The 144,179-nt window shown below is 40.0% G+C and overlaps 3 protein-coding genes, 1 long non-coding RNA gene and 4 pseudogenes across 4 annotated transcripts; 4 read left to right on the forward strand and 4 right to left on the reverse strand.

Annotated features, from left to right (window-relative positions):
- The first annotated feature begins 21,430 nt into the window (after positions 1-21,430).
- LOC150039544 (uncharacterized) lies at positions 21,431-99,797 on the forward strand. The gene is made up of 13 exons (XM_090327760.1): positions 21,431-21,509; positions 24,115-24,250; positions 27,274-27,468; positions 29,390-29,522; positions 31,866-32,003; positions 34,896-34,969; positions 35,326-35,501; positions 40,564-40,792; positions 95,919-96,044; positions 96,242-96,299; positions 96,589-97,580; positions 98,942-99,171; positions 99,693-99,797. The coding sequence occupies exons 9-13, from the start codon at positions 95,966-95,968 to the stop codon at positions 99,795-99,797; spliced, it is 1,464 nt and encodes a 487-aa protein (XP_090183886.1). The 5' UTR covers positions 21,431-21,509; positions 24,115-24,250; positions 27,274-27,468; positions 29,390-29,522; positions 31,866-32,003; positions 34,896-34,969; positions 35,326-35,501; positions 40,564-40,792; positions 95,919-95,965.
- LOC150039545 (mitochondrial carrier homolog 2 pseudogene) lies at positions 39,369-40,371 on the forward strand (annotated as a pseudogene).
- On the reverse strand, positions 60,153-69,694 carry LOC150039546 (zinc finger protein 564-like). Its single transcript, XM_090327759.1, has 7 exons — positions 69,683-69,694; positions 68,912-69,013; positions 64,103-64,229; positions 63,848-63,908; positions 63,507-63,561; positions 62,987-63,161; positions 60,153-60,330 (listed from the first exon to the last, which is right to left on the reverse strand). Coding segments are annotated over exons 1-7 (534 nt in total). The 3' UTR covers positions 60,153-60,328.
- Positions 62,042-62,978, reverse strand: LOC150039547 (uncharacterized; the record flags this gene model as incomplete). The annotated part of the gene is made up of 1 exon (XM_090327762.1): positions 62,042-62,978. A coding segment is annotated over one exon (666 nt), but the record flags the coding sequence as incomplete, so codon positions are not given.
- Positions 99,798-102,128: 2,331 nt separating the features above from the next.
- Positions 102,129-108,054, reverse strand: LOC150039548 (uncharacterized). The gene is made up of 3 exons (XR_016534329.1): positions 107,819-108,054; positions 105,001-105,060; positions 102,129-102,173 (listed from the first exon to the last, which is right to left on the reverse strand). It is a non-coding gene; the product is annotated as an uncharacterized LOC150039548 (long non-coding RNA).
- A 1,574-nt stretch (positions 108,055-109,628) lies between these two features.
- On the reverse strand, positions 109,629-112,546 carry LOC150039549 (stromal interaction molecule 2 pseudogene; annotated as a pseudogene).
- A 937-nt stretch (positions 112,547-113,483) lies between these two features.
- Positions 113,484-114,901, forward strand: LOC150039550 (pre-mRNA-splicing factor ATP-dependent RNA helicase DHX16 pseudogene; annotated as a pseudogene).
- Positions 114,902-116,414: 1,513 nt separating this feature from the next.
- LOC150039551 (SOSS complex subunit B2 pseudogene) lies at positions 116,415-119,763 on the forward strand (annotated as a pseudogene).
- Positions 119,764-144,179: the final 24,416 nt, after the last annotated feature.

Consider the following 144,179-nt stretch of genomic DNA (forward strand, 5'->3'; position numbering starts at 1 on the left):
CAGTGCATTATATTGCTGTGAACATATACAACTCCTAGCGTGTTGTATATCACAGATTAACAATAAAATAGAACAATCAGAAGATGAGGATGAGACTGACTTTCAAAACATGATTTACTAATGCAATTTTGAATGATCCCAACTGTATTTTGTTCCATTTATGAAAGAGATCTTGCCTTTCCTAATAAAGATCATTCAGATATAAGATAACCAAAAAGCATATTTTTCTAAGTTCGGCTTATTTATGTTCTAGTAAAAGTAAAGGAAATTAGTAAGGATTAGGATTTCCAGTAAGGATTTGCTAGTTTTCTTTCTTGTTAGTTTCTAAAGCCTTCCCAAATGAGTATGAGATAAAAATTGAAAGCTTTATAGATGAGTTTGGGTAACCTCCCAATAGAATGCTTCAGTTGATGCGCAAGAAAATTCATCTATTTTCAAATAGGAAAGACCTTCAAGGATGTGCCTTGAAAGTAGTCCTCAGTTTGTTCCTGGGTTCTTATTAAGGCTGATTATAACTATAACAGGCTGGTGATATGCTATGAAGACCAGTGTCGTAAAGAGAACCAATGAACTGACTGATGCAATCCTGATCATGAAAAAAGAGAGAAAAGAAGTATCACACATTTTCACAATGCCATCTTGGAATAACACTGCTTTGTTCCTTTATATTGCTCCCTACATAGAAGGTTGGGGGTGGCTTATATTTAGACCTTATTATTTATACTTTCTTTTTGCCAGTCCCGGGACTCGAACTCAGGGCCTGAGTGCTGTCCTTGGGCTCTCTCAAGACTAATGCTCTACCACTTTCTGGCTTTTTCTGTGTATGTGGTACTGAGGAATTAAACCGAGGTTTTGGTGCAGGCCAGGCAATCATTCTAGCACTAGGCCAAAACTCCCAGCCCTTTTTAGACCTTACTAAAGAACTAAAATGAAGACTTCAACAATCTTTCATTTTCTTCAAACCTAATATTTTTTTTAAAAAAAGCTCCTGTGTATTTGGATGGCTAACAAAATATTTTATGGGATAACAGGTCACTGTGAACCTGTCATGGTGGGTGAGCCTATAAATCTGATTTTGAGAAAAAGCATTTCCATTTACATGGCATGAGAGTATTGAAACTAGTTCTGTGCTCCTGAGCCCCTCTTCCTCAAATCCAACATTTCACTCCTTTCTTTATTTACTCTTGAGTTGAAAATCTTTACACCTAAAGATTACTGAGGGTGTGAATTAAGCAAGACCGGGCTTCCCTTTCATCTTTGTATTTATAAATCTCTCTATATATATCTACCTACAAAGATAGCACCGCTATTAGAGATTCCTTTCCTGCCTCCATCTGAAATGTAGTTATTGACTTTTGAAGTATTAAAAGAAAATGCCTTTAGAAAAGTGTCTTCGCAGAACCGTGAAGTTATTGAGATGGTATTGTAAATTTTCCAACCCAGCTTAATCCATCCCATAATCTGTTGTGTCCAATAAGAGAACAGATATTTCAGATGGGTCTTTGGAATCACCATAGGTAAGTGGTCTGTGTGATCAGAGGGCAAAGAATGGAGAACAAGGTGGTTAATATTCATGTTCATACATGAAATAACCAGTGAAAATATTAACATTTTAAGTTTGATCTGTAACGTTCTTTTTCTTTAGTAATTAGAATTAAAGTTAGGATCTCCTCCTGCATTCCAGGCAAATGTTGTGGAATTCATATTCACAACTATTTTTGTACTTGCTTTTTGAGACAAAGTCCAATTAAGTTGCTTAGCTTAGCCTCAAATTTGTAATCCTTGTGACCCAGCCTCCCTATTAGCCAAGATTACAGAATCAAGCAACCATACCAGTACTGTCCATTTAAATAACAAATTATGATTTTCTTTTCCGAATCTTATTTTTATTATGTTTAAGTGGCTTTGCAAAGAAGTTGTCATTCTACGAAGCAGTTTATGGATACAATGGATTTGAACCAAATCCACCCCTTTTATCATTCTTCCTATCTCTCCCAAGGCTACCCTATCCCTCAATTTCATTACCTTGTAGGATATGTACTGAATTTTAAGACTTCATACTCCCGTCTGAAATACAGTTTTCAAATGCGTATTCAGATCTAGTTTGTGCTATAAGATGATACTAGAGCTATGAGTGCTTCAGTGTATGTACATGCCTTATTTATACATAAATACATTTTTTAAAATGCCAGTTCTGTGTGAATGTGCACATGCTGGTATGGAAGTCTGAATTCAAAGCCCTGCACTCTCACTTGGCTTTTTCCCTCGAGGCTGGCAACCTTCTGCTATACTTTGGCTTCTGGTTTTTTGCTCATTAATTGGTGATAGGAATCTCTTGGCTTTCTCTGCCCTGGCTGGCTTCAAATAATGATCCTTAAAATCAGCCTCCATAGTAGCTAGGATTACAGGAATGAGCCATGAGTATTTGGTATCAGTGGTAGTTATTTGATATACATTGTAGTCCCATCCCAGCCTACTCAGTATGACACTATGAAGATAATTGCTCATGATATTTCGGGATATTTCTAAGCAAAGAAAGAAGTCCAGAGATGTAAAAAATATTTTCCTTTTCCTAACTTACATCATCTTTGGTCCAAGGCTTTGGTGGCCTGATAATAAAATACATTGGGAAATCAATCTGTTGTGTTATCCCTGGGTATTTTTTTAAGCTCAATACATAACAAGTACCAACTGACATATATTTTGGGGCTATATCACTCATACCATAGACACTTCTATGAATACTTTTATATTTTGGAATGTTCCATTTTATAATGCTCATGCTTTACATTATGCTTTGCATTTCAGGCTAGGTACAGATACTTGCTAATTGTGCAAGAAAGCTAATTGTGCAAGTTAGAAACTTAGATATGACCTAAATCTTGATGTAAAAGCGACATGTTCACCTCACAGCATTCTGTTTGCAGTTTGTTCTTTGGAATATGAGTTGATAAAAGGGTTTAGATTTTTTAATTGCTATCCTTTTATTCCCTTCTTTCAAAATAATTGTTTTATAGATAAAAGTCTTGCATATAACTCATTTTTCTACTTTAGACTCTCCTCTAGGCACTTTTCAAGACCATAGAAATGTAAAGTGTTTCCTTCTTTCCTACCTAGGATCTTCAAAATGAAAGTAACCATATAGTAGTAAAAATCAACACAGTAAAAACAAAAACCCACAAAAATAAACAAAAATTAAAAAAAATTCTAAAAGGGTAAGCCAAATAATTCTGGCTCTTCAGCTCAAGGCCACCACCCAACCCTTGAGCCAAGCCCCACTCACCCCCATTTTCTAGAGGTTAATTGGAGATAAGAGTCTCAGGTTCTTTTGTGCCCAGGCTGGCTTTGAACTTTGATCCTCTGATCTCAGCCACCTGAATAGCTACGATTACAGGCGTGAGCTACCTCAAACCTGGTTTTCCTTATCTTTTTAAAACTGAGACTTCTGTAGAGAAATATTTTAATACTAAATACTGATATGTTTGACCCATTCAAATAGCCATTTCCACTGTCTTAATTCCAGAGTTGGTTGGTTTATTTATTTATTTATTTATTTTTCTACAAAAATAGGTTCTACTTATCCCAAATAACTTTCAAAATTAAAAAAAAACACTCCACATATAAGTCAGGTGTTTAAATTATCAACTCCCACTCTGAACCTTACTGATTCCATTAGCATGGCATTCTAATTGACTTGGTTATCTAGTTTCCCAGACCACAACAGATTAGAAACAGTAAAGAAGTAAAGTGTAGAGACACAGTGACAGCAGAAATGACAGCTGACATTGCAAAACAAGAGAAAAATAATGGGGGCATAGAACTATATAGCCACATTGTGCAGTAATGGATGCTCACAAAGATGAGCCCTAAATCATTAATTAAGGGGATTCAACAGATAATATTATGTTTAGAGAGCTTTCTAAGTGAAAGAAGGAAGTAATTACATGTCATAGAGATTCTTATCTAATGTTTCTTCTTGAAACTGATATAAGCTGAAAAAATACAATTCTCTAGACTAGTCCGGCAAAATGAAGTGTTAGTAATCCCATCACTAAATTATTCTACTGAGTTTCTAACAACTTGGTCCTAGTTTCCATTTTTACTGGATTTTAGTAGCTGCCTTGTTAGAAGAAAAAAGAAACCAAAAGCAATTCTGAAGAAAGTTATTTTCTCATCCTACACAATGCTAACAACATAATGATTCTGAATAGAAGGAATGTAGAAGGCACATACCAATGACGTAATTATGGAGTTGTGGAAAGTCTTGCATTCTCATTTTAACCCGGACTAAAAAAAGGACCAGTAGAAAGGTTGAATACAGAGTTTCAATTTTACCAAACTCAACAAAATCTGCAAATATTAATTCTCATTTAGATGCATAGTACTGAAGAGGCCATGACCTAATCAACCCATCATTCCAATACATCTCGAGAGAGAGAGTCTTTGTTTCACCAACTTAGTGCCAGCCCCTACCAGTGACTAATAAGTCTATTATCTTCCCCCTGGGGAGGGAAGAGGGATATGGATGGTGTAGTAAGTGCTTTCTAAGAAATTGCATTTGAGAGTATGGACTTGTTGGATGTTGACTTTTATGTGTCCTTTTAATGTGTTTTTATGTAACATTTTACAGATTACTTTTTTAAAATATTGTTTCCATTTATTAAAGAAGATAACAGCCGTATTTTGCAGAAGGACAGAGGACTGGGAACAAGTGAGATAGGTTTAATTTTCTTTTTTTTCTGAGTTATGTGATAATATGTTGCAGAGACATGATTCTTTTTCCAAATATATATTGTAATATTAATTTCTACCAAAGAAACTCCTGCTAGAATGGCTTAAGAAATGTGAGGAAGATGTGCTATAATTTCTGCTTACAGATTTTAAGTACTTGCATGCTGTAATGCTGTAATTTAGAACAGTGGAACTTGACCAACAAAGCATTACATCTTCAGGGAACCTATGTGAACATGAATGTATTACTGGAATTTACATGAGCATCCTGAAATGTTCTAACTCCACTTGGTGTAAAAAGGACCTTATCTTTAATGTTGCCTGTTTGCTTTTGATTTGTCTTGGCTATCACCTGCCAAGAGGCTGTATAGCTTTAAAAGAATAATTTGTTAATAGGATTTTATTTAATCTAAGCATTTTTATTTCAGGTATGGCTCTTGTAATAGAAATAAATGGACTGAGACATCCCAGAATGTTAAAGTGGGTCAGGGTCAACCTGTGTTTTTCTCAGAGCTGTCTGTTTGAAATGCTTGCTCTTCTCCACCTTTATATCTACCTGTTTCATAAATTACTATAATATAGTTTGATTCTGTTGAACCAACCCCTAAAGAAACCAGTTAAATATTATTTTAGAAAAAGACATAAATGGTTAGTAATATAAAGAAAGGTTCTGTGAATCAAAGACCCTACAGATAATGTAGATGAGGTAAGGAGATTTGATGTATAATGTTAAGTGTGGTAAAGTTTGTAAATCAGAGAATGTCAACTCCCTTGAATTCACCATGGGAAACCAGTGCAGTTCAAGAATGCAGACTCAACATGCCTACATGCTTTATTTTTATTTTATAAATGCTTTTCACTTTCTTCATTCTCCCCCATTTTCCCCTTTGGCTATACTGAGATTTGAACTCAGGGCTTTGTATTTTAGTTAGATTATTACTCAGCTAACATTTATCGGGACACAGTTGCAATTTCCATGCTGATTTCCAGCTGTAATGTAACAGTGACCACATCTAGTAATTCAAATTCCTATAAAAGTCATTGACTTCACATTAAGTCACTTGCTGTTATTAGTGATAGAAGTGTCATGGCTGCCAAATGCACTTATTACTATTAAGTAGTTTATCAAAACAAACTTCCCTTTTTCTCTTGTACTTCAAGATTTGGAGACTTAAACTTTAAGGTAGGAAACTACTAACCACAGTAAAATTTATCCAACATCCAACAGACTGGAAGTGATTAATATGAGAATATTGCTTTTAGACTGGAATTTATACATTTGGGCTCAATACATTATTGTCTTACTAATATTTACTAAAATGCATTTAGTACATAGAATGATGTTCTATGCCTGACCAAAGAATAGATACTTATTCATAAGCCTGTCTTTCATGGCTTGATTCTGTAGAGTGATCTTTAATTGTACACTGGCATAACTATATCTCAGTTCACTTTTGCTTGACCTCCAAGTAGAACACATTGTTTAGCTCAATGTTTAGACTGACTGGCAAAACAAGATAATGAGAATAGACAAGTTCTTGTGTTTAGTATCAATTTTTTTAAAGTGATCATCATTCTATTTGTACTTAATCTTGTCTCTAAAGCAAGTAATCTGTACTTCATAGACATGAGACATTTTGATAAAAAAGTAGAGAATCAAATAGATTTTTGTATTATTCTTACTATTAGTTTCATAAATTTCAAATAAAGGCAAATCATGTACAAACTTATTTCCTTGAGAGACCAGCTTCTCTGGTTTTAATGTCTTAGATGTAAGCTCATGAATAACTTCTTTGGGGTTACAATACACAGTCATAGAGAAATAAGGGTATTCTTGGGCTCACTTCATGTAAAGACAGAGTGGATGTTTGTAGGTACTTATTTGAAAATAAAGTATTCTCAAGTGAAGTAACCTCCTTCATCCTCAGGCAGGTCTCAGTGAGCTACTAGGCCACAGCTGATAATCATTTGGCTATAATTGCTGCTGGGTCATTGTAGAATTGAATAGCATAAATTGAATCTTAACAGAGTATACTTTTTCTTCCCATTGCTTGCTTCATCTACTCTTTTAAAGTAGCTTTAACTAAATTCATCCCCCAAAAGGCAAATTCCATACTCTATCACAAACTATTTTGATAAAGCTGTGCTAATTTCTTCTCTATAAGATGTCTGTCTCTTTGAGGGTGAATATTACCTTGAGTGCTATTCTATATACGCTATTATTTTTCTTTTATTGTCAGTCCTGGGGCTTGAACTCAGGCCTGAGTACTCTCCTTGGCCTTTCTCAAGGCTAGAACTCTACCACTTGAGCCACTTCACTATGCTGGCTTTTTCTATGTATGTGGTACTGAGGAATCGAAGCCCGGTCTTCATGCATGCTAGGCCAGCACTCCAGTACTAGACCAAACTCCCGGCCCAGTCTACATTATTTTTGACTCCAAAATATCTTACCTTGTTGTTGTTTAGTTCTTTTTATTTTTTTCATATATTTATTATTGTAATTAATAGAAGGGTTACATTATATTTGCCAGATAGATGGTGCATTAATTCCCATACATTGATAACCTTTCATATGTCTTGGTTCCCATTTCGTTCTTTTTAAAATATTCAATACAAATGCAACTTTCCTACCCCCTTAAAATGCTTGAGTGTGTGGTGTGGCTAATGAATTTGAGAAAAAAAATCATGTAATTTAAAAATGTTTAAGTATGGGCCAGGAGTTTGGCCTAGTAGGAGAGTGCTTGCCTAGCAGGCACAAAGACCTGGGTTCGATTCCTTGGTACCACATACATAGAATAAATAGTCAGAAGATAGAGCTCTAGCCTTGAGAAAGTCCAAGGGCAGTGGTCAGGCCCTGAGCTCGAGCCCAAGACTGGCCTAAATAAATAAATAAATAAAATGTTTAAGTATGTATGTAATTCAGAACTGTATGTAGTCATTAGAGGCACTATAATTAGGTGCTTAATGTCCTGTTTCAAACAGATAATGCTATGTTAAATTTTCTTAAACTTAAGTTTAAAAAGAAAGTCATTGTGATCCTAAGGTGACCTGTAGAAATAATATAACCTAAAGAGTAGAATTCTATCATTTTCTTTTTTTTTTTTTTTGGCCAGTCCTGGGCTTGAGCTCAGGGCCTGAGCACTGTCCTTGGACTTTCTCAAGGCTAGAGCTCTACCACTTGAGCCTCAGCACCATTTCTAGCTTTTTTTTTCTATGTATGTGGTATTGAAGAATCGAACCCTGGTGTTCATGCATGCTAGGCAAGCACTCTACCAGTAAGCCAAACTCCCAGCCCCAAATTCTATCATTTTCAACCTTGAAATGCAGGGAAATTACTTCAACTTTATGAGATTCATTTCTTCATATATATTTCCTTAAACAGTAAAATGAAGATAATTTCCTTTACCTTTTAGAATTTTATGAAGACTGTGAAAGTACAGAGGAGAAAACTCCATGGCTTACTGCCATTAGTTTTAATCATCAATAATAAGTATTCTAACTGATTGCAGTATGTAGACTTTGTATGAAGGAAGTTTGTAATCACTCATGACATAAAACCACACTAAAACCTTAATTTGGGGAGAGGCAAAACACTTTATATTTTGTTTGTTTATCATTTATTATTTTATTCATATTGATTATATCATTTTTATTTATTATTTATTTTGATTTTCTTAAATATAGAATTTAGCTTTCTTCCTTCCTTATTCTATATTCTCAACAAAAAATACTTCTTTTTAATTTTTAATTCTATGTAGCCTGGTTATCTCCTGGCTTAATCCTGACCATCCAAGTGAGAAACAATCTAAGCTTCTCTCTGGAAGTCTTCCTAGGGAGAGGTCTACCAAAGCTCAAGACCAGTTATCATCTGCAGCTATACTGATTATCTAGCACATCGTTTCTTTATAACTTTGTGACTTCTAATTTTCATTCATCTTGCTTTACACTTGCACATTTACTCTTCCCTTGGCTTTCCTCTCTCCCAATGGCCCTATTCATCTGATGATTCATATTGGTGCTAAATTGGAAAACGGAAGAGTATTGCCTATTTAGTATCACTTAAAAATGTCTCCACGTTGTTATATGATCCTATGTGATATAAAAGATATGTGGGAAGGCTGATGTGGCTCGTAGTGGTAGGGTACTAGCCTTTAGCAAAAACTGTTCAAGGACTGTGCCCAGCCCTGAGTTCAATATCATGATGGACTTCTGTGACTAGAGCTGTATAATTACTGTCATGAAGATCCAAATTTAAAAGATGCTAAGAAATTGAAAACAAATTGATTTTTTAAAGCCAGATTCAGAGAGACTCACATGTTTTCTCTCTTGACTTACCTGGTAGTGAGAGCTAGAATTTAAAAAACGCACTTTGATGTTTATGCATGTAGATATAAGCAAACTGGCTGAAGGATGGTATAGTTAGGAGAGAAATCCAAAGGTATGACTCCTATGAAGAAACTGCTGCACAAAATGAATACCAGGAAGCAGAAACTTTTTTGTGGGGGAAGTTCAATAATGGGGAGCCACATAATAGAGAGAAAGCAGGTGAAAAAAGGTTTTAATTATATCCAATACATATTCTGTGGAATTGAGTTATGTAGCCTGAGAATAAGGGTAGATCTGAGAAAATGGAAGAGAATGAAGGAAGGAGTGCCACTGAGCCAGATATATATTATTCATAATCTGACATGGAATTACAATCTCATTGTACAACTCCTTAATAATAAAAGCTAAAAAAATACATTTGCCAACTTTGGTCATTGGTGTGGATGGCTAAAAAAATTGTAAGAGTTGCGTCTAGTTGAAATATGGAAAATGAACATGTCCTAGCCCCTCAAAGCATCACCTTATGACTTTTGCCATTGGTATTAGAGCTGTGTGTGCCTCATTATTACAAGGTTGTCATTTAGACTAATAAAATCCTTTGTAAAGATCATCATTGTCAACCATGAAACTCATCTATATTCTGCAAGGAAGAAGACTTTTCAAGTGAAATAGAATGAAAATTGTGATGCAGGTGTACGCATTTGTGCTGTATTAATCTAAACAATACTTGATCAGAATGTGTTGGTGAACATGCTCAACAAATGTATTCCACCAAACAAAACACCAGATGCAGAGCTGAGAATGGTTAAATTAGACTCATTGGGTAGAAAAGAAAGTGGAATGCTCTAAATAAATGCCATCAGCATTTCAGGGAATGGAAGCAAATTATCCTGATAATATCTCTGACCTTTTCTCAATTGACATCTTTAAAAATTGTATTTTGGGTGCTAGATAAGGTGGGAGAATAAAAAGTACAAATAAAATTTTACCATGATCATTTTTAAAATATTTCCTCTTCCTATCAGCTGTTTCCAATGTATTTTTCACATGTTATAGGCTATTTGTTCAATGTAAAAGTTCGCTAATAATATTTCTTTCATGATATACTTCAACTGAAAGAAAGAGTGGACATACACATGGGAATAGAAAGAGTAGAGAAGGAAACTTTTCCCAAATATTTCCCTGTGAAAAGGAATACCCATTTTTGTCTTATGTTTGGACTGATTTCCATGAAAATATACATGACCTGAGATGATTATAAGATGTAAGGGGAACAGTAGTCTCTTTTTTTACGGGCTGGAAAACTACATTCAAGTACTCTGGTGTTAGCAAGGTGAGGTTTAAAAAAATCAATTAATTCAGTGAAAGTTCTCCAAACGAATTCAATTAAGTAAATCAATTGTCTGTGTGACTGAATTAGGCCAGTAAATTTCATCAAAATGGTAGACTTTTAAACAGAAAACTCTCTAATTGATAAAAGAGTTACAATGTTAGGGAACAGGAAAGCCAGAATCAGACATTAGTGTATTCAACTTAAAATATTGCATCTGACTTGCTTCACGGTCTTCCAAACATGCCCTAGTTAAATTCTAGACGAAATATCAATTACTCATGAATGATCACACATTCATTCATGTCTCAAGGTTTTCTAAAATGAAGCGTTATTTACTGAATCAAGCCTATGTAATATGTCATGACCGTTAGTACCTGATCTCAAGCAATGATTCAATGTTTTCACATGTAGTATTAAAATATATTAGTGAATAATTAATGAACCAGGGACTTGTAAATAGCTTCTGTTTTCTTTTCACCTCACAAAGCTTATGTGGTTTTCCAAGATTCAACACAGAACCCATCAGATTCAGGCACAATTTTCTGTGTTTTTTGAGAGCTTTTTGCATATCATCATCATTTTTCTCTTTAATTAGTACAATAATAATTATGCTAGAGAAAATATTTAATGGTTACTATGCATAAGGCACATAGTAACACATTATCACAGTCCATATCTTTTTGTCTGTAATTTTCATAGCAACTTGGGAAGTAGACAGAACATCACATTGTATAGATGAGAAAAATAGGGGCTCACCAGGTATAATTACATTATTAAAGTTACACAAGAGTGAAACTGAGAGTCAATCCCAATAGTCTACATTAAGGCCTATACTTATACTATTTTCTTCTTAGGGACCATTCTCTCATTACTTTGCTTTAGTGCATATTTTGTCTTCTTGATTATATCTTAAGTTTGAGTAACTCAGTCTGAGCAGAATCTTCATAGAGCTAGCCACAGTACAGATTAACATTTACATATCTTCTTAGCTAACATTCCTCCATTTGATTTTTGTTGTTAATAGTTACTAAAGTTCAGGTTTATTAAAGAGTAATGTGCTTATCTAACAATGATGATAAAGTAATTCATGGTTCAATTATCCTTTCTGCATTTCCTGTGGATTGACCTCAAGTTCTCCTGGATGCTCATAGATATAAACTCTACTGTTGATGGAATTTTGAGATGATGGAAAATATCACCTTATTTACACTGCATAGTAATAGCTTAAGTTAACATAGTTTCATCTTGTTTTAAAGGAATCTTCTAGTTATCATTTCACTGGCCAAGTGCAAATGCTGAAATCTTTTTTTCCAAATTATGCTGCTTATTTATGCAGACAAACCACCTCTAGTTGCTTTCTAGAAAAAGCACAAATTTATGCTGTTTTCCAAACATTAGTAGTCTAGCACAACAAATGACATCACACACTTCAAATCTGTCAGTGTTTCTGTAATTGACTGGTAGCCCAAAATACTTGAACATCTTTTAAAATTGAAGAGCAATGCCAATCAGTTTGAAAATTTGTTGAATTCCTCGTATTTGTGGTTTATGTGATTGATGATTTATTGCAATTCTTTTGTCTATGAGTGTGTTTTATTCTCTTACTGTTAAGAATATCTGCCGCTGAAGCTATTATCTTCCCTTCAAATATACCCGTCTTTGTTTTCATTGAGAAGGCTCCAGAGCCACCCAACCTAAGATCACTTTATTCCCTTTGAAATGGCTATGAGTTCACAATGTGTTCCTATTTCTGCTCCCAAGCCCTCTCAAATGTCCGTCCTCATCTCCATTCCATTATTGCTGTAACAGACCTAGCATTCCTCTTTACCTTAATCTCCAAGCTTGCCTCCCTGACTTCTATTAACTTCCTTTACATTTTCTACTTATTAAAACTTCATCGGAGCTATGGAACGCTATTTAATTCATGTGTTCCTGTATAAGAGTTCCTGATACTCGTTGGTTTGCCGTCTACCTATCCTCTACAGTACTTCCCCTTACCATCCTCCATATCTAATCCTTGCTCCAGGCATGCAAATTGTACTTAGCAGTTCTTCATTGTTGCCATGTTAGTGAAGCCTCATTTTGTTGTTAATTAGGCCGCAATTGTCTAAAAAGAAGAAATCACCCTTACTTTATTCTTTCTCTTTCCTGACACCATCACCAAAGATCACCAAAGGTGCCTTATTCTTGTCTGAATGATTGTATCCCTCATTTCTGTCACCTATCAGGCTTCTATTCCATTCCACACTGTGCTGTCTTTTTTTCTAGTAGAACATTTCTTGAAATGGGAGGAAACGGAACCTATGTCTCATTTGCAATTTTATTCAATTATCCAAGTTAGATCCAGCTACGTGTAAAGTGTTTAATCAGTGGGTAGATGGGCTGATAGGTTCCTATCTGAAATAGGTGCACCCATTTTTTCTATAAAATACTTTTTCTGTATCTGAATATTCTACAAAATAAATATCCTTAAATCAGTTTAAGCATTTCACATATGCAATAGCAATTCTCATTCTACTTAATGTTAAATATCTTTTAGGACACTTCTGAAGATGATCTTTTCTTTGTATTCTGCATAAAGAGCTCATAGTATTTTGTATTCATTTCCACATGGACGGATAATTTAAGCATGTTATCATTGTCTAATTGGCTTTATATGAAAGTGTAAATTCAGTATCACTGGCTTTATATTATTTTCAATTAATTATAATTCAAAATGTGTTTGGTACAAGGTATAGAGGTGCATGCTTATATTCCCAGCACTTGGGAGGCTAAAGGAGGAAGATCCTGAGTTCAAGACCTTCCTGGGCTACATTAGGAGTCTGTTTTGAAATATCAAAACAAAGAAAATTGGTAATAGGAAATAACACAGATAAATTTAACCTTCTCAGCCACATTTCCTCATTTATATTCTTCAAACGAAAGAAATCTGTTCTTCAAATTTCTTTCTTTATCTCTAACTATCACGCATTCATTCTTAAAACTTGAATTCTTTTAGTTTATCAAAATCCTGGAAAATATTTATGGATAGTAGATACTTCTATAAGTAAGACATTATGATTCATGACATTGTATACACACTGCTAAAATAGCAAGGTTCTATTCCAACAATTAGTTCTTTATTTTTGTGCTTAAAATGTACCATGGCAGTGCAATACTAAAGCCTTTCCTCAGAGCAGCAAGCTTTCCTATACAACAAATCTCACTCAGTTCTTACTGTTGATAGCACATATTTAGTTACAAGATGTGCATGTAATAATAAAATATTGATTTGTGACTTGAGGCTTAGTAAATATTTAATAATTTGGTATAGCAAATATTTATCATCAGGAGAAAGAAATGATTAGAAAATAATAAACTTGAAAATATAAAATTAATCATGAGTAATATAAGGTAGCAATATTTGGCTTCACTTTAGGTATCAACCAGGGGAAATGATTTATGATTTTTCCATATAGAAAGCCAAATAGATTAAAAAGTAAAAGAATCTATTAAGTTCCTCCTACATTGTGCAGAATTTAAAGTGTTATTAATCTTCCATATTACTGTGGTTTCTATAGCAACCTGAAAAATCTTGTTAAAATAAATTCCCCAACAGTTGTTTGTATTGTCCCAGAAAAAAATAGATGAAAGAAAGTGCAGTATATCTGAAGATTGTGGAAATCAGGTTTTTAAAGACATGTTTCATGGGCACATTTTGGTTTGCAGAAAAGTATGTTCAAAACAACCAAGATCTACAGATGAATGCTAAAAGTTGTAGGCAAAAGTTTTAGGAGGAAAAGTATATCTGCATTATCTTAACCCCCGCATCTGGGATTTTAGCAACCACAGAGTGAAAACAGTTATTTTTACAGTAGAGAAATATAAGTTACCAAGGCAAAGAACAACACTAAAAAGACATACAAACATCAATGTCTCCAGAGGCATATTGCTCTGGGTAGGGAGGGCCACTTCTGGAATGTTTTTGCAAGCATGTAATCTCAATCTCATCATGAGAAAACCTCATGTGAGAAACCCACATTGAAAGATAGCCTACATGGTTCCTCAAAAGACTAAACATAGAGCTCCCCTATGACCCAGCAATTCCACTACTTAGCATTTACCCAATCGTCCAAATACAAGGACATACTAAACTCACCAGCACAATGTTCATTGCAGCACTATTTCCCATAGCAAAGATATGGAACCAACCCAGATGCCCCTCAGTAGATGAGTGAATCAAGAAGATGTGCTATTTATACACAATGGAACGCTATGCTACTGTCAGAAAGAATGACATTGCCCCATTTGTAAGGAAATGGAAAGACTTGGAAAAAATCATATTAAGTGAAGTAAGCCAGACCCAAAGGAATATAGGCTCAATGGTTTTCCTTATTTGTAATAATTAGTACATAACTTGGACTCTCCTAGCAGAGGATTATAATAGCTCAAAACCTAGATACATAAAACTATATAGGATGAGGCTAAATGAAAGGACCTCCAGGATATGGAAACAAGAGCTATATAATGAGTGAATGTTTTTCTTAATGTACATTATTTCTCATCTCTTTTGTTATCCCTTGGTTATTCTCATATTGTAAAAATATCTTATCTTGTTATCTGGTATATTGTACATATGTTCATTTATTTGGAAGAATACGAAAGGGATAGGGAAAAACAAGATGAGGGGAGGGAGTGGAGGGAGGAAAATGGGGACAAAAACATGAGAAGGGGTATCAATGTGTGTGAAGTAATGTGCCTTCTATCTGACAAATATAACTGTAACCCTCTATCAGTTACAATAATAAAAAAGAAAGCCTACAGAATAACTGATGAATATGGGTCCAAACTGTGTCTAGTACCCAAGTACTAAGAAAGACATCAGAAATAAATGTAATGTGGTATCCTAAAATGATTTAATTTCAGAATAATAGTATTAATGGAAAACTCTGGAGCCTACATCAAGTGTGTAGTTTGGCTCATAGTTTTAAACCATTGTTTCTTTGATAGTGAAAATGGAAGATTTTAACAGGAGAAGTAGAAGCGGAAGACACACCATAGCACACCCCACTATCTCCGTAAATTTTCTGTGAATCTAAAGTTGTTGAAGAAAACTTCTATTTGCACCATGTTTGGATTATATCATAAAGTCCATAACCAAGTATTGCTATAATTAATGAACATATCCATAGCATTAATGGTATGTCCTTTTTAATAATTAAGAAAACAATGATCAGTTTGTCAATATTCAAAGAGCAGGGTTTTTTTTTGTCTGAACCTACAGGAAGCTTTGGGACATACTGCCATATTTCTAGGAGTTAGCACAGGGTGGAATGGTAGAGACAACTCTTAGAAAATTGGTATGGTGAGCAAACACTTGTGTTTATTCTTCAGCTGACAGCACTCATTGGGAGATTACTGTTCTAACTTGAGTTCAGGTTGATTCTGTTGTTTTGTTTAGTTTTGGATTTTTTTGAGTAACTCTATACAGCCAATGTATTTTTGTCCAGAACTGTTATTTGTATCTCAGCCTTTCCACCTATAGACTACTTTTGCTGTAATAATTTAGACTGACTGTACTTTAACACATGTTAACTGGTTTAGCAGTAGATGGGTATGAAAATAAACTAATAAAAATTATTGGAAAAATGCGCTCGATTATGTTTTAATCAAGCAGCAGGTAAACAGCACTTAAACTATATCTAATTAAATTTTCTAATGTGGCATTGCTCAGCTTTATAGGCAGTTAACATTTACATGATGTATGTGGTAGTTAGGGAAAGTTGGATTGGGTGTCTGTGTGTGATGAAGGTACCAGTATCAGGGCCTGAACTGGTTAAGGGTAATATTTGTATCTGTATACCAGTATTTCTCTCAAGGATAGCCTGCAGTAGTGACTTAATTTGTAAAATATAAATATTCAAACAAAAATTGTATAAATACTCTGTATTCACCTCTGTGAGCCATTCTCTCAAACAGAATATTCTCAAGCACGGAGTACTTGAGTTAATAATTCTATTTGTATATTTAATTGTCCCAAGTATAAACAGTGATACTCTATGACACAGAAATAGGATGAGATTTGACAGATCACACTGTACTATTATCTGGATAACTGTACAGGAAGCCTTTTGTAGCAAGGAAAAGAGAAGGTCAGAAGGATGAGACCTGAGGATCAGAGTTCAAAGCCAGCCAAGGCAGGAAATTCTGAGCAGACTCTTATCTCCAGTTAACCAGTAAAAGCAAGAAGTGGAGGCATGGTTGAAAAGGTAGAACACTACTCTTGAGTGAAAAAGATAAGTGAGACCTTGCCCTGAATTCAAGCCGTAGAAAAAAAAAACCCACACAAATATATTTAGGTCTTAATCTAGTCAATCAGTTCCGTGGACATCCCTTATTAGTCTAGTTAAGAAAGAAGCCTAGTAAAACATCTTGAAAAGCATTCTTAAGATTTGCTGTCTAGGAATATACATCTGTCTGTTAAGAGATACAATTTCAATGAAATTATGCCTTTATAAGTTAAATATTTGCTGTCTTGGAATGCAAACTTGGGTGGCAAGACTACATTAAGAAAAAAAAGTCTGCAGGAAACTTATTTCATTAAAAGATAGGTTAGGAAGGAGAAGGCTGTGATTGCTATTTTGTTTCTGAAGTGGCAGGGTGTTTTTGTTTTTCCACCGTTTGTTTTTTAACCTAGTTGTGGTGCAGTGGAGTTGGCCTTTGTGTAATGCATTAAGCCGAATACCTCTTATGTGTGCTTTTCTATATCTGGGCTTTATTTTAGGTGGAAGTTTTCTTTAAAGAATGTGTGTAATGTATATAAGATACTTGGATTAAGAACTAAGTGTTTGGTGATTGGATTTAGAACTTTAGTGGGGCTTTACTTTGCCTTAGGGGTAGACTTAAAAAAAAATGGTTGGGGTGGGGTAATGTATTGAGGGGTTACAGTTACGCCCGGCAGGTAGTGGGTATATTACTTTTTGAATTTTGATACCTCTTCTCATGCTTTTCTCCCTCTTTTGCTCCCCAACCCCCCCCAAGTCATCTTGTTTTTCCCCCTTTCTTCCCTATTTCAAATAAACGCATACAATAACAACAGGTAGGGTTAGGTTTATTTAATCTTAATTTTTATATACTATTTAGTGTGTATAATTGCCTTGAAAATGCTATGTACTCACTTCCAAATGTATAATAATTAGAGAATTTCAGAAAAGATATTTGCAATAAAGTTCTGGGTTCTTTTAGGATGATAATTCTTTGACTATTTTGAGAGTAGACACTAGGTTTACTTACTTTAAATGTAAGTGAAAAATAAAATAAATACTGTTGTGTTGTCAAATACCCTGTTTTTCAGGAAACTGGTCAATATATCAACACGGCATTTTGGCATCACGGGAGTAATTTTTTTTTTACTTTTGTCCATTTTTAGTTTTCTAGAGCAGAATGCTTTTAGACCAATAAATCCAGCCTTACATTTGACATTTGACATTGATTGTTAGGAAATTCTGTGAAAAATAAGTTGTCATTACTTAAATTTTATGAAAGTGTATATCAGCGCAAGGAAGATATACATCTTCCTTCAAGGGATATGTTTCAGAAGGAAGCAAATGACTGTATGGTGTTAGAGTTTCAGAAATGCAGATGGAAAGACTTAGAAAAAAATCTTATTAAGTGAAGTAAGCTCGACTCAAAGGAACTTAGGCTCAATGGTTTACCTTATTCGTCATAATCAGTAGAAACCTTGGGCTCTACTAGCAATAGAGCAAAATCTTGATACATAAGGCCATATAATGTGAAGCTAATTGAAAGGACCTCCAGGATATTGAAACAAAAGCCATATAATGAATGATTGTTGTCTGTTTCTTTCTTTTTTCATATTTTTATTACAATTAATAGAAGGGTTACGTCCTAATTAGCTAGGATTATAGGTGTGAGCCTCTGTGCCCAGCAAGTCCAGTTTTATTTTTTTTAATATTGATCTTTTACTCAGTGGCAAGGCATATGCATATGCATATATTCCTTTTTTGTGGGTCATGGGTTCCTCAGCTTTTCAGCTCTGTCACTTTGAGCCACAGAACCACTCCTAGTTTTCTGGTAGTTAATTGGAGATAAGAATCTCATGGACTTTTTTGCTGGGCTGGCTTTGAACCACAATCCTAGCTCTCAGCCAGTACCCAGCAACATAAAGATTTTGAGCCAGGCACCAGAAACTCATGCCTGTGATCCTAGCTACTCCAGAGGCTGAGATCTGAGGATCACAGTTTGAAGCCAGTAGTGGCAGCAAAGGGTCAGAAGTGGAGCTAATAGTCAAGTAGTAGGATGTTAGCCTAGACTGGAAAAAGGGAATGCATAACATTTAGACTCTACATTCAAGCCCCAGTACTGTGAAAAAAAAGACAATCTTGTATTTCAAGTTATCTGCTTTTTGGACTTTAGTTAACTAAGCTGATTTAAACATCTAGAAAAGTTCTATTAGTGAAGAAACTAATTCTCGGCAATAATACTAATTGCATCCAAAGGAAAAATCATGAGAAAATATATGTTTATTTATTATGAATTAGATACTTTCATTCTTTACCTATAGTCATTGGAATGTCTTAAGTTAAAAGACTGAGATTAGCCAAAGACACCTAAGGCTAGTGTTGTAGACTCTGGGTTAGAAATGCCAAGTACTTATTTTTCCTTTTAATTATTACACAAGCATTTTATTAAAATCTTAGAAGAGATTAATAGAAATGAATATAAAGGAAAAAAATCTAAAGTCATACAAATTGTCACCATCCAAACAATTAGGCACTAACTCATATCCTTCTTTAACCATATGGTTTCCTGATGCCTTTGAATTTTAATATGTTCAGCTGATTCCTTCCTATATACAAATACATATGATTTATACTCATTATCTATCTATCTATCTATCTATCATCTATCTATTATCTGGACTCTTTCTTTCTTTGCTTTTTTTCTCAATGACTCACTTTTTTATCAATGAAATAAGCATCCTAAGTATGATTCTGTACACAGGAAAATATGTCTGGACATGTTTGGATTACTGGTCAGTGCCCTCCACATCCTAAAAAGATATACTGGATATAGAGGGCATATATGAGCCCCTGTATTCATGTGCTTTTGTTTCACATATATACTTCTCACATTTTCCTGTTCCACTCCTTCTAAAAGAGGAAGTTCAAGCATCTCGTCAGAATGTGATTCCCACATCTTCCCACAGCTTATTGTTCATCCCATTATTCTGCAGACTCCTTGCTTTCTTCTTTTAAAGAAGGGTGCTGCTCAATCCTCTGAGGCTGCAGATCTAACAACACGAAGTCCAGTAAAGGCACAAGTTCTAGTAAGAAGTCCAATTTAATTCTAAAAATTTATTTGACAAATTTTCTTTGTAACATATTGGCTGCCATGTTTCATAATCAATAAAAATGATAGCTAACAAAGGTAAATTTAAAAGGTGGATCCAAGGAACAATTACAATGGCATACTTCATTTTTTTTTTTTTTTGCCCGTACTGGGACTTGAGCTCAGGGCCTGAGCGCTGTCATTGGGCTTTGTCAAGGCTAGAGCTCTACTATTTGAGCCACAGCACCACTTCTGGATTTTCCTATGTATGTGGCAACAAGGAATCAAACCTGGGTCTTTGTGCATGCTAGGCAAGCACTCTACCACTAGGTCAAACTCCTGGTCCCCCTTTTTCCTTATAGGCCAAAAGTCACTTTGTAAATTGACCAATTTTTTATCATTAAGTTCTTTGAATAGGTTCATTAGAGTATGCCACAGAATTGGATTCCATAATGAGGTTCAATTTAATGTGTTCTGATACAATAGGAATGTCATGGGATCACTTACAGGGGAGAAGAAGTGATAAGCTCTCTTAGACAAGAGACTAGATTTAGGAAAATAAGGTATGGATATAGAAATGGCAATGAGCAGATGAAGAACTTTGTTGGAAAAGGAAGGTCACAGTGGACAATTATGAAAAAATATCAATTCACTTTCTAGAACAGCATCTTTTTTAAGAAATATAATAAATCACTCTCTCAGAAATGATGCTTAAAGTTGCGAGAGCTATTATTAATGGAGAGTCTGATCTGAAACACAATCCTAAAGGTTCATGGTCACAAGGCCGTTCCTCCCTGGTCTTGTCAGAGAAAGTGACACAGTAGGAACCACCTTGCCACTAGGGAAGTGAAAACCATCTAAGGAAATACTGTTCATTCTGAAAGTTTTAGATGCAGTGCAAATTTGATAAAGAAGTAAACTTCACTTCAAAGAATGCCCGATCTGGGCAAGTAGGGAAAAAAGGCATCTTTAATGAATGTTACAAATAGTAGATTAAGTCACAAAAGAGGAAAACTGATTGCCAAATAAGAGAAGAAATAGTTCTTGAAAACACTTGCTGTTGAGGTGAAAACAATTGGAATGAGCTGCTGATAGGTTACTTAAATGAGGCAGATAAGAATAGGGTGATTGTGGTTCTTAATGTACAGTTATTTCTTTTTTCTTTTTTCCCCTTCTGGTTAATCTCATGTAGTTACTGTATCTGGCTTTGTTACCTGGTATTTTATATATACATTTATTTGTATATTTGGGAGGGGTGCGTGGTGAGAAACGGGACAAACATGAGAAGGGTTATCAATGTGCAAGAAGTAATGTACCCATTACCTGACAAGTGTAACTATAATCCCCTATACATTACCCTGACAATAAAATAAAAATAAAAATAAAAGAATATGCACTTTGAATTTGCTCTTTTTTATTATTTTTTTTACATTTTATTTTTAGCCTTTATGTGTTGGTTCACTTGTATCAAATAAATTAATCACAGAAATGTTTCCATGTCTTCCTCTCAGATGATATTCAGTATATATTCAATTGATGAAAATCTGGGTCATTAAAGTAATTCCTGAAGGGAGAAATAAAAGTATTTTGCTCAGGGTTACTTTGAACACTTGAGGATAAACTTTCGTTATGACTAATTTAAGAATAGACTTCTTCCTTTTACTATCATTTATCTGACTTCAGTAGATGACTGGTGAAAAATATGGTTTTCTCAGCAGGCCATGACTCTCAGTCTATTGCAGCAGAAGAGCAAGAGAGTTGTGAGGGCAGGGAACATAAACAGCCTTTGGTATGTTCATCATTTACATTCTATCTTTTCCTACAAGTGTATTTTATTTATTCAATAATATAACCAAAGGAATTTATTTACCTCACAGACTACTTTAAACAATCAATAGTTCAAAATAACAAGTGCTCTATAATTATTTTACTAAGTATGAATATTGAGACATTATTGCATCTGAAGGAGATGACTAACAAGGAAGGGTTTATAATATTACAACACAAACAAATTTTTTTTGCCAGTCCTGGGCTTGAGCTCAGGGCCTGAGCACTGTCCTTGGACTTTCTCAAGGCTAGAGCTCTACCACTTTAGCCTCAGCACCACTTCTGGCCTTTTCTCTATGTATGTGGTACCGAGGAATCGAACCCCGGTCTTTGTGCATCCTAGGCAAGCACTCTACCACTAGGACAAACTCCCGGCCTAGAATTTTTTACTTTAATGAATGGAATCAGAAAATATAACTAAAAATTTATAGATGGATTTAATGATAACTTAGCATATGTTGATATTGGGTAATCTGCCGTGATTATACACATATGAATGACGTAGAGATTACCAAGTTGAAGAAAACCATTAGCCAATGCGTCCTACAGGAACTTAGGGCTTGGTTTTTTTATAGCACATTAAAAATTGTTATGTGTTAGACACTGAATCCATTTCCTTTTCTGAATAATTACCTTTGGAGAGATAGACAGGAAACAAACAGGATGAATATTTACATGAGAGAGAAGGAATCTGTCAGCAAAGAATTTTCATCTCTAGAATCCCTTCCAATGAAGATGTTAAAAAGGATTTCATTTTCTTGCTTGCGGAAATGGAAGCCATTAGGAAGAAAATTCTATATTCAGACAATGGGTTCCCTAATATGACATTGTATCAGACAAATGAATATCTAGGATACATTATCCAGGGAGACAGAGCAGAGAATGCCTAGGTTCATCATTTTATACTTACAGTCATATATTGAGCAGTTGATAGTGAGATACTCATTATCCTGGCATCTACATTGTTACAATGAATAAGAAAGGAATGATGGCAGAAAGACAAGACGCATTTTTCACATTTTAGAATTAGCTTCTTACCAGATACAGAGGCTGGGAATTGGAAGGTCCAGGTTCAAAGCCAACCCCCACAACAGTCTGGGAGACTCCTGGTCAACAATAAGTAGCCAAAAAGGAGGCAGGCAGTGTACCTCATGGGGTAGAGTCCCCGAGTGGTCTAGAAAGCTGAACAAGAGTAAGAGGGGCCCTCAGTGTAAAGGTTGGAACCAGCTGAATCTGAAAACCAAAGAAACAAAAACTGTCCTATTGCTTTCATTCTTAAAACTTATTATAACTTTTCCTCCTAGGAAAGAGTTGTATATTGTGATTAAACTTATTTAAATGTAATGTAAAGAGGGGCCTGGAGTTTGGCCTAGTGGTTGAAGTGCTTGCCTACCATGCACGAAGACCCAGGTTCGATTCCACGGTACCACATACATAGAAAAAAGCCGGAAGTGATGCTGAGGCTCAAGTGGTAGAGCTCCAGCCTTGAGAGAGTCCAAGGACAGTGCTCAGGCCCTGAGCTCAAGCCCAGGACTGGCAAAAAAAAATGTAATGTAAAGAACAAAATTTCCATTGAGCTCTCTGTGATTTACTGCTTTCTTCTCACTGAAAGCTTTTCCTTAATATATAGGTTCTGTACTTCTGTCTTTGTGTATCTAGGACAATACTCTTCTTTTTTCTTTTGATGTTAATTCTGAGTTGTGATCTCAGGGCCCCTGCCCTGAGGGTATTTTTTTTGCTCCAGACTAGCAGTCTCCCACTTGAGCCAGGCTCTATTTCTGGATTTTTAGTGGTTCATTGGAGAAAGAGTCTCACAGACTTTGCTGCCTAAGCTATTTCAAACTGCGATTCTTTGACCTCAGCCTCCTGAGTAGTTAGGATTACAGTTGTAAGCCATTAGAGCGCAGCCGACATTACCTTTTCTTTTGCTTAATTCAGTATTAGGATCTCTCTTTATTATACAAATATCATCTTTTGAGATGTAAGCTATTCTTCTCCTGGAAAGTGTTTTTATATTTAATTCTATCCCAGTGAAAATAGTAGTACTTTTAAAATTATGTATTTGATACCCTATCCTCCAAAGCTCATGGGATATGCACGATTGCTGTCTATGTTCTTGAGTTAGTTGCTTGCTGAAATACTCCCACCAGCCATAGTTCTGTGCATCTGCTGGGTTTTTCTATAGTCACACGCTTGAATGACATGATCAATGACCTGATGACAACCACAGCAGCAACAACAGTTGTTTCAGATGCAAATCAGAAAGAAATAGCCACTGCAAATAACAGGGTCCTTTTTAATGAACGGTAGCACTTACCCTTAATATTGAAAAAGTAATTAAATCATAGTTAGTATTCATACTTAAAATAGTATCTTTTTATCTTTATCTTATATATTTGATTCTTGATTTTTCCTCTAACCTTACATGAAATGAGTTCATTTCAGAAGGATCTTTAGTGCAAATATAAAAAGATGAATAATTACCATATTTGTATATTCGATATATGGCATTAGAAGTATTTTCAGAAACACATACACATTTTGAAATACTGTTACTTACTTTATAGACCACAGACCAAATCAATGGAACAGGTGGCACTAATGTCTTCTCTAAGTCGTCTGAATCAGTCCCAGAAGAGTCTGCATTCCCTCATTATGAGCATTTCTCCATGCAAAGTAAACAACACAGAATGGAAGGTGAAGGTAGGGCCACAGAATACCTGTAAGATCCTTTTTTAACCAGTCCTGGGACTTGAACCCCAGCTTGAGTACTGTTTCTGAGCTTCTTTTGCTCAAGGCTAGGACTCTACTACTTGAGCCCCAGCCCCATTACTCTTTTTCTGAGATGAGTCCATTATGGAACTTCCTGCATTGACTGGCCTTTAACCCAAATCCTCAGAACTCAGATAGCTTAGAATACAGTTGTTGTGAGTCACCGGCACCTGGCTTCTAAGGTCTTTTAGATTACTTACACTAGCACTGCTTATCACTGTTATACAATACCAATGTGTTATTATTGCATTAGTGTCACAAATATGCCTCAGGTTAAAGTAGAATGAGGGCTACACACTTTGCCATAGAGAGATGATTCCCACTGCATCGCTCTCAGTGGAAAATCCCTCCTGTGTCTTTTTACTGTGCTTCTCCTCTATGCTCTCCCATTCTCACGGAGGGTCACACCTACAATATTACAGGAACTTTAGGTACCTTTCACTTTCACCCCAACTTAGGAGACCCTAGTCAGCTCTGTAAATGCTAATCCCATATTTAGTGCCTACCAGATCTTTTCAAGCCTTGGTTCAAAAGCCAGCTACTGTTTCTCATTGCTACAGATTTCTCTAGATTTCTCATGTACCTTCCCATATCCATACAGGAGTATTCTTGCAGTAGAGCATTTAGTTTTCTGTTACTGATGCCTGATGAACTACACATGATATGAAATTTACAGTTTATTTTTTCACTATTGTATTCCATATATGTTTATTCATGGCCACTAAAGGAGCGAATAAACATCCTCACAAAATCTCTTCATGTTCCTTTATGTGACTTTATTGGGAGCTTTCCAAAAGCCAGGCAGGGTGACATGTATTTGTTTTGTTTTGTTTTTTGGCCAGTCCTGGGCTTGAGCTCAGGGCCTGAGCACTGTCCTTGGACTTTCTCAAGGCTAGAGCTCTACCACTTGAGCCTCAGCACCACTTCCAGCTTTTTTCTATGTATGTGGTACCGAGGAATTGAACCTGGGTCTTCATGCATGCAAGGCAAACACTCTACCACTAGGCCAAACTCCTGGCCCCGGCAACATGTATTTGTAATCCCAGTGCATCTCTGGCTAAGACTGGATTTAAAGTTTCAGACCAGCTGGAACTACATAGTGAGGCCCTGTGTCAAAACAAATGGGGAGGAGGTGAGTGGCAGAAAGGAAAGATAAAAGTAAGAAAATTTCCAAAAGTTATGTAAATTCTCATTGCCATTAGCTATTAACATCAACATTACTGGTTTCCTTTTCTCTGTTTTTACAAGTACACTGTAATGTGACATTAGTTGTGAGTTATAGCATTTTAGCTGGTCCCTGCCCTGCTGCATATCCAAGTCCTTTCATTGCATCACAGACGCATGCTGATGGTTGCTATCCTGCCAGGGCCAATTCTATTTGTGTATCATCTCTGGTGAATTGTCTTTCCACAGCTCATCCTGAAGAGTTCAGATCACCGTTACTCTAACAGCTTTCATTTTCGAGAGGATACATTTTTGGCTTTATTTTTTAAGCTCTTAATATGATCACTGTGTGTGTGTGTGTGTGTGTGTGTGTGTGTGTGTGTGTGTGTACACGTGTGTACGCACAAGGGCAGAAAGTCTGGAAGTCTGAGGCTCAAATGCTTGGCATTTTGCTTTTGGTTGGTTCTGTACCACTTGAGTCTAGGCTCAACCCTCTGGGGGTTTGCTAACTAACTGAAGATAAGGGCCTCCTGTATTTATTTACTTGCCCACCCTGATCCTGTGAGCCTCCTGAGTATCTAGGATTATAGGGTTGAGCTACAGCATCCAGATCTATCAGCATATGATTTCTTTCTTTTATTAAGTTCTCCCAAGTGCAGAATAAAATGTATCAGTTGGGACTACTGAGAAAACTACAGAGTAATCATGGTGGTTAATACATGATTAGTTATGCTCATCAACCTTCTGTATGATTTCTGTAATGTACAACTTGATTTCTTGAGCCCTATTTTTGGAAGCAAGTCACTTTCAGATAAAGTTGGTTCTTTCTGTCTTGGTTTCATAAATTGTTAAGATATTTCAGGACAAGATTTATTGAGGGTTAATTCTGCCCTGTTGAAGCAAGGCCTTTCTGATGTCCTCTGTTCTATAAAGACATCAGTTCCTGGCAGTGTGTGAACAATAGGTAATTTTCTGTCATCTCTTTATGTATTTTATTCCTCAATGCCAGGCCCCTTTCTGAACACACGTGATCCACTGCTCTGCTACATATGCAAGGGGGTCCTGTGTAGCTCTCCTGAATTCCCCTTGTTCCTCTCTGAACTCTCCAGTGCGCTGTCACATGACACTCATCCTCCTCACTTCCATCAGCCTGTTTTCCTCACCACTGCATCTTGGGAACCTGGAGTATGCACCACCTAGTTCTCTTCTTTCTGTGCCTTGGTCTGTACCCCTCTCACAGAAGGGCCTGGGCACTGGGAATATTTTCTTCACTGTCTCTCAAGACACTCCTCTGCAATAGTTTAGCAGTGCATTCACTGACTCCATTCTCTCAAATATGTTGTCTTCAAAGTGCTTTAGTGGTTTGCTTGAATATTTTTGGATTGGCTTCAGGCAGAAGCATAGCTCAACACAGTTTACTCCATCTTAGGTAGAAACAGACTGCCATGAAGCATCAATAACTATTGTAGATTGGATAAATATCAGCTCATAGTCTCTCTTCCTGTCTCCTTTTTAGTGTTTAATTATCAGGGTAGCTATTTTCTTCTGGAAAGTACTCCTGTGCCTAATAAATTCCTAGAACAAGGAGAAAATGCATCTAGTTAATCGACAGTGGTCATTTTTCTGCCTTTCCACTGCCCTAGGCTCTAAGCTAACCCAGAACAGGGATGTAACCTGCAGAGCTTTGTACAGTGGTTTCATATGGGGTAGAGTGTCCAGAGTGAGAATGAGAGATTATGGGTACATCTGGTCCTTTATGTGCCCAAAGAATTTTTTCTGTTTTCTTTCAGGTCAGCTATTTCAGACCCAGGATGCAATTCACTCATATAAAATATCTTCACAACTTAAAAAAGACAGTGTAAAATACATATAAGAATATGTTTGGAAAATGTATTGAAATGCCAGGAAAAGGAGCGAGCAGAAAGCAAAGTATTATCACAGTTACAGTGTGAAGAAGAACAGGAAAGAGAATTTTGTCATTGGAGGTATGTATCTAGTTGTGTGGAAACATTTGAGCTCCATTTAAATACATACAGAAAAGAACTTTTGCTGTGACTGACTTCCCTCTCACTTTCTTCAGGGTTTTGTTTTGTGGTGCTTGATATTTTTTGATGAGTTATTTACCATTGATACATGAAGTAATTAAAGGAATATTTTTATTGCCAGTCCTGGGGCTTGAATTCAGAGCCTGGACACTGTCCTTGGGCTTTTTCCTCAAGGCTACCCTCTACCTCTCAAGCGACAGTACCACTTCTGGCTTTTCTATGTATATGGCACTGAGGAATCAAACCCAGGTGTTCATGCATGCTAGGCAAGCACTCTACCACTAGGCCAAACTCCCTGCTCCAGGAATATTTCCTGAACCTCAATTTTAATGATGTAAACAAAGTAGAACAGACATCTCAGTATATTGCAAAAACTTTTTTTTCCAGTCCTGTAGCTTGAATTCGGCCTGGACATTGTCACTGAACTTTCTCAAGGCTAGCACTCAGCACCACTTCCAACATTTTTTCTGTGCATTTGGAACTGTGAAATCAAACCCAAGATTTCTTCCATGCTAGGCCACTTCCATACTCTACCTCTAGGCCACACTCCCAGGCTGCAAACTCTTTTTGAACCTTAATTTTTTTAATTAAAACTGATGCTGATGAAGAATATTCTTCATATAAGTAATTTTATATATTTCTAATTATTTACTTTCAATAAATGTTATGTGTAGCAAATATGTCTACCTGTGTAAAATATGAGTAGATAAAGACTTTGATCAATATTTCAAAAATACTCATAGAATGTTTCTATTCTTTCACAATTCCTTACAATATACAATTGTCATTTCTACTCAGTAAAATGTTTTTAAAAATTATATATTTATTTTTCTACAGCTTGTTCTGGGGATTAAATCCAGTGCTTCAACTGTGTTAGATTCTTCTGTTTCTCTGAGGCTGACAGGAGCAGTCACTTATTCTCACTCAACAACAATGAAAGAAAAAGTTGATTAGAAAGTAGTTCTTTGGGGTGGGCCGGAGTGTGACTTAGTGGTAGAGTGCTTGTCTAGCATACAGGAAGCCCTAGGTTTGATTCCTCGGTGCCATATATATAGAAAAACCAGAAGTGGTGCTGTCGCTTGAGAGGTAGAGGGCTAGCCTTGAGGAAAAAGCCCAAGGACAGTGCCCAGGCCCTGAGTTCAAGCCCCAGGACTGGCAAAAAAAAGAATTCTTTAATTATTTTATCTACTATCTCTATTATATATGCATATCTAAAAATTAATCTATGCTAGAAAAGTTACTGTTTTATTTTAGTAACTATTGTATTATTTAAGTTTATCATTTAAGTTCTTCCTAGTATTCATACTGATATTAATCAGTGACACTGTTACATAAAGGAAACATGGAAGTGTGGTTGCAGATATTAGAAAACTTAGCTTGGCTTGGGGTTCTGGTATTGGGTAGATACATGTTGTGTGAAAATATCTTAAGGGGCTACCTTACACTGCAAGTCATTCTTTGAATCATTGGAAAGATTGTATAAAGATAAAACTTTTTTGTAGAAAATGTATGCACATTTGTGCACATTAACCTTCAAACTTATTAGCTACATTGTGTTACCTAGTTTAGTTGAGAGAACAGTAGGATTATATAAAAATGACTTTCATCTCTTATGAAAAATATTAGAGTTTCATTTTCATATTTTATGCTAGTAAAAGTAGCTTCCTAAGTAACAGAATTATCTTTAATTGTTCCTTTTCTACTGTGGTAGCTTTTGGAAGAGATTTAAGTGACATACTACATAAGGCTAGAAAGGAAGGGATCATAAAAGTTTTATTATGGTAACATGTGAAGAGATATCGGCCAATGAGCTTTACATTTTCTAACAAAAGAAATTTTACAACTGTATTCATGTCTTAAGACTAGATGACAAGAAGACAAATGCACATTGCTCATCTGAACAAAACAAGGAAAGACAAGATAATAAAGAAGGCAATCAGCAACCTTGTGCATGTGATATGGAATTAGAGACTTTACGAAATGCCTTGATTCAGGTAAATAAATCTGCTACAGACATCCAATTGCTATGTTTATTTCATTTATTTCATTGCCAATATTATTTTTTGTATCCCTTTGATTTAGTATATTCAGCAGGCACCTGCACAAGGAACTGCATAATTAGGCAATTTCATCACTGCAGAACCATCAGAAGGATGCACTTCCACACACTTAACACACCTGCTTCATCAGTAGACTTGCTATCCTGTGGGTCCACCTTTGTATGCCTGGCCTGTGTTTGACCAAAGCTCTGTATGTGATTTGTTACTGTTTCACTTAGGCAGGACACAGTGTGTCTCCTTCTAGAAATAATGATATTTAAAACAAATAATTGGGACTAATTCTTAACATCTAACATATGTTTAGTATATATTATCCCTTCCTTCTTTCCTTCCTTCTTTCCTTCTTTCTTTTTTCTTTCTTTCCTTTTTCATCCTCTGCTCCCCTCTCCTTACTTTCCCTCCTTTCTTTTTTCTTCTTCCCTTCCTTTTCCCTCTTTTTTTTTTGCACTACTTCTGGCTTTCTTCTATGTATGTGGTACCGAGGAATCGAACCTAGGTCTTTGTGGATGCTAGGCAACCACTCTACCACTAGGCCAAACTCCTGGCCCCTCCCCTCTTTTTTTCAGCAACTGAAATTGAATTTAGAGTTCGAATTTGTTGGAGAAGTACTCCACTGCTTCAGTCACATTACCAATCCTTTCTTTTCTTTTTTGCATGATTGTCCTGAGGCTTGAACTCAAAGCCTATTCACTGTCCCTGATCTTTTTGCTCAAATCTAGCACTTTATCACTGAGCTACAGCTCCATCTCTGGGGAGGGGTGTGTGTGTGTGTGTGTGTGTGTGTGTGTGTGTGTGTGTGTGTGTGTAATTGGAGAGAAATATCTCACAGACTTCTATGCTATGGCTGGCTTTGAACTATAATCTTCAGGTTTCATCTACATGAATTGCTAAGATTGCAGGACGATCCACACTGCCTAGCTGCCAGTCCTTTATGTGATTTAGTTGCTTTTCTCTTGGTATCCATTTTGCACAGAGATGGCCACAGACTATGGTCCTTCTTATCCTTGCCTATCATGTACTGGGATCTCGAGTACATTCCTACATGCCTGGCTTGCTGGGTGATAAGGGAGACTCATCACATTCCCTCCTACACCTCCTTCCAAAGTCTACCTCTTACCTACCTAGTGTGAACTCCTGTGGCAGACCCTCGTGTTCTATGTTCTTTCTTTCTTTTTCATTTTATTATCAGGGTGATGTATAGAGAGGTTGTGGTTAGATTTGTAAGGTAGTGAGTACATTACATTGAACATTTTCCCTCTTCCCATGTTTTTCTCCCATTTCCCATACCTCCACCACATCCCAAGTTGTAAAGTTCATTTGCAACGTATTTTCTTGTGAATATTCCTTTTACACTGCTTCATCCTTTGGCCTTTGTCTCAGCATCTTGCTTTTCCCCTTTCCTTCCCTGATTCAAATAAATAAATAAATATATGTATAATACATCAGGTACCAAAGTCAGATACAGCAACAACAGGTGATAAACAATAAGGGAAAAAAGAAAAAAATAGAACAATAAAAATAAAAAAGCAGAGTAAAGAAACAGCTTCACATAATACATTAAAGGCATCAACCACAAGGACATATCTCTTTTTTCCATATCCTGGAGTTCATTTCACTTAGACTTATGTTTCCCTCCTTCAGTGTATATGTTCTAAAGGAAGGAGTAGAAGGCATATTGATTTTAATCACTGGAATAAATATGAATATAGGTATTTTAATGTTAAAGCTTTGAAAGTATAATTACACTAGTCAAATATTTTGTGAGGTGATTATGTTTCACTGTAGAATCTCATCTCTGACCGTATTAAAGAATTATTTTTGATTGTTGTGAACATTTTGTCATAGGAGAAATTAAAGTCTATGTAAAGTATATTGGATAAAGGACCTTAAATTGTCAGATGCGCAGGTTAATACTTGTAATTTCTGTTAGTCAGAAAGCAGAGATGAATAAATCACAGCCTGGTAAAAATCAGGAAGCCCCAATCCCAGGAAATAACTGGGGCCTGGTGAAGCTTTCCTTTAATGTAAGCAACACAGGAAATATCAGTAGGAATATCATGGCCCGAGCCGTGCCCCCCCCCAAAAAAAAACAAAATAGCTTAAAAGTAGAGATGTGGCTCAAATGGTTGAGCAATTACCTAGCAATTAAGAGGCTTTGAATTTGAGCCACATTACAAGCAACAAAATGGTGAATTAAAATAAGCACTGTTTCAAATTTAAGATCTGCTCTTCCCAGTTATAGTATGACACCAAAAAATTAAGAAAATGTATTTCTAGCTTTCAGAGGAACAAAAAGAAATCAAGAGGGAACTTTCCAAACTAGCAAAAGACAGAAGACTAGAAACTGAAATCTCATCAAATTGTCTTTGCCTGCCCAAGGAGATACAAATGGAGCAACAAAAACTGAATTCTGAGGTATTCCCTTTAGTCATTTCCAAATATTGTATGATTGTGCAGATGGACACATTTTAAGAACCAGCTCTGTGTGTTATGGAATTGCATGTGTGTATGCAATTGTTGGTCTCATCACATGAGGTATAGTGCAACAATGACAGGATGACATTCCCAGTGGCCTCAGCCAAACAAGAGGTTTTGGGGGGGGAAGGGGGAGGGGGAGAGCCATCCAGGGTTCCCTTGCCCAGCAAGTCACAGGCTATGTTCAAAATACTGCTATTGCCAAAATCCAAAGACAGCCAGGCACAAGTGGCTCATGGCTGAAATCTTAGCTACTCAGAAGACTGAGATTTGAGGATCGTTGAGGATCGTAGTTTAACGTCAGCCTGACAGAAAAGTCCCCGTTAGACTCATCTCTAATTAATGACTCAAAACTAGAAATGGAGTTGTGGCTCAAAGTGTAGAGAGCAAAAGAGCTCAGAGACAGTGCTCAGGCCCCAAGTTCAAAGCTCAAAAAAAAATCCAAAGAGAAAAGAGAAATTTGTAAATATTTTCCAAGAAGAAAATGGGTATTTTATCTTTTGTATCAAAACTCTTGAAATCAACCACTTGTATTCTAAGTTTTGATGTGTGGATGTGGACGTTAATTTCTTCCTTCACTTGTAGATAAGAGAACAGGGAGCTGGGATGAAACCCTACTGTAAAAGTCATTTCCTTCCTTTGAGAAGAGCCAGCCTCTACCTCACATAACCTCCTATTTCAGTCAGAGAGCTTTTGGGAAGTGATGTGTCACAACAAACCCTCAAGCTGAGTCCCTTCCACAAAACCTCATTCTCATCCCCGACTCCATATTCATTTGGTTCAGTATTTCAAGATAACTTGTAAAGAAATGATTTCTGAATTTCCCCGGAATTGCAAATATATCACATTAATTTTTCTCTCATTTTACACCTAGAATAAAAGGCCTGAAATGTTAAGCATACGTAAAATCTATAAGTAGTTGATAAAATATCTACATTATGCTATTGGATTTCTTTTTAAAAGAATATTTATGTTAGCTGGGCTCAGTGGCTCACACCTGTAATCCTACTCAGGAGGCTGAGATCTGAGGATCGCAGTTTAAACTCAGCCTGGGAACTAAAGACCATGAGACTATTATCTCCAATTAACCACCAGAAAACCGGATATAGCACTGTGGTTCAAGGGGTAGGGCAGTAGTCTTGAGCTGAAGAGCTCAGGGACAGAGCCCAGGTCCAGAGGTAGAAGAGTAGCCTTAAGCCAAAGAGCTCAGGGACAACACCCAGGCCTAGAGTTCAAGTCCCACAACTGACAAAAAAACATACTTTTACTGAACAGTTGTCATTATTAAGGAATTGTTACTAATGGAATTATTTATTCTCAAAAAAATGACATACCAAGGTTTTTAAGCAATAACTCTTAAGCAATTATATATCAAAACCACATAAGGTAGTATAGGGTACCTATACTGTAACTGTACTAAGGTAGCTTTTTAAATAAATGCGCATGGTTTTCTCACAGTGGTAAATAGAGAGCTTGTTTCCTTTACTAGATATTACCATATCATCTCACCTACAGAAAGAACTGCCAAAAAAAAAGGACTGCCTCTCCATTTTCTGCTAGGTCCCATTTTACTTTGCACCTTTGCATCTCAGTGCTTGCTAAAGTTGCCCGTCATTAGCCCTGTCTTAGAATGAATTGCTTTGAGGGGAATCTTGACTTTAGAGTAGAGTTCAGCATTTCAGGTGCATGGCTTTCCCCTGCCTCTGATTGTCAGCTCCATTACTTGCCGTCCAATGGAGAAGTGCCATTGTGCTTTCTGCTGCATGATCATGACCCCCTGAATAGCACTGAGAACAAGACATCTATCTCTTGCTTCCTGTGCCTAAAACCACTGCTGCCTATGGCACCTGTAGATACTTGCTTTAGCCATGGGGATTGATTCTGAAACCTTGTGCTCTCCACTTTCTGTCACTGTTACTGCTGTGAAGAAGGATTGGTCTCCTGAAGACTTCTCCCACCCACATGCCACTTCCTAAAGGATGGCATGTTATCAGAATATAAAATGTGATCATATGCAAATGCAGACAGTTCTCTGTGCTACTGGCCCTTTCTGGATGTTTCCTAGCTTAACATTTCCAAAGCCAGTGAATTCTATACTGTTCTGATTTTCATGGCACCAATGGAGAATTGAAGACACAGGCATTACCTTGCATGATAACACATACTAATTAGCTGAGGAGGGTGGTTCAGAGGCAGGCACTGTGCAAACTATGAACATGCTACCACTCACACTCTGAGATGCAGAGCCCATTTATTACAGAATAACATGCTATTCCATCCCAAGCGTAGCCTAGTTCTGCATATTTGTATATGTGAAAGTTTCATATTCTATACAATGTGTTAGTGCTTTAAATTCCAAATATAAATGTTTTCCACAAACACTTCCCCATTTTGCCAATTAGAATGTCTGATAAAAAAACAAACCTTAAAAATAATGTTTGAGCAAGAAGTAAAAGGAGAATCTCTTAAAGGAGGAGGACTGGGATCATGTAGAGAGTAATAGGAGAAGCTAATAGAAGATATGATTAACATAAAAGATGTGCAAAGAAACCCATTGTTCTAATACGCACTCAAAACATTTTTAAACTACAAAAGTTCTAGAACAGGGTCATAATTATGTCTGTACAAGGCTAGCCAGTATAATTGTAGGCTCTGTGGACCATGTGAATTCCTTGAAACTGCCTTAGCGAAGTACGCAGTATGAGCCCTAAAGTGGACCAGAACAGCATGGGGATGAAGGGGTCTCACAATGCTTGAAACATGCCAGCACGAAAACAGTTGGTGTACAAAAGTGTACCAGAATGTTGCTAAAATGTTTCTCATCTCTTTTAGTTGCAAGAAGGAAAGGAGGAAGGATGCACAGAAGCTGTACCAAAGGCAAAGGAAATGGAAGATGAAATGCAAAAGTATAAATTGAAGCAGCATAAATTACATACATCTGTGTGAAGCTAAGGAACCTGCATTCTGAGTTCCTAAAATGCATATCCAGGGGTTTGGGAAGTAGTTCAGTGGTTGGGAAGATGGTTGGCTGAATGGGGGCTTTTATAGGATCCACAACAGAACAAGAAGAGAAACATGATATGTGTATAACATCTCAAGTTAATCCTAATTTTGCACATTTTATATGAAACAAAAGTATGATTACTAAAATCTTTTGAGGCATTTCAGAATTTCTATAATCATTTATTTAGAACCTTGTTTAAAATTATATGAAACATTTAAAACTGGATATGTGGAAATAATTTTAAAACCTGCCTTGTAGGCTTGTACTTCAAAATTTCCTATTGAAAGCTACCATAGAAAAGAAAACAAAGAAAATTTGAAAGACTTCAACAAAAGCTGAAAAGACAAAGGGCAAAACTGGCAAGCTCTCCTTTGGTGAGTCTCTTCCCAAAGTCTACCACACTAAAGAGGAAGACTTCTTTTTCCATTGTCAGAGTAAGGAATGTTTAAGTCAATTTGACAAAGGTTATTGATGGCCGTATTTCTTTTCTCATTGGTTGTGGGGCTTGAACTCTGGGCCTGGCCACCGTCCATATCCAGCTCAAAGCTACAGCTCTACCCTTTGAGCCATAGTGCCAATTCCATTTTTTTACTGGTTAATTGAAGATAAGAGTCTCACAGGACTTTTTGCCAGGGCTGGCTCTGAACCTTGTTCCTAAGATCTCAGCCTCCTGAGAAGCTAGGATTAGAGGCATGAGCCACTGGTGCAGTATTTCTTGTATTCACATTGGTGCTTCATCCTCTTTACAGCTGTTGTGTTGACTTGATGGCACTTGAATTCAAAAAAGTTGATGAAGTTTGTAATAAGATGCCAAGGAAACTAGATCATTCTAAATGAAACTTTTATGCTCACTTAATGTTATCAATGGTTAAATTTTGCCATCTAGAACTTGGTGTAATATCAGTATCAGAGAGTATTTTTAAATTAAAAAATAAATTTATTGTAAAGATGATGTACAGATGAGTTACAGTTACATAAATCAGGTGATGAATACATTTGTTTTTGAACAGTGTTACTCTCTCCTTCATTTTCTCACAAGTTGTTCCCTCCAGATCTCCTGACCCTCCCCGTAGTTTAGTACATTTACAACGTACAGTTTTTGATATTACAAGAAATTTAAGTAAAAAACAAACTTGTACTAGAGTCCTGAGTTTGTCTTTATAATGTAATATTTCAGTGATGTTTTGCAGAGGAATCATTTGTAATCTGAATTCCTCATGAAGGAATGTCCCTAGGGAACACTTTTCCCTCTAGAATGTTTTTCTCTCTGGCATCTGAAAAGAAAACCTAGCTGAGCATGCTGCTGCATACCTACATGAACTCAGCCCATGGGAGCCAAAGTGAGGACAGCTTCTGTAGGTGGCTGTGGGTGCATAGGGAATTAACATTTCCCTATCTCAAAACAAACTGGGCATGCTCATAATCATGTTCATAATCTCATGTCTAAAATCTCAGCTACTTAGCATTGTTTAAGCATTGTTGCTTAAAAAGTATTCCCAGGTTTTATTCTTTGTTGTTGTTTTTGTTTCCTTTTTTTGTCTGTTGATTTATCTGTCTTTGTGGGGGTAAAGGAGAACATAAAGATGGGGAACAAAGAGTGAACAAATGTAGCAGTGGTACTCAGTAGATTGTATGTTGAAAATGAGTTGTACAACTTGTGGGTGGGAACGGGAAGGAGTGACATTGTCCAAGAAGAAATGTACTCATTACCTTACTTATGTAATGCCAAGCATTCTGTACTTCCCCTTTCTAATATCAATTAAAACTGAATATTAAAAACTAAAACATGAAGAAACTATTTCACTTGGTTCATCAGACTTTCCAGGTCTTTCTTAAATAGCTCATCTCAGTAGAAATTTTTGAATCATTCAACATGCCGATGTATGGAGAGAACTCTAAGCTACATAAGAATTTAGCAGGAGAAAGTGTCTCCCGTCACCCATGCTTGCTCCTGTAATGATCAAGAACACAAGATGGCATGGGGAGGACTCGATGCGAGTAGTGATGTAGTTGTCTCCAGGAACTGATTCTGGATATAGTAGCTGTTTGCATGCAGTTCCATTATACACATAGACATTTGTGATGACTGATCTCTCTGAAGGCTGAAGAAACACTAAAACATATGAATTAGTACCATTTAAGTGGCATACTTTGATACACAGGACAGGAAAATACACTGATAAAAGGTTCTCCAAATCAGGCACTCCTGTAATCCTAGCTACTCGATCAAGGTTCAAAGCCAGCCCTGGCACAAAAGTCTGTGAGAGTCTTATCTCCAACTAACCACTAGAAAGCTGGAAGTTTGCCATAGCCTTGAGCTGAGGAGCTCAGGGACACCGCCCAAGCCCAGAGTTCACGTCCCGTGACCAACAAAAAAAAGAAAGAAGAAAGGAAAAAAGAATAAAAAAGTGTCCTCCATGAAAGAGACTGCCAGGTTACATCAGATACATCAGGTTCTTAGAGAAGTGTATTAAGGAATTGAAAGTTATAAAACGTGTAGTTCTACTAGTCATGTTCAAAAATAAAAAGGGATTTGTTTTTGGTAATTCCCAAAGATGTGAAGTAGACATGTGGCCTAGGTTTATTAGCCACTTTGATCTCTTCTAAGATTCAAAAGTTCAATCTGAGATCTATCCAGCTGTATCCCTAACTCCTCCAGAGGTGCTCATGTCAGAGCCCATTAGCCAGGGATTCTGGGTGAATTTTTTTACAGGCACTGGGTTAACATGGAAAAACCAATCAAGAATAGGCTCTAGATATCCAACCCTGCAAATAATGCGGTTGAATATATGTCTGAAAGAAGCTTTAGAACAAGACCATGGCAAAAATAGGTCTCTAGAAAACTGCTCACCAAACAGAATAGGGGCAAGTCCTATAAAAAAAGTCAGGGATTGTGGGTGAAAGCCAGACAAAGAATGATATTCAGCATCTTCAGGAAGTTTGTCCTTCTACACAGGAGACCAGAAAATCACTGCTCACAGCAACATGAGTTAGAATGAACAAGCAACATGTGACACCATCTACAGAAGGGACCTCGGCATGTAAAGGTTTTTGTAGGTCTGTCTACAAGTACAATGGCAGGAACAAATACCATAGAAGTATAAATGATCTCCTTAAATAGGTAAGGGCTGGAAATGTACATGAGGAAAATGAGTTTAGCCTTGAAAGGCTATGGAAACCGGAAGGGGTGGGACCAAATGTCAGAGATTGCTGCAAGTTCAATAGGAGTGGCCAGACGCACAAGGGAAAGGTGTGGCCACTGTTTGTAAGTGGAAGTGATGAGCAAAGCCAGACGATTCCTCTGCTTGGGATGGCTTTCCACGCATGCTCCTCAGAACTCAGCCTCCTGATTGTCTGGGCTTACAGAAGTGAGCCATTGAAATCATTGTTACAGTAGCTGTTTTCATGAAGTTCTGGGCTTTGCATGGCCAATGCTGTAATGCTTAAATATGTATTTTAATTTGATTTAGAGCCAAGGGCATGTTCAAAAGGGTTCAGAAAATTTAATAGAAAATCAGATTGAATGCAGGCTTAAAATGTTGGAATCTCAAGTTTCTCCACTAAAACAAGGACAAGAGATGCACAAAATAGAGATTCAACATTCCAAGGAGTTCTGTGTAGAGAGAATAACCCATAGAGAGACTCAACATTATGAACTCAGCAAGTAAGTAATAAACTGAGAATGACAGAACATAATCCAAGGTCAGTGACTGTGTCTCTAGAGAAATGGTTGATGACATTAGTAGGCTATGAGACATAAGTACTATGACTTTGGAATATAATTGTTAGTAAATTAACTTGTAAAATGTTACTCAGACATGGGTACTATTATTTTCTTTATATGGATTTTCCCACTTAACTCTCTTATATGATGAATTTATTCTCTTAAATTATCTGCTACATATTCAATGCTAGTAATTAAGAAAGATACGTTGTTGTAAAATTCCTTTGCAGATTTGATATAAATAGAAATGCTGAATACAACTGGGTTTTTTTTTTTGCAAGATTCTACCCTAATTATTTCTCATGGGGATGTAGCAGAAAAATACTATTAACTCCAAGGTGTCAGACACTAGGGTTAGTCTTCTAAACTAAGACTGGAATTGGTCAATTCCGCGGCTGCATTTTTGTGTGTGGCCACTTGAGGGAGGCTGGAGATAAAATGCCTTTAGTGTCGCTCATCTGGGTGGGATATGTGCCTCTTCTTCCAACAATAGGACAAAATATTTTTGGGCAGCAAGTACGTCAGCTTCCTGGTCTCTTTTGTTATGCTCAGCACATTGGAAGCATCGACAGGAAGCATGGCTTGTTCACAGGCTTAACTCCAAGACTGTGTTCAGGAGCCCTTGGAACTGTGGTCCGTAGACACAGGAACTGGAAGTTTCCATAGAGAAGCCTCATGTTCCTTTGACCAAGTTATCAAAGAGACAACTCGAGAGATGATGGCTCATTGTGCTGCTACCCTCATTACACATCCCCTCCACGTGATCACTCTGAGATGTATGATACAATCCATTGGCAGAGAATCCAAATACTGTGGACTTTGTGACTCCATAATAACTATCTTTCGGAAAGAGGGCTTGCTGGGATTCTTTTCGGGTCTCATTCCTCACTGCCTAGGTGACATCATTTCTCTGTGGTTCTGTAACTCCCTGGCCTACCTCGTGAACACCTATACACTGGACAGTGGGGTTTCTACCATGAATGAAATGAAAAGTGATTCCCAAGCTGTCACAGCATTCTTTGCCGTATGTTGACTTATCCCTTTATGCTTGTATCTAATCTTATGGCTGTCAACAACTGCAGGCTTGCTGGTGGATCCCCTCCTTACTCCCCACTGTATACTTCCTGGATACATTGCTGGTACATGCTGCAAAAACAGGGAAATATGAGCCAAGGAAATAGCTTGTTTTTCTGGAAGGTCTCCTGTGGGAACTCTTATTATTATGACCTGAGAATGTTAATTTGAAGATGTGAGGCAGGGACAGTGACATTTCTATAGTCCCAGATGCACAGAATTATGGGAGAGAATGTTGATTTCTATACAGTGTGGCATGCTTTTTAAATAATCATTTAATCTTGGGAAAATGGAAAAAATGCCTTTGGTGTTTCTCTACTGCACTGAAAGGAGAAATGAAGAAGGGGTTAAAATATTTCCTTGTTCAGTGTGATGGCAAGTGGAAGACAGAAGGGGCAAGTCCTGTCAGGCCTCATTGAAGATAGATAAAAGGAAGAAACTGCTCAAGAGCTTTTAAAATGATTTCTGATCCTGCATTCAGCTCTTATTCGTCCCAGAGGTTGTGACTGAATTATAATTCAGTGAGAAATGCTTGTTTCCGCTCATAGTATATAGATAGATGATGAGACTGAATGTTTTCTAGTTCTTGGGAATATTATCTAGACACTTTTCAGTTGATTTGCTAAAAGGAAATTGTTCCTTAGGCGTTCTTTATTGGCTAACGAAATGCTGGTATTTGTCCTTGGCAAACCTCACAGGACTGTGGACAGCATGAAGGAGGCCATTGAAGGAATTTCCTTGGTGATTGCCCACACTCAGTCTCTTGCCCATACTCCTGTCACAAGGCCTAGCAGCGAGGGCTCTTTTATGGAAAACTTTCCACATGATGCAGAATTGAAGGGAAGTTTCCCTCCTCGAGAAAACCATGTGACTTCTTCCTCAAACGCATACACTTCAGTTGAGAGCCTGGACCAGTACCTGAGCAGGGTCAGTTGCATTTCAATATGTTCCACTGGCTTGCAGTATTTGAAGGATTGTTCTTCAGTTTTTGAAATCCTGACTTGTTTGACTGCTTTGTGTTCAGTTAATATTGCTAGCATTCAGTGTTCATAATAGAATTGGAGATCTGGGCATTTTTTAAAACTTCAAGCTCTCATGCTGAATCTCTACAGTTATTTTGTTGTTGTTGTTGTTGGTATGTCTTTGTTGTTTACAGTGGTGCTTCCAATATCCTCCATACCTGTGCTCTCCACTCTCAGAATAATTTCAACAGTTGTTCTGGTTTCATTCATACTATTATCAAATAGTATACTTAAGAGCATTTCATACATGTCCCATACCTTCTTCTGTCATGTCCTCACTCCCCACTGCTGTCCCTTCCCCCAAAAGTTCCTCTTGTACATTCCTATTATTCATCTTTAAAGTCTAGATTTACAAGATAGAGAGAACCAGTGACATTTGATTGTCTCAGTCTGGTATATTTGGCTTAACATGATAAGCTCTACTTCTATTTTCCTGCAAATGATATTATTTCATTCTTTATAGCTGAATGATTTTCTGTTTTGGCCACATATTGTATTTATGCATGTGCTCCTTGATGAACAGGTACCTGTTTTGATTCTATGTTTTAACTCTTTTGAAGAGTACTAATATAAGCACAAAGGTACAGTGAGAAAAGATATGTTTTGTGTAACTTGCCTCCATAAGGATATGGAAATTGGCATTTTAACTTTCTGTGGAAGCTGCATCTGAATTGGTTTGGAAATGAACACTGCTGTCTAGACACATCACTGACCATGCTTACTACCTGCGTGACTTCACCTCACAGAACCTGATTGTCCTGCACCATCTCAAGCTTACCATCCACTCTTGAATTCATATGCTTACAATGTCAGCAGAGAATTTTATAGACCTGTAAACTTAAAAACTGAACTTTTTTTCATGGATAAAATTGTGTCATTTGTTGACCTACATTTTTTGTTGTTGTCAGTTGTGGGACTTGATATCTAGGCCTGGGCGTAGTCCCTGAGCTCTTTAGCTCAAGGCTACTGCCATATCCCCGAGTCACAGTGCTACTTCCAGTTTTCTGGTGGTTAATTGGAAATGAACAACTCACAAACTTTAGTGCCCAGGTGGCTTTGAACTGCAATCCTCAGATCTCAGCCTCCTGAGTAAGTAGGATTGCAGGAGTGAGCTATGGCACCCAGCTACAAAATTTCATAATTACAATGCTCTTGACAAGAACAAGTTTTCCTAAATAACATTTATTATTCTCATTCTTTTGGAAGTGATGTTATATTTCCATTGAATTTTAAGGAAATAAGTGAATTTTACTATACTCTATTTCCAACTTCCTGTGCCACACTTGTGAGCTCTATTCTTTGTCTTTAAATTCTCAGTCATACCATCACTAGAATGCCTGATGGATAAGTGAGTAGTAATAAATAACTTCTATGTTAGGGATGGCGAGCTTAAATTATCAATTTGTTTCTCCTATTCAGATTCTGCGCTTACTGTCCTCCTCTCATCTATTGGTGTCATGTAACCATTTCATCCCACCTTGTGATACAGACCCGGTAAGTCCCCGTGTGTGCACCCCTGGAAATGTGCAAACTGTGACACATGCCAGTCACTGCTGAGTGTGTGAGAGTACATTGATGACAGTTTTGCTATTTATCCACTGTTTGAATATTTCTAGACCAAGATTAAAAATTACAGAAGCAAAATATTTATTGGAACACATAGACAAATATGTCATGTGACCCAGCTGTTTAGCCATTTACATCAGTGAGCCTTGGCTCAGAGCTCTGATGGGATACTCTAGATGTTTGAACACACAGAGAAGTCACACAGGTCTGGGTAAAAAATGTTCAGCTCCTGCCCAAATGGGCTTATAGAAGGAAAAAAATGAAAGATGCCCAAACATGTTTTAATATATAATTCATGATATCCTAGCTGGATAGTGTTTGTTTTGTTTTGTTTCAGAGTTTTTCATCTAAAAAAAAAACGAGGCTCCAGGTATTCATGCTACACAGTCATTTACTGGACTCATCTGGCACAAATGAGGAGCACACAAAAGCTTTCTACTTCCCCATTGTTAGGCTTAACACAAATGTGGAATATTCTCCTTAGCACTTAGCAGAAAGATTAGAGAATTATTTTTCAAGAAAATGATGATTGAGTATGAAAAATGAATACATTGACCCAAGCAAGATTTAGGGGAAAATAATTTACATAGTTGGAGGCAAGTAGGTTTTTTCTGATTTTTAATGGTATACAAATCATAGAATGTTTACATAGAATCTAATGGATATCATGTATGCATGATTATGCTGTGTGGAATTTGACTTTTGACTTTGAGACTTTGATATTCTTTTATTGTTGGGATAATGTATAGAAGGGTTACAGTTACATTCATCAGTTAGTAGGTGCATTACTTCTCACACATTGATACCCCTTCTTGTGTTTTTGTTTCCATTTCCCTCTCCCCACCCCCTCCCAATCATCTTGTTTTCCCTCTTCCCTTTCCTATTTCAAATAAACAAATAAACATATATATAATATACCAGGCAGCGAAGTCAGATACAGTAACAATATGAGATTAATCAAAAGGCAAAAAAGAAAAGAGAAATAGTACATTAAGAACAACAGTCACACGAGATAAAGCTCTTGTTTCCATATCCTAGAGATCCTTTCATTTAGTCTCATCCTATATGACTTTAGGTACCTAGGTTTTACACTATTGTAATCATCTGCTAGGAGAGTCCTAGATGTGTACTAATTATTACAAATGAGGGAAACCATTGAGCCTATAGATTCCTTTGGGTCTGGATTACTTCACTTAATGTGATTGAGTCTTTGATTTTCTTATTCTTTGAAATATCAGATTTCACGAGTCCTGATCTAGGAAGAGTTCAATACTCTTTTAGAATCTCTCTCTCTCTCTCTCTCTCTCTCTCTCTCTCTCTCTCTCTCTCTCTCTCTCTATCTCACAGATTCATACACACACAGATACACACACACACACACACACACACACACAAATGGGTTTAAAGTTCAGAGTTAATTCATCTGTTTTAAATATTTTAAACTACAGTCCTCCTTTGTTCCTGGAAACAAGAAGAATGCCCAAGAGAAGTAAAAGATTGCTGTGATGCCAGAAATCTTTAAGAAAAAAGAAAGGAATATCACAGAGCCTCATGTAAAATGTGACAAAAAGAAGCTGTTTGCCCAAAGGATGCTGTGAAAGGCAAAGAGGAAGGTGTTCATGAGTACACAGGAATGTCCCAAACTGAGATCTGAATGCCTGGTACAGTACAAGAACCTGGCCAACTTCTAGATACCTGGGCAAAACCAAATTGGCCTTTCACATCAGAATCAGAAATTTCAATGTAGTGAGCCTAGAGTTCCTAAAGGTTTTACAATATGTCTGTTTTGATAGATTCCAATAACACTTTTGTTACGCTCAATAAAGATTCCATTATCATGCTTGTTACACAACAAAAGACTTTTAATTTCTACTTCTTGTTATTACTGCTCTTACTCCTCAGTAGAAAGATGGTCAGAGGTGGTAGATGAGTTTGGGAATAGGTGGAGAAAAGTGATATAAGATAATGTTGGATTATTAATAGAAGAGAGGAACATTGTTTTCATTGGTGGTGGTGGTTGGTGGGGCTTGAACTCTGGGCCTGGCCATGGTTCCTGAGCTCTTTTCTCTCAAGGATAGTTCTCTACTTTGAGTCATAGCACCACTTCCAGTTTTCCCAAGCCCTAAGTTTAAGCACTGGGACTGGCAAAAAAAAAAGTTGGGACTGGCACTATCATTTTTTCCTCTGGAAGCACAGATGATAGTTTAAGTCTATAGTTTTCAAGAATACAATTCTAATTAATCCCAAATAACTACAAAACCAAACAACAACTAAAACTTCAAGCCTATCAAGTTCAGTTAAGTTTTGGGGGGCTTTGGGGGGCTTATTTATTTTTTGGTTGGTCATCGGGCTTGAACTCTGGGCTTGGACCTGGTTTTGTCCCTGAGCTCTTCAGCTCAAGGCTAACTCTCTACCACAATGCCACTTCCAGTTTTCTGATGGGTTTAATAGGAAATAAGAATCTCATGGACTTTCCTGCCTGGGCTAGCTTTGAACCTTGATCCTTAGATCTCAGCCTCCTGAGTAGCTATAATTACAGGTGTGAACCGCCAGCATCTAACAAGTTCAGTTTAATTTATCTTGACTTTTCAGATTTATCTCCTACTCTTTTGAGGAAAGAGTGTGGTGAGCAGTTATGATGGGACAGTTGGGTAGATGGACTCAACAGTTCTTGTTCTCTAGTGTGTGGGGGAACTCTGGTTACCAATAATTATACATATCAATACAGATAATAGAAAAAATTGGGGGTTTGTACTGATGGATATGCTATTTACACAGTAGGCCAAACTATTTACAACTATGTACCAAATAAAACACTTAACATTGTTGTAAATTGGTGAGTCTATTGGATAAATCCCAGAGTTTGATGATCGTAGCCCAGTGACCACTGATTTCTCAACTGCAGTTGAGGTTGGAGGTGGTGGGAGTCTGGGTTTGTTTCATTTCTGCTTTTAGGAAGCAGCCCTTTGCTGTTTTGAACTGTGATCTTCAGATCACATCCTTCTGAGAAGCCAGAATTACAGGCTTGATCCACCAGTCCTCAGAATACTGTTTTTGATGCAAACCCCAGAGCCTACAGTTAAACAGATCTAGCTGTGATCATTGCTCAAATCTCCCTGGAAGGCCCAACCTTCTATCTCCCTGATGCTTTCTCTCTGGTGATCTCAGCCAGACACTGTGTAGAGTGCATCCCTGTTTCTATCCTGTGAAGAACAAGACAACAACTTCAGCCTCTGGGAACACACAGGCTGCTTTCTTGTGGCTTCTTCAGTTCCTCTTGTATCCCCATGAGTCAAAACAGAGGAGTGCCATGTACAGAGAAACTTGAAAGTCTTTTATTGAAGACAGTGGGCCTAGAGCTGGCTATTTCCAAAAAGATTCCCTCAACCAGGAAGGGAAATTGAGCTGGGTTTTGAAAGTCAGCAAAGCTTAATTGGCAGCAAGGCTAGCTTCTGACCAATTAAGCAGACAACTGGGGCAATGAGGAACCAGCAAGAGGTGTGCTTTAACTCCAGGTGGCCAGAGGCCAGGACTGGGTTAGATAGTTCATCCCCCCCTTAGTGGTAACTAATGGAAGCATTGGTTTAGTTTGAAGTCATTCTCAGTTGTTAGGTAAGGTGGTATAATGGCTGAGGAGGTACCCTGGGGTAAAATTTGTCCTGGGTAGTTACAGCTGCTCTTGCCACAGTTTCCATTCTGTACCACACAGCTCCCGTCCTTGTAGAGGCTGACATCCACACATGGCCATGTGGTTCTTGCAGGCCAGGGTGAGTCGGCTGGCTAAGGTCTAGCAGGGCTGGACTGTCATGAATGGGAGCCTCTGGGTTGTCATCAGGAAGAAGTGGGACTGGGTTTAGACATCACCTGGGTGCAAACTGGAGCTGAGGCTGGTACTACATGTATAATCATGAATCACCTAAGTCTCTATGGTATGAGGGGTGATCGGTGTCAGCTTCTTTTTTTTTTTGGCTGATTCTAGGGCTTAACCTTTGGGCCTGGGTGCTGTCCCTTAACTTCTTTTGCTCAAGGTGAGCACTCTACCACTTGAGCCATAGTACCGCTTCTGGATTTTTGCGTAGTTTACTGGAGTGAGAGTTTCATGGAGTTTCTTTCCCAGGTTGGCTTTGAACTGCAATCATCAGATCTCAGCCTCCTGAGAAGCTAGGATGAGAGGTGTGAGCTACCAGTGCCAAGCTAAGACACATTTCAGGTATAATCACTGCATATTTCTAATACAGATTGGTTTACCCAAGAAAGTAAAGAATAAACTACAGCGCAGCTCCATTAACCTAAGAGTTAAATTTTAATATCAAAGATGTAGCCAGCAATGAGCATGCAGGTAACCATCAAAGACATTGTAAAGATAAGTCCCAAACTGCTCCTCTCAGTGAAGTCCTTTGTTGAGTCATAGCATAAAAGACTACTGCGACCTAACCTAAGAGTGTGCTCTCTAATTTAGGATGGAAATCCCTTCTGTAGTGGTCATGAGACCTGTAGTCTTCTCATCTAGTTGGTTTTCCATTTCATTGACTGCATCTCCATCATAATTCCTCCAGACAACTGTTCACAATGCTTGTATCTGGAACCCAAGAGGCACTGCAGCTTTCCACCTTAAATACACCAGCTTGTGGCTGTAAAGAAATTTAGCTGTGGAAGGCCAAATAATGGTTAAAAGAACATCAAATCCAGAACCTCATTGGAAACAGAATCCACTGAAAATACACTAGCTATAGTTTCATTATATTATTTTCCACATTTTCAACAATTTTCTGTTACCAATCATCTTATGCCTGCATCGTTTTTTTTGTCAGTTGTGGGCTTGAACTCAGGGCCGAGGTGCTGTGCCTCTTTGTGTTTGAGGATAGTACTCTGCCACTTGAGCTACAGTGCCACTTCCCCTTTTTGAGTGATTAATTGGAGATCAGTATTTCATGGGTATTTTTTCTGTCCAAACTGGCTTTGAACCATGATCCTCAGATCTCAACTTCTTGAGTAGCGAGGATTACAGGTGTGAGCCACTTGCATGGCAGATATGAGGGCAATGATAGAAAATAAAATTTTGCCATTCTCCCCCAAACTACTCCAAAATAGGAAAATTATTTTTATTCATGATTGATAGTACTGCATGTGAAGTTCACTGGGTGAACATAGTGGGAAGGAAATGCCAAAAGTAACCACAGATTGTTTCCATTTATGTGATTCCAGACATGTCAGAATAGAAAATACTTCATCCAAAAGCAAAGGAGCAGAGCAACATAGGATAAGAGGAGAGGAAATAGAGATGATGGGAGCCAAGAGAACATTCTAGTAATTAATGCTGCATTTCAGAGACATTTTTACATGAAATGAATATCTAAAAGCACTACCATCAATAAGCACATTTCAGTTTTCTTTATCCTGTTTCATATGAATATTGTACTTTTTATACAAAAAAAGAAACTAAAGTCATATCATAGTAATGAATTGGGTATATGGTAGTTTAGGATAATATTTTACAGTTTACTGATCATAAGCTGAATCTATATAATAGTGATATTTCTGATTCCTGACTCCATTTTGAAACCCACTAAAGTGCAAGAGTATCACTCTTTTTATTTGCCTCAAATTTTCTTCCTTTTTTTTGCCAGTCTTGGGCTTGAGTTGAGGGCCTGGGCACTATCCTTGAACTTTCTCAAGGCTAGAACTCTACCACTTGAGCCTCAGCACCACTTCCGGCTTTTTTCTATGTATGTGGTACCGAGGAATATGAACCCAGGTTTTTGTGCATGCTAGGCAAGCACTCAACCACTAGGCCAAACTCCCGGCCCAAATTTTCTTCCTTTTAAGTAGAAAAGAATCAAGTCTCAAAAACTCTGAAATTCAATTGTGTTACAGTACTTGCTCCAACAGATGTGTGAGGATATTTGTGAAAGGCAGTTGAACCTCAAATTATAACACATTCAGAAGCTTGTTTCCAAAATGAAGGGTTGCTGCAGCGGTAACAAGTAATATTAGTAATCTCAAGTCATTTTGTCTGAAGCCAAATCTAAGGAAGACAGAATTGTAAGGAATAACAGTACATGGGACTCTTTTCTTCAATACGTTCTTGTCTTTCTATACATATAATATGTCAAATTCACCATCATCAACTTTCTGAAATTGACCCATGTTTTAAAAAAATGGTTTAAAAATCACACCTTTCATCCTTTTTCTTTAAAGTTTTGAACTGAAATGTTATGTGTGACAAGTAGCTGGCCCAACTGATATAAACAACTAAATCATATTAAACTTCTTTGTCAATATAAAGAGCTATATCATTCTATCATACTTGCCTTGAATTTAGGCATGAGAAAAACTTATCATAGCAATTCAAAAGGAGTGGATCAAAGAAAAGGAAAACTGTAGAAGAAGCAAAGACTTGATGAAAGCAATATTTGTAAAACACTCAGATCTGATAGTCAAGTATTAAAAATGCTCTAAAGGAGATAATGAACAAGGTCTATTATAACAGTCAGAAAATAAGACAATCTCACAAATAAGAAATGGCATTGATAGGCTCTCTGCTGTTAAATGTAAAGACTAATGATTCAGTCCACAATTCCTTTTGGATTCTCAAAGGGGTTCATTTGAACATTATAAATCTCTTACGCTATTTTTCTCTTGGTTCTTTTCAGGGAATACTTAGTTAGAGGTAGCGGAGAGGGAGAGACAGAGAGAGAGAAAGAGAGAGGAAGAGAGGGAGAGAGAGAGGGAGAAAGAGAAGGAGACAGAGAGGGAGACAGAGAAGTTTCCAGTATCCTTCAAGAGCATAAAGTAACTCATCTTGCAGAGAAACACAATGGTTATAACCAATGTGAGAAAGCCTACCCTTCCTCTACTTACCTTAAAAGCCCAGGAAAGAATTCACACTGGAGAGAAATCCTAGGAATGTACACATTATGAAAAAACATTCCCCTTTTCCAGGGTCCTTTAATGAACTTACACTGGAGAGAAGCTCTATGGATGTAAGCAATGTGGGAAAACCTTCATTCTTCCCCATTTCCTTAAAAGACAGGAAAGAATGTACACCGGAGAGAAACTCTGTAGATATATGCAATGTGGAAAAACATTCTCTTTGTCTTGTTAACTTGAGGCACAATAAAGTAGTAACACTAGAGAGAAACCCTTCAATGTGAGTGATGTGGGAAAACATTATTTCTGGTTATCTTTGAAGACATGAAAAATCTCACACTGGAGAGAAATCCTAAGGATGTAAGCAGTGTGGAATAATATTTATTCATCCCTGCTACCTTCAAAAACATGAGAGAACTCAGACAAAAAACCCTATATGTGTAAGCAGAGTGGGATTTTCTTCACACAACTCTCTCACCATTAGAAACATGAAAGAATTCACACTAAAGAGAAAAACCTATTTGCATAAACATTGTGTGAATAGTGTCTCTGGTCTAAGTGCCTTGCGAATCAAACTATACATGATGGTGAGAAACCATGTGGACATAAACAATATGGGGAAGAATTCACTCCTTGTCATTCCCTGTAAATCCTCCTCTTTTTTTTGTCTGTTTGTTTATTTGGGTTTTTTGTCATGAGGCAGAGCAGGAACCAGAGCACTGAACAGTGACCCTGCAGGTCAACCAGCTGCCCTTTGTCTCCTGTCAGGCCCTCTTCTGTGATGATGTATTAGGCAGTAATCCTTTCAGGGAGGAAATTTCATTTGTTTGGTTATTTTTAAGTTTTATTTGTTATTGTTATTATAAAGGTGATATACACAAGGTTACAGCTACAAAAGTCAGATAATGAATGCATTTATTTTTCTTTTCAAACTTTTACTAGTCAGGGGGCTTGGGCACTGCCTTTGTGCTCTTTTACTCAAACATTTTACCACTTTGAGCCACAGCACCATTTCTGGTTTTCCGGTCATTCGTTGGAGATGAGTCTCATGGACTTTACTAATTGGGCTGGCTTTGAACTGTGATCCTCAATTTCCGCCTCCCGAGTACAAGGATGACAGGCATTCGCCACTAGTGCCCCGCTGTCATAGGTTCACTTCTTTTTAGACAGTGTCAGTCTGCCCTTTCTCTCTCCATTTATTGTTTGTGCTCATATTTGTATTTGAAATCAGCCTTTGGCATTGTCCCTTAGTTTTTGTTATCAAGGATAGTGCTTTACTCCTTGTGTCACAGCTCCACTTCTGGGTTTTGGATATTTTGGTCTTATGGTCTTTTCTTTCTGGCTGTCCTCAGATATCAGCATTCTAAGTAGCTAAGATTACTGACACTTGGCACTGTAGAGCACAAATCTTATCTCAGAAGCATGGATGGGCATGGAGGAATCTTTCTCCTCTGGGTCTTGGTGTACCAACACAGGAGGGTTGGCTCATAGGTGGTGATCACCTGATGCCAGGGCACCAGAATGTGATTACCTGTAATGCAGAAGGGCCTGCGGGGCCATATCTGGGAACACTTTGGCTGCCACACCTAAGGTAGGTGCTTCTTACATGAAGATGGAGGCCCCGGATGGTGTTCAGCACACAACAGTGCCCATGACAACCACACAGAGAACGATCGCATCCAGTGTCCACAGTGTTTCCTATAAAGGGGGTGCAGGAACAGAAGCCTGTAGACCAATCAGGAGCTGGGTCAAACCTTTCAGAAAGCCACAGAGATCAGGAAGCTTAATAGGAAGCAACGCTGTTAATCCCTGCCACCTGAATTGTTACTTGTTTTCTCTGTGCCTCAGTTTCCAAATGTTTTTTTTCTGCCACTCCTGGGCTTGAGCTCAGGACCTGAGCACTGTCCTTGGACTTTCTCAAGGCTAGAGCTCTACCACTTGAGCCTCAGCACCACTTCTAGCTTTTTTTCTATATGTGGTACCGAGGAATCGAACCCGGGTTTTCATGCATGCTAGGCAAGCACTTTCACCACTAGGCCAAACTCCCAGCCCCTCCAAATGTGCAATATGGATATCCCAGTTCCCGGTTTGAAGTCTTTAGAAGGAAGACTAGGTGAAGTAGTCTGTTAAAAATTCAAACATCCAGTTCCCAGTGCCTGAATCTGAGCTAGTCTGGGACTTGAGATTTGAGGATTGTGTTTTAAAGCCAGCCTTGACAAAAAAAAAAAAAGGAAGCTCAGGGACAGAGTTCAACCCTTAGGACACACACGCACACACACATACGAAAACAGAGTTTGAGAGAGGAGTGCTGCAGCTCTGGATAATTTACAGGAAGCGACTCAACTTGGCTCCTCTCTTCCAGATGACATCCAGTGGTTGGCAGGATCTAGTTCTCCCATCCTATGCTGAGCCCTCAGTGAAGAAGCCCCTAGACCTTAGCTGACTGGCCAGAGGCCCTGGCATTGGGGCTGTGCTGTCCCCCCCCCTTCCTCTGGTCTCCACCCCCACACTCTCGGGCACGCCCACTCTGCATAGGGGACAGTGGGTGACAAGGCCTTGGGTTCCTTGACTGGAAAACTCCTTGCTCTGCTCTCTGGATAGTAGATGCACTTGGGAGCTTCAGGAGGATGCAGCACCTTTCTGCCATGCTGCTCACTTCAGCGCCCGGTAGGATCAGGCCAAGTCTAGTTCCTCAGGACCCCTCAAGGCCCACAGCCTTCCATGTCCCACAGGAGGCTCAGAACCGGCATGGGCCCCCTGGGCTTCTCGCAGAGCCCACATGACAGACGTGAGCCACAGCATCCAGCTTTTTATTGAGCTGAAACTTGTGATATTTTGTTGTGATGTCCTTGGACTACCATACTCACTTCTCAGCTTCCTGGGTAGCTGGGATTATAGATGTAAGTCACTGCACCTGTGTTAACCATTCTTCTCTAAGTCTTTCTGCACATATATTTTTTCATTTTTTTCAAATTAACATTTTGTATGGACATTTTATGTTTTTGTGTTCTTCTTTGGATTTATACTCAAAATGTGATTATGATTTGTGCTTCTGATATGCCTCACATGATAAAGTTTAAATCCAAATCAGACTTACAGAGCAGTAGGAATTAAGAATCCTATTTTGTTTTTAACCCTTAGCTTCTTACCAAACGAAAATAATTCTAAAGGCTCCAACTTCATAATTTCATATTAATATCATTAATACCCAAGATAAGGATGAAAATATACCATGTAGTGTCCAAGTGTTACCTTCAGTATATAGACTGAGGGAGATAAGAGACTGACATAACCTAACTTCTTGTGTCTGAAGGAGATAATTGAAAGGGTGTTTAATATTGCAAAACAAACAGAATCTTTCATTTTAATGAGTGGAATCAAAAAAATACAATCAAGTGTTTATAGACTGATGTAAATACAGCTTAGCATAGATTTACATTGGACATTCTGCTGTGAGTATACACAGATAAAAGACCCTGTAGAGACTATAACCAAGTTGAAGGAAACCATTTATCCACATATCCTGTAGGAACATAGGAATTGGTAATTTATGCCATGTTAAAATTCTGTTATTTATAAAATTATGTATAAAATTGTGTTACATTGTATATTTGCTATGTATAGACACTGAATCAATTTCTCCTTCTGAAAATTTACCGCTGGAGAAACAGTTAATCAGTGAACAAACAGGATGCATATTTACATTGTAGTGTTGTATCAGCAAAGAATTGTCTCCAGAATCCCTTCAATGTAGGAATTGAGAAGGATTTTTCTTGGTGGCTGAAAGGAATACCAGTAGGAGGAAACATTCATATTGAGATATGGCTCCTCCAGAGAAAGAATACTGACAGACATGCCTCCAGGGACACAGAGCAGAGAGTGCCTAGGTTCATCATTTTATCCTTACAGTCAGGGAATGAGCAGGAGGCAGCTAGAAAGATACCCATTTCCTTGGCATCTGTGTTGTCATAATGAATAGGAAAGGAATGATGGCAGAAGGAAATATTTCTCACATTTAAGAAATATTTTCTGAGCAACACACCTACTATCTGGTGAATATAACTGTAATCCTTCTATACATTACAATAATAATAATAATAATAATAATAATAATAATAATAAAGAAATATCTTCTGGAAGTCGTGCTGTGGTTCAAGTGGTAGAGCACTAGCCTCGAGTTAAAGAGCTCAGGGACAGCATTCAGGTCCAGAATTCAAGCCCTACCACAGGAATAAAGAAATATCTTCCTACCAAACACAATTTATACATTTGTTAATCAAGAGGCTGGGAACTGGAAGGTCCAATTTCAATGCCAATTCATCACAACAGTCTGGAAGACTCCCTGTCCATAATAAGTAGCAAAAAAGGATGTAGGCATTGTGCCTCAAGTGGTAGAGCCCTGGAGTGGTCTAGAAAGCTGAGCAAGAGTAAGGGGCCCTCATTTTAATGATTGGAACCGGCTGAATCTGAAAACCAAAGAAACAAAGAATTGCCCTTTTGCTTTATGTCTTAAAGCTTATTATAATTTTTTCTCATAGGGGAAAGTTGTACATTGTGGTAAAACTTGCTCTATTAAATCTAATGTGCAGAACAAAGTTTCCATTGAACTCTCTGATATGATTTACTACGCTCTTCTCACTGGAAGCTTTTCCTTAATGCATAGGTTAATATGCTTTTCGGTCCTTGTGTATCTAGGACAGAGCTCTCGTTTTTCCTTTTGGGGTTGCTCCTGAGTCTTGAATTAGGGCCCAGGCACTGATTATTTTGTTCCAGGTTAGCAGTCTCCCACTTGAGCCACAGCTCCATTTCTGGATTTTTAAGTGGTTCATTGCAGAAAGGAGTCTCACAGACTTTGCTGCCTAAGCTGGTTTCAAACTTTGATTCTTTGATCTCAGCCTCCTAAGTAGTTAGGAGTACAGGTGTGAATCACCAGAGCCCAGCTGGCATAACCTTTTCTTTTGTTTAAATCACTATTAGGAATTCTCTTATCATGGGAATATCATCTTTTTATATATAAGCAATTCCTCTCTTGAAAATGTTTTATATTTAATTCTATCCCAGTGAAATAGTAGTACTTTTAAAATTATGTATTTGATACCCTATCTTCCAAAGCTCATGGGATGTTCTTGAGTTCATTGCTTGCTGAAATATTCCCATCAGCCATAGTTCTGTGTATCTGCAAGGTTTTCCCATACTCACATGCTTGAAGAACATGACCAATGAACTGACAACTATAGCAGCAACAACACTTGTTTTCAATGCTTATCAAGAAGAAATTGCCTAAATGATAAAGCCAGTTCAAACAAGGTCCTTTTTACTGAACAGTATTAATTAATATTGAAAAAATAATTTAGAAATAGTAGCCATTGTCATCAGAAAGAAGGATATCACCCCATTTGTAAGGAAATGTAAAGACTTGGAAAAAATCATATTAAGTGAAGTAATCCAGACCCAAAGGAACATAGGCTCAATGGTTTCCCTCATTTGTCATAATTAGTACAAACCTTGGACTCTCCTAGCAGAGGATTACAATTAGCTCAAAACCAAGTTACAAAAGGCTACATAGGATGAGGCTAAATGAAAGGACCTCCAGGATATGGAAACAAGAGAAATATAATATGTGATTGCTGTTCTAAATGTACTATGTTATTTCCCATCTCTTTTGTTGTCCCTTGCCATATTGTTACAGTATCTTACCTTGTTATTTGGTATATGGTATATACATTTATTTGTTTATTTGAAATAGGAAAGGGAAGGGGGAAACAAAATGAGGGGAGTGGGTGGGAGGAGGGAAATGGGGACAAAAACATGAGAAGGGCTATCAATGTATGTGAAGTAATGCACCTTTTATCTGGGGAATATAAGTGTAACCCTTCTATTAATTACAATAAAAAAAGTAGAACGTATAAAAGAAATAGTAGCCATTATATATAGCTAAAGTAATATCGTCATGTCTTTATCTTATATATTTGCTTCTTAATTTTTCCTCTAACCTTTAATGAAATGTGTTCATTTCAGAAGTATCTTCAGTGCTAATATAAAAAGATAAATAATTACCGTATTTATATATTTGATATATGGCATTGAAAGTACTTACAGAAATACATACACATTTTGAACTACTTTTACTTTATAGACCACACACCAAATAAATGGAACAGATGATTGTTTTTGTTATTTTTTATTATAATGTTTTGAGGGGTTACAGTTACATTCGACAGATGGTAGGTGAATTACTCGAACAGATGATTCTAATGTCTCCTCTAAGTTGTCTGAATCAGTCTCGGAAGAGTCTGAATTGCCATATTATGAGTATTTCTCCATACAAAATATACATCAAATGGAGGGTGAAGGTAGGGCCACCACATTGAAAGGAGGATGAAGTTTGGACAACTAAATATGTCAGGGGTCTTTTATCCTTTTTTTTTTTTTTGACCTGGGACTTGAAGTCAGGCTTGAGCTCTGTCCCTGAGCTTCTTTTTGCTTAACACTAGGGTTCTACCACTTAAGCCATAACCCCATTACTGTCTTTTTCTGAGAATCTTATAAGATGTGAGGGACTTATGGACTTTTTTTTGCCTTGGCTGTCTGTCTTTGAACCACAATCCTCACATCTCAGCCTTCTTAGTAACCAGGATTAGGCTGTGAGTAACCAGCACCTGAATTCTGAGGTCTTTTTGATGACGTACACCACCACTGCTTACCATTGTTGCACAATACTAATGTGTTATTGTTGCATTAGGGTCACGAATATGCCTTAGGTTACAGTAGAATGAGGGCTACACAGTCTGCCATACAGAGATGCTCCCCACTGCATCGCTCTCAGTGGGAAATCACTCCTGTGTATGTTTCATTGAGTGCTTCTCCTCTGTGCTTTCCCATTCTCACAGAGGGTCACACCACATACAAATACAGTACTGCAGGAACCTTAGACGCCTCTTACATTTACCATAGCTCTGGAGACCATGGTCAGTTCTGCAAATGCTAATCCCATAATTAGTGCCCACCAGATCTTGAAAGTTTTACTTCCTCTTTCCCTATTTGGCTCCCCTTTATGCTTGCTTCTTGCCTTATTGCACTGGCTAGGAATTCTAATACTATGTTAAAGAGGAGTGGCGAGAGTGGGCATCCTTGTCTCATTCCTAATTTTAGAGGGAATGGCTTTAGCTTTTCGCCGTTAAGTATAATACTAGCTGTGGGTTTGTCATACACAGCCTTTATTATATTGAGGAATGTTCCATGGATTCCTAGTTTCTCCAGAGCTTATAACGTAAAGGGGTGTTGGATCTTGTCAAATGCCTTTTCTGCATCTCTTTAGACAATCATGTGATTTTTGTCCCTGCTCCTGTTGATGTGTTGAATTATATTAATCGATTTGCGTATGTTGAACCAGTTTTGCCTCCCTGTGATGAAACCTGTTTGATCATAGTGTATAATTTTTTTGATGAGTTGTTGTAGACAGTTGGCCAGTATTTTGTTGAGAAGTTTTGCATCGATGTTCATCAAAGAAACAGGTCTGTGGTTCTCCTTCTTTGATGAATCTCTGTCTGGTTTGGGGATGAGGGTTATACTGGTAAGCTCTTAATATGGTGTGTGTGTGTGTGTGTGTGTGTGTGTGTGTGTGTGTGTGTGCTAAGACTTGAAATCTGAGGCTCAAACATGGCTTTTTGATTATGGTTAGTCTTGTTCCACTTGAGTCAAGCCTCCATTCTCTTGCCTTTTCTGGTTAACTGAAGATAGTGCTCTCTTGTTGTTACCTGCCCCAGGTGGCTACAAACCCTGATCCCCTGAGCCTTTTACTATCTAGGACTATTGGGATGAGCCACTGGCATGTCATTTCTTTATTAAGATATATTGGCATGCTGTTTTTTTCTTTATTAAGTTCTTCCAAATGTCACAGGAAGCATATCACTTACAGTTGGGACTACTCAGATAAGACACGGGTGGTAAACACATGGGTAACTTTAGTTATCGTCATCAACATTCTGCCTGATTTCTATCATAAATTGGTACTGCATAATTTGAATTTTTGAGCCATAATTTTGGAAACAACTGAGTTACTTACAAACAAGTGGATTCTCTGTCTTAGTTTTATAAATTGTTAGCTATTTCCAGGGTTGATTGTTAATTCTGCACTAATGAAGCATGTTAATTCTGCACTGTTGAAGGAAGACCTTTCTCATGTCCTCTGTTTTGTTAGGTCATCATTTGCCTGCAGTGTGTGTGAATAACAGGTAGTTTCCTGTCCCATCTTCCTGTATTTCTATCTCAATGCCAAGCCCTTTTCTGAACACATGTGAATCCACATCTGCTAGCCATAAATTAATAAACTACCCTAGGCAGCTGGTCCTTTAAAGAATGAGCAAATGTCAGTGCTACAGATGAAGAACCTTAAGAATGACTTCCTCCTAAAAGGGCTCCTTCCCTTCCTCACTGCCTCTCCATCCACTACCCACGAGGGATATGCATCTGTCCTCATTGGATATACAGCCTTGGGCTGGGACCCCACAGCCTTCAGAACCATAAACTTCTCAGAGTCAGGTCTTTTATTATAGCAACAAAAACTAAGACATCTACCATTTCCTCACACTCCCACTATTTTCTAGGTCAGGAAATGCAACTGATTGGAACAACTAGAGACAATTTTGAAAAATACATACAAGTATAATATTTGATTTTTAACAGACTGTATGAGTTTGTAATATAGCAATCTGATATCCTCAAATATACTTGAATGTTAACTGCTGAAATTAGTATGTAATTTGCCTTTGGTTTTGAGTTCAGTTTTTGGTGGTGCTGAGGTAGTCTTTACCACACAGCTGTGTCCTCAGTCCACAGCACAGCTTCTTCTTATTAAATGCCATTGCACAATATCTCATGGCAATTGAACAATTTGGGAATTCTTCCGTTATGAGTTGGGGTGCTGACCAACAGAACTTACTCTTCATTGGGAAAGGCCTGTCTGTTCATTACAAACCACATGTTGGGCCTTACTGATTCTACTTTTGAGTGGAAAAGCAATATTCACTTCTGTGGTCCTAAAACCATTTTGAATCCCTGGCTGAAGTGAAATAAGAAAAAGATGACATAACAGATGAGGGATGTGTCTCAATTACATGGCATCACAGGCTGTAATTTGCCATCTTGTACCCATAAACTTGGTTTCACCCAAGTGTTAAAATTGTCACATAGAAGCCAGGAGAGTGGTGTTGGGGTAAAATGCTTGCCTAGCATGCACAAAGCCCGAGAACTGGTTCTTCAGTACCAAATACACAGAAAAGGCCAGATGTGGTGCTGTGGCTCAAGTTGTAGAGTGCTAAAATTGAAAAAGCCTAAGGAAATTGTCCAAGCCCTGAGTTGAAGCCCCAAGACTGGGAAAAAAATATGAAAAATTGTCACACTGGAATGAGTTATAAATATGGATGATCTGCTTATTCTATTTTTAGTGTTTTATCTGTAAATTTTTCCACAATAATTCAGACTACTATGTATATTGTATGATGAAACTGTATGGTAAGAAAAGTTTTCGTGACTATACCCATGGTGACAATGAGATTCTACCATGTCAGCCAGTCTATTTTTTTTAAAGATAAAAATGAGTTCAATATAGCCCGAAGTCATTAAATATAGACAGTTTTACTGGTAAACTGTTTATATTTTCATTGTTTCACTGAAATATAAAAGCTCCAACATTCACTTTGGTAAAGATGGCATGCTATAAATTTGATTGTGCACGGATGGAAAAAATGAGGTCTGAACATTCAGTAGAATATTTTTCATTTTCTCCATCTCTCCTGTCTCTATTTTAACTGCTGCACTTTTATGATCCACAGTGCCACCCCTGGAATTTTGCTTATTTAGAGGTAAGAGTATCTCAGAATTTTCTGCCTGGAATGGCTTCAAACCTGGTACAAGTGTGAATTACTGGCACCCACTAATTCTCACTAAAGGGAAATATGTTCACAGCCAAGAAATGTATGTAGACACATTGATGGATGGATAGGAAAACAGAAAGACAGATTTTTCCAACAATTCTTTATTGAAAAAGACACTCAGCCAAGTTCTCTTTTGGGGCAAAATGAACAATGGAGGCCTCAGGTTTGCTTTTACCAGTTCTCCTGGTCATACAGAAAACCCTAGTTCTGCATCGTTATTTTGAGATTATTTTTGAGGTTATTTTTGATGTTTGCCTCTAGTGTGGCTAGACAGTGATCCTACATTCTGCTTCCTCCCATAGCTGAGATGATAGGAAGGTGCCGCCATGCCCAGGTTTTCTGCTAACATGAAGTTTAACATGAACTTTTTTGCCTGTGATGATCCAGAACTACAATCCTCCCAACCTAGCTTTCTACACAGAAGCTACAAGTGTGAGGAAATAAATGCCTGTGTTTAGGATCTCTGTGGTAGTGTTTAATGGCAAAGTTGGATAACCAATATAACAGGGATGCGGAAACATAGCATGGAGAAAGGCTGAGCCAGGGTAAGAGGACTACGAACCAGGTGAGGGACAAAGTGAGAAGACAGTGTGCAGGGAAGGTCAAGGAGCAGGCAACAAGGAACTGTCATGCCCCTTTGTCAACTGAGAGGCCAAGCATCTGATTACCTTTCCACCTCAGGAGAATGAGAGGAGCCGATGTGATTATTATTTTTTCTGTGATTATTTCTAATTAGTTGTACAAAGAGGTTTTAACTCAGCCAATGAGTTAATGAGTACACTGCACCTTGATAATTGTCTCCTTCTTCCCCATCTCCCTCAACCCTATGTATCTCCCCTCATTTTACTAGGTTCCAGTTTCATGGAAGTGCATTGAAGGGTATTATGCTATCAATCAAATCCTTACGAATTTTATTTACTTATTTAATACCTGAGTTGAATTCACTCACAAAATATGACCCCTTTCTAGATGCTTTGGATACAATGCTTCTGTCGCTGTCCCTGAGGCACTCACTGGAGGAGAAACCAGGCACGTGGGCATTAAATGTTACAGCAGAGGTGTTCACAGGGTCCTGTGGGAACGCAGTGCAAAAGAGGGCCTAAGTCACCCCCACCCACATAACGATCATCAGTGATGAAGAACTTTCAGGATCACACACACACACACACACCAGACCTTGAAAACGTGCACTCACTGGCCCCTCATGTCTTGCAATCATAGTTACTCAAGAGGCTGAGATCTGAGGGCTATGGTTCAGACAGCCAGGAGAGGCCATGAGACTCTTATTTTCAGAAAATGCTGATAGTAGTACATAGCTCAAGTGATAGGTGTAGCTTTGGGCCAAACAAGCTCAAGGATGGAGCTCTAACCCTGAGATCAAGCCCAAACACACACACACATGTGATCTAGAGGACTAGTGCTGCCCCTGTGGGTAATTTACAGGAAGCAGCTCATCATGTCTCCTCTCTCACGGATGACATCCAGTGGTTGGCAGGATCTAGCTAAACCATCAATGCTCAGTCCTCAGTGAGGATGCCCCTAGACCCTAGCAGACTGGCTGAAGGCACTGGCATTGGGGTTGTGCTGTCCCACCCTCTTCCTCTGGCCTCCGCCCCCATTCTCGGGCACACCCACTCTGCACAGCGGAAGGTGGGAGAGGAGGCCTTGGGTTCCTTGGCTGGAAATTGCCTTGATCTGCTCTCTGGTTAGTGGATGTGCTTGGGAGCTTTAGGAAGATGCAGTATTTTCTGTCATGCTGCTCCCTTCAGCGCAAGGTAGGAACAGCCAGGTTCAGTGACTGGGTGGGGGGGGAGGGGGGAGGGAATCCCATGGCCTTCCATATCACACCCAAGGTGCACAAGCCTGCATGGGTCCCAGGGGGCCATGGTAGCCAGGGTACTGCTCTACTATCTGAGCACACACTTGCTTGCTTTCATTCTTTCCTCCTTGATTTTCTTTCCAATTGTTCTCTTTTTTCTTCCTCTTCTTTCTTCTGGTTAATTAGAGATAAGAGTGTCAGTCAATGGATATTCCTGCCAGGGCTGGGTTTGAACCTCCATCCTCAGATCTTAGCCTCCTGCATAGCTAGGATTACAGATATGAGCCACCAGCTCCCAGCCTGTTCATGATTTGAAACAGTCAATGCTTTTCCTTCTAATGGTTTTAGGTACAGCATATTCAAACATAAAACAAAAGCGATGGTTTGAGGCTCACACATGTAATTCCAGATAGTCAGGATCTGAAGATTGAGGTTCAAAGCCAGCTGGGGGAGAAAAGTCTGAGTTTCAACACAACTTAACCAGCAAAATATGCCAGAATTGAAGATGTGGCTCAAGAGGTAGAATTACAGCCCTGAGTTCAAAAGCTAAGGAGCAGTGCCCAATTCCTAAGTTCAAGCCTCAACACATACTTGTGTGTGTGCACGTAACACTCGCACACAAATGCACACTTACACACACACGGAGAGAAAAGTTACATGTTCAGTAGTACAAAATTAATGCTTTCTTTTGCTGTTTCATATCACCCTGGGTTAGTGAGACCCATTGTGAATAAAAGACTGAGGTACATTCCTACCAGAACCTCCTCATCCACCCCTCATTCAGCTGCCAGACTGGTATCTTCCAGGCAGGCTGCTGGTATTTGTGGTATTTGTCCACTTTCTTCTGGAAATCCCAGGAATCCCATCCCTAGCTGGAGACTTGGCAGATGCCTATACTTCAACAGCCAGCCAGCTACTCTCCCAAATCCCAGGATACAGAGGTTCACTGGGCACTACTCCTGGGTTGGTTTATCATTGTCAAAAAAGAGCAATCTATGCCTAGAGCTCTCCGCATCTCAGGATCTGAAATAGCAATAGCAACTGTAAGGATATACAGGAAACAGCTTCTCCTCTTAAAGAAAAATCACTAGCTCTAAGCTACCCAGGACTACACTAACAGTGAGAGGCTGTCTCAAAAGAGCAAAACAAGCCAGAAACCAGAGGTTCATGCCTAGACCTCTGGAACTTTTCATACTCAGATAATAAGAACAAATGTTTTTCCACACTGCTTACATTCATACAGTTTCTCTGGAGTGTATACTTTCGTGTCTTTGAAGATGATAGGGAAGAGCAAATGCTTTCTCACACTGTTTACATTCATAGGGTTTCTTTCCAGTATGAATTTGCTCGTGTTTTCGAAGGAGAAAGGAGAAAGCAAAAGTTTTCCCACACTGCACACATGTGCAGCATTTCTCTGCAGTGTGAATTCTTTCATGTTCTTTAAGGGATCTAGAGGAAGAGCATGTTTTCCCACATTGCTTACATCCATGGGGTTTGGGTTTCCCTCTAGCATGAGACTTTTCATGTTTTCGAAGGTCACTAGAAAAAACAAATGTTTTTCCACACTGCTTGCAACCATGGGGTTTCTCTCCAGTGTGAATTCTTTCATGTCTTTCAAGGTAGCGAGGAAGAATGAATGTTTTCCCGCACTGCAGACATCTATAGGGCTTATCTTCAGTGTGAAGTCTTTCATGTCTTCGAAGGGAACAGGAAAATGCAAATGTTTTTCCACATTGCTTACACTCATAGGGTTTCTCTCCAGTGTGAATTCTTTCATGTGCTTTAAGGTAATGAGAGGAAGGGAAGGTTTTCCCACATTGTTTGCATCCGTAGGGTTTCTTTCCAGTATGACCTCTTTCATGTCTTCCGAGGGTGCTGCTAGAAACAAATGCTTTCCCACATTGCCTACATTTATAGGGTTTCTCTCCAGTGTGAGTTCTTTCATGTGCTTTAAGATAACTAGAAAAAGGAAAGGTTTTCCCACATTGCTCACATTTATAGGGTTTCTCCATGGGAAGAGTTCTTCTGTGCTCCTGAAGGGTAGTGGAGTTAGGGAAGGGTCTTCTACAATGCACACATTCACATCAGGGTTCAACTTCAGTGTCGATTTCTTCATGTCTGTGAAAAACACAAGAATGGCTACAGGAGTTTTCACATTGCATAGCAGCAAATGGATTTTCCTCATGGTGCATTCTATGGCCAGTTTGATCCTGATGGGATTTCCTGCAGGCTCTCCCACATTCTTTATGAGTGGTGGGGATTTTCTCCCATTCCTGATTCACAAAGGCTGTCTGTCCTGTGTGAGCTCTGAAAGGCATACCCATGGGGGAAGGAGTAAGGATGGTTTCTCCAAACACATGGGTATTAAAGGGTGCTACTCCAGGTAGAGTCTTCTTATTCAAAATGCTTTCCGCATCCTGTTAGAAGGCTTCTTCACACTGACTGCCCTGTTCATGTTCAGACACTCTCTCTACAAATTGAGTTCTGTGAAAAACAAACACACACACACACAGAAACTGAGAACTGCTTGCAAACTAGGAAACCATTAGAAAGTGTCTCCTGAGCTTTCATGATGTCCTCCAAATGCTCCCAATATTGGCATATTTTTTAGATTCCTGAATTTTCTAGTTTTGAAGCTCCATTTGTATACAGATTAAAAGGAAAATTTTCTAAGATAAAATCAATTTCTATCTGTGTGCATTTGTATAGCAGCTTGGTTTAAAAATTTCCTGCCACTCTGCATAGTATTATCTCTGGTTAGGGCAATTACCTTACTTCCTCCCTAGGATTTTTGCATTTAACTTCAGTCTTTTCTTTTTCTTTCTTCTTTTCTAAAATGCAAACATAGAAATCAATGATTTTTCAACAATATAAAAAATATTAAGAATGCAATTATCATCACGAATAATGTGATCACAGTATATTTATAATCATATATTCACCCACATGTTCAGTTTTTCATTCCAAATCATGCAGCATCACTCAGGGCAGGAACAGCTCACAGGTTAAGTAAGGCAATATTTACCTATAGAGGCCAGATTTCTAATGATTTCCCCCATCACATCTCGGTAGAGCTTCCTTTGAGAAAGACTCAGTAAAGCCCATTCTTCCAGGGTAAAATTGATGGCCACATCCTCAACGTACACAGTCTCCTAAAATATTCCACAAAGAATTCCAAAGCAAGAGTTAAAGTCACAGAAATGAGTCTCATCTTACTTTTTTTTCAAAAAGATACCTTATGTTGTCTATATAGTCAATTATTAAATACTCACCAGACATCTTTTCTACATGGTACTTCTCACATAGTACTTTGTTACTTTTTCCTCCCCACAAACCCACAATTCTAGCACTCCTTAAACCTGAGAAAGGAAGAAAGAGCTAAACGGGAAAAATATGATGTAACAGAGGAAGAACAAAAGAACTTTGAATTTGTCTAGATGATATTCTACAAAGTGACAGGCAAAATAGATCAAAGGAGGGGACATGAATCCTTACTAGGATAAAACATAAATTCATTCAGGACACAGTAGATAGCACACAGTAAGAGCAAGTCTACAATCAGACATTTTTGGCAATCTGGTATCTATCGGGAAACATGTACTGCATTTCTTTGTATCAGAGACAATAATTAAATTGTCTTGAAACAGGAAAGCTAAAAGTAGAACACTTTCCCCTACATAATGGCAAAGGCCTAAAATTTAAAGCATGGAGAGGATGATGTAGCACAATCTGAAGTTCAAGGTGAGCAAGGGCTGAATAATTTGTTTCAGACTCATGTATTTTTGTCAGGACTTCAACTCACAGCCTGCACACTGTCATGTAGCTTTTTTCCTCAAGGTGAGTGCTCTACCTCATGAACTACAGCACAGCCTCTAGTCATGTTTTGGTTAAGTGGTGAAAGGAGACCCATAAACTTTCCTACTTAGGCTAGCTTTGAACTCTAGTCCTTAGATTTCCGTCTTTTGAATAGATAGGGTTGCAGGAATGAGCTAATGGACATCTGGCCCAGCTCCAGACTTATGTCCTAACACTTTTGTCGCAAAGTATTGTAGCCAATAAAACCTTGTCTGTAATAATATTACCCAACACATGGAGTAGTTTAATATGTGTAAACTAAGGGAGACAAAAGAAAATTAGGTGCAATACAAGTCAAAACAAAAGATTAATATGTTCAGCACACTAATGAATGAAACTATATAAAAATACACAAGGAGGGGGGCAGGAGTTTGGCCTAGTGGTAGAGTGCTGGCCTAGCATGCACGAAGACCCGGGTTCAATTCCTCACTACCACGTACATACAAAAAAGCCAGAAATGGTGGTGAGGCTCAAGTGGTAGAAGAGCTATAGCCAAGGACAGTGCTCAGGCCCTGAGCTCAAGCCGAGGATTGGCAAAATAAATAAATAAAAGAAAAAAAAAACAAATACACAGGAATGACTAGCTAGTCAGTTTTGTACATATAAACAAATTTCCCTGGGACTGACTCACAATCACAAAGTGAAACGTTATGCATGAATAAAATTGAAAATGATGCACACTTTACTAAATTGATTGGCTAAAATTAAAGATCTGAGCCATTGGCATCGGGACATATGCCACGTTTTTTTAATTTGGCCAGTCCTGGGGTTTGAACTCAGTGCCTGAGCACTGTCCTTGGACTTTTTCAAGGCTACAGCTGTACCACTTCAGCCACAACACCACTTCAAGTTTTTTTCTATTTAGTGATACGAAGGAATTGAACCCCAGACTTTGTGCATGCTAGACAAGCATTCTACCACTAAGCTAAAGTCCAGGCTCTATATGCCATCTTTTCAAAATGTTATTATTGTAAAGGTGATGTACAGGAGACCATGGTTATATCAGTCAAGGACTAAATACATTTCTTTTTGGACAATGTTATCCCTTGCCTTTTCATCCCAATCCACAAGTTCTTAGTTCATTTTCATTATAGTTAAACATGCCACAGTACCACTTCTGACTTTTTCTATGTATGTTGCACTGAGAAATTGAACCCAGGGCTTCATGCATGCTGGGCAAGCACTCTATCACTAGAGTGCTGGCTAGACAAGATGTGTTTACAACGTATAAAGAATGTCTACGTAATTCATCTTTTGGCCAATGTGGATAGAGAGAAAGATTACATTAGTTAGAGAGACCAGAGTGAGCATGGTCTTACATTCACCGACAGTGATACTGCACATGTTAATAATCTCATGCACATTCAGCTTGAAGTAATCGATTATGAGAAATCTGTTTCTTTATTCTATGCTCTCAAGTCCTGAATAAGAAAATCTCTATCTTCCACTCACTTCCTAACAGAAACTTCTGAAATGCATATGCAAAACAGTATTTCTTACGTGTGAGATTTCTGTCTTATTTTGCTGACTAGAACAATAGATTGTGTTCACTCTGTCCTTTGGGGCTTTTTAAATAGTTGACTCTCAGATCTGAGTGTTTCAAAATTATTTGTTACATTTATCATCCATTTCTTTTCTCTATGGTTTTCCTTTTCCTTTTCAATTTCTTCAGTAAGTTTTTCTCATGCCTATGTTTAAGGCAACTATAAAAGAATTGTTGTAACTGTCTATGTTGGCAAAGAAACTTAATGTGATTTAGTCTTTTTTTTTTGCCAGTTCTGAGCTTGAGCTCAGTGACTGAGCACTGTCCTTGGACTTTCTCAAGGCTAGGGTTCTGTCACTTGAGCTTCATCACCACCTCCAGCTTTTTTCTGTGAATGTAGTACTGCGGAATCCAGCCTGGGTCTTCCTGCATGCTAGGCAAACACTCTACCACTAGGCCAAACTCCCTGCCACTGGTATAGCCTTTTATAGAAGTTAGGAACAGCTATTGTTACATCTAATGTTTCAGTTAAGAATTTAAAATGGGCTGGGAGTTTGGCCTAGTGGTAGAGTGCTTGCCTAGCATGCACGAAGACCCGGGTTCAATTCCTTGGTACCACATACTCAGAAAAAGCCAGAAGTGGTGCTGAGGCTCATGTGGTAGAGCTCTAGCCTTGAGAAAAATCCAAGGACAGTGCTCAGGCCTGAGCTTAAGGCCAGGACTGGCAAAAAAAAATTGAAATGAAGAAAGTGGAAGAAAAGTATGTGATCTTTACCTTCTTTTTTCTAAAAAGGTAAACAAAACAAAACAAAAATGTGAGTCCATTTTAGAAATTTCATGGTAGTTGAGTTTGACATGTTATGTATATAGAAACAGGACTAATAATCTATATAAGTAAATCATTGAGAAAAAGAATCTGTTTATCCTTACAATTTTGTCTTTCTTTCTCCCATTTCTCCTTCAAAGTTGGCATCAAGAGACAAAGTGGTTCAGTGTTCTAACTTGGGCTTTCTGATTATTGGTTCCTGCTTGCTAACCCCCTTTTTCTTCTTAACCCTTCATTCTGGAAACATGTTTCTGTATATGTTACAATTCTAGGTTCATTCAACACTCACAAACATCCTCACACACCTGGTGGAAATTAAGGTTTGACTGTTTTCTATCTAAAAGGAAAGATATTTGAGGTGAATAAAAACAGTCAGTCCACTGAAGTTTGGTGGGTTCCAAAAGAGTCATGGATGAGAACTATAAGTATGACATAGATGTAGCTTATGACCAGTAAGCTGTAAAACTTTGTCCAAAGTTAGCACCTTAGAATTGTGGTGAAGGATAGGAAATTCCTGAAAACTCTTAAGAGGTGAGGCCCCACCCACCCTCAGGTAGAGGTCTGAATGAATTGCTAGAGGCAGGGCTAGAGGCTTGGACCTGGCAGACCTGCACCAGGAACTCATCTCTTTTGCCATCCCTTGGTTATCTCATATTATTACAATATTTCACCTTGTTATCTGATATATTTTATATGTGCTTAATTGGTTATTTGAAATTGGATAGGGAAGAGGGGAAATCAAGATGGGGGGGGGGTTGGAAGGGAAATGGGGACCATGTCATGAGAAAGAATATCAATGTTTGTGAAGTTATGCACCTTTTATCTGGTGAATATAATGTAACCCTTATTAATCACAATAAAAAACCCCCTGATAATCAAAAGTCAACATCTAGCTTGTTGCCAGGGACACAGGCAGCCTGCAATGCTAGCTACCCCGGAGGATGACATGTGTAGTTTCTGGTTCAAAGCTAGATTAGGCAGGAACATCAGTGAGACTCTTATCTCCAATTATCCACCAGAAAGCAGGAAGGGCAGCTGTGGCACAAGTGGTAGAGCACCAGCCTGAGTGAAAAAGCTCAGGGGCAGTAGTCAGGCCCCGAATTTAGCGCCCACACCTGCGCGTGTGAGCGCACACACACACACACACATACACACACACACACACACACACACACACACACACACACACACACAACCAATATCATAAAACAAGTCTGAAATCCGTACAGGTCAGAGAGGACAACAGATCTCCCCAACATCCACCGCCACCACGTGGGTGCGTATGGATCCCCTTTCCAAGGAGGGTGGCAATGTGGGAGACAGGTGGAAATTCAGATGTCACAAATGAATCATCAATTCTCTCCACCATTACACCAGGAGTCTTTTCCAGGATGGAAAAGCCCCAGCCTGTGGTGACTTCCCCTCCTCTGGCGCAGACAGGATGGCCAGGACCTGGTGGCAGGACTCCTAGGACTCAGGTGCCAGCTGCCAGCCCCGCCCCGCCCCAGCCCTTCTCCAGGCCTTGAAGGGCTGAGGAGCCCTTCACTACCTGGAGGAGCTCTTCACTACCCGGCCCCCTAGGGCCTACCAGACCCAGCGGAGGCCCTGCCTTCCGGATCCGCCCCCCACCCTGCCCAGGATCCTGACAATGGACCTGTGTCCGCACTCACCACTTCTCGCTCCCCGCACACCCGTCTATCCTTGCGGAGATCCACAGGCACTGCACCCCACACACCCGCGGGCGGCTCTGAAACCAGCCTGGGACGTGATGTCTGTGGGAGTCTAACCCGGAGAAACGTCAGCAGCGGGGCAAGGCCCGGGTGGAGGGCGCTGGTGTCCAGGGAAGAGCCAGAGAGGCCTTGCTCAGGATTGCAGCTCAGTTCCAGACAGGGTACTGTTCCTGAGCACTTCAGCTCAAGGCTAGTGTTCTACCACTTGACCACAACACCACTTCTGGTTTTGTGGTGGTTAATTTTGGAGATAAGCGTCTCATGGACTTTATTGCCCAGGATGGCAATAAAGAAACTGCGATCCTCATATTAAAATATCCTGAGTTGCTAGGATTACAGGCTTGAGCCACTGTGCCCAGCTTAAAAGGCTTTATATCTTTAAATTTGGCGGAGATACAGTCTGTCATCCTAGCTACACACACACACACACACACACACACACACACACACACACACACACACAGAATTCAACATGCTATTTTATTACTTTCATTGCATCCTTCCTTTTTCACTGAATCTTACATTGCAGCATGCTTGCTAGCTTGCTTCTTTCTTTCCTTCCTTCCTTCCTTCCTTCCTTCCTTCCTTCCTTCCTTCCTTCCTTCCTTCTTTCTTTCCTTTCTTTTGTGGGGTGGCTCCAGGAGCTTGAACTCAGGCCTAAGCTCTGATTCTGACTTTTTAATTTTTTCCACTATAAGTTTGACACTGTACCGCTTCAGCCATTGTTCTATTTTCTACTTCAGGTGTTTAATTCGAGATAAGAATCTCTTGTACTTTTCTTCAAAAACTGGCTTGGAACTCTGATCCTCAGTTTTCAGCCTTCTAAGTGCAAAAGATTAACAGATGTGAGTAAGGAGTGCCTGGCTATCACTGAACATTTTAATTCTTTGTGCAGTATTTACTCTTCCAATCCATCTCTTTTATGCTAAAATGTATTAAATTTAAAAGAGTTTTCCTGTAGACAACAGTTTGGTATTGGTTTTTAGTACACTGTGCTTCTTCACATATTTACACAAAGTCGAAGTGATACTCGATTTTTAGTCGTATTGGTAAACTTTTCAACTCATCAGAGTTTTCACTTGCATAATGTTTCCCATTTCTGCCTTTCCCTTTATTTTTGCACTCTCTATATTCATCTTATTTGTTTGGATATCAAATACATTTGTCTCCTAATTTTACTCTCCTAGATTTTACAAGGATTTATTTACATTGAATGTAAAGTTATCATTTGGGGAAGTATTCACTGGAGGTTGAAGCCAAGGGTTTGTGCTTATTAGACATGCCTTCTAGTTCTGAGCTATATCCTCTAGCTATTCTGCTTTATTTATTTATTCATTCGTGCATTTATTTTTATTGCTGGTCTTGAGGCTTGAACTCAGAGTCTGAGTGCTGTCCTTGAGCTCTTTTTGCTCAAGACTATTGCTTTGCCACTTGAACCATATCTCCAGTTCCATTTTTTTAATTGGCTTATTGGAGCAAGTATCATGGAATTTCTAGGTTGGCCTCAAACCATGATTTTTGGATATGAACATCTTGAGATCTAGGATTACGTATATGACCCACCTATGCCTAGCTTTTGGTTTTCCTTGCTTTATTTGGACACAGGATGTTGCCAAGTGGCCCAGTGTAGCCTCTAATTCATTCCTAATACACCTTCCTATTATGTAGAATTTTAGACACCTGAGTTCTAAGTCCACTTTCATATAACATCGTCCTATTTCAGAGTTAATGCAGGTGTCTTAGAATACTCTGGATTCCTCCCATCCTATATGCAGCTGATATCCTTAAGGATTTTCTCTTCAGAGATTGTAATTACTCCTGCATTGCTGAGAATATTGATGTGTGAGAAGAGAGGAGCATTACTAATCTCCTTCCTGTTTTCTTTACAATGACTTTTGAACACCTTGGTTGGTGAAGGAGAAAGATGGGAAGAAGAATGTTGGTCACAAGGATACCCACCACATGACCTTTCTCTTTTCCTAGGTGGGTAGCAGTCTCCAGGACCTGCAAGGAGAATTGGGGAAAGTGCCCTGAACCGATTTTCAAGGAAAGGAGGCAGCCCTTTCTTACATTCTATTAGATTACATTTTTTTTCTTTTCCTGCAACATGAAGGTACAAAGAGCTGAAAGACTGAATGATTGGTGATGGAGGAATATCAATACCAAATTTCAGACTCCATTACAGAGCTATAGTAATCAAAACAACAGGGTACTGGTACCAGAACTGGCCAGAGGACCAATGGAATAGAACTGAAGACCCAGAAATTAATGCCACCTAATCTGTGATAAGGGAGCAAAAATATGAATGGAAGAAAGATATCCTGGTCAACAAATGGTACTGGCAGAATTGATTAAGCACCTGTACAAAGCCAAAATTGGACCCTTATATATCACCCTGCACCAGAATTAATTCCCAATGGCTCAAAGACCTTGAGGTAAAGGGTGTCTACCCTGGAAACTTTACAGGAATAAATAAGAGACACACTAGGGCTCCTTAGCCCAGAAACACAACATAATAAAGAATGTTTGAACAAATAGGACTGCAGTAACTGGTTTGGTTCTGTGTGCAAAACATATAGCTAGCAAGTCAAATAGAAATCTCAGAGAGTGGGAGGACTTCACTAGACATACAATAGACAAGGACCTCATAAGAAAAATATACTAATGGCTCAAAGTATTGACTGTCTTAAAAACAAATCCTCAAAAAAAAAACCCCAAGGATCCCATTTAAAGGTGGGTTAAAGACTTAAAGAGAAACTTCTCAGAAGGGGAAATAAGAATGGCCAATAGACACATGAAGAAATCCTCAACTTCTCTTGCCATAAAAGAAATGTAGGGCCCAGGAAATTGGCCTAGTGGTAGAGTGCTTGCCTAGCATGCACAAGGACCTTGGTTTGATTCCTCCGTACTACATACATAGAAAGTGGTGCTGAGGCTCAAGTAGTAAGAGTGCTAGACTTGAGAGAGTCCAAAGGATAGTTCTATGCCCTGAGCTCAAGCCAGTAGTAGCAAAAAAGAAAAAAAAGGAAAGCTAAATCCAAACAACTTTGAGATTCCACCTCACATCAGATAGAATGGCCGCTATCAAGAAATCGAATAGTAACAGTTGCCGGTAGAGATGTGTTCAGAAGTGATGTCTACTGCATTGTGAGTGGGTCTGTAAACTTGTTTAACCACTCTGGAAAACAGTGTGGCAATTCCTCAAAAGGCTTAATGTACAGCTCCCCTATCAACCAGCAATTCCACCCCTGGGCATTTTCCCAAATGTCCATAAAAAGTACATGTTAAAGGTAGTAGCACCACCATGTTCATTGCAGCATTACTTACCATACCTAAGATATGGCACCAATCCAGATGTGCCTCAGTTGAAGATTGGATCAAGACATTGTGGTATGTATACACAATGGAATTCAATGCTGCCATCAGGAAGAATGACATCACCCCATTTTTTAAGGAAGTTGAAAGACTTGGAAAAAATCATATTAAGTGAAGTAAGCCAACTCAAAGAAACCTAGGCTGCATGGTTTCCCTCATTGAGGAATCAAGCACGTGTGGAATAATGACTCTATCTTGAGGGCTTTGTCCATTACAGGGCTCTGAATTGCCATCTCAGTACCCAAGTGCTGTGGAGGAGGAGCTACAGATGGATCTCAAGTGGCAGTGCCCATACCAAACACGCTCAAGTCCAAGGGTACACTACTGTGGAAAATCCACTATGGAAAGATGTACGATTTCTTTCATAATTACTTCTAGATTCTTTTTGCATGTATGTGTTGAATTTGTTAATGGTGAAAACAGCTTGTTAACAACCATTGCCACTTCCTCAACTGGACATGACATTGTTGAGTTGACTTGTCATTTGTGTTAAATCATTTTGGAATATGATAAGAATATACAGGATATATAACATCCCATAACCACCCGCATGCAAATAGTTTCAAATGTGAAAATTAAATAAGGAGACTGTGTCTACACACCATCATCTTGTTCTCACAGCCGTCCTGACACCTAACTGGATGATAAGAGCTTTTCACCCAGTTACAAAACCTTCAAAGTGAAACAAGCCAATTTAAGGAGAGCCTGTCTTCAGAGAATATGGAGATGTCATGCTGTTTGGCTTTAGGGAAGATTGGCTCCAGTGAATGATTGCTCCATACAGAAGTCATGTGGTTTTTGTCTTTAAAAGCTTTGTGTAAGCTCTGTGCTGGGCTGCACAGAAGTCTCCCTACAGTCACTGGCTCTCCAATAAAGACTCCCAAATCTGCCTCTCAAGATCTGCAATAGAGCAAAATCTCGATACATAAGGCCACATAATGTGAAGCTAATTGAAAGGACCTCCAGGATATTGAAACAAAAACCATATAATGAATGATTGTTGTCCTTAATGTACTTTGTTGTCTCTCATCTCCTTTGCTATCCCTTGGTTATCTCATATTGGTATAGTATCTCACTTTGTTACCTGATATATTGAATTTATTTGTATTTGGTTATTTGAAATTTGATAGGGAAGGGGGGAAAACCAAGACGGGAGGGGGGTGTGGGGGGGGAGGGAAATGGGTACCAAGACATGTGAAAGGGTATCAATGTATGTGAATTAATACACCTTCTATCTGGCAAATATCATGTAACCCTTTTACTAATTACAATAAAAAACAAAAAAGAAAAAAAATCTGGCTTCTCTGTTTTCACTGACTGAGTTCCCATACAATAAAAACAAATGGAAAACAACTGAAGAGGACAAAGGATAAGTGCTTATGGTCTGTTGTGAAATCAACTACTAGCAAACACAATGCTTAGTAAGAATGCCACAATGGATATATGGATGTCACAAGCCAATGAAGTGAGAAGGCCCTAAGAAAGAAAGGAGCAAACAAACCCAGGATCAACACTTAGTACCAAAGAATTCTCCTACTCTGACTGCCCCATTCAATGAGAGTTCTGTTTCTAACCTGCAGTTCCTTTTCTCTATCAGATAGGCAGGTCAGACAGGAATCATTAGCACAGCAAGGAGTGAGAAGAGGGAACATGCAAGCAGAATTTTAGAGGTAGAGCAAGAGCATAAGTTCCTACGAAGTATATTAGCTTTAAAATGATTTAAACAAGAGAACATGAAACAATGGTTTGGTTAACCAGGATAGAAATATTCATCACTGCAGCATAAAACTTTGCTTTTGTAGAGTCTCATGTCTATGAAAAAACCAGGAAATATCCTTTTCCATACACACTATATAAAATGGTGCTTAGATAAACTGAAGTAAATGGGAGTGCAAAATCAATTCAAATGAATTTACATGGTACTTGACTATGTATAATTTCATTCTTTCATATGAATAGTGAGGACAATTATGTGAACAAGAGCTATGTCAAGAAAAATCATTGATTATACTTTTGTGACTGGGTATTCTAGTGAAATCCCATTCTCAAAGAAATTATAGTGGGTGTGTGTTGTGCGTGTGTGTGTGTGTGTGTGTGTGTGTGTGTGTGTGTGCATGCATGCACATTGCTTTTATGGCATTTTGCTCCAGGAGTCTCTATTTCTTGCTGATGTTTGAAGTCTTGAACTATTCATTTCCCATCCAGCATTATGTTGGTGAATTGGAAATGGCCTTTCAAAGACATTCTTATGCCTTCCAATTTGCACCATCTGGCCCCACCCCTCCCAGTAAATATTATCATCAAGTTGAGCCATTCCCTCATCAATCCATTCCTCGCCATGCTGAGGGCACAGTGGTTCACGCCAAAAGTTCAACTCACTCCTATGCAGCTTCATCTAATACAAGCTTCTGAAGTCAAACCTCGATACTGCAGAGAGGCGTGGCAGGGATAGAAGAGGTGGAGATGTAGCTCAAATAGAAGATTGTGGACTAACATAGAGAGGCCAGGGTTTCAAAACCCAGCACTGTATATAGAAAATAGGATTTTTTTCCTGAACGCAGAGGACTAATGACCTGTGTTAGACTTATATGCCTTCACAGTGAAGGTATTGATGACCAAAAGGGTAAGCTGGCCATTCATGGCCAGCTATCAATGCCAAGTGAGTGCATGTAGTTTCACCTGAGCGTTAAACAATTTCTGGAGTATTGTAACCATAGACAGTACACATGACAGGCTATCAGTAACAGTACATCCTAATATTGAGTTCTGAAAATAAGCAAAAGTAGACTATGTGGAAAGACAATTGCTCCTGTTCTCTTTGAAGGCAAGTAGGAGGAGCTACAAGGTCAAATGCAGATGGCCAGAGTGCATGTATGCAGCTCACACTTACTGGTGGGAATGGAAGCGGACTTCACATACAGAGTAGCTAATGGAGCATGAATCAGTTTTCTGTACCCCACACCTCTGTTATACTGAAAGGCCCACCACCAGATTGGATGGGAATCCTGGAGATCCTTTATCAATCAGATAGGCTGGACAGATAGCCAACAGTGGTGCCAACAGGAGGAACAGAAGCACCATGGAAGCAGAGATGTAGATAATAAATGAGCTTTGTATCCCACATAGCAAGTGAACTGGAAAATAAGCCACAAAACCACAGGAAAGATTGGTGTAGGTTCATAAGGCATGAACTTTTGGTCTTCCTTCCATCAAAGCTTTGTTTAGCAGAGGTGAATATTTAAATGGAACAAGAAACCTCATTTCTCGAAAAGGCAGGAAATACAGGCTTGTAGACTTAGTTTTTGGTGAATTATAGGTATCTGGGGAGGACAAGTATGTGTAGAAATTCACATAGTATTTGACTGTGTAGAATCTAACAATTCAGTGCTGATAATAAGGAGCAGAGTACACATACATCCAGAGGGATCAGCCAAAAAAGTTCAGACACCTGAATATAGATAGAAGGTGTATAAAGATGTACAGAGAACAAGCACCAAGTTTGTGAGGAACTAGTTTGAAGGTCACAGCAGTGCAGCCTTTGTGTGTGCCATTCTGCCCTTTGACAAGTTGGGGGAATGACTGAGACACCATTGAGGAGATGGATTCTTCTACTGAGCAGAGAACTAGAACTCTTTAAAAAATCCTCATCAAACCACCTGTGTATGAAACCCAATTCAAAGGGGTTGTACGCATTTTCTAAACTACAAGAACAAATAATCACCATGTAAGAGCCTCGGCACTAACAATTTACATGACAGCACTGGGAGATACAGGTCTCAAAGGAGTAATGTCCTCAGTGCCTGTCTGGACCTCAGCACCTGCTGAGTCCATGTCCTCGTCATCTGAATGCTTTAGAATATTGAGACAATACCAGTATACAAAACAGAGTATTGGTATCACTATGTCCTCGTGTTTGGTTTTGAAACTAAATTGGAAAGTTCAAGGCTCTGAGTTCATATCTTACCACCGGAGAGAAGTGGCAGGGGGAAAACCTAAGCTGGAGATGTCGCTCAACTGGCAAACCACATGCCTAGCATTCACAAGGCCATGCTTTCAATACTTATCACTGTAGATAAAAAGTATGATTTCTCTGATATTGTCCAAATTAACATTTTGTGTACTTGCAATGTTGAAAATGATGACAATATACTAACAAATATTATCATACTTGAACTTCCTAGCCAAATACCTGGCATATCCATGTACTTGTCCTCTGACTGTTAAGCCATTCTGGAATATAACAATACATAGTATACTCGAAAGCCTGTCCATATCTTGCTCAGGGATGCAATTATGTTCAATTGTGAAATGAAACAGAAACAGTAGACAAAGTCAAAGACATTTTCCGTTGTGAGGTCAAGTACTTGCAACCACAATGCTTAGTCAGTTGATCACAGTCTGTGTATGCTACTCACAATAAGTCCCAGGGTATGACAGAGATTTTAGATAAGGAAGAGTTATTTGACCTTGCGTCAGTCCCTCATACCCCAAGACTCTGCAGTTTGAAATGCTAAGCATCACTTTGGATAGAGTCCTGCATTCCTCCTGCAGATGCTTTTATCCATTAGAGCAGCAGGACAGAGGGCCAACACTAGAGCAAACAAGAAATAGAGAAGACATAGAAGCAGAAATTTAGATGTTATATCATATTGAACTCCTATTAGCACATGAAATGCAAAATACATAAAGCAACAAAAGCACAATGAACACTGAATTAGGTTAGCTAGGAAAGTAATATGTCTCAATCATGCATAAAAGCTTTGTTTGTAGAGTTTACATTTTAACTTTTGCCAGAAGAAGCTTCATTTCTACACAAAAGCAGGAAATAGCCTTTGCATTTACAGTATGTAAAGTTGGTATTAGGTGAACTATTGCTAACATCAATAAAAAACCAAGTCTATGAATTCACATGGTCCTTGACTGTGTATAGTTTAATCATTTAGCACAGACGAAAATGAACAGCCGGGCACTGATGGCTCATGACTGCACTCCTACCTACTCAGGAGCCTAAGCTCTGAGGATCACAGTTCAAAGCAGCCCAGGCAAGAAATCTGAGAGACTCTTTTCTCCAGTAAACCATCAGAAAACTTAAACTGATGCTGAGGTTCAAAGCAATAGAGTACTATCCTTGAGCTGATGAACTGAGACAATACTCAGGCCATGAGTTCAAGGCCCATGACTAAAACAAAATTAAAAAAGTCTTCCATCAAAGCCTAGATATCTGCATGTAAATACACATGTGTATAAAGATATGTAGAGACCAAGGAACTATTTTCAAAGTCATAGCAGTGCAGCTGTTGTCTGTACCATCCCTTTCTTTTCCAAGTTAGGTGAATGAATGAGAAACAATGAGCAGACACTTCTCAGCGGAAGAGGTAAGAATGACAAAGAAACAGAGGATGTGCAATCCACCATCCCTAGCCATAAGAAAATGCAAATCAAAATGGCTCTGAGATTCCATCTTATTCCAGTTACATTGCCCAACATTAGGAATTAGAACAACAAATGCTGTGGGGATTTGAGGTAAAAGGAATCCTATTTCACTGTAAACTAATACAACCACTTTGGACAGCAGTCTAGAGGTTCCTCAAAAAATCCCTTAACTGTGAACTAGCCATAACATTCCAGGACATCTATACAGACAAACACAAGCCAGAACACTGTAAATACAGTTGTGCCTCTATGTTCATTTCTGTAATATTCAAAATAGCCCAGTCTTGGGAACAGTCCAGGTGTCCTACAATGGTGAGTGGATCCAAATAATGTACCATACTGATACACAATGTAGTTTTACACTGCCATTAAAAATTATGTAATTTGGGGTCAGGGGTTTGGCCTAGTGGTAGAATGCTTGCCCAGGATGCACAAAGACCTGGGTTCAATTTCTTGTTCCTACATACATAGAAAAGCGGGAAGTGGTGCTGTGGCTCAAGTGGTAGAGCACTATCTTTGAGGAAAAAACCAAAGGACAATGCTCAGGCCCTGAGTTCAAACCCAGGACTGACCAAAAAATAAAATAAAATAATGTAATTTAGGAGCCTGGAGTGTGGCCTAGTGGTAGAGTGTTCACCTACCATGTAAGAAGCCCTGAGTTCAATTCCTTAGTACCTTATATAGACAAAAGCTGGAAGTGGTACTGTGGCTCTAGTGGTAGAGTTCTAGCCTCAGAAATCACTGCCCAGGCTCTGAACTAAAGCTCCAGGAATGGCAAAAAAAAATCTGTCTTTTGGGGGTTAATGGATGGGCCCAGAACAAATCATATTAAGTGAAGGTAAGTCAAGTTCAGAAAGACAAATGACACATAGGCAGAGAGTAAATCAAAAATACATGGTGACATGAAAAGTCATAGAGGACTGTGGTCATTCATATATAGTGAGACCAAAGCAGGTACTCTTAGAGGAGGAATTAAGAGGTATAATGCCTCTCTGCTTCTGTCTATGGGGAGGATGAGGGAGGTACACAAAAGTGGAAGGACAGAGAGTGAACAAATGAAATAATGATACTCAGTAGAAATCATGTTGAAAATGAACTATGTAGCTTGTAGAAGGAACAGAGGTGAAAAATGGAAGAGTATAAAGGAGGGGATGTCATTATCTAAAGACAAATATATTCATTACCTGACTTGTGATATGGTAACCCCTCTGTATATCACCTATGTAATAACAAGAAAAGTACAAAAGAAGCAAGAAAGCACAACACAAAAAGCTGCCACTCTAAACACTTAAACAGAAAGGTTCCATTCTTGAACTGATGTTGCAAAACTAAATGGGTCTATCACAAATCTGTCAAACTCAAAGACATAGAAAAATGATGAAAAAATTATAAGCAACTACTTTATGTGAGAACAAATCGCACTAATCATTTAGCTGTAGAGAAATATTAACCAGAATGTATGATCTAAGAAGCCATATAATGTCAGAGTCGTATGTACTTTTTAATTACATAACAATATTGCATTCATATTTTTATGGCTCACATTTTGATTACCTGGGATAGACTGGAAACTAATATTCACAAAAAATATGTGGGAAATAATGATGGTCAAATAGAAATCCATACTACCTGTGAAGTGTCTTTTGTGTATATATGCATGTGTACATGCACATGTATATATGTATACATATGTATATATTTGTATATATGTAGGCAAGTATGTCCGCGGCCAACTGAGTACACACAAAGAAAGCCTGAAGTTGGCATGTAGGAAGATCATAATGAGGACTAATCTTACACAGATTGTCACTGTCTATATTTCTGCATAGTCATATTGTAGTACATGCTTGCACTGTTGTATCTTTTGGATTTCTCTGAAAAAGGTATAAAAGGTTATTATTCAAACCTTTCCTTTCCCAGTATAATGAAACGTGGGAGATAAATGAGCACGTAATATGCATAGATACAAGGTGATAAATAGTAATTTATTCTAATCACATATATATGAAATATGTGTGGACATAGGTATCTTTGTGTTTTGGGGTATTTATGTACATATTCATACATGAGAGTCTAAGTATATATTGTACATATTATACCCACAACGCAGATAACAGTATTATATAAGCTATGCTATATGTAATACCTAATATAAACCAGATTTACTATATATACGGTACATATAAGCATATATAACATATATTCATACACAAAATACTCAGAATGCGGAATTTGCATTGGGGAAGTTCATATATAAAAACTGCACTACAGATATCACTGTCAGCATTTTTGCATGTTCATTGTAGCAGGAGAGGTACCTTTTTGATTTATTTGGATAAATGTATATCATGTTAAAAGAGAATATTGTCTTTCTTGTAGTTTTTTAGCTATATTATGCTTTTTGACCATTGCAAATTAAGTGTAGTGATCTGATTGTATCCATGGCATTTCTATGTGAGCTTAGTCACATGTCACTGATTGCTATTAAAAAAACATTCAGAATTATACCTACTTTCTGTTTCAAAATTATCTGATTAGTTCAAATAAGTTGCCTTACTTCTACTTCATTATTTTGTGGAAGCTGCTTTAAAGCATTAAGGGCTATTGCATCTGATGCAGCTACCACAGAAAGTTAAAATATTTCAATTTCTAATATACTTATGGGGTCAAGGCACACAAAAATGTATCTTTTCTCATTGTACCTTTGTGCTTATATTAGCACTATTCAAAAGAGCTGAAGCTGGGCACTGGTAACTCATGCCTGCCATGCTAGCTACTCAGGAGACTGAAATCTGAGGATCACAATGCAAAACCAGCCTAGGCAGGAAATCCATGAGACTCTGATCTCCAATTAATCACCAGAAAAACGGAAGTGGCACTGAAACTCGAAGTGTTAGAGCCCCTAGCCTTGAGGAGAAGAGCTCAGGTGTCCAGGCCCAGATTTAAAGCCCCAGGATCCACAAAACAAAACAAGCTACCTATTCACCAATGAGTACATATAAAACTGCTGTATGTGGAAAAAATGAGGAATGAGTCTGCTCTAAAAATGGAATGATATCATTATCAGGAAAATGGATAAGAGAACTCAGCATGCTAAGCCAAATACATCACACTGAGGGTTAAATATCACATTTTTATCTCCATTTTGTAAATTTAGATTTAAAGATGAATAATAGGAATGTATAAGAGGAACTTTTGGGGGAAGGATAGCAGTGGGAGGTATGGCACATGTATAAAATGCTCTTCAATATACTATCTGATCAACATTAATAAAGTCAGAGCAACTGTTGAAATTATTCCAAGAGTGGGGAGCATATGTATGGAGGATACTGGAAGCACCACTGTAAACAAAAAAGGTATTCCAATAAAAAAAAACCAGATGTGTAGAGATTCAGAATGAGAGCTTGAAGTTTAAAAAAAATACCCAGATATTCAATTCTTCTATGAACATTGAATAATAGCAATATTAACTGAACACAAGGGAGTCAAACAAGTCAGGATGTCAAAACTGAAGCGTAATCATTCAAACTTTGCAAACCAGTGGAACATATTGAAATGCAACTGACTCTGCTCAGGTACTGGCCCAGGCTCTTAACTGAAGTGTATGCATTTGATGAAGAAGTCACATGGTTTTCTCTAGGAGGGAAACTTCCCTTCAATTCTGCATCATGTGGAAGTCTTTTCATAGAAGAGCCCTTGATGCTAGGCCTTGTGACAGGAGTATGTGCAAGAGACTGAGAGTGCGCAATCACCAAGGAAATTCCTTCAATGGCCTCCTTCGTGCTGTCCACAGTCCTGTGAAGTTTGCCAAGGACAAATACCAGCATTTCATTATTCAATAAAGAATGCCTAAGGAACTCGAATTTCTGAGGACCAGGACAAAAGAATAAATGAAAAATGCCTTTGCATGCATTTACTGTCAGCAATAATGGAAAAGTATGACAACATGGCTGAATGCTAAGGAATTGTGAACAAACAAATTTTTATGAGTATTTTTCAGGTATTGATCAAAAAATTTGTTAACTACGCATGTTAAATTTTACAATACTATACATAGAAGTAGTTATTGAAAGTAAGTGAGTAGGAACATATAAAATTATCATATACAAAATATTATTCCTGGCAGCATCAACAAATACTATATTCAAAAATTTTGCCTTACAATGAGATCTCAGTATATTCTAATTTTAGGAAGTCATTATAATTATGAGTTAAGAAATTTGCCTTTAATTATTACATATATCATTGGTAAAATAACTTATCCCCAACTGTGAACACTACAAAAACACACCTTTAAGCACCTGAGAGGGGAGTCAGAAAGCTATGAAGTTGTATGTATAGATCTAAATGCTGTTCAAGAATTTCCATATAGACTGGCACATACCTCAAAATAACAAAATTCTCCTTCTTGCTCTTCACACTGTAATTGTGATAATATATTCTTTGCTTTTTTCTTGTTCCTTTTCTCGGCATTTGCACGTATTTTCCAAATATATTCTCATATGTATTTTACATTGACTTTTTTTAAAGTTGTGGAGATCATTACATAAATGAAGTGCATTCTGGGTGAAATAGACAACCTGAAAAAAAACAGTAAAAAGGCTATCTCAGTTTTTTAACCATAAAGGAACACATGTATCCATATTTTCTCATTCACTCTTCTGTCCAAGTGCATAAAAAGACTCTACTCCATGAAACCACTGCATGAAGCTTTGCAGATCAATGAGTTACATCCCTGTTCTGGGTTAGCTTAGAGCCTAGGGAAGTTGAAAGGCAGTAAAATGACCACTGTCTGAATAGGGACTTTTCCTCCTTCTGGCTACCATCTCAGGAACAAAGGAAATTTAAATCTTTCTCAACATCTTCATTGGAAGGGGTGCTAGAGCTAAAATTCTTTGTGGACAGATACCTTGTCCATCATGTCAATACAATGCCAAAATGCATAGTTTGTTCACCGGTGGTGTCTCCATAGGTTAATATTCAGAAAAGGAAACTGATTCAGTTTTGAATATATAACACAATTTTAACATGGCATGAAGCCATGATTCTAAGTTCCTATTGTATATATGGGTTCCTGGCTTTCTTCCATGTGGTTATCGTGCATATTGATTCTTTTATCTGTGTATCCGATGTGAATCTATGCTGAGCTATATTTAAATTAGCCAATAAACATTTGATTTTATTTTCTGATCCAATTCATTAAAATGAAATATTCTGTTTTTTTGTGATATTAAACACCCTTCTCAAACACCTCTCAGACACAACTAGTTGGATTATGTCAGATTCTTCACTCGCTCAATCCACATACTGAAGTTCACAGCACAGCACACGATATATGTCTGCCCAAATCTTTGGCACTAATGATTTTAATATGAACTTATGAATTTGAAACCTCTGAGAATTATCGAATTCGAAAGAAGCTAAGAGTTAGTAACAAAATAGGATTCACAATTCAGAATGCTTAGTCTTCGATTGGGATTTAAACTTTTATCACATGAGGCATATATACTTATTTTTTTATTTTTCTTGGATGTAGGACCTGAATTCTGGGCCTGGGTGTTTCCTTGAGCTGCTCAGCCCAAGGCTACTGCCCTACCCCTTGAACCACAGCACCACCTCCATTTTTCTGGTGGTTAATTGGAGATAAGTGTCTTATGGATATTAGGGCCAGGGCTGGCTTTGAATCCTGATCCTCAGATCTCAGCCTCCTGACTAGGTAGGATTATAGGCATGAGACACCGTGCCCAGCTACATGAGGCATATTTATTATCAGAAGCACAAATCATAATCATCCATTTTGAGTATAACTCTAAGTATCATATTGAATATAAGATATTGACATTTCTAAGGAGTGTCCCAATATTCATATTTATGAAATGAATTATAGAGCACTTAATGCTTTGTCCCACTGATTGTTTAGAGTAACCTGGGATATAAATTCCTTTGGCTATATTATTGAAAATACAAAGACACCTTGTAGGAGAAGATAGAATGTAAATAATGAACATACCAAAGGTTATGCTCTCTCACACATATCTTGCCCTTCTGCTGTATTAGACTGAGTCATGTCCTGCCGAGAAAACCATTATCTTTTATCAGTCTCACCTACTAAAATCAGATAAATCATGGTATTTAGAGCAAAAGAAAATTTGATCCTTAAAGAAGCAAAAGTGCAAATCCTCAAGTATTCAAAGTAACCAAGAGCAGGGGCCAGGAGTTTGGCCTAGCGGTTAAAGTGCTTGCCTAGCATGCATGAAGACCCGGGATCGATTCCTCGGTACCACATACATAGAAAAAAGTCAGAAGTGGTCCTGAGACTCAAGTGGTAGAGCTGTAGCCTTGAGAAAGTCCAAGGACAGTGCTCAGGCCCTGAGCTCAAACCCAGGACTGGCAAAAAAAAAAATGTCTTCTAGGGCTGGGAGTTTGGCCTAGTGGTAGAGTGCTTGCCTAGCTTGCGCGAAGACCCTGGTTCGATTCCTCAGTAACACATACATAGATCAAAGCCAGAAATGGTGCTGAGACTCAAGTGGTAGAGTTCTAGCCTTGAGAAAATCCAAGGACAGTGCTTAGGCCCTGAGCTCAAGCCCAGCACTGGCAAAAAAAAAGTAAACAGTAGGGCCAGGAGCAGGAGTGGATAGTGAAACTCATTACGAAGCCCCATTCTGTGGCTTGCTCCACTGATCCTATTCAGAGAGCTTGATGACTTAAAAAATTATCAATTCACAAGGTCACTTTGACCTGTAATGAAAAAGGCAAATGCAGTGTACTACTTTAATTATTCTGTGGATCTACTTCTAAGCTTACCTTTATTAGCTATCATTTTGATTGACCATTTAACATAACAGTAAATCTGTTGAGAAAATTTCCATTAAATGACTTTTTAGAAGTAAATTGGACTACTTACCTTGCCCTCGTGCCTTCACTGGAGTTTGTATCCTTAGTTCTTCAGCCTCAGAGGACTGAGCAGCACACGTCTTCAAAAGAACTAAGCAAGGAGTCTGCAGAATAATGGGATGAACAATGAGCCAGTGGGAGATGTGGAGATCACATTCTGACAAGATGCTTGAACTTCCTCTCTTAGCAGGAATGGGACAGGAAAATGTGAGAAACATGTATATGACATGAAAGATCATGAATAGAGGGGCTGATACATGACTTGTATGGCCAGTATGTCTTTTTAGGAGCCATTGACCAGGAATCCAAACACCTATGTCCAGGCACAACTTCCTGACACACAGAGTGATAGCTAGGGTGCACAGTTCAACCAGGAATATATTGGGAATAAAAGCAAAACAGAAGGACAAGTCATGAGTTCAAGCCCCAATTCCAATACCAGGAACTACATAAATGACAGATAGAAAAGACAGACTTATAGATGATAGATTGTATAATCATATCTGCACATAGGTACTTGTATTCAGGGAGGAATTATCTGAACATATTAATATTCAAAGACATCAGCAATCTAACTTGTTATGGAAGTCTAGGAGATAATTTTGAAACTTTTTTTATGGTGACAGTTTCTATGACTAGTTTTTATCTTTATATTCATCACTATTCATTGCTTCAGAATTTTTCTGTGAAATGCTGTGTAACAATTAAAAGAAAAAATAAATACTTGACCTTTCTGACCCAGAGTCTATTAAACTAGCCTCAGGTATCTTCAGCTAATCACAGTCCTTTACTTATGATATTCAAATATCTATTGCTGAAGAAAGCACATAACCCTACATTCCTATACATGTTCTTTCTCATGATCTTTTCTTTTGTTCCAATTAATAGCACTGCTGAGAATTAGTCTCTTCACTAATAACACTTTTCTATGTTTTTAAATCTGCTTACTTAAGAAAGGCGAAAAAGCAGATTACATTGAAATGCAAACTTGCCTTCTCTTGTTTTCTAACACAGTAAGCTTAAACATAGGGCCTAAATGTTATCCTTTCCCTTTTTACAATCAAGGATACCGTTCTACCACTTGAGTCATAGCTCCACTTCTGATTCTTTGCTGCCACTACTGGCTTCAGTCTGATCCTCAGATCTCAGCTTCCTGAGTAGCTAGGATTCCAGGCATGAGTCCCTGGTGCCTAGCTCAAAGAAAATCTTTATACATATGTCTTGCCACTGAGCAAAAGATCAACACAGAAAAAAAAGCCATATAGTATGACGCTAAATGAAAGGACCTCCAGGATGTAGAAACAACAGCCATATAATGAGTGATTGTTGTCCTTGATGTACTATGTTATCTCTCATCTGTTTTACTGTCCCTTGGTTATCTCATATTGTTATAATACTTCACCTCATTATCTGATATATTTTATATATGCTTAATTGGTTATTTGAAATAGGAGAGGGAAAGGGGGAAATTAAGTTGTGAGAGGGGACGGGGGAGGGAAATGGGAAACAGGACATGAGAAAGGGTATCAATATTTGTGAAGTAATGCACCTTCTATCTTATGAATATAATGTAACCCTACTATTAATTACAATAAAAATATATGGAAAAAAAAGAATTGTGCTTGAGAGACAGCAAGGGAAGTGATGACATTGTCCACAAAGGAATGTACTTTTTACTTGATGAATATAACTAACCCCTCTGTACATCACCTTTATAATGACAATAATACAAAATAACTAAATTAAAAGAACCATAGAAGGAATCTGTAGAATAATGATATAAACAAAACGAGCTGTGGGGAGTTGTGAAGATCACATTCTGACAAGATGAATTTCCTCTTTCAAGAGCAATGGAATATTAAATGTGAGAAGCCTGTCTGTGAAATGAAAGATCGTATATACATGGGGCTCTGATAAGCCCTGTATGGCCAGTATGTCTTTTTAGGATACAGAGGCCACTGACCAGTAATCCAAACATGTATGTGCAGATACAACTTCCTCAGACAAAGAATCATAGCTAGGGTGCCTATTTCGCCTAGTATTTCAGTTAGGAAAAAGCCAAAACAGGAGAGCAAGTCCTTGAGTTTAAGCCCCAATGCCAGTACTAGGAGATAGTATCTGCACATAGGTGTATTTATATCCAGAAAGGAATCATCTGAACATATTAAAATTCAAAAGCATCAGCAAACTATCTGGTTATAGGACTAAGTTAGTGGTTAATTTTTCTGGATGATGACGGTTTCTATGGTTTTAGTGTTTCTTTTTCTTTATACTCATCTCCTAAATTGTTTTATGAAAAACTTTTTGCCAGTCTTTGGACTTGAACTCAGGGCCTGGGCACTGTCCTTGGACATTTTTTGCTCAACACTCGCACTCTGCCACTTGAGCCACAGCACTACATCTGGCTTTTTCTATGTAGGTGGTACTGAGGAATTGAACCCAGGGCTTCATGCATGCTAGGCAAGAACTCTATCACTAGGCTATGCTCCTGGCCCATTCTCCAATCTTTTAATTAAAACAGATTATTTTCTTTGGGCTCACCTACAACAATCCCCTGTGGTTTGGTTCCTAGTTAACATTTCTACTAAAAATAAAACCTACTTCCACCCATCACACCGTGCCCTTAAATCTCCCCTTATATCCCTCTGTGCCATGCTATACAACTTTTAATTCCTCAGATGTCCTGTCCAATCCCAACGTGTGCCAAACCAACCTCTGCATTGTCAAGTCCCTGGCCAGTCCCAATGATGCCGCTTTGGGTGCAGCTCCTCCTTGACCAGATGTATGGACCCAGGCTTTTCCTCCCCCTGTAAACTGGTCTTTCCAATTCCACAGTACACGCTGTACTCCCACACTTAGTTCAAAACTGTAAACACCCAAGCCCTAAACCCTCATCCAGGCCAACAGAAATGGGCCATTTTTCTCCCAGTTGTTGAGGGAGTAAACTTGGTGTCAACTATGGCATCCTTAGGGCTATCTGGTGGGAGTCCCCACCAATAACTCGGTGAACACTTACTCTCCTCTGTTCAGGGTTCTCCAATGCCCTGTGCCTTTTACAAACTCAAATAAACATAAAAAAAGGCTGAAGTGGTAGAGAGCTAACCCTGAGTTAAAAAAAAAGCTTAGAAACAGCACCCAGGCAGACTGAGGTCAAGCCTTTAGGGTACAGACAGACAGACAGACACACACAAACTACAAATGGATACATAGAGCAAAGTCTGCTGTACAAATAACTGGCTCAGGGACTAAAGCTTGAGCTAACAGGAGATGGTTTTTACTGGACTCCTTCCTTCAACTCCACTCAGTCAGGTAAATGAACCCAGTAGGGTGACTCAGGCCTGGGGGTGGGATGGGCCACAGTGAGCCAATCACCACAGGTTGCTTCTGATTGGCTAATTGTAGGAGCGTCTTCATGAATCGTCCAATGAGAAGCGTCCATGGCAAGAGGCGCACGCTGCCAGCGTGAGTGGGGCTGTCTCCTCCTGAACTTTAATTCAGTCCCTGCTGTGGAGTCGCTGCTCAGTAACAACTCCCGCCATCCCAGTTGGGGAAGCTGAGCTGTGGTCCTGAGAGCGGCCTCTGGGGCTCTTCCCTGGACGCCAGCGCCCTCCACCCCGGGCCTTGCCCCGCTGCTGACATTTCTCCGGGTTAGACTCCCACAGACGTCACGGCCCGGGCTGGTTTCAGAGCCGCCCGCGGGGTGTGGGGTGCAGTGCCTGTGGATCTCCGCGAGGACAGCGGGGTGCGCGGGGAGCGGGAAGTGGTGAGTGCGGACCCCAGTCGGAGGTCAGGATCCTGGGCGGGGTGGGGGGCGGATCCGGAAGGCAGGGCCTCAGCTGGGTCTGGTAGGCCCTAGGGGGCCGAGTAGTGAAGAGCTCCTCCAGGTAGTGAAGGGCTCCTCAGCCCTCCAAGGCCTGGAGAAGGGCTGGGGCGGGGCGGGGCTGGCAGCGGGCACCTGAGTCCTAGGAGTCCTGCCACCCGGTCCTGGCCATCCTGTCTGCTCCAGAGGAGGTGAAGTCACCACAGGCTGTGTGGGGTGGAGGAATTTATTATTTGTAAGAAGGAGCAGGGGGAATGTGGTGTCCCCAGTCATCTGTCCCTTCTCCTGGTTTTCCTAAGAGACTTTTCAGGGCCAAGGGAAGCAGGGTTTAAATCCCCGGACCATTCTGAGTGCTCCCAAGATAAATAATGTGACTTTTCACCTGTCTCCTAAATTACCAAACACATTGGAGATGGAGATCCATATGCACATCTGGTGGTGGTGGAAGTTGGAGAGATCTGTTGTCCTCTCTGACATGTGACTGATTTCAGGTTTGTTTTATGATGTGTGTGCATGTGTTTGTGTTCATGTATGAGTCTGGGCGCTAAATTCAGGGCCTGAGCTTGTTCACTCAGGCTGGTGCTCTACCACTTGTGCCACAGCTGCCCTTCCTGCTTTCTGGTGGATAATTGGAGATAAGAGTCTCACAGATGTTCCTGCCCAGTGTAGCTTTCAAATCTCATCCTCCTGAGTAGCCAGGATTATACAGGGTACTTCTGCCCCTGGCAACAGGATGAATGTTGACTTTTAATAGTTACTTTTTTTGGGGGGAGGGGGAGGCATGAGTCTTGAACTCGGCCTGGGTCCTGTCCCTGAGCTCTTCAGCTCAAGGTGACTGCCCTACCCCTGAGCCACAACCTCACTTCTCATTTTTTAGTGATTAATTGGGGATAAGAGCCTCACAGCTTTTTAGTGCCCAAGCTGGCTTTGAACCCTGTTCCTCAGATCTCAGCCTCCTGAGTAGCTAGGATTACAGACATGAGCTTCTGTGCCAGGCTTTGTGCCTCCATTTCTGTGTCTTCCCATTAGCCCCTGGAATTCATTTAGATAAATATAATATAGGATCAGAGTAGATGTTGATTTTCCTTCTTTCAACCTTGAGTCATATTTAATTGTTCTTTCAACAAGAGGTGAACTGTTTAAAATTAAAAAATCACAGTTCTGTATTACTTTTAACATTATTTAAATATTTCAATTAAGAGATACAATGCATTAAAACCAATATCAAAGTGTGTGTCTACAGGAAAACTCTTTAACTATTGTAAATATAATGAATTTTAGAGTAGAAGAGATGGAGTTGACAAAGTCAAAGTATTAAAATTTTCAGTACTATTCCAATACTGGTGGCTCACATCTGTAATCCATGCTACTGGAGTGTGAGATTTAAGGATCACAATTCCAAGCCTGTTTGGAAGAAAAGTCCATGAGATTCTTATTTCCAATTAACTACCGAAAAGTAAGAAGTAGAGCCTTGGCTTAAGTGGTAGAATGCCAGACCTGAGCAGAAAAACCCAGGGATGTTGCTCAGGACTGAGTTCAAATCCCAGGACCTGCACCAAAAAACAAAAACAAAAACAAAAAAGGTGGGGGGAGCGGGCAAAATACTTTCAAAATAACATGCTGAGTTGATGTGTTGAGTTGAAAACTCACTCTTTAAATTAAAAGTGTGTGTGCGTGTGTGTGTGTGTGTGTGTGCGTGCGTGGGCGCGTGAGCGTGTGCATGCACATGCACATGGATGCGTTCTCAGGCACACACGTGCTTGGGTTCCTGCATTCATGAGTGTTTATGCCTAATAGCTAGGATAATCGTAGCCGAGGCTATGTGCCCAGCTTGAAGAGCTTCTTTTTTCCTTTTCTTTTTTTGTAGATCATGGGGCTTGAACTCCAGGCCTGTCCCTGGGCTCTTCAGCTCAAGTCTACTGCCTTGCCCCTTGAGCCACAGCCCCACTTCCAGTTTTCTAGAGATTAATTGGAGATAAGAGTCTCAGACTCTTCAAACTTAATAGCTTCTTTCTGGAAGATAGGCTCCCAAACTGTACATCAGGGATTAATAATACCCCTGGATAACCCCGTGGTGCTATGAGGACTGAATGTGTTATTAGTATAAAAAGTGCTTAGAACAATGCCTGGCAGATAGAAAGCCCTCAATAACTCATATTACTTTGATCTTGAAATCACAGGGATCTTGTTGTGATAGGACAGCCTGGCTGACTTTGTGGTGACTGAGTATCTCTCACCATGGAGGATCAGAGAGATGAGCCAGGAATTGCCTGTCAACCTGGCTTTTTCTGCAGTATGTTTGCTTGTGGCTAATGGAGGTATTCTCTTAAAAAAAAACATCCTTGAGGATTTCAAATTGCTGGCTAACATATTGGTCCTAAAAGTTGATTGAGTTGTGAATAGGTATAAAAAATGAAAACAACTCAGAGGGCTCATATTCTCTTTACTATGCTGAAGTTAGATCTAAAATGCACTGGGATATGACAAATGATAAAGGAATTCTAGCTACTCACATACAGGGAGACCAGAAGAGAATTCTCTTGAAAGAATCACAAAGGTGCAATGCCTGAATACCTTTTCATATTTATATAAAATAATATATGTACTGAAATGAACTCCAAGATATAAAAACAATGGACTTTTTTTTCCTTTTTTGCCAGTCCTGGGGCTTGCCCTCAGGGCCTGAGCACTGTCCTTGGTTTTTTTCCACAAGGCCTAGCACTCTGCCACTTGAGCCATGGTATCATTTCTGGCTTTTTCTATGTATGTGGTACTGAGGAATTGAACTCGGGTCTTTGTGCATGCTAGGCAAGCACTCTACTACAGCCAGGTTCCTAGCCTGGTCTATTTTTGTCTGAAAACTTGACACTACTGTCAGCATTAACGTCACCACCTAGTGCAGGAATAGGGTCAAATACTGACTGCGTGTAAGTTAATGTTGCACGATCTGTTCACAGGGCAATGACAGGAGGTATAGCTTCTTCATCCCCATCTTCTCTGTTGTTGCTGATGTTTCTGATCCTTTGGAATTCAGTGCTTAGTGTACTGGAAAGGAAGTCATTTTTCTCAGGAGGAATCAAACATATATGTTTCTGCTTCACAGTGTTAAGAGTTTTAGAACTAGAAGACATTCAGCACAGCCTACAGATACTTCTACTCTAGTTTTGTGATATTTTGAGGTCTGAATCGGCCAAGCCCACTGTTGTGGCCTGCCAGTAAATTCTTCATTACCATCATCAAAGCCAACATGAATGTTGTGCTCAAAATCAGATGAAGGAGAAATCTTTTTACCTTTTTTTGTTTGTTTTGGTCATGGGACTTGAACTCTGGGCGTGACTGCTGCCCCTGAGCTCTTCAGCTCAAGGCTACCCCCCTACCCATTTAGTTACAGCACCATTTCCGGGGTTTTGGTGGTTAAGTGGAGATAAGAGTCTCATGGACTTTAGTGCCCAGGCTGGCTTTGAACCAAGATCCTCAAATCTCAGCTTCCTGAGTAGCTAGGATTTCAAGTGTGAGCCATTGAGCCCAGGTTTTTACTTTCTTTTTCAGTGCTGGAGAAATGTGAACATAGTTATTCCTGGTTTTTACAAAGAACGGGAGGTGGGGCAGATGTTTCAAATTGATTCACTGATAAAGGATTTTGGATTCACTGATGAAGGATTTTTGCCTCTAGTGCCAAATATAACTGCTCCTCAGGAGGTGTGGTGGTGCTGGAGGCTGCTCTCCCAATTTTCTATTATCAGACATGATTCAGAATTTTGAAAAGATCATAAAAGCCAGCTATCATACTGCTTGATATTTATTTAAATAGGCTGAAGACACTGCATATAAAATTGTTTACAAGAGTCTGTCATCCCAGCCACTTGGGACTCCGATGTGGAAGAATCTCTTGTGCCCAGGAGTTTGATGCCATCTTGGGCATTCTTAGGACAAGCAGGTGGCAGAGGAGGAAATATCTCTAGTTCCAGCCCTGTTGAAGAGCTCCAGAGGGGCTGGGAAGCTGCCAGAGGAGGAGCAGCATTGGAGCACGGCTGGGACAGCAGGTATACCCCAAGGACCAGATAGGACAGGTCTGGGCCAGAGTGGAAGTAAGACAGCCACTACTGCAAGTGGTCACAACTGTGAGAGCAGTGACCAGATGTTAATTATTCTTCCTCCTCCCCTCCCCCTCTCCCTGTCCCTCCCTGTCTTCCTCCTCCCTCTCTTCCTCCTCCTCCTCCTTCTTCTTTTGTCAGCCATGGGGCTTGGACTCTGGGCCTGGACATTGTCCCTGAGCTCTTCAGCTCAAGGCTACCACCCTACCTCTTGAGCCATAGCTAGTGGTTAACTGGAGATAAGAGTTTTACAGACTTTAGTGCCTGGGCTGGCTTTGAACCGTGATTCTCATATGTCAGCCTTGTGAGTAGCTATGATTACAAGTGTGAGCTTCCAGGGCCTGGCCAGATGTTGATTCTTAAGTGAAAGGCTGATTAACATCTGACCATGATGGGCCAGATGTTTTCTGGTTTCTGAGTTTATTGATAGAAGGAAACCCAGAAACATAACATTTACATGGATAGGGAGAAAAGAGCTTTGCTTTCTGAAGAAGGCAAAAATAGAATAGAATTGTAGAGAAGGGATGAGAAAAGACAGCAAAATTGGTTCTTACTCTAGAAATCCTTTGTGTATTTTGGATACCGAGGCCAGGACTTGGATTTAGGCATTGTCTCTTAGTTTTTCATTAAAGGTGAGCACTCTACCACTTGAGCTACACCTGTATATCCAACTTTTTTTTACTACTTTATTGGGAAATAAGAGTCTTACAGTTGGAGATGGGAGTTTGGCCTAGTGGTAGAGTGTTTGCTTAGCATGCATGAAGACCTGGATTCAATCCCTTGGTACCACATACATAGAAAAAGCTGGAAGTGGTGCTGTGGCTCAAGTGGTAGAGCTCTAGCCTTGAGAAAGCCCAATGACAGTGTTCAGGCCCTGAATTCAAGCCCCAGAACTGGCCAAAAGAAAAAAGAAAAAAAAATGTAACAGTGGCCCACACTGGCTTTGAAACTTGATCTTGAGATTTGGACTGATTCCAAACTTTTGGTAGATTGTGCGAAGCCTGAGCGGTATGAAAACTGAAATGGACATCTAGTTGGGGTTGGATAACCAACTCATTGGTGTTGTAAACAACAGATAATAGTTATCAAAAGTCATGACAAACTCCTATAGTACAGGTTATTGCCTTCAAAGAACAAACACAAGTGGTGTAACAAAAGCCATAAAAAAACCTAAAGGACAGCATCTAGGCCCTGAGTTCAAAGCCCCCAAAGAAGTTATTCCTGGTACAGAGATCCTAAAATATCTTGAAATCTGATAACCAATTGGAGTGTCTTTGATTCTTTTCATAAGCTGTTTTCAAATATTGTCTGAATGCATGGGAACATGAACTCAGCCAGAGTGCTGCCTCTCTGTAGCATTGGCAGGCTGGGGACTGGCAGCCTGGCACCCCTGACTCACCCCTCTTAAACTGTCAATACTCAGGAAGCTCAGTTTGAAGCTCTCTTTGGCATGAAAGTCCATATCTCCAATTAATCACCAAAAAGGCAGAAGTGGAGTCATGACTCAAGTAGTAGAATGCCAGGCCTGCACAAAACAACTTAAGGAGCCGGCCGAGGTGGCTCACACCGTAATCCTAGCTACTCAGGAGACTGAGATCTGAGGATCACAGTTGAAAGCCAGCCCTGGCACTAAAGACCATGAGACTCTTATCGCCAATTAACCACTAGAAAAGTGGAAGTGGTGCTATGGCTCAGGGGTAGGGTGGTAGCCTTGAGCTGAAGAGCTCAGGAACAGGGCTCAGGCCCAGAGTCCAAGCCCTACAATGACAAAACAAAAACAAAAACAGCTTAAAAGGGATAACACTAGGCTGAGTTCAAGACCCACAGAACTGGCTATCTGATAGGGAAAACATGTTATAGATTGGCCCCTTTAGTGGATAGTGACTATATAGTGAGATGGATTGGGATAAGCCTGAATGCTGTTACAACTGTATTGTCAGCTGCTGGATAATTAAATCATGTTCCCAAACCACAACATATTAGTTGTCACAAGTGATAACAGATAAGTAGAACACAAGTCACAGCCTTCCCAGGTTGTAGGGAGTGTTTCATGACTGGTTGATTTTAAGCCTCTGGAAAAATCTTTCATGATGGTAAGAGTGGAATAGAAGGCGGTATAGAGGAACCAGAGTTCCATTTCCTGGCTGCTAAAGTTTTCCTCAGTGTCCCATAGAATGACCTGTGCTGTGTTGTACCAGCCCAGTGCTAGTGGTCTCTAAGGCCTTGAAGCATTGCCGTGTTGGTTTCCATCAAACCATGAGCCACTGAGGAAGCTTCTCCCAGGCCCTTTTCTTTGTCTTTTTAGTATTTTGTTTTTGTCAGTGTATATGTGTGTATACTAGTCCCGAGGCTTAAACTCAAGACCTGGGCACTGTCTCTTACCTTTTTTGCTCTAGACTAGTGTTCTACCACTCAGCCATAGCTTCAACTTTTTTTTGATGATTGAGATATAAGCCTTAATGGACTTTTGTATCTTGTTTAGACTGGTTTCAGATCTCACACCTCAGCCTCTTGACCAGGTAGGATTATAGGCATGAGCCACTGGAACTCAACTGAAATGCTCTTTTGCATCTACATTTCAGTAGGTTCTATTATGATGTGAGTGGAAGATGGAAAATTTCTTATTCAGGACTTGAGAGTATAGGATGAAATAGATTTCTTCAAATAAATTAGTTGTTTATTTCAGGCTAAATTTACATAATATAAACAAGTGTGGATTTACTGTGTAGGTGAATACTAGTCCATGCTCACTCTGGTGTGTCTTTCTAATCTTTTTCTGTATCCACACTTGCCAAAAGATGAATTACGTAGACATTCTTTATATATATAAATAGTTCTGTTCTGTTTTTGTGGTATCTTTGTTCAGTTTGGCTATCAGACTAATACTGGCTTCACAGAATGTGTGGCAAAGTTCTTTCCTTTTCCATTTTATGGAAAATTCTTGATTCTTCTTTAAAGGACTGGGAGAATTCAGTAGTGAGCACATTTATTCTTGGGCTTTTCATTACAGTGAGACTATTACTGTTGGAACTATTATGACCAGCACTAAGGGGCTCAGGTGCTTTCCCTGCAGGTTTCACTTCTTTCAGATCTCACCCATACAGAGGGGAAGCTAGGATTATAGGCATGAGTTGCTGGCCCCAGGAGATGGGAAATGCTCATTTCCAGCCAGAACTGGCCAAAAAAAAAAGATGGCTGGTGAATATTAAATTGTTGACTAGGCAACACAATATATGTGTTTCTTTTGTTGTTGTTGTTAATAAGTTGAATCTCATTTCTAGTTCTGTGGCTTTTAACTCTTGCTTTTGGAATTATTTGTGGAATATTTTAGGAGACTGTGAACTTTGAGGATGTGGCCATCAATTTTACCTTGGAAGAATGGGCTTTACTAAGTCTTTCTCAAAGGAAGCTCTACCAAGATGTGATGGGGAAACATTTAAGAACCTGGCCTCCATAGGTAAATATTCCCTTACTTAACTGTGAGCTGTTCCTGCCCTTGGTAATGCTGCATGATTTAGAATGAAAAATGGAACATGTAGATGAATATATGACTGTAAATATACCATGATCTCATTGTGCCATGAAAAGTGATGTAGTCTTAATATTGTTTCTGTAATGTTGAAGGAATCAATGGTTTCTCTGTTTGTATTTTAGAAAAGAAGCAGGGACAAGAAAATAGTGAAGTTAACCAAAACTCCAGGGAAGAAAAAAGGTAATTGCACTAAGCAGAAACAATACTGTTCTTTCAAATATTGTAGGGTGGCAGGAAATTTTTAAACTAAACAGATAACGCAAATACATAAGGATAGAAATTGACTTAATCTTAGGACATTTTTCTTTTAACATGTATACAAGTGGAGTTCCAAAATTTGTAAATTCAGAAGTCTAAAATATAACACTATGGAGACCATTTGGAGAAGACCATGCAGGCACAGGAGATACTTTTTAATGGTTTAGTGCTTTAAAAAAAGTTCTTAGTTTGTCTGCCTTTTGTTTTTCAGAACTATATTTTTAGAGAGGCTCTATGGATCTGAAGAAGAGAGTCAGTTTAATGAAGCCTTCCAACAGAATGTAGAACATACCATGAATAAGAAAACTCTACCCAGACTTGCATCTTTCAAAAACTATATGTTTGGAGAAACCATCCTTGCTCCTTCACCCATGGGTATGCCTTTCAGAGCTCACACAAGACAAATATCTTTTCAGTATCAGGACATATCAGTATATGTGGACAGCAACAACACTCATAAAGAATATGGGAGAGCTTACAGGAAATTCCATCAGGGGAAAATCAGCTGTGGAATGCACAATGTGGAAAATCCATTTGCAGCTAAACAATGTGAAAACTCCTTTAGCAGTTTTTTTCACAGACAAGAAAAAATGGACACTGAAGTTAAACACTGCTGTGAAAGTATGCATTGTAGAAGATCTTGCCCTCATTCTGGTATTCTTCAAGGGCATGAAAGAATCCACCCTGGTGAGAAACCCTTGGCATATGAGCAATGTGGGAAAACCTCTTTTTCTAGTTCTCTTAAAGCACAGGAAAGAATTGACACTGTCAAGAAACCTTATAGATGTAAGCAATGTGGAAAAACATTTGCTTTTTCTGGTGCCCTTCGAAGACATGAAAAAAGTCATACTGGAGAAAACCCCTATGAATGTATGCAATGTGGGAAAACCTTCCCTTTCTCTAGTTACCTTAAAGAACATGAAAGGATTCACACTGGAGAGAAACCCTATGGGTGTAAGCAATGTTGGAAAACATACATTTTTCGCAGTTCCCTTGGCAGACATGAAAGAAGTCACACTGGACACAAATCCTACACATGTAAGCAATGTGGGAAAACATTCATTCTCCATTTCCTTCAAAGACATGAAAGAATTCACACTGGAGAGAAACCCTATGGATGTAAGCAGTGTGGGAAAACATTTGTGTTTCCCTGTTCCCTTCGAAGACATGAAAGGATTCACACTGGAGAGAAACCCTATCAATGTAAGCAATGTGGGAAAGCATTCGTTCTTCCCTACCATCCTCACAGTCATGAAAGAATACACTAAAGAGAAACCTTACAGATTTAAGCAGTATGGGAAAATGTTTGTTCTTATTATAACTCTGATTACCTAGAGTTATAGGATGAGCCCCTGGCTCCCGGCTGTTTTTGCTCTTTTGAAACAGGATCTCACTATGAGTGTAACCCTGGCTAGCTTAGGGCTAGTGATTTTCCTTCAAGAGGAGAAGCTGTTTCCTCTGTATCCTTACAGTTATCATTGCTATTTGGTATGCTGGGATGAAGAGAGTTCTTGGCATAGACTGCTCTTTTTCTGCAATAATAAACCAATCTAGGAACAGAGCCCCGTGATCCTCTGTACCCTGAGCTTTGGGAGAGTGTAAGGAGCTGTTTATTTAGATACAGGCATCTCCCAAGGTCCCCAGCTGGGGATCGGATCCCTGAGATTTCCAGAAGGAAGTGGGCAGATACCAGCAGCCTGCCTGGAAGATACCAGTAGCTGAGTGAAGGATGGGTGGGTGAGGAGGCATGCCTCAATCTTTTCACTCACTGTAGATCTCACTGTCCCGGGCTGATATGAGACAACAGCATAAAATTATTGCATGCATTTTGTAATACTGAACATGTAACTTTTCTGTACACACACACACACACACACACACACACACACACACACACAGATATGTGTGGCACCAACAGTACTGAGGCTTGAACTCAGGACTGGGCATTGTCCCTTAGCTTTTGAACTCAAGACTATAGCTCTACCACTCGAGCCACATCTCCAGTTCTGGCTTTTTTACTGATTAAATGGTGATGACTCACAGACTTTCCTGTGCGCCCCTAACCCCTCTCTGCTTTGATACTTAATCTTCTGATCTCAATCTCCTGAGTAGCTGGAATTCCATGTGTGAGCCTCCAGCACCAATGTTTACTTTGTTTGGATATACTATACCCAAAACTGTAATAGGAACAGCACTGTTCGCATCAAAACAGGCTAGGAGCTGGTGCCTCATATCTGTAATCCTAGTTATTCAGGAGTACTCAAGATCTGAGGATGGCGGTTGGAAGCCTGCCCTGGAAAGAACTTTCATTGAGACTCTTGTCTCTGATTGACCAAAATGAGGAGGGAGGAGAGAGGGGTAAAAAGGAGGAAGAAGAACAGACAAAAGAAACATAGAAAAAAAGCAAGTGCCATAAGATGAGCTAAGGCTTGAGTGGTAGAGCAGTACCCACCCCGGTGCTGGGCCCAAGGGGACCCATGTGGGGTTCTGTGCCTCCTGTGCTACACGGAAGGCTGTGGGCCTTGAGGGGCCCTGAGGAACTGGACTCGGCCTGATCCTGCCAGGTGCTGAAGGGAGCAGCATGGCAGAAAGTTGCTGCATCCTCCTGAAGTTCCCAAGTACATCCACTACCCAGAGAGCAGAGCAAGGCGGTTTCCAGTCTAGGAACCCAGGCCTCTTCTCCCACTGTCCCCTATGCAGAGTGGGTGTGCCTGAGAGCGTGGGGGCGGAGCCCAGAGGAAGGGAGTGGGGACAGCACAGCCCCAATGCCAGGGCCTCCAGCCAGTCTGCTAGGGTATAGGGGCGTCCTCACTGAGGACCGAGCATAGGACGGGTGAGCTAGATCCTGCCAATCACTGGATGCCATTGGGAAGAGAGGAGACAAGTTGAGCTGCTTCCTATAACTTACTCCCAAAGCTGCAGAACTCAATCTGCCAAACTCCAGTTTTATCTTTTTCTTTGGTGGTCTTCGGGCTTGAACTCAGAGCCAGGGCTCTGTCCTTGAGTTTGTTGTTTTGTTCAACGCTCTCACTTTACCACGTGAGCCACAGCAATACTTGCAGCATTTTCTGAATAGTTTGCTAGATATTAGTTTCATGGCCTTTCCTATCCTGGCTGGATTTGAACCACTGTCCTTAGATTAGTCTCCCGAGTAGCTCTGATTACAGGCATGGGCCACCATTGCCCATTTTTAGGGTCTGTTGTGTATGTGCACACACATGTACGTATGTAATCACTGAAAATTGTTCCTGGTCATGGATGATCATTATCTGGGTGGTCGTGACCCACGCCCTCATTTGCACTGTGTTCCCACAGGACCCTGTGGACATCTCTGATGTAACATTTAATGCCCACGTGCCTGGTTTCTCCTCCAGTGACAGGGACATCTCATCCCAAACATCTAGAATAGGATCAGAATGAAGATAAGTGAATACAAAATTAAAATCATAAGTGTATTCTGAGTGAATTAAACTCAAGTATTTAATGAGTAAGTAAAGTGCGTATGCATTTGATTAATATAGCCATACTATTCAAAGGACTTGTATGAAACTGAACCTGGTAAAATGAGGTAAGTAGGGTTGGGAGAGATGGGAAAGGAGACATTTATCAAGGTGCAATGTACTCATTAACTGATTTGGTTGAATAAAAACTTCTTTGCACAACTACTTAGAAATAATCACAGAAGAGGGAGCATCAGCTCCTCTCAATCTCACTCTCACTCATCTTGGGATTCCCCTGAGATGGAAAGGTGGTCAGATGTTAGAACTCTCACAGTGACAAGGGGCATGACACTTGCTTGTTGTCTACTTCCTGACCTTCCCTGCATGATGCCTTGAGGCCTTCTCCCTTCTGGCCCCACTCTCGTTCTCCCTCACCTGGACTGTAGTCCTCTTACCCTGACCAAGCCTTTCTTCATGCCATCCTTCCATATCCCTGGGATATTAGTTTTCCAACTCTGCCATTAAATGCTACCACAAGGAAATCCAAACAGCAGAAATGTATTTCCTCAGACTTCTAGAAGCTATATGGGAAGCTGAGGTTGAGAGTATTGTAATTCTTAGTTAGCACAGGCACAGCTAACAGAGGAAGTGGAAAATAGGATCACTGTGGAGCCACACTAGAGGCAAAAATCAAAATACCTCAAAATATCCACGTGGAAAAAGAGCTTCCTGTATGACTTATCAGTTGAACTGGTAAAAGAAAACTTGAGGCCCTGAGTTCAAACTCCATTGATCATTTCCCCTCCCCACCCCATACACATAGATGAGAACTTGGCTGAGTGTTTCAATGGAGGGTTGTTGGAAAATCTGTGTGCCCATCCATCTATCTATCCAGTGATCTACTGATTGGTCTATCTCCCTGTTTTGGATGTGGACGTATTTCAGATTAATGAGATTTGCTATGTGCCAGTAGCTCACACCTGTAAACCTAGTATTCAGGAGGCTGGGATGTGGGGATTCAGTTTGAAGCCATGTCAGTCAGAAAACTCTAATACTCTTACCCTTAGTTAAGCAGCAAAATTCCAGCGGTGGCACGATGGATCATACAAGCACACTGCTGATTAGAATAATGAGACATGGGAAAGGGAGGGAGAAATGCTAGTACTGAAATTAGTATGCACCTAATTCCATAGGGCATTTCCTTTTTGTTTGTTTTTGGGTTTTCAGAGATCAAGTTTTTGGTCTGAGTGGGAGATGTAATCAGACTCTATATAGTAGCCATCTTTACCACACAGCTGTGTCCTCCTCCCAAAGCACTGTTTCTTGTCATCAAATACCTTTGTAAAATATCTCTTTGCATTTGAACAATTTGATTTGGGGTGCTGAACAAAGAAGCTTACATTGGATTGGGAAAGACATATCCATTTCTTTCCAAACACGTTCCAGCCTTCACTGGTTCTCTTCCAAGTTTGAAAATGAAACTCATCTGTCATTCTAAAACTGATTTAATTCCTGGCTTAAACAGTCATGGAAAACAGATGTGTGAAGAGAGGACTTCTTATAAGCAGGCTCTTCTGAAAGCAAAAACTGAGAGGCAAAGGCGTGGAATTTGACATAGTCCACATCCTGCATAGATTGTTTTCCTAGAAAGCACTTCAGGCTGCATGTGCACCTGGCTGCAGCGACTTGACCATCATTTAACCTTGTATTTCTACTACTTAACTTCCAAAGAGAAGAGGAATTGTCAGGGTTTTTAGTCCTCGGTCCCTCCTGACCCGCAGGAGGGATAGGGAGAACACGTCCTGACCAGGACGAGCCGAGAAAGGAGTGGGCCGACTGACTGCCCGCACCCAGCCCTCCCTCACCGGCACACGTCAGGGAGACCCGTCAAGGCAGGAACTCGTTTAATGAGGAAGTACATTCAGCTAATATAGGTTACAGGGGCCTATCAACACAAAGGTGGGCAGCGTGGAGGAGGTGCACATGTTTACTCTCACTCTAGGTCTCAGGAGAGAGTGATTCACAATACCGACGGTATAGCTCAAAGTTAGGCATGGTGTTCATACATGACAGCTCATTTCTTTGGGTGGTTATCTGACTCAGTGATGCAGATTCATGGGTCAGCCTGACCCTGCACTCTGCTCCCAACAAGGAACAATTATCTTTTGACCTGTATCTTGTTGCCTATTTAGTTTCAGAACTGAAAACAAGGACATACTGATACCGACAGCCTGTCATGTGTATTCTTTATTGTTACACTACTCTAAATTATTTAACACTCAGATGACAAGTACATGGACTCTGCAGATCTTTACATCAGCACATACATGAACAACATCACTCATTTAGATGGTACCTGTGAAGAAATTAACCAATACACAGAAATTTAGTATGAGTAGTGTAGAAACGTCATTCTATCTACAGGGCTGAGTATTGAAACCATGGCACGTGCATGCTAGGCACACAGATCTGCTATTTGACCCACACCTCTACCTCTGCTATCTGTGCCAGGCCTCTCTGCAGTACTGAGGTTTAACTTTAGAAGCTTGTGCTAGAGGAAGCCTGAAAAAGCTTTTGGCAATGCTGCTTCATCATGTGAATGTCTATCGTGCCCTCAACATGGCCAGGAGTGGACTGGTGACCCACTGGCTCAACTGGATGATAATATTACCGGGAGGATGCACACACACATACACAGTCCTGGGACCTGAAATCAGGGCCTGGGCTTTCTCAAGGCCAGAGCTCTATCACTTGAGCCATAGCACCATTCCCAGCTTTTTCTATGTATGTGGTACCAAGGAATCAAACCCAGGTCCCTTGTGCATGGTAGGCAAGCACTCTACCACTAGACCAAACTCCTGTCTCAACTCCCTAAATTTTGACTGAGGATGTAATTTCATTAGAAAACCATCACTGCTCATTTAGCAGTTATAATCATGCCTGATGCCAAGATTTTAACACTTTACCCTCAGTAAATGATGTCTATACACAATTAATTCAGTCAGAAACCTTGGATTCAGATTGATAAAAAAAAGTTTCCATGCTAGAAGTGGTGGCTCACACCTTTAATCCTAGCTACTCAGGAGCGCCTAGGCCCCAGAGTTCAAGCCCTGCAATCGATGTGACTGACCAAAAAAAAAAGTTATCATTAAGTGTATAGAAAGGCAGTCAAGTAGCTGGGCACTAGTGGCTCATGAGTGTAACCCTAGCTACTCAGAAGGCTGAGATCTAAGGATTGAGGTTCAAAGCCAGCCAAGGCATGAAAGTCCATGAGATTTTTTTCTTCTAATTAACCACCAGAAAACCAGAAGTGGCACTGTGGCTCAATGTTTTAGAGCACTAACCTTGAGCTGAAGAGCTCAGGACAGCGCCCAGGCCCAGAGTTCAAGCCCTATGACTACCACCACCAAAAGACAGACCGCTCAGAGTTCAGGCCCCATGACCAACCAAAAACAAAAAGTCTTGGCCAGGAGCATAGCCTACCTAGTGGTAGAATGCTCACCTAGCATGGATGAAGCCCTGGGTTCTATTCGTTATTACCACATACATAGAAAAGGCCAGAAGTGGAGCTGTGGCTTAAGTGGTAGAGTGCTACCCTTGAGCAAAACGTGTCCCAGGACCGTGCCCCGGCCCTGAGTTTAAGGCCTAGGACCGCCCCTACCCCGCCTCACCCCCCCCCCCAAAAAGGAAGGAAAGAATATCATGTGCAAAATAAGGCAGAAATCCTGAGAGTAAGTCCACTGGCAATTGTCAACAACCCAGAAAATAGGAAAAAGGGGACTTCATGGATAGATTCTTTTCTACCACCCGAGCAAAAACCAAATTGTAGCAGGCACTTCAATATGAAACCTGTGTTCCCCAGTGCCGTGATGTAAGTTGGTAGTACAGAAGCTACTTTCTCTGATCCTTTGTAACTGCAATCCTAGAAAATGTGAACCCATTGGAATAGGGTCTCATACACAAGGGATCCTATCAGGGTTTTCTAAGAGTTCTCTTCACTGGTAACTAGAACAGCAAGAACTCCATGTCCACACTGGTGTCTTGGTCATTTACTCAACTTGCAAAAGGACAGAATGGCACAGACAAAAGCTGCACTGCTGTGACATTCAAAATAGTTCCCATAAACTTGTTGCCTTGTCTCTGTACATCTTTTATATACATCCCTATCTATATTTGGATATCTGACCTTTTTAAGCAAACCTCTCCCATCATCCCTGTGTTCTGGTTCTCTTGAGAACACGGAAGGATTAAATGATTCATAGAAAAATACCATGTGAATTCATACACTTACTTTTTCATCCAAATTAGCTATAATTCACTAACAACTTTATATACTGTACATGCATGGGAATATTTCCTGCTTTTTCCATGAAATGAGGCCTCTTACTAAATTAAATGATGACCTCTGCTAAACAAAGTTTTTTATGCATGATCAACCAAGAGTTCTTTCCTTATGAACCTATATAATGTTTACTGTGCTTTTGCTGCTTTCCTTATTTTCCATTTCATTAGCTATGTAGGAACTCAAGCTGACATACCACGTGTATTTCTGCTTCCAGGACTCCTCTGCTCCCTCCTTGCTGGTGCTACTCTTGGCTGCCTCTGATTTTTTTTCCCCCAGACCTGGGGCTTGAATGCAGGGCCCATGCACTGTCCCTGAGCTTCTTTTGCTCAAGGCTAGCCCTCTACCACTTGAGGCACAATGTCACCTCTGCTTCTGTTTATTTGGTGCTGAGGACTCCAACCTAGGGCTTTCATGCATGCCAGGCAAGCATTCTACCACTAAGCCACATTCCCAGCCCCTGCCTCTCTGATTGATAAAAGGATCTGCAGTACTCCCATCCAGTGTGATGGTGGGTCTTTCAAAGTAACTTGAGTTGTGTGGTGCAAAGAACGGATTCAGACTCCATTCAGCTATGTTGTACATAAAATCTGTTTCCATTCCCTCCAATAAGTGTTTATTGCATATAAATCCTGGGACCATCTTCATTTAGTCTTGTAGTTCCTAGGACTTGACTTCCAAAGAGAACAGGAGCAATTATCTTTTGACCTGATCTGTTGTTGCCTATTTACTTTCAAAACTGAAGACAAGGATGTACTGATACCCATAGCCTGTCCTGTATACTGTATGGTTACAATACTCTCAATTGTTCCACACTAAAATGAGCAGCATATGGACTCACCAGGTGTTTGGTTCCAGACAAGATCAGAAGTCATCGTCCCTTTGGGTGCTGGTGTCTTCACTATGAAGAAATTAAACACATACACAAAAATTCAGTCTGCAGCTAGGTAAGTGCTGGTGTCTCACATATGTAATCCTAGCCACTAGGAGGCTGAGGTCTGAACATTGTGGTTCAAAGCCAGCCTGGGCACAAAAAGTCTGTAAGACTCTTATTCCAATTAACAGACAGAAAACCAGAAGTGGCACTATGGCTCAAGTGGTAGAGCCCTAGCGTTGAGCTGAAGAGCTTAGGGACAATGCCCAGGCCCAGAATTCAAGCCCCACGACCACCCCCCCTCCAAAGAAAAGTCTGTACAGTGTAGAAGAAAATCATATTTTTTATCTGCAGTGCTGAGTATTGAAACCATGATTGTCTGCATGCTAGGCACACGATCTACTATTTCAGCTATACCTCCACCTCTTCTATCCCTGCCAGGCCTTTCTTCAATACTGAGGTTTGATTTCAGAAACCTGTGCTAGATGAAGCTGCATAGGAATGAGTCTAGCTTTTGGCAATGCTGCCTCATCACTTGAACCCCTTGTGTGCCCTCAGCATGGCCAGGATTGGATTGATGAGCCGCTGGCTCAACTAGATAGTATTTACTGGGAGGGTTGAGGCCAGATGATAGTAATTGGAAGGCACTCACAGTAGGAATGGCTTTGAAAGGCCATTTCCAATTCACCCGCCCAATACAGTTCAAGGGTTAAAGCATCAGCCAGCAGCCCAAGAGAAGAAGCACAATGCCATACTACTAGTGCATGGGCACACACATGTGTGCAAACACACAAGTTCACAGAAGTAGTTTTGGCTGTGAATTTAAGGACTTGACACTCAAGTTGCAGTCAAAAAATGCAAATCATATGAGACTGTAAAAAATGGTACTAAAGAGTACAATCAACAAGATGAGGGAAAAAAGGGAAGAAAATAACACAAACCTTCATGGTCCACTTATGTGAAGCACAGAGCTCACCAAACTCACAGGATGAGAAAGTTGAATAGTGAGTTGCAAGCTTACAGAAAAGGAGGAAGACAGGGTGGCTTCTGAGCATGGAGGTTCAGATTAAACAAAATGACCCAAAGTTGCCTCACAGCTTAGGCAATGCACCTAACACTACCCAGCTGTACAAAAACAGATATGCTGGCACATCGTATGCTGTGGTTTTTATCCTAATTTTTTAAAAAATCTTAATTCTGGGAGGTCTTCTTTTATGACTAGTTCTCACTCCTTGCTGCAAACCTGTATCATTCTCCAATTCCTAAAATGCAAGGGAACTTTTAACGTTCACAACTAAGAATTTGATTTTAAAAACAATTAAATTTGTTCCGTTTGGTATTGAAGATGCTTTGTAAATCATTCACCTAAGGCCAAACAGGTATGGCTGAAGGGCTTCAAGTCTCTCCAGTAAGAGGTGGTGGAAAACTTTAAGGTTAGTATAATGAACCGCATCAAAGGACATGGCCTTTCCTCTCTTGTTTGCTTTCAAGCAGCTCCTTCTTTACTCTCTTTCTTCCTAGAGCTGTATCAAATGTCTTTCTCACCTGTCTCTCATTGTTCCCTTTCTCCATTCTCTTCCTATACACTGGAATAGGCTATTATTCCTCTTTCAAAAAGCTGTGGAATAGAAAGACTATATTCTCTACAGGTAAGGAGACTATTGCTTTCTCCTGCTCCAATCTTGTGTGTCCAAGTGAATGAGCAAACTTTTCCACCTCACTAAAGTTAAAAGATGAAAGCCACCGTGGAGCTCCTCTAGGCAAACAGATGATTTCAGCAAAGGAAGTTCTGGGGCTTGAATTCAGGGACTGGGCACTGATCCTGAGCCTCCCTATGCTCAAGGCTGGCACTCTTAAAATTTTAGCCACAGCATTACTTCTGTTTCCTGCTGGTTACATTTCTACCCAGGCATGCCTCACACTGTGATCCTCAGATCTCAGCCTTCTGAGGAGCTGCAAATACAGGAGTAAGCAGCCAGTGCCTGGCTCAAATCTAGTCTTAACCAGCTGATCTAAGCAAAAGACCAACATTTAGAAATAAAAACTGGATTAATTTTTTTTCATCTTGGTGTTCTGTAATCATTAAAATCAGAACACAGGGTCTGGTCATTTTCTGTCTCTTGGACCTAATGCACGTTTCACATCATTTGTGCCAATAAGATAGTCATCGGCGTAACTGTGCTCTTGGTATGAAAAAACTCATTCTTCCGTATTTTTCTTGGTCCGCCACAGGGCTTGAACTCAAGAGAATGGATGCTGTCCATAAGCTTTTTTTTTTTCTCAAGACTAGCATTCTATGAGGTAACTGACAGCTTCATTTCTGGCAATTTTGGTGGTTAATTGGAAATAAGAATGTCATGAACTTTCGTGGCTTTGAGCCATGGAGGGGGGAGAGAGAAGAGAAACAGGAGAGAACAAGGAGGGGGGGAGGAAGAGAAAAAGTGGAGAAAGATAGAAGGAAAGGAAGGAAGGAAAGAAGGGAGGGAGGGACAAAGAAAGCAAGAGAAAGCAAGCAAGCCAGCCAGAAAGAGAGAGGGAGGGAGGGTGGGAGGGATGAAGACAGAGAGAGAGAGAGAGAAAGAGAGAGAGGAAGAAGAAGAAGAAGAAGAAGAAGAAGAAGAAGAAGAAGAAGAAGAAGAAGAAGAAGAAGGAGAAGAAGAGGAAGAGGAAGAGGAAGAAAAGAAAAAGAAGAAAAAGAAAGAAAGAGGAGGAGGGAAGGAAAGCAAGAAAACAATCACGGAAGCCATGAACAGCCCCGAAGGAACTGGAATCAGCCTGATCCTACCTTGCAGTGAGAGGAGAAGTGTCCTCCTAAAGCTACCAAGAGCATCCTTTAAGCTGCCAGCTTGGCGGTTACCAGTCTAGGAACCCAAGGCCTTGTCTCCCACTGTTCCCTGTGCAGAGTGGGCGTGCCCGAGAGCGTGGGGGCGGAGCCCAGAGGAAGGGGGCGGGGACAGCACAGCCCCAGTGCCAGGGCCTCTGGCTAGTCTGCTAAGGTCTAGGGGCTTCTTCACTGAGGGAACAGCATAGGATGGGTGAACTAGATCCTGCCAACCACTGGGTGTCATCGGGAAGAGAGGAGACAAGATGAGCTGCTTCCTGTAAACGAGCCCCTGAACTGTAGCGCTCCTCTCCTAAAGTACACTTTTGTTTTTGTGTGTTGGTCCTGAGGCTTGAGCTCAGGGCCAAGGCTCTGTCCTTGAGCTTGTTGTTTTGCTCAAGGGTCTCAACCACTTGAACCACAGCTCGACTTCCAGATTTTCTTAGTAGTTTGGTGGAGATACAAGTCTCATGGCCTTTCCTGCCCTGGCTGGATTTGAGCCGAGGTCCTCAGCATCTTGAGTAGCTAGCAGTACATATGTGAACCACTGGCCTCCATCTGGAAGTCTGATTGTGTGTGTGTGTGTGTGTGAGTGTGTGTGTGTGTGTGTGTGTGTGTGTGTAACCATCTAATATGTTATTCACTGATGATTATTTTCAGGGTGGTGGTGACCCATGCCCTCATTTGCACTGTGTTCCCACAGGACCCTGAGGACACCTCTGTTATAACATTTATTTTTTTTATTGTTGGAGTGATGTACAGAGGGCTTACAGTGACATTCATCAGGTAGTGGGTACATTGCTTCTTTTTGTGTGTGGGGGGGTCATGGGTTTTGAGCTCGGCCTGGGCACTGTCCCTGAGCTCTTCAGCTCAAGGCTACTTCCCTACCCTTGAGCCAAGCCCCACTTCACGTTTTCTAGAAGTGAATTGGAAACAAGAGTCTCAGGTCTTTTTGTGCCCGCACTGGCTTTGAACCTTGATCCTCAGATCTCAGCCTCCTGAGGAGCTAGAATTATAGGCGTGAGCCCCCGCTCCCCCTCTCCCCCCAGTGTACCTTGCTTCTTTTTTTTTCAATACTGTCTCCAATTTATCTTTTCCACAGTACAAATTTTTCACAAACCGTAAGTCCTTTGCAATTATTCAAAGTATGTAAACAAGGGTCTGAATCCCCACACTCCCCACCTCAGTTTCAGCTTGTGAATGTTTTAAGTGATTCAATCAAGCTTTAGCTCTTCCATTCACATAAGGAATCAAGAGGTTTCTCTCCTTAAATTATTTATATTTTTATCATACAGCCTGAAATGCAGTAAATCCCAGTGAAAGCCCTGGGGAAAACAAAACATGATCTTTACAGCAGGACTCGAACCTTTATATTAAATGCATTTTGAAGAAGCATCCCATAATAAAAGCATGGGTTGGGCCGGGAGTTTGGCCTAGTGGTTAAAGCGCTTGCCTAGCATGCATGAAGACCCGGGTTCGATTCCTCGGTACCACATACATAGAAAAAAAAAGCCGGAAGTGGTGCTCAGGCTTAAGTGGTAGAGCTCTAGCCTTGAGAAAGTCCAAGGACAGTGCTCAGGCCCTGAGCTCAAGTCCAGGACTGGCAAAAAAAAAAAGCATGGGTTTTCGTTTCCAGAAATCAAGTCAATTAGAAACCCTAGTTTCTACTTAAAAACCCATTTCGATCTAAAAGTGAAAACAGTCCCCTATCCACAGTCATTTTACAAACTATACAGTTTAACTTGCAGAGATTTTTTTTCCAGTTTGGAAAACAGTAGTGCAATTAGTTTTACTTCTTTTAAGTTATATAGTCCATCATGTAAATAGCTCTGTGGAAAGATAAGAAGATGCTCTGGTAAACAAGAAATTTTTGCAAGCCCATGCTGGCTTACTAGTCCATTAAAGCTTGTAAGTCCATAGTGGCTTTCAACAAAATATTGTATATACATCACCATCAAAAATGCAGAAATAAATAGGCAGGAAATGACTGTAAACTGTCTCATCTCTTAATGATTTTTCAGTAATTGGCTTGATGAATTGGCTCTGTAGTCACTTAAATAAGCAGACAGTAGACAGTTGCCTTGCAGGACATTCCACTATGGCATCCAGTTTCGAAAGCCCCAATGGAGTTAATTGCAGTCCTAAAATTAAAACAAAAATAGGGAGTAGAGGATGGATGGAAAAAAAGTGTACAGGTGCTACCGAAATGGAATCCCAACAAAACAGCCAGGTAGGTCACTTAGACTTCTTCTTAAAAAGGCTTTTGATTTTTGATGGCGTTTTGCTTTTCTCTCCATTATGACAAAGGTCATGGGGGATGCTGCTTATCCTGGTAACACTTGGGGCTTCCTGAACTGGTTTGCTTTCATTGCCAGTGGAGGAACATGATGTGTGACGAGGTTTAGGCACCGGGATGCCACTAGAGAGCTGGTTCATGCTACAGGACTTCTCCAAGATGCCATTGTACACTTTGCTTGCAGGACTGGAGATCATACTCTTCGTTTCTGTCAGACCTACACAATCAGGAGAGCCCCGGGAGAGATCTGCTGTCACGGGTGAATCTCCTCTGGAAGAATCCTCTAGGGAGAGCTCATCTCTGGATATCTTCCGAGGAGACACTGGTTGGTATATCTCGAGGCTTGGGGGAGGAGACTGCTTCCTTCCAATGGAAGAGTTGAAGGAGTCACATTCTGAAGCTGTGTCTGGCACTTCCCATTGCTTTTTGGCAGTGAAATAAATGGCCTCCTCCTCTTCTTCATTCCGATAGAGTGCAGGGCAACTTGACACTGAGAGGATGTCTGGATCCGGGGAAGGCAATGAGTGCTGGGGATGCTGAGGCAGGTGAGGATGACGAGGATTGGCTGGATGAGGAGCATGTGGAGGAAGCTGGGCTCGCTGGGACTGTGGTGAAGAGGGCACAATGCTAGGGCGAGAGGGACACAAGCTGCTGCTTCGGGCTAAAGATCCAGCAGGTTTAGCCACAGTCCCAGGAAATGGAGACACGATTGGGGGTGTGTCTTCATCTAAGTCATCAACCCCTCCAGCAATTGGGTAGGGTGGAATGGAAACTCGGGGCAGCACTACCCAGCTGTGATCTGAATAAAAGGAAGAGGTCAGGCTGGGGAGTCCCGAGTTATGGGCTATCTGAAAGCCACAGATCTTCTCAATCTGTTGCCAGCGAAAAAGTCGTTCTCGTAAACAAGTTGTCAACTCTGAGAGAGCTTTCTTTGCTTCCAGAATCTTGTGATCTACTTCATCTAGGGAGGAGCTATGAGCATCGTGCAGCGTCCCAAAGACGGTGCTTCTCTTCTTTTTAATTTTTTCTGCCTCATCCTTAGCGATAGCTAACTGCATTTCAGCATTCTGTCTTTTGATGTTGTAGTACTGTACTTCTACTTCATGGGTTAACTAAAGCCATTTTTGAAGAGCATCTGGAACAGACCAGCTGCTTCGCAGTTCAAATTCTTTTTCAGCCTTTTTTAGAGCCATGCGAACCTGCTCCAATTCCTGCTCTGCATACTCACATCTGCTCAGTTCACACTCAGCTCCTTCCCTGAGCTCTCTCAGCCGACAGGCCTCCTCCTTGGCATAATTGATTTCATCCATCATTTTGTGCTCTAGATTTTGCTTCTCTACAGCAACATTTCTGTTTTCTTCCTGTGCCTTTTCAAGCCTCTCTTGTAAGTCCGTAAGACTTTGTTCTGCAGTTTGTAGACTCTCTAAGTCTTTCATCATTTTTGCAACATGTTCTTTTGATGTCTTATTCTGTGTATAAGCAAACCAGCATCCTCCAACACCAATTAGAATAGAAACTGTGAGAATAAAATCCTTCATCCAGTTATGAGGTGGACGTGTCAGAGGTCCAAATAAAACCACATCCAGGGCCTTGAGCTGTAGTTTCTGTCTGTGACTCTGGTCGTTGATTTTCAACTGAAAAATCATAAATGAAAGCTCATGTACTGCGATCCTGGGAAGTGATGTTCCTTTGACATTATTGTTTCTAAAATTCTTCTCATATTGTGGGAGTTCCACAAATTCTATCAACCACTGAAGGGGCTCTTCAAGGGTCCAGTTATGAACTTCCGATGCTTTCCATCGCTTCCACAAATCCTCAACAGTAATAGGCTTGTCTTCTCTGTGCAGATGGCTATGCGTATTAGTCGCATCTTTATACTTCATATCTTCTCTGATAAATTCATGGCTTTCCTCTACTTCAATCCCACCATCTTTGTCATCATCCATTTGTTTATGGATCGTCTGAAGAGCTTCCAGACTAAATCTGTCTTCTTCTGTGAAGCATGGTGGACTCAGTGCCATGCAGGGATCTGTCAGCAGAGCCTGGCAATCGCCCGCCACTGGCGCTGGAGAAGCGAGGCCCCGGCGGAGCCACTCAACCATTGCCCGCGGAGGTGTCTGGGCACCAGGTCGCATCCGTCCATGGCTCCGGCCACCAGGAGCCCGAACACCAGCAGCGCAGCCCAGCGCCACCCTGGCAGCCAGCCCAAGGCCGGGGCCGGGGCGAGGGGACCGCGGGGCGGCGGCGCCCCGGCAGCCGGCCACTCGCTGGCCCTGCGAGGAGCCACCATGGCCAGCGACTCCGCGGGCCGCCCCGCCACCCCAGATGCTGCCTCCTGCCAGTCTGGTCCTTGGGACGCAGGCGGCCTCTGGAGCTCGGGTTGCGGCGGCGTTCATTGGCTCGGGTACAAAACAAAACAAAAAAAAGTGGGTGGGAGGCAGAAAGGCACCGCATCTCCAGGCCGTTTGCACGAACCCGCGCTGCTGCCCTGGCGACACCGGGATCCGCTGCTCTGGCTTGCCTCAGCTCCAGCCCAGCGCCGCTGCCGCCGCCGCCGCCGCCGCTGCTGCCACCGCCGCCTCTGCACATTGCCCCCCCCCACCCCCTCCAGCCCGTGCCTGTCGTGGTACCAAGCTTGGCCGGGGACGCCTCCGCCCCGCACACTCTTGCTAGCACACCTATCCCTGGCCCTGTACCTTGCTTCTTGAACATGGTTATCCCTTCCCAGGTTTTCCCTCCCTCAACTCCTCCCAATCCTCTTGTTTTTCATTTATCTTCCTCTCCTTTGTTGTAACATATAATGCCTACTTGCCTGGTTTCTCCTCCAGTGAGTGCCTCAGGGACAGAGACAGAAACATCCTATCCAAAGCATCTAGAAAGGGGTGAGAATGAGGCTTTGTAAACACAAAAATGAGTGAATTAAATTCATACGTATTTTGTGACTGAATTAAACTCAAGTATCTACTGAGTAAATAAAATTCATAAGCATTTGATTAATAGAGCCATACTATTTAATGCAATTGTATGACACTGGAACTTGATAAACTGAGGGGAGTTAAGTATGGTTGAGAGAGATGGGGAAGGAGAGAAGAGGTGACTTTTATCAAGGTGTGTTGTACTCATTAACTGATTGGTTGAATCAAAGCCTGTTTGTAAAACTACTTAGAAATAATCACAGAAGAGGGAGCATCAGCTCCTATCAATCTCACTCTCACTCATCTTGGGATTTCCCTGAGATGGAAAGGTAGTCAGATGTTAGGCCTCTCACAGTGACAAGGGGCATGATACTTGCTTGTTGCCTGCTCCCTGACCTTCCCTGCATGATGTCTTCTCCCTTCTGGCCCCACTGACTACCTGGAAGCCTGTGTTTCGTCTGTGCTGCAGATCCATGTGACACAGTCCCCTGGGGACATCCTGGTGTTCCTGACTGGACAGGAGGAAATTGAGGCTGCTTGCGAGATGCTCCAGGTTCACTGCCGCCGACTGGGCTCCAAAATCTGGGAGCTCCTGGTGCTGCCCATGTATGCCAACCTGCCTTCTAACATGCAGGCCTGAATCTTCCAGCCCACACCTCCTGGGGCCCGAAAGGTGGTTTGTGGCAACCAACATTGCAGAGACTTCACTCACCATCGAGGGCATCATTTATGTCGTGGATCCCGGGTTCTGTAAGCAGAAGAGCTACAATTCCCGCACAGGCATGGAGCCGCTCACTGTCACCCCCTGCAGCAAGGCCTCAGCCAATCAGCGTGCTGGGCGAGCAGGTCAAGTAGCTGCAGGCAAGTGCTTCAGCCTGTACACAGCCTGGGCCTATCACCATGAGCTGGAAGAGACCACATTGCCTGAGATCCAGAGGACCAACCTGGGCAATGTTGTGATGCTGCTTAAGAGCTTAGGGATCCATGACCTGGTGCACTTTGACTTCCTGGACCCTCCACCATATGAGACCCTGTTGCTGGCTTTGGAACAACTGTACGCTCTAGGAGCCCTCAAACACCTTGGAGAGCTCACCACGACTGGTCGAAAGATGGCAGAGCTGCCTGTGGACCCCATGCTATCTAAAATGATCTTGGCCTCTGAGAAGTACAGCTGTTCAGAGGAGATCCTGACAGTGGCTGCCATGCTTTCTGTCAACAACTCCATCTTCTACCGGCCTAAGGACAAGGCTGTCCACGCTGACAATGCCCGTGTCAACTTCTTCCTCCCTGGTGGAGACCACCTGGTTCTGCTAAACGTGTATACATAGTGGGCTGAGAGTGGCTACTCCTCCCAGTGGTGCTATGAGAACTTTGTACAGGTCAGATCCATGCCCCGAGCCCGGGATGTGGAGGAACAGCTGGAAGGGCTCTTGGAGCATGTGGAAGTTGGGCTGAGCTCCTGCCAGGGGGACTACATCCGGGTCCACAAGGCCATCACTTCTGGTTACTTTTACCACATAGCACGGCTGACACCTACTGGCTACTGAACAGTGAAGAAAAGGCATGAAGTGGTCATTCCTCCCAACTCCTCCCTCTTTAAAGAGCAGCCGCCCCGCTGGTTGCTTTACCATGAAGTTGTCTTGACCAGCAAGGCGTTCATGAGACAGGTGTTGGAGATTGACAGCAGTTGGCTTTTGGAAGTAGCTCCCCACTTCTACAAGGCCAAGGAGGTCGAAGATTCCCACACAAAGAAAATGCCCCCCAAAATAGGCAAGACACGTGAAGAACTGGGCTAGAGAAAAGGACAAATGGGAAGGAACACAAACAGATCTTGATTCCAGCACCTTTCCTTTCTGTGCAGTGTTTAATTCCTGTTAAATAAAATTATGTTTTAATAAAAAAAGTCATATTGCCTCACGTGATATGTCCATTTTTTTTCCTGCTCCCTTCAGTCAGGAATTCAGTTGGTTTGGGGATCATAGATGTGAATTTTGCTTTTCCATTTGAAAGTAGGATCAGTAAGGACTGAAAGGATTTGGAAAGAAATGGGTAGGTATTTCCAAGCCAAGAATAATGTCTGCTGTTCAGCCACAATCACCAAGAATGCTCAAATTGCTCCATGCAACAAGATATTATACAAAGGAATTTGATGACAGGAAGCAGTGCTTTGGGCTGAGGGCACAGCTGTGTGGTAAAGACTGCCTAGCACACAGAGGCCCTACCAAAAATTGAACTAAATATCAGAAAAGAAAAGAAATTGCATATTAATTTCAGCACTAGCAACCTTGTTAAGCACATTTGAGGCTGTTCATTCACTCATTGACCTATTGATCCATTCATACCACATAACCACCCATCCATCCATTCAGCTCTCCATCCTCCCATACAGCCAATCATTCATTATCCATTTCTCCATCCATCATCCATCTTTCTATCCATTCATTTGTTGAGGACATTTTGCAAATACATAAGAGAGAACGAAGGCTACCCTGGTAGATAGGGAAAGTGGTACAATCTGTATTAATTTACACAATAGCCACCAGCCACAGATAGCATGACAGAGTACAATTAGTTCCATTGAAATCAAATGAAAATTTCAGGGGGTGCTTAACTACAGAACTTACATTGGATTGGGGAAGACTTATCAATTTCTTTCCAAACCACAGTCCAGCCTTTACTGCTTCTCTTTCAAGTTGAAAAACAAAATTCACATCTGAAATTCTAAAACTGCTTTAATCCTTGACTCAGGCAATCATGGAAAAATGGACATGTTAGGTGAATAAAAAGGCCTTGAGCTCAAGTGCCAGCACCGCTACCCCTCCCCCCAAATATGTCATGAATAGAAATGTAGGTGAAGCCCTATGGTAAACAAGGACAAGGCCAGGACTTTGATTCCCAGTAAGAAACACACACACACACACACACACACACACACACACACACACACACTTCTCATAAATGATTCTTGGTTATCACTAACTCATGTTTGGCTAATGATATGCTGTAAAAATAACAGCTAGATTTCAGTGAATGCTTCCCCTAATATAGAAATTCTTTAATAAAACTGTCCTTGCCTTCATATGCTGCTTTAGAATGTGTAATAGTATGCTTACAGCTTATAACACCTCAGGCCTCCTGTGTTTTACATGTTAGGTACATTTCCTTAGCAGCTGTAGTTTGATGGTTTAAATAGATGTAAGACTTTTACATTTGGCAACTTACAGTAATGTCTTTATAAAGATAAGATCAAAATTTACTGGTAGGCTCCAGTTATTTTGTAAATGGCAAGTGAGAAACTTTATGCATATGGGCAGATAGTGTGAGTGATATTTTGGGTTAAGGTAGGAAGATGTCAAATTCGAATGTAAAGATCATGTCCAAAGTCCACAAGAATGAGCTGGACTGCTTCTCTGGGCATGACTCAGCTACCTCACAGGCCTCTTACTCTCTTTCTCACATAGTTCTTCCCGAAGGGAGACTCAGGTAAAGCAGCCAGATGGCTAGTGCAGGTTGGCAGCAGACTAAGAGAAACTGAAAAGAAGACTTTGAATTTCAGTAATTGTATCTCTCCCCTCTCCTTCTCCTTCTCTCTCCCCCCCTTTCCCTCTCTCTCACCGTCTTCTTCTCTCTCCTCCTGATTCTTTCCCTCCTCCTACACTTTCCTTAATGTGGCACCAATTGAGGACCTAAGGCACTTGTTTGTCTTTTTTCACTCAACATTAGTTCACTACTAATTGAGTTACATTTTCACCCCTAGCTTTTCTTCTGGCTAATTGGAGATGTGAGTCTCATGGACTTTTCTGCTGGGGTAGGCTTTGAACCACTATCCTCAGCCTCCAGAGTAGCAAGGATTATAGTTGTGAGTCACTGGAATCAACAACTGTTGTGTTTTCACATTGAGAGTTAATTGTAGTCCTAGTTTGTACAAAAAGATTGTAAAATATTACTGATAAATTATTAACCCCAAGAAAGCAGCTACTCTCATTTATTTGAAATAGAAAAATCAAATTGCCTGACACTGGTGGCTCATGTTTGTGATCCTAGCTACTCAGGAGACCGAGATCTGAAGATCGAGGTTCAAAGCCAGTCTATGCATGAAATTCCATGAGACTCTTATTTCCAATTAACCACTAGTGTACTAGTCTTGAGCAAAAACTTCAGGGACAATGCAAGGCCCTGAGTTTAAGTCTCAGTCCTGGCATACATGCCCAAGAATTATGACAATGTAAATATCTGACAGGAAATCACTACTTTTAGTTAGATTTGTTAGACAGAATAGGTGAGAGGTTTTCAGTGCCTGATAAATTTTTTTATTAGGTAACTCATGCTTTTGCAATGGTAGATGTTGGAAATCAAGTTTCCATTCGTGAAACAAATACCTGAGAGTGAACTTCTAAAGAGGAGAGGCTTTGCAGGACATTGATGGCTCACACCTGTAATTCTAGCTGCCCAGAAAGCTGAGATCTGAGGATCACAGTGCAAATTGAGCTTGGTTTGAAAAGGGTATGAAACTCTTATCTTCAGATAACAACAAGATGGAAAGAACCAAAAAGAACAGAAATCCTGGCCAAGTTTGAGAGATCAGTGCTGCAGCTTCAAGAGCTATTTCCTGGCAACCAGCTGGTTTTCACCCATCTTCTTCCAGATGGTTTACCAGAGTTCGGCTGGCTCTTGCTCCACTGACCTTCCCTCAGAGCTCAGTGAGGATGCCCCTACCAGCTGGGCTGGCAGCCTGCAGGTGGACTGCAGTCCATCCAAGCCCTGCCCCACGGCCCCACCCACCCGCGCTTAGACACGCCCCTCCTGCCCTGAGGACCATGGGAGCTGCTTGCCTGGAATCCCTGTGGAAAGCACAGTTGGAGGCCAAGGGACAGGGGCTCTTGGTAGACCTACTAAAGGAGCATTTCGAGTTTGTCGTACATTGACTTTACCTTAAAATATGTACTTTATTTATAATTTAAACGTTTATTTATATATAGTTTACTTATAACTAATAATTTGTTCATTCATTTTGTGGGTAGTGGGTCCTGAACTGGGTTAGGGAAAGGTCTGGGTTTTCTTGCTCACGGTTAGTGCTATACCATTTGAGCCACACTACTTATGGCTTTCTGGTGGTTTATTGAAGTCTTATGGACTTTCCTGACTGGGTTGGCTTCAAACCATTATCCTGAAGTCTCAGTCTGCAGAGGAGCTAGGGTTACAGATATGAGCCACTAACAACCGGCTTAAAATATTCTTAATAAATAATTTTGCCATTTTCCATATCCCATCGTTTCAGTCAAGTGAAAACTTTAAAAAAAGGTTGTTACGATTTTACCCAGAGGATTGATTTGACAATTGTAAATTAAATTGATGAAGAGGTCACCATTGAAATTTATACATCACTTTTTCTATCATAAAAGATTAAAATTTCTGGGTAAAATGGAAAATTATGTTTTCAAGATAGTCAAGACTGTTTTTGTTACAGTTTTAGGTACAGAATATGAACATTTGAAACTAGGCTGTGTACTTGGGCACCTCATTCCTGTAATTCTACCTATTCAGTAGACTAAGAGCTGAGGATGGTGATTTGAAGCCAGGCCAAGCAGGAACGTCCATAGTTAACCAGTAAAAAGTGAAAAGTGGGGCAGTCGCTGCTTGGGGACGCGGTGGCGCGGGGGCTGCGTTCTGCGCTCAGGGTTCGCTGTCACCGCCCGTCCCTCTCCGGAGCCCGGGCCCGATGGGACGCGCGTCCGTGCGTGTGGCGCGTGACCAAGACCAAAGATGGCCATGAAGTGAGGTCGTGCAAAGTGGCCGATAAAACGGGCAGCATCACCATCTCCGTGTGGGCTGAGGTCGGCAGTCTCATCCAGACCGGGGATATCATACGGTTGACCCGAGGATATGCATCTATGTGGAAAGGATGTCTGACACTTTATACTGGAAGAGGTGGTGAACTTCAAAAAATTGGGGAATTTTGTATGGTTTATTCAGAAGTGCCAAATTTCAGTGAACCCAACCCAGATTATCGAGGACAGCAGAACCAAGGGGTAAATAATGAGCTGAAAAATAGTAATACCAGTACAGGTACATTTGGACCAGTGGGAAATGGTGTTCAAACTGGCCCCAAATCAAGGGGATGCCAAATTTCATATTCTGGTAGAAGCAATGGCTGGGGACTGACCTATCCACAGCTATCAGGAGCAACTAATAATCACACAGTCATGACCACAATGAGTAATGGCAGGGATCCTCGGAGGGCCTTTAAAAGACGACCTGTGCCAAATAGTCACATGTAGTTTTTGAACTACATGACCTACTTGAACACATATTGCACTTTTATTTATTGTTAACTGTGAAACGTATGTCCTTTATTAGTTTTCTTTTACATTTTTGGTTTGTTAAGACAAGTGGTTGATTTTTATAGCAAAACTGTTAAGCTACTCAAGTATCCTATTGAAGAGTAAGAGCTCTCTGAGAATTAGGGGCATTTACTTAGAGCAAAACTATTAGATATCCTCTTTTAAAAATCTGTACCCATTTTAAGGGTGAGTTACTTGAGATATTAAGCTTTATAGCCTCTGTGAGTCTATCTTCTGTATATGTTTTTGTAATATTTGGCATAAAGTTTAATGGGATATATTGTTTTAAATCCAGCTGTTTACCAGCTAAAGCAACAACCACCAAAAATGAGAAATTTGATCAATGCTAACAGCCATTTTGACTCTAGGAATAACTGACTATATTGACTGCTATTAAGATTTTCCCTAGCACTGAATCATCTAGAATTCTTGAGTTGCCCCCCTCAATTTATCGTAATTATGGAATAAAAGTAATTATTTTGTAAGAAAGTACATTTTCTGTGCTTTCTGTAATGTGGTACTTTTAACATTTGTTTTTAAAACTACTTATTATGTTGGGGGAAAATTTAAAACTAAGGCCTTAAGTATTTAGTTTTGAAACTACCATGTAAAATATTAAAATGTAGTTTGGAGGAGTTGTAAAATCACAAACACTGATTATTAAAAAAAGTGTAAGTAGATATAATGAAGGTGATTTAAATTGAATCCATGTAGCAATTAGCAGTCTTAAGTTGCCCTGGTAGTTAACAGCCTTCAGTGAAAGTGCTAGGTATTTCCCTTTATTTCAGTTGTGTGTATGTGTCCTAATTTTGGAATAGATTGACATTATAAGCAAAAGTTACATGACTCTCAAGAGTGGGTTGCAGCTTTATTAAAAATTTTAACGTGTACTTTATTTATATGTTACAAATGAGACCCACTTTTACTTTTTATTATATGGGTGGATAGCTAGTAACTTTTTTCCTTTGTTAAAGTTTCGCCTCCTCTTTTGAATAAAACTTGTATTAATATTAAAAGATCTTTCTAATTTTTACTCTTTTCTATGACAACAGTGGAGAGCCTATACATCTTCCTGACATTATAACATTAACCTGGAGACTTCTTAGTTTTATATTTGTTGTCTTCCCCCTCCCACTTTTGTTGCTTTTTCCTTCCTACTTCAAATCATACAATAAAGTCATAGCATTTTAAAATTTAAAAAAAAGTGAAAAGTGGAGGAGAGTGGCTCAAATGGTAGAGCACAAACCTTGAGATAAAAGCTACAAGGCAGCACTTAGGGCCTGAGATTGTGTCTATACCAGCACCTTCCCCACCAAAAGACCACCATAAAACATAAGTTGTGTGACATCTAATTACTATACAGGTTACAAACTCATATTTCTGCCTCCAGAGTAGCTGAGAATAAAAGCATGTGCAGCACATCCAACTTCTCCTTCTTGCTTTCTTTGCTTCCCTCCTTCCCTCCCTCCTTCTTTCCTTCCCTCCCTCCCTCCTTCTTTCCTTCCCTCCCTCCCTCCGTCCTTTCTTTCCTTCCTTCTTTCCTTCCTTTCTGTTTTTTTTCTGTTTGTGAGACAAGGTCTGAGACACAGATAGCCTAGCTAGACTTGAATTCTAGATCCTTCTGTCTCAGCTCTCTGGGAGTTGTTAAGACAGAGAAGCTTCACCATACCTGACCTGTTCTTATTGTTACCTACTGTAGTTTAGATTTTGCCTTTTGTAGGACCTTCTATAAATATAACTCTGCATATTGCATGGTTTCATATAAAACTTCCAAGATACTTATAAATTATTAATAAACCCTCTGCATTCTTTTTATATTTTGAAATAGTACTCTATTACATAAACATTCCCCATTTTGTTTATCCATTATCACATTTTATTCATCCATTTATTCCCATATTTATTTATCCATGGACATTGGATTTATTTGTAATTTTGGGTTTGTGATGAATGTAACTGTTATGGATATTCTTTTTCTTTTCCTGTTTTCTCTTTTGGTTTTTTTATACACAGTGGAGTTTGAACTCAGAGGCTTGTGCTTGCCAGGCAAGGTTTGGAATTGATTAATTTTTTGTGGGGGGGAGGTAATCATGGGGCTTGAACTCGGCCCAGGCACCATCCCTGAGCTCTTTAGCTCAAGGCTACTGCCTTAAGCCAAGCCTCACTTCCCATTTTCTAGATGTTAATTGGAGAAGCATCTCAAGTCCTTTTGTGCTGGGGCTGATTGTGAACCTTGATCTTCAGATCTCAGCATCCTGAGTAGCTAGGATTATAGGCATGATCCACTGTGCTTGGCTTGGGATTGATTAATTTTTTAACTGATTGAGCCATACCCCTAGTTAGGTTTTCTCTTGTGATTGTCTGAATAGGGCCTTCCTTTATCCCAGGCCATCCTGAACCTCTATCCCCCCATTTATGCTTCTAACTGAACTGGGATGACAGCATGAATCACCACGTCCAGCTTTTTATTGTTGAGATGAGGATCGCAGTGCAAATTGAGCTTGGTTTGAAAAGGGTAGGAAACTCTTATCTTCAGTTAACAAGAAGATGGAAAGAACCAAAAAGAACAATTTAGAAGACATGAATAAAGATGAATATGAAGAAAAAGAAAAACTAAAATCATAAAAATTGTCACCATCCAAAAACATTAACCACTAACTTACATCCTTCAATAACCAGATGGTTTGCTGATATATTTGAATGTTAATATGTTCAGATGATTGCTTCCTAAATACAAGTACTGCTGGGGCCAGCCAGCAGTGAACCAGGGTTCACAAATTGGGATTCCTGAAATAGGGGGCAGGGACTAGGAAAAAATAGAAGAGAGACAAACAGATGGGGTTTAGGAGGGCTACAGCCAAAATCAGGAGCCACAGCTTAAGAAGACAGTAGCCCAAGACTGTAGCCCAGTTTATTTCCAGTTCTGACCTTAAATACACTTGTTTAAACTAGGGAACTGCCAGTGGCTACATTCGTACAAACAGTATCAAGTCTCAAATAGGTTGAATGAAAAGCGATCAAGTCCCAAATAGGTTAAATGAGAAGCTATCAAGTCCCAAACAGGTTAAATGAGAAGCTATTGACACAGCCCAAAATCATGATAAGAGCTTACTTCCTTGTGTACTCAATTGTGCGGGTCCAAGGTCACTGACCCCACAGTCACAGTTACTGACCCCAATGTCGGTCCCCAACAAAGTACCTATGTGCAGATATAATTATAAAATCTACTGCCTGTCTGTCTGTCTATCTATCTATCTATCTATCACCTGGTACTGGTATTGAGGCTTGAACTCAGTTCTTGTCTTCCTGCCTTCCTTTTTTCCCCAATGTATTCCTGGGTGCTATGATTCTGTATATCAGGAAGTTGTGTCTAGACATAGGTGTTTGGATTACTGGTCAGTGGGTCCACATCCTAAAAAGACATATTGGTTGTACATGATCATATATATGAGCCCTTGTATTCATGTGCTTTTTGTTTCACATACATGCTTCTCACATTTTTCTGTCCCATTGCTGCTAAGAGAGGAAGTACAAGCATCTTGTCAGAATGTGATCCCTACATCTCCCCATGGCTCATTGCTCATCCCATTATTCTGCAGACTTCTTCCTTTGTTCTTTTAAAGAAGTATGCTGCTCAGTCCTCTGAGGCTGCAAGTCTAACAACACAAACTGCAGAAAAGGCACTAGTGTTAAGTGAGGAATCCAATTAAGTTCTAAAATGTTAGTTGACAGAAATTTGTAGTCATCTTCTTTTGAACCACAATCCTCAGATCTCAGCCTCCTGAGTAGCTAGCATTCATTACAGGCATGAGCCACTGTGCCCAGCTAGAAATTTTCTTCTTAATGCAAATCAAAATAACATTGAGATTTCACCTCACCCCAGTTAGAATGGCCATTATCAAAAAATCAAATAACAACAGACGCTGGTGGGAATATGGCCAGAAGGAAGTGCTACTATACTGTTGGTGAGAGTGTAACTCCTTCAACCACTCTGGAAAGCAGTATGGCGATTCCTCAAAAGACTAAACCTAGAGTTCCCCTATGACCCAGCAATTCCCCTCCCTGTCATTTACCCAATAGTCCAGAAACAAGGCCATACAAAAGCTACTAGCACAACGATGTTCATCGCAGCATTATTTAACATAGCTAAGATATGGAACCAACCCAGATGCCCCTCAGTATATGAATGGATCAAGAAGATGTGGTATTTATACACAATGGAATTCTATACTGCCATCAGAAAGAATGACATCACCCTGTTTGTAAGGAAATGGAAAGACTTGGGGAAAAAAAGCATATTAAGTGAAGCCAGACCCAAAGGAACATAGGCTCCCTTTGTAATAATTAGTACACATCTACGCATCTCCTGGCAGAGATCAAAAGCTCAAAAGGTAAGTGCATCTGACCATATAGGATGAAACTAAACAAAATGAACTCTAGGATATGGAAACAGAGGTTTATCTTTGTGATTGTTGTTATGAAGTTATTTCTTTTCTCTTTTTTTTCCCTTGTGGTTAATTTTATGTGGTTACTGTATCTGACTTTGTTACCTGGTGTATTGTATATATGTTTGTATACCTGGTGTATTTGAAAAAGAGAAGGGAAGAAAGAAAACAAGATGATTGGGAGGGGGTGGAGGATGGGGGAGGGGAACAAAAACATGAGAAGGGGTATCAATGTTGAAGAAGTAATATTCCCACTATCTGATGGATGTAACTGTAACCTTTGTATACATTATCCTGAAGATAAAATGCAATAAAAATAAAAAAGAAAATTTTCTACTCAACAGATTGACTATTACATTAAATGATCAATCAAATGATAGATAATAAAGGTAAGCTTAGAAGGTAGATCCAAGGAATAATTACAATAGCATATTGAATTTGCCTTTTTCTTTATAGGTCAAAAGTTACCTTGTAAATTGACCATTTTTTATCATCAAATTCTATGAATGCCACAGAATGGGGTTCCATAATGAGTTTCAATAGGGCTTACAGGAGGAAGGAAATGATAATGAAGCTCACTCAGAGACAATGTACTAAATCCAGGAAAACAAAGTTTGTGTATAGAAATGGCTATGGGCAAATGAAGAATAACATTTTTTTGCTAGAAATGTAATAAATTATTCCCTTAGGTGTCACGCTTAATGTTGAGAAAGCTATTTGGAAAGAGTCTGATCACTGGACCAAAATACAATCTTAATTCTACATGCTCACAAGGCCATTCCTTTCTGATCTTGTCAGGGAAAATAAGACAGTATAAAACTCCTTACCAGCAGGAAAGGGAAAAACCATCTAAGGAAATATTGTCCATTCTGAGAGTTATAGATACAGTGAAAATTTGATAAAGAATTAAGCTAACCTCAAAGAATGTTAGTGTGGGCATCTAGGAGGAAAAGGAATCCTTAATGAAGGTTACAAATGGTAGACTAAGTCTTTAATGAGGAAAAGACTTGCCAAAGTAATAGAAGAAATACTTTGGGAAAATACCTATTGTTGAGGTGAAAGAAATTGGAACAAGGTGTTTATAGGTTATTCATGTGAAGTACACAATAACGTGCACCTTAAATTTGCTCATTTTGGTGTTGTTTTTTTTGCCAGTCCAGGGTGTGGATTCAGGGCCTGAGCACTGTTATGTGGTAACTAGGAATTGAACCTGGGTCTTCGTGCATGCTAGGCAAGCACTCTACCACCAGACCAAACTCCCGGCCCCTCATTTTGATATTTTTTTAATGGCAGTCCTGGTGCTTGAACTCAGAGCTTGGGCACTGTCTTGAACTTTCTCAAGGCTAATATTCTACCACTTGCGCCACAGCACCACTTCTGGCTTTTTCTATGTACATGGTACCAAGGAATTGAACCCAGGGCTTCTTGCATGCTAGGCAAGCACTCTACCATGAGGCTATACTCCCAGCCCTCATTTTGGTATTTTGTGCCTCTCTCTCTCTGTCTCTCTGTCTCTCTCTCTCTTTGTCTCTCTGTCTCTGTCTCTGTCTTTTGCCAGTCCTGGGGCTAGAACTCACAGCTTGGGCATTGTTCTTGGGCTTTCTCAAGGCTAGCACTATATCACCTGAGCCACATCACCATTTCCAGCTTTTTTTCGGTGTATGGGATACTGAGGAATTGAACCTAGGGATTCATACATGCTATATGAGCACTAGACCATTAGAATACTACTGCTCCCAATTCCAGCCCTACTGTTTCTTTTTATTCTGCTAGCTTACTTGTGTCAAATTAATAACCAAAATGTTTCTGTGTGTGCATCTTACATGATACTCAGTACATATTTAAATGATGAAGATCTAGGTCATTGAAGTAATACCTGAAGGAAAAATAAAAGTATTCCAATAAGAATTACATTGAACACTTGAGGAAATATACTTTTGTTATTTCTTATTTAAGGATTAGTGTTTTTTTGCTGTAAATACCATGATTTATCTGACTTTACAGGATGTGACTCAGTATATTGCATCACAAGAGCAAGACAGTTGTGAGGAAACATATCCATCCTTTGGTATGTTCATTATTTATATTCTATCTTCTCGTATAAGTGGGTTTTGTATTTTCAATAATATAGCCAAAGGAATTTACTTCCAAGACTACCCTGAACAATTAATAGGTCAAATCAGCAACTGCTATAATTATTTTTGCAAGTATGAGTACTTACTAAAACACTTAAGAAATATCAGCATCATATTAAGTATGATCTTTAGAGTTATGCTCAAAATGTGTGATTGATTTGTGCTTCTGATAATAAATATGCCTCATGTGATAAAACTTTAAATCCAAATCAAAGACTGACTAATTAGTCAGAATTAAGAATCCTATTTTGTCATTAACCCTTAGCTTCTTATCAAAGGGAAATAATTCTTAATGGCTCCCAATTCATAATTTCATATTAAAATCATTAATGCCAAAGACTGGAACAGAAATATATCATGTGGTATGCGTACCTTCAATGTGTGGATTGAGGGAGAGAAGAGTCTGACATGTGTCTGAAGGAGATGATTGGGAAGGGTGCTGAATATTACAAAAAAAAACCCAGAATATTTCATTTTAATGAATTGGATCAGAAAATACAACCACATTTTTATAGACTGATATAAATATAGCTTAGCATAGATTCACACTGGACTTTCTGCTGTGAGTATACACAGATGAAAGACCCTGTATAGACTATAACCAAGTGGAAGAAAACCATTAATCCATATATCCAATAGAAACTTAGAAATCATGGCTTCATGCCATGTTAAAATTGTGTTGTGTATTCAAAACTGAATCAGTTTCCCTTTCTGAATAGTTACCTATGGAGACACCATCAGGAAACAAACTGTCCCGTCCAGCGGGATGTCAACTAGGGCCAAGAACCTAGAGGGAGGAATGAAAGGGACAGGAGACACGAAGAAGGCAGCAAGACAAGCGTTCTGATCAAGCTGCAAATTTTATTTTTCACACAGGGGTTTATATGCCTCTTCAGGAGAGGCAGGAGGGGGTTGGGGTGTGGGAACCGCTTGGGGCAGGGGGTGTGGTAATGGGATGTTTGCTTCTGCTCCGGGTAGAAGCCAGGTGGTAGGATGTTTGCAGTCTGCAGGCACCAAGAATTCAGGGAAGGGGAGAATGTCTCCGACATATCCTCCCTAAACCTTAAAATAAGTGAGGGCGAGGATTTAATCTGAGTGGGGGAACAGAGGCCCTAATAGTGAGAAAGAAGCAAGACACACTAGCTGATGTGTCTGTCTTTTGCTGAGGATGCCAACTTATTGGGCGCGTCCCACCCCGCAGGAGCTCAGGAAACAGCTGTGTGGTGGTGGTGGAGTCAGGAGGCAGCAGCTCAGCTTTGTGTCTCAGGAACTCCGATGGAATGTCACACCTCCTGCTGGATTGCCTGCAAATTTCTGCGCAAACTGGTTAAAGAAGCTTAACCTAAGGCCTGACTTTAGTGAATTCTCCCAATGATTCCCTGGTCCCTTTATCTAAAGGGGACTGATGGGCAGAGGTTCAGCTTCTGTAACTTCAAGCTGACTCAGGGGCGTTGTCTCTATACTTGACCAGGAACCTTAAAAAGCTTAGCCTATTTTACCAAGGGGTTGCCAGGATTAGCTATCAGGAACAATGATTTGCTCCAACTAGATCATATTTGACATTTAACAACTGCACAAACCTTCTTTAGCTACAATAGTTAGCTTACTTAGCACCCATTTGCAAAGGCATTTTCCTGATTGTCTGGGGAACTAAATCTCTGCAACCTTAAACAATGCTTTAGTTGTCAGATCCACAAACTTTCCTGAATTTGTGGCTGGAGTCAAATCAAACTTTACTCAGTTAGGACTTTAAACTACCCATTATCACAGATGATTGACAAGTTCCTGCCCAGTTTTGGAAGGCACAGGCATTAGTAAGGCATGCTTACAAACTATTCTATGACCTCCCGGCTCTGATTAATATTGAATGGCCAAGCACGAGTGACTCTAGGATCTGACACCATCTCTGCCAACCACGCAGAGGCTTTCTGCATCTGGATACTTCATTGTCCCAGTAGTGTCTCTCCACACAGGGATAAACATCCCATTGGCATTTCACTTGCTTGGTTGCTGGACTTGAACTCGGGGCCTGGGCACTGTCCCTCAGCTCTCCAGCTCAAGGCTAGCACTCTGCCACTTTGAGCTCCAAAGCAACTCTGCCTCAATTAGCACTCTGCTGCCAGATTAGACACCACAGTCTCACAGGGACTTTGCTTTGCCCGAGCTGGCTGGAAACTGCAGCTTTCAGATCAATGAGTCCTACAAAAGGCCAAGTTACTCCAATTAGAAGCAACAAGGTGGTCAACTCAGAAATAGTCTCTAAGCATGAGCTTACCTAGAACCTGGTAAAAGCCAAGTTACATCTGAATAAGGATTGCTGTCCTTCTCCATGGGCCAGCTGGAAATTGCTATAAGGAGACTTTATAAGAGCAGGCTAAATAGCAATTAAGCAATCATTTTGGTAGTCCTAATTTTCCTTTTTTCTCTTTCTTGAAACAAACATTTAGGACAACTTCACTTTCAAACTTTGTTCAGAAACCCATTTCTAATGTTCTTTAAAACGTTTACACTTTTTAACTTAAACACTTAATATTTTAGTCTTCATTTGCATTTGAAAAACCTTTAAGGGCTCAAGGCACTCCCTTTTCTACAGGTTTCCTAGGGCTCAAGGAACGCCCTTGGACTTCAGGCCTCCTTTTAGAAGAGGCATTTTTTTTTCTTTCTTTCCTTCAGTTAAAATTGCTGCCTAGAACTCCCACAGTTTAAACCCAAATATGTTTTTCCTTCATGCAAGAACTACAAACATCATCAGTGCACCAAAAGTCTAAGTCTGGACTTAGTTTCCTCCTTTTTCTAAGATACATTCAATTGCAATCCAGTAACATGAAACCAAATCATACAGAGATAAACCTTTAAACATTCCTTTAAAATACTAAGCACATTATCCACATTTTACCATTAGATTTCTAGTGTCAGTTTGCAAGAAAAGACAAAGTTTCTGACGTTAATGAACAATTTTACATTTAAATCTCTAATACATGTCTCCAAACTTTAACTTAAGGTAATAAATCCCAAATTCCCTAATACCTCTGTGCTAAACAGGATACAATATTTGCAATGTAAACAGCTGTATGTATTGCAATACCAGATTTTTAAAATGCAGATTTCAGGATCTTTAGAAAAATACTTTTTACCAGTTTTTCTTTAAAACAATGCAATAATACTTTTAAGACATAGGAAACATTCAAACCTAATAATTTTCTTGAAGTTTAGACTTAGATTTACCCAATTCCCTTTGTGTTTAAATATGAGCTCAACCATTGTTTTATAGAGCATGCTGACAATTTAACCTTGAACATGTTCACTCACACCCATTCGTACACACATTCATACCCAAAGATCTTAAAGCACGCAAAATTAATATCGGCCGTTCATTTTCCGGAAATTTTAGTATCAAGGTGTTTTTTCTTGTTGTTGTTGTTTTTGTTGTTGTTGTTTTTGCAAAGCTTATTCTTGGAGGTGACAACCAGGTTTTGTTGTTGTTGTTGTTGTTTTTGTTTTTAAACAAAGCTTTCTAACAAGGCAACTTAGCTGAAATTTATTCTTCCAGAGCTTGTTTCTGATATCAGACATATTACTTTTTGCAGATGAAGGTTGGGTGGGAGTCTTAAACCTAGGAGAACTAAGACAAGTCTGTGTCCTGTCACCAAGTGTCTCTAGACTGTCACTTCAGCAGGTTGTAGGAAAAAGGAAACTGAACGAAGCCTGCAGCTGCTTTGTCTGGCCTCTGCTCACCTCAGCTGCAGCGGATTGGATGGGGCCATACCAGGCCCGTGTGGAGCCAAAACTTTTTACTTCCCAGAAATATTCAAATAGATAACAAGGATGTGTGCTTGAGTACACGCAGAAAAACCATAAGGATCCATATTTAGAACTGGTACCAATTTTAAAGACAAAACTGGAAAAGGAAAAATATGTAACACGAACAAGACAGAGAAGAGACTGCTAAACTTTTGATGGCATGCCTGGCCTTAAACTACCAGCTGGCAGATGGAGTCCATCCTAACACACTTAACAAAAGGCTCTGAAACAAAATCAGACATTGACATATACTCAATCAGATATACTTAACACAAAAACACGAGCTCAGGCGAATGTTTTCACCAAACAGCTATTTTTAGATTTAGACATGTCTTGCTGGTGGGACTCTCAGGAATGCTCTGTTATCCACAAGAAACTCAGAAGGGGGGGCGGGTCAAGGCGTCCCTTGACCACCCAGGCCTCTGTATTATAAAAATAAAACAAAACAGAACAAAACAAAACAAAATACATACAGGGGGTCGGCCGATACTTACCTCTGGAGGCCTTTGCTTTTCACCTGGGCATCTTTTAAACGTTAATGTCCTTAGGGGCTGATGAGTTAACTTGCTTAATCAATCTCTCGGGCAGCCATCTCGGTGCCGATTGTTTTTGATCCAGGACACAGGCTGAACCGCGTCCCCAAATGAGTACTGGATCTGGACCATTCCAGTTATTAGTGAGGGGGTCTCGCCACATCACCATAGGCGGAGACGTATCTAGAGAAGGGTGCCAGTGGCGGTCTGCAGCCAAATGATCATTATTATCCAAAGTCAGAAAACTTAACACAAAGAGTGCATGACTTAATCGATCACGGGGGGAAGCAAAGGATAAAGAAGTGGATTTAAGCCGCGTAAGCCAAGTTTTTAGCGTTTGATGGGCTCTCTCAACAGTTCCTTGACCTTGTGGGTTATAGGGGATTCCTGTAATGTGATTAATGTGAAGCGCTTCACAAAACTGTCTAAATTTTATATAAATTATTAGGAATTGATAAAAGACTTGGGAGCCCTGGTCGGGTCATTCCCATGGGCATACTGCAGGGAGATCATGAAGAAACCTGTATTTGAAACTTGTATTTGCCTGATCCTTATTAATTTTAGTAGCTCCAATTGTTTTCCCGGCCAATAGGTCATTGCTCCACCCACAGGGTGGGGGGCATGCAATTAGACTGTGGCCCCTAGAATTGGGGGAGCAGTTCTATGCTAATTGTTTCATAACTAATGCAGTCATCATAAAATGCCACAACATCCGTATCTTGTCTCTCCATAACAGCGGCTGAATGGCTCTAGTCAGGACAGGGAGCAAGCCAATTACTAAGATGCTGCTAGGCCAGCTACACCCAAGAGCTGGGGCCTGTGGCCGTTTCTAGTTTCTGGGAGCTTAAGGCCTGAGAGGATTGCTGATGAACCAGGCTTTGGAGGATGGTTTTGGCCCAGGGCAAATTAGGCCCATTTTTGGAGACTGCTTTCTTAAGCTCTTTTAGGGCAGGTCTATTGCCCCCAGGGTTAGCATTTATCAAGCATGGTGGGGAGGAGTAAAATGGTGCTTAACCCGCCCTTTCCTTTCAGGGGAGGAGCTGCCGCGATATGGCGGGTTAACCTCCTCTTCCGGTTTAACACGAGGTGAAGCGTGGGAGTAAAACGGCGGAGGCTGCTCTGCCCTCCAATTGTCTGCCGCAAATTTTGGGGCAGGAGCACTTGGTGTAGGGCTCTGGGGCCCGATCCCAGGATCAAAGGGGCCCAAAAATCCCTCCTCAGGGTGAGGCTCTAAAACCTGAGCAGCGGGAAGGCTAACTCTCCACAACTCTGAGCACTCTTTACTTAAAGTTTCCTTGGCCCTAGATGCCTTAAGGGCAGACAAGGTCGGATAGACCCCGAGGGGAGGATCCTCTCCCAAGTTTATCTTCCTACTTCTCACCAGGAGCTCCACGCGGTCCCATGCAGCCCAATTGAAAAGAAAGGCCACCATTAACATAGCGCATGTTAAGGCCTCCCAGAGATCTGAAATCTCCATACCTCTGCTTTTAAATCTGGACGCTATGAGCACCGGTTAATTTTGTAGATCTGACCTGTCCTGAGCCACCAACAAAATATTATCAGAGTGTAGGGAAATTGTAAAAAAGCAATCTTTAAGATCAATGATCATTTTATCTACATAAAAACAATTCCTTGTCAAACACATTTGGTAAAGGCTATTTACAGCATACATGGCCAAGCATGCACTATTTACAGTTTCAAGCAGAAAATCTTCCTTATTTGACCACAATTGTAATAACTACATGAATCTGATCTCCAGCTTGGCTCTGGGTTACCGGGAAAGCTAAGAAGGTTTGGTTTTTCAAAAGCAAGGTGGCAGAGTTCTAAATCGAGGGAGGGAACGCAACTCTTAAGGAGTTGAATATGTTCCCGTCTATGTTGGAGTGATCGCCGCAAGGCTGATAAATCAGGCATAGGGGGATCGGGCTCGTGGAGAGCCGGGGCATGAGAGAAGGGGGTCGGGAGGCCTGTCGCAGTACCTCCTCACCGTACTTAATTCTTTTTAACCCAAATTCTTCGTGTCTTGAGAGCCTATGAACAATTCCTGTGACGATGATGCCTGTCCCATGGTCAGTCACTTACCTTTCGCCGTCTCCACTCAGCGTTGACCGAGATGTCTCGGGCGGGCTACTCCGAGCTGGTCACACAATCACTTGGATCCAAGGTTTCCTGGAAGACAGCGTTCCTCAGCCTCTCGGGCACTCGAGCCGCACGTTGGGCGCCATTTGTCCCGTCCAGCGGGATGTCAACTAGGGCCAAGAACCTAGAGGGAGGAATGAAAGGGACAGGAGACACGAAGAAGGCAGCAAGACAAGCGTTCTGATCAAGCTGCAAATTTTATTTTTCACACAGGGGTTTATATGCCTCTTCAGGAGAGGCAGGAGGGGGTTGGGGTGTGGGAACCGCTTGGGGCAGGGGGTGTGGTAATGGGATGTTTGCTTCTGCTCCGGGTAGAAGCCAGGTGGTAGGATGTTTGCAGTCTGCAGGCACCAAGAATTCAGGGAAGGGGAGAATGTCTCCGACAACAAACCATGCATGTTTGCATTGTATTGACATGACAGAGAAGGAATCTGTCAGCAAAGAATTTTAGCTCTAGAACCCCTTCCAGTGAAGATGTTGAGAAGGATTTACATTTCCTTTGTTCCTGAGATGGAAGCCAGAAGGAAGAAAATTCCCTACTCAGACAACAGGTTCCCTAATATGACATTGATCCTCCATGGAAAGAAAGCTGACAGACGAGTGAATCTCTAGAAGGATCATCATCCAGGGAGACGAGCAGAGCATGCCTACATTCATCATTTTATCCTGACAGTCAGGGGCTGAGCAGGTGTCAGCTAGAAAGATACCATTATCCTGGCATCTACATTGTTATAATGAACAGAAAGGAATGACAGCGGGAGGACAAGGAGATTTCTCACATTTAAGAAGCAGCTCTTCTTGGGCTAGGAGTTTGGCCTAGTGGTAGAGTGCTTGCCTAGCATGCATGAAGACCAGGATTTGATTCCTTGGTGCCACATACACCCAAGTGGTGTTTTGCCTCAAGTGGTAGAGAACTAACCTTGAGGAAAAAGCCTAAAGACAGTGCTCAGGCCCTGAGTTCATGCCCCAGGACTAGCAAAAAAAAAAAAAAAAAGAAGTAACTCTTCTTACCCTATACAGCTTATACTTTTGTTAATCAAGAGGCTGGGAATTGGTAGGTCCAGGTTCAAAGCCAACCCATCACAAAAGTCTGGGAGACTCCCTATCCACAATAAGTAGTAAAAAAAAAAAGGAGGCAGACAGTGTACCTCATGAGGTAAAGGCCAAGTGTGGTATAGAAAGGCGAGAAAGAGTAAGAGAGGCCCTCAGTTTAAAGGCTGAAACCAGCTAAATCTGAAATCCAAAGAAAGAAAGATAAAGGGATTAAGCAAGCAACTGTCCTTTTGCCTTTTTTTTTAAAGCTTATTATACTTTTTTTATTCACAGAGGAAAGCTGTAAATGGTATTTTCTTCTGTTTTTGGCTGTTGGCTTGGATTCTGGGCTTGGGTGCTGTCCCTTAGCATTTCAGTTTAAGGCTACTGCCCTACCCCTTGGCCACAGTGCCATTTCCCATTTCCTAGTGGTTAATTGGAGAGAAGAGTCTCACAGTCTTCAGGGTCTTCAGTGCCTGATCTGGCTTTGAATAGAGATTCTCAGATCTCAGACTATTGAATAGCTAAGATTACAGGCATGAGACACTGTGCTTGGCTGTAGTTTCCTTCCTTCCTTCCTTTCTTTCTTTCTTTCTTTTTCTTTCTTTCTTTTTTTCTTTCTTTCTTTCTTTCTTTCTTTCTTTCTTTCTTTCTTTCTTTCTTTCTCTTTTCTTCCTTTTTGTTTTTTGCCAGGCTTACGACTTGAACTCAGGGCCTGAATACTGTCCTTATGTTCTCAAGGACAGTGTTCTAGCCCTTGAGTCACAGCACCACTTCCACCTTTTTCTATGTATGTGATACCGAGGAATCAAACATGATACGTGATATGGGATAGGCAAGCACTCTTACCAATAGGTCAAACTCCTGGCTCAAACATAGTATTTAAAGCTAATGTACAATCTAAAATATATCAACAACTCAAAACATTGAATCACTCCAAAACTAATCTCCAAAGTAACACCCATCCCATTAAAAAATGGGCCAAAGACTTAAAGAGAGTCTTCTCTGAACAAGAAACAAAAATGGCCTATAGACACATGAAGAAATGCTCAACATCTCTGGTCATAAAAGAAATGCAAATCAAAACAATTCTAAGATTCCACCTCACTCCAGTTAGAATGGCCAGGATCAGGAAAACGAATAATAACAGATGCTGGAGGGGATGTGGCCAGGAGGGATCACTACTACACTGTTGGTGGGAGTGCAAACTCGTTGAACCACTATGGAAAGCAGTGTGGCAGTGCCTCAAAAGGCTAAACATAGAACTCCCCTATGACCCAGCAATTCCACTACTTGGCTCTTACCCAATCATCCAGAAACAAGGGCATACTAAATCCACTAGCACAACAATGTTCATTGCAGCACTATTTACCATAGCAAAGATAGGGAACCAACCTAGATGTCCCTCAATTGATTTTGATCAACAAATTGTGGTATTTGTACACAATGGAATTCTATGCTGCTGTCAGAAAGAATGACATCGCCCCATTTGATAGGAAATGGAAAGACTTAGAAAAAATCATATTAATTGAAGTAAGCCAGACTCAAAGGAACTTAGGCTCAATGGTTTCCCTCATTCATCATAATCAGTAGAAACCTTGGGCTCTACTAGCAGAGATCTGCAATAGAGCAAAATCTTGATACGTAAGGCCATATAGTATGAAGCTAATTGAAAGGACCTCCAGGATATTGAAACAAAAGCCATATAACGAATGATTGTTGTCCTTAATGTACTATGTTGTCTCTCATCTCCTTTGCTGTCCCTTGGGTACCTCATATTGTTACAGTATCTCACTTTGTTATCTGATATATTGAATTTATTTGTATTTGGTTATTTGAAATTTGATAGGGAAGGGGGGAAAACCAAGACGGGTGTGGGGTGTGGGGGGAAGTGTAATGGGTACCAAGACATGTGAAAGGGTATCAATGTATGTGAATTAATGCACCTTCTATCTGGCAAATATCATGTAACCCTTTTATTAATTACAATAAAAAAATTTAAAAAAAGAAAAAAATAAAGCTAATGTACAGAAGAAAATTTCCATTGAACTCTCTCACATGATTTACTGCTTTCTTGCCAGAGAAAGCTTTTCCTTAATAAATAGATTAATACCCTCTTGGGTCCTTTTGTATCTAGGAAAATACTTGTTTTTCTTCTTGTTGGTGTTGCTTGTTGGTCATGATCCTATGGCTTTAACTCAGAGCTGGGCACCTACATGTTTTTGCTCCTGGTTAGCACTTTCCCATTTGAGCCACAGCTCCACTTCTAGTTTTTTGGAGGTTTGTTGGAGATAAGTCCCATAGACTTTGATTCCTAAGCTGATTTCAAGCAGGGATTCTGAGACCTCGGCTTCCTGAGTAGTTAAGATTACAGTTGTGAGCCACTAGAGCCCAGCTGATGATACTTTTTCTTTTGCTTAATTCAGTATTAGGATCCCTCTGATTGTATCAATATCATCTTTTGAGACATAAGCAATTTTTCTTCTAGAAAGTGTTTTCATATTTTATTTCTAGCCCAGTGAATATATTAGTACTTAAAATATGTATTTGATACTCAACTATAGTAGTTTAAGTTAAATAAAGAATAAACACAAATATAAAAGCTCTGATTTTCTCTTTATAATGACTTCAGTGTGCAAGATGGAGTTTTAATATCTGTGAAAACTACTTTTATTTCCTCTGGCATCTGTTAAACCACATCTTGTAATTTTTGGGGGTGGGTCATGGGTCTTGAACTCGGCCTGGGCACTGTCCCTGAGCTCTTCAGCTCAAGTTTACCACCCTACCCTAGGTGTTGTCCTTGAGTTCTTCAGCTTCCCTACTCTTGAGCCAAGCCCCACTTCCCGCTTTTGAAGATAAAGTGTCTCAAGTCCTTTTGTGCTGGGGCTGGCTTTGAACCTTGATCCTCACATTTCAGCCTCCTGAGTAGCTAGGAGCTGATGTAAACACCTGAGAGTCTTTTATTGCAAGCTTGAGCCTGGGCTCCTAATCATCAGCCACACAGCAGGTTAAAATTGAGAGCCCCGACCCTTCAGTTAGCAGGGGTTTTTTTAGTAATTTGACCATAAGGCACAAGCTGGCTATATGCAAGAGGCCAATAAAATTGTAACATTTCCACCTGGTTTCTTGCCTTTGTTCTTCTGTCAGGAATTTACAGCCCACAGCTTACTCAGGAAATTAGGGGGAAATCTAGAGAGGGGTCTCTTCAGTCTACTAGATTCCTTCTTTTTTTTTTTGCCAGTCTTGGGCTTTGAGCTCAGGGCCTGAGCACTGTCCTTGGACTTTCTCAAGGCTAGAGCTCTATCACTTGAGCCTCAGTACCACTTCTGGCTTTTTTGTATATATGTATGTGGTAACGAGGAATTGAACCCGGGTCTTCGTGCATGCTAGGCAAGCACTCTACCACTAGGCCAAACTCCCAGCCCTAGATTCCTTCTTAGAGAGGATACTTTCTGGCACTAATTTGATCACTGTGTGTGTGTGTGTGTAGTAAGGCTTGAAATCCAATCCTCAAAAACTTGCTTGGTTGTTTACTTATGGCTGGCTCTGTACCACTTGATCCTCTACTTTCTAGTTTTTTGATGACTAACTGAAGGTGAAGTTCTTCTATATTTACCTACCCCTGGTAGCTATGAACCAAGATCCTCTGAGCCTCTTGAGTAAATAGGATTATAAGAGATGAACTACTGGCATGCATATCTATTGGCATGGGGTTTCTTTCTTTTATTCACATGTAAGAAATGTCAGAGGAAAACAAATGACTTATAATTAGGACTACTCAGATAAAACACTGATGTTTAACACATGGGTTAACATTCGCTATGCTCATCAACCTTCCGTATGATTTCAATCTTTTATCTCTATAATGTGTAATTAGATTTCTTGAGCCCTATTTTTGGCAATAATTAGATCACTTACAAGAAAGTTGGTTCTTCCTCTCTTGGTTTTATAAATTGTTGGATATTTCAGGGCAGGATTTATGGAGTGTTAATTTTGCCCTGCTGTAGCAAGGCATCTCTGATGTCCTCTGTTCTGTAAAGACATCACTTCCTGGCAGTGTGTGAACAATAGGTAGTTTCCTGTCATCTCTTCATGTGTTTTATTCCTCAATGTCAGGCTCCTTTCTGAACACACGTGATCCACTGCTCCGTTACGTATGCAAGGGGGTCCTGTGTAGCTCTCCTGGATTTCCCTCATACCACTCTGAACACTCCAGTGCGCTGTCACGTGATACTCATCCTCCTCGCTTCCATCAGCCTGTTTTACACACCATTGCATCTTGGGAACTTGGAGTATGCACCACCTAGCTCCCTTCTTTCTTTGCCTTGGTCTGTGCATTCACTGACTCCATTCTCTCAAATAGGTTGTCTTCAAAGTGCTTTAATGTGGTTTGCTTGAATATTTTTGGATTGGCTTCATACAGAAACAGAGCTCAGTGCAGCTTACTCCACCTTAGGTAGAAAGAGACTGCCATGAAGCATCAGTAAATATTGTAGACTGGATAAATGCCAGTTCATAGTCTCTCTTCTTGCTTCCTTTTTAGTGTTTAGCTATCAATGTAGCAATTTTCTTCTGGAAAGTACTCCTGTGCCTAAAGAAGGTCAATTCCTAGGAGAAAATGCATTTTATTCCAGCATCTAGTGAATCGATAGTGGCCATTTTTCTGCCTTTCCATTGCCCTAGTCTCTAAGCTAACCCAGAACAAGGATGTAACTCATCTACCTACAGATCTTCATGTAGTTGTTTCCTGAAGTAGAACCTCTTTATGCACTTGGACAGAGAGTGGATGAGAAAATATGTGTTCCTTTATAATAAAAAAATAACCCAACCTGACATAGCTTTTTCCCTTGTTTTCTTTCAGGTTGGTTATTTCAGCCAGAATGCACTTCATTCATATGTAAAATACATATGAGAATATGCTTGGGAAATATGTGGAGATGCCAAGACAAGGAGCAAAAAAAAAAGCAAAGAATATGTTATCACAGTTACAGTGTGAAGAACAGGAAGGAGAATTTTGTCATTTTGAGGTAAATGCCTATCTATATGTAGTGTTTGACAGTTTGGGACAAGTTAGTTTACCACTGATACATGTAATGATTAAAGGCATATTTCTTAAATCACAATTTTAATGACTTCCTAAAAGGAGAATATACTGAGATCTCATTGTAAAGCAAAACATTTTGAATATGCTATTTGTTGATGCTGCCAGAAAAATATTCTGTATATAAATAATTTTATATGTTCCTATTTAATTACTTTCAACAAATATTTTTATGTATAGGATTATAAAATTGAAACATGAGTTTGATCAATATCTCAAAAATACTCATAGAAAGAATCTTCATTCACAGCTCCTCAGCACTCAGCCATGTTATGACATATGTCCAATATTACTAACACTATGGATGCAAAGGCATTTTTCATTTATTCTTTTGTTCTGGTTCTCAGAAATGCAAGTTCCTTAGGAGTTTTTTATTGACTAATGAAATGCTGGTATTTGTCCTTGGCAAACCTCACAGGACTGTGGACAGCATGAAGGAGGCCATTGAAGGAATTTCCTTGGTGATTGCACACACTCAGTCTCTTGCCCATACTCCTGTCACAAGGCCTAGCAGCGAGGGCTAGTCTACAGAAAAACTTCCACATGTTGCAGAATTGAAGGGAAGTTTCTCTCCTGGAGAAAACCATGTGACTTCATCCTCAAATGCATACACTTCAGTTGAGAGCCTGGACCAGTACCTGAGCAGGGTCAGTTGCGTCAATGTTTTCCACTGGCTTGCGGTATTTGAATGATTATTCTTCAGTTTTTGACATCCTGACTTGTTTGACTGCCTTGTATGTATTCGGTTAAGATTGCTACCATTCAGTGTTCATAAAAGAATTGGAGATCTTGGCATTTTTTAAAACCTCTAGGTCTCATTCTGAATTGCTACAGGTTTTTTTTTTTTTTGGTCATGGCACTGGGTGTTGTCCCTGAGCCCTTTCAGCTCAAAGCTAAAGCTCTTGCCCTACCCTGGAGCCCCAGCGCCACTTCTGATTTTGTAGTCGTTAATTTGAGATAAGAGTCTCATTGACTTTAGAGCCTGAGCTGGATTTGAACCGTGATCCTCAGATCTCAACTTCCTGAGTAGCTAAGATTACAGGCACGAGACATGGTGCCTGGCCAGCTGTTTTTGTTTGTTTGTTATTGTTATGTCTTTTTTGTTCACAGTGGGGCTTCCAGTATCCTCCATATTTGTGTTCTCCATTCGTGGGATAATTTCAACAGTTGCTCTGACTTTATTAATGTTTATCAGATAGTATACTGAAGAGCATTTTATACATGTCCCATACCTTCTCTTGTCATGTCCTCACTCCCCACTGCTGCCCTTACCGCAAAAGATCCTCTTGTACATTCCTATTATTCATCTTTAAAGTCTAGATTTACAAAATGGAGAGAAAAAGTGACATTTGGCTCTCAGTGTGATGTATTTGGCTTAGCATGATGAGTTCTCCTATCCATTGTCCCCATAATAATTTCACTCCATTTTTAGAGCAGACTCATTCCTCATTTTGTCCACATATAGCAGTTTTGTATATACTCATTGATGAGTAGGCAATAGTTTTGATTCCTGTGTTTCAACATTTTTGTTGTTGTTGTTGTGAGACCAGAACTCTGGGCCTGGGCTCTTTCCCTGAGCTCTTCAGCTCAAGGCTAGGGCTCTAACACTTTGAGCTTCAATGCCACTTCCGTTTTTCTGGTGATTAATTGGAGAGTACTGTGCCATGTATTTCCTGCCTATGCTACTTTGAACTGTGATCCTCAGATCTCGTCTCCTGACTAGTGAAGATTGCAGGCGAGAGCCACTGGTGTCCAGCTTCAACTCTTTTGAATAGTGCTAAAATAGGCACAAAGGTACGATGAGAAAAGTTATGTTTTGTGTAACTTGACTCCATAAGGATATGGAAATTAGCATATTTTAAGTTTCTGTGGAAGCGGCATCTGAACTGGTTTGGAAATGAACACTGCTGTCGAGACACATCACTGGCCATGCTCACCACCTGCGTGATTTCACCTCACAAAACCTGATTGTCCTGCACCATCTCAAGCTTACCCTCCATGCTGGAGCTCATATGCTTACAATTGAATGTCAGCAAATAATTTTATGGACCTGTAAACTTTAAAAATGAACTCTGTTTCAAGAATAAAATTGTGTCAATAAAATTTTGTTCAAACACAAAATCTTTTTCTATGTGGTTTTGTTATTGTAATATATAGTGGGTTTACAGTTATATTTGCCAGACAGTAGGCGCATTACTTCTCACACACTGATACTCCTCATGTTTTTGTCCTCATTCCCCTTCCCCACCCGATCATCTTGTTTTATCCCCTTCCATTTCTTATTTCAAATAAACAAATAAACGTATGTACATTATGCCTGGCAACAAAGTCAGATATTGTAATGATATGAGATTAACCAAAGGGCAACAAAGGAGAAGAGAAATAACATAGTACATTAAGAACAATAATCACACAAGATAAAGCTCTTGTTTCCATATTCTGGAGATCCTTTCATTTAGCCTCATCCTATATGGCCTTATGTATCTAGGTTTTGTGAGATTGTAATCCTCTACCAGGAGAATCCTAGGTGCAAACACAAAATCTCTAAATTGTAATTTTCTTGACAACACTTTCACATTAATTTTTTAAATAACATTTATTGCTGTAAGTCTTTTGGGTGTGATGGTAGATTTCACTTCAGTTCTAAGCAAATAATTGGATTTTACTATGCTACAGGTCAAACTTCCTGTGCCACACTTGTGAGCTCTCACTGTCTTGCCATCACTAGAATGCCTGCTGGATAAGTGAATATTAATAACTTCTATGTTAGGTATTGTGGGAAACCAATATGAGTCTGGGGTCTAACAGAGTTATACTCGAAAGGCCTATATTGAGGACAAAGGGTGAAGAGTACAATCTGCCTGCCTTTATGCAAGGGTGGAGTAACCTTTTTGCCTAAATTCTCACGGGTCATGACAGTGTGCTTTGAAAGTATTCCCAGACTTGTTTGGTTACCCTCTCCCTCCAGGAGATAGATTTGCTGAGAATAACTTGATAGTTGAGACTGGATGATTCTTTATACAAACAATAAGTCTTCTGAGAATTCTTGTTATTATTCAAGTATGGAACTGTAGCTTGATTGCCAACATAAGCAATTGCTTTCTTGTACTAAGGTATAAAATAGACAAGCTGTTTAATAAAGTTGTCAGATGCAGCAATTGTTCTGGCCCTCCCAAACCCCTCTGTCTCTGTCTTATTTTCCTTTCAACCTCTCAGCCCTACTCTTCGAGGACCCTTGGCCGGGTGCCTCCGGCAAGGTATGGCGAGTGTAAGTTATCAATGTGTTTCTCCTATTTGGATTCTGCGCTTACTGTTCTTCTCTCATCTATAGACGTCATGTAACCATTTCATCCCACCTTATGATACAAACCCGGTAAGTTTCCGTGTATGCACACCTGGGAATGTGCAGATTGTGACACATGCCAGGCACTGCTGGGTGTGTGAGAGTACACTGATGATGGTTTTGCTGTTTATCCAGTGTTTGAATATTTCTACACCAAGATTAAAAATTACAGAAGCAAAATATTTATTGGAACACATAGAGAAATATGTTATCTGTCCCAGTTGTTAAAGTAGCCATTTCCATCAGTGAGCCTTGGCTCAGAACTCTGATGGGATTCTCTAGATGTTTGAACATACAGAGAAGTCACACAGGCCTGTGTTAAAAATGAGATTCAACCATGTCTTCCTACTCAGCTCATTTCCACACTGGTGCCCAAAGCATGTTTTGATGTATAATTCATGAGATCCGGCTAGGGAACACGATGTTTAGAAATCAACAGGGAAATTTGAACTTTCTTCAAGTTAATGAAGAACATAATACTGAGCAGCACACTCACTTCAATATGGAAGTTACAAGTTGCTTTCCAAGAGGTACAAGACATGGGAGTATGGGCAGTATGCCTGAGAGACAGGAGTGGAGTGGGGGTTGGTTAATGCTATCGAGATGAGGTTGGTCAGATGCAATAGCCCTTAATGTTTTAAAGCAGCTTCCACAAAATAATGAAGTAGAAGTAAGGCAACTTATTTGAACTAATCAGATAATTTTGAAACAAAAAGTAGGAGTAATTCTGAATCTTTTCTTAGCAGCAATCAGTGACATGTGGCTAAGGTCACATAGAAATGCCAAGGATACAATCAGATCACTACCTTAATTTGCAACAGTCAAAAAGCATAATATAGCTAAAAAACTAGAAGAAAGGTTGATGAATAGTTCTTTCCTTATGACTATACCCTAATGTTTCCTGTGGTTTTGTGGCTTATTTTCTAGTTCACTTGCTATGTGGGATACAAAGCTCATTTATCATCTGCATCTCTGCTTCCATGATGCTTCTGTTCCTCCCTGCTGGCACCACTGTTGGCTCTCTGTCCAGCCTATCTGATTGATAAAGGATCTGCAGAACTCCCATCCAATATGGTGGTGGACCTTTCAATATAACAGAGTTGTGGGGTACAGAAAACTGATTCAGGCTCCATTAGCTACTCTGTATGTGAAGTTTGTTTCCATTCCCTCCAATAAGTTTGAGCTGCATACATGTACTATGGCCATCTGCATTTGACCTTGTAGCTCCTCCTACTTGACTTCCAAAGAGAACAGGAGCAATTGTCTTTCCACATAGTCTACTGTTGCTTATTTTCAAGATTGAATATAAGGCTTTACTGTTATTGATAGCCATTTCCAACTCACCAGCATAATGCTGGACGGGAAAAGCACAGTTCAAGACTTCAAGCATTAGCAAGGAATACAGAGTCATGGGGCATAATGCCATATAAGCAATGTGCATGCATGCACACATACGCGCACACAACACACACCCACTATAATTTCTTTGAGAATGTGATTTCACTAGAATACCCAGTCACAAAACTATAATCAACGATTTTTCTTGACATAGTTGTTGTTCACATAATTGTCCTCATTATCCATGCTAAAGAATGAAATTATAGTCAAATACCATGTAAATTCATTCGACTTACTTTTTTCACACACTTTTACTTCAGTTTATCTAAGCACCACTTTAAATGGTGCGTATGAAGAAGGATATTTCCTGTTTTTTTTCATAGACATGAGACTCTACAAAAGCAAAGTTTTATGCTACATTGATGAAAATTTCTTTCCTTGTTAACCAACCCAATGTTAAATGTCTTCTTGTTTAAGCCATTTTAAAGCTAACATACTTTGTAGGAACTTATGTCCTTACTCCACATCTAAAATTCTGCTTCCATGTTCCCTCTTCTCACTCCTTGCTGTGCTAATGCTTCCTGTCTGACATGCCTATCTGATAGGGAAAAGGAGCTGAAGGATAGAAGCAGGACCCTCATCAAATGGGGCAGTCAGAGTAGGAGAATTCTTTGTTATTAAGTGTTGATCCTGGGTTTGTTTGCTCCTTTGTTTCTTAGGGCCTTCTCACTTCAGTGGCTTGTGACTTCCATATATCCATTGTGGCAATCTTACTAAGCATTGTGTTTGTTAGTAGTTGATTTCACAACAGACCATAAGCAATTATCTTTTGTCCTTTTCAATTGTTTTCCATTTATTTTTGTTGTATGAGAACTCAGTCAGTGAAAAACAGAGAAGCCAGATTTT

The sequence above is a fragment of the Megascapheus bottae genome, unplaced genomic scaffold (genome assembly GCF_031878675.1).
Source record: "Megascapheus bottae isolate mThoBot1 unplaced genomic scaffold, mThoBot2.hap1 HAP1_SCAFFOLD_176, whole genome shotgun sequence".
Lineage (NCBI taxonomy): Eukaryota > Metazoa > Chordata > Mammalia > Rodentia > Geomyidae > Megascapheus > Megascapheus bottae.

Excerpts from the sequence above, each read along its gene's own strand:
- LOC150039546 (XM_090327759.1), bottom strand. Across the intron at positions 64,230-68,911 it reads TGTGCGGGGAGCGAGAAGTG|GAGACTGTGTACGTTGAGGA; the intron begins GTGAGTGCGGAC and ends GGAATATTTTAG. Across the intron at positions 63,562-63,847 it reads AATCCTAGGGAGGAAGTAAG|AACTCAATTTGTAGAGAGAG; the intron begins GTAATTGCCCTA and ends TGTTTTTCACAG.
- LOC150039544 (XM_090327760.1), top strand. The coding sequence starts at position 95,966 with ATGGGCTTTACTAAGTCTTTCTCAAAGGAAGCTCTACCAAGATGTGAT. Across the intron at positions 96,300-96,588 it reads AACTCCAGGGAAGAAAAAAG|AACTATATTTTTAGAGAGGC; the intron begins GTAATTGCACTA and ends TTTGTTTTTCAG. Across the intron at positions 99,172-99,692 it reads CCTCCAGCCAGTCTGCTAGG|GACCCTGTGGACATCTCTGA; the intron begins GTATAGGGGCGT and ends GTGTTCCCACAG.